This window comes from Chenopodium quinoa, unplaced genomic scaffold, assembly GCF_001683475.1.
Source record: "Chenopodium quinoa cultivar QQ74 unplaced genomic scaffold, ASM168347v1, whole genome shotgun sequence".
Classification (NCBI taxonomy): domain Eukaryota; kingdom Viridiplantae; phylum Streptophyta; class Magnoliopsida; order Caryophyllales; family Amaranthaceae; genus Chenopodium; species Chenopodium quinoa.
Genome location: NW_018742271.1, coordinates 433,453 through 577,631, shown reverse-complemented (window position 1 = coordinate 577,631; position 144,179 = coordinate 433,453). Strand labels below are relative to the sequence as shown.

General features: G+C 35.0%; 12 protein-coding genes and 2 non-coding genes across 18 annotated transcripts; 6 read left to right on the top strand and 8 right to left on the bottom strand.

Annotated features, from left to right (window-relative positions):
- Positions 1 to 8,556: 8,556 nt before the first annotated feature.
- Positions 8,557 to 9,000, bottom strand: LOC110684248. Its single transcript, XM_021860669.1, has one exon. It carries the CDS (start codon positions 8,998 to 9,000, stop codon positions 8,557 to 8,559), a length of 444 nt encoding a protein of 147 aa, XP_021716361.1.
- Positions 9,001 to 16,459: 7,459 nt separating this feature from the next.
- LOC110684285 (mitogen-activated protein kinase kinase kinase 12-like) lies at positions 16,460 to 18,044 on the bottom strand. Its single transcript, XM_021860727.1, has 3 exons — positions 17,527 to 18,044; positions 17,343 to 17,430; positions 16,460 to 16,915 (listed from the first exon to the last, which is right to left on the bottom strand). The coding sequence occupies exons 1-3, from the start codon at positions 17,605 to 17,607 to the stop codon at positions 16,713 to 16,715; spliced, it is 372 nt and encodes a 123-aa protein (XP_021716419.1). The 5' UTR covers positions 17,608 to 18,044; the 3' UTR covers positions 16,460 to 16,712.
- A 5,338-nt stretch (positions 18,045 to 23,382) lies between these two features.
- On the bottom strand, positions 23,383 to 35,105 carry LOC110684550 (putative disease resistance protein RGA1). 2 transcript variants are annotated; one of them, XR_002503772.1, is made up of 3 exons: positions 35,017 to 35,105; positions 34,403 to 34,505; positions 23,383 to 23,784 (listed from the first exon to the last, which is right to left on the bottom strand). XR_002503772.1 is itself a non-coding variant. In XM_021860997.1 (2 exons), exon 1 carries the CDS (start codon positions 27,120 to 27,122, stop codon positions 25,050 to 25,052), a length of 2,073 nt encoding a protein of 690 aa, XP_021716689.1. In that variant the 5' UTR covers positions 27,123 to 28,199; the 3' UTR covers positions 23,383 to 23,784; positions 23,891 to 25,049. The 2 variants fall into 2 exon arrangements, 1 of the variants encoding a protein (XP_021716689.1); XM_021860997.1 differs by lacking the exons at positions 34,403 to 34,505; positions 35,017 to 35,105 and adding an exon at positions 23,891 to 28,199.
- Positions 35,106 to 35,196: 91 nt separating this feature from the next.
- TRNAD-GUC lies at positions 35,197 to 35,268 on the top strand. The gene has a single exon. It is a non-coding gene; the product is annotated as a tRNA-Asp (tRNA).
- Positions 35,269 to 37,303: 2,035 nt separating this feature from the next.
- Positions 37,304 to 40,299, bottom strand: LOC110684527 (protein KRI1 homolog). Of its 2 annotated transcripts, none has more exons than XM_021860973.1 (2): positions 38,272 to 40,299; positions 37,304 to 37,642 (listed from the first exon to the last, which is right to left on the bottom strand). In XM_021860973.1, exon 1 carries the CDS (start codon positions 40,188 to 40,190, stop codon positions 38,295 to 38,297), a length of 1,896 nt encoding a protein of 631 aa, XP_021716665.1. In that variant the 5' UTR covers positions 40,191 to 40,299; the 3' UTR covers positions 37,304 to 37,642; positions 38,272 to 38,294. The 2 variants fall into 2 exon arrangements, with proteins under 2 accessions (XP_021716665.1, XP_021716670.1); XM_021860978.1 differs by having other exon boundaries at positions 37,304 to 37,578.
- A 104-nt stretch (positions 40,300 to 40,403) lies between these two features.
- LOC110684540 (ABC1 family protein YPL109C, mitochondrial-like) lies at positions 40,404 to 48,238 on the top strand. The gene is made up of 5 exons (XM_021860991.1): positions 40,404 to 40,553; positions 43,475 to 44,762; positions 46,096 to 46,362; positions 47,172 to 47,327; positions 47,788 to 48,238. The coding sequence occupies exons 1-5, from the start codon at positions 40,546 to 40,548 to the stop codon at positions 47,905 to 47,907; spliced, it is 1,839 nt and encodes a 612-aa protein (XP_021716683.1). The 5' UTR covers positions 40,404 to 40,545; the 3' UTR covers positions 47,908 to 48,238.
- A 1,188-nt stretch (positions 48,239 to 49,426) lies between these two features.
- Positions 49,427 to 66,896, bottom strand: LOC110684501 (ubiquitin carboxyl-terminal hydrolase 14-like). Of its 2 annotated transcripts, none has more exons than XM_021860966.1 (19): positions 66,610 to 66,896; positions 66,017 to 66,188; positions 65,012 to 65,124; positions 64,350 to 64,683; positions 62,896 to 62,990; positions 62,159 to 62,292; positions 62,022 to 62,078; positions 61,843 to 61,920; positions 56,405 to 56,459; positions 54,657 to 54,737; positions 53,952 to 54,150; positions 53,774 to 53,831; positions 53,579 to 53,701; positions 51,682 to 51,770; positions 51,501 to 51,590; positions 51,224 to 51,391; positions 50,954 to 51,078; positions 50,734 to 50,860; positions 49,427 to 50,212 (listed from the first exon to the last, which is right to left on the bottom strand). In XM_021860966.1, the coding sequence occupies exons 1-19, from the start codon at positions 66,715 to 66,717 to the stop codon at positions 50,034 to 50,036; spliced, it is 2,385 nt and encodes a 794-aa protein (XP_021716658.1). In that variant the 5' UTR covers positions 66,718 to 66,896; the 3' UTR covers positions 49,427 to 50,033. The 2 variants fall into 2 exon arrangements, with proteins under 2 accessions (XP_021716658.1, XP_021716651.1); XM_021860959.1 differs by having other exon boundaries at positions 51,224 to 51,394; positions 66,610 to 66,895.
- Positions 66,897 to 69,425: 2,529 nt separating this feature from the next.
- On the top strand, positions 69,426 to 80,202 carry LOC110684491 (tRNA (guanine(37)-N1)-methyltransferase 1-like). The gene is made up of 9 exons (XM_021860949.1): positions 69,426 to 70,783; positions 70,967 to 71,065; positions 75,143 to 75,262; positions 75,343 to 75,509; positions 76,624 to 76,694; positions 77,200 to 77,342; positions 78,457 to 78,565; positions 79,482 to 79,594; positions 79,806 to 80,202. The coding sequence occupies exons 1-9, from the start codon at positions 69,866 to 69,868 to the stop codon at positions 79,950 to 79,952; spliced, it is 1,887 nt and encodes a 628-aa protein (XP_021716641.1). The 5' UTR covers positions 69,426 to 69,865; the 3' UTR covers positions 79,953 to 80,202.
- Positions 80,203 to 89,910: 9,708 nt separating this feature from the next.
- On the top strand, positions 89,911 to 91,503 carry LOC110684276. The gene is made up of 2 exons (XM_021860718.1): positions 89,911 to 90,109; positions 90,574 to 91,503. The coding sequence occupies exons 1-2, from the start codon at positions 89,942 to 89,944 to the stop codon at positions 90,868 to 90,870; spliced, it is 465 nt and encodes a 154-aa protein (XP_021716410.1). The 5' UTR covers positions 89,911 to 89,941; the 3' UTR covers positions 90,871 to 91,503.
- A 3,396-nt stretch (positions 91,504 to 94,899) lies between these two features.
- TRNAS-AGA lies at positions 94,900 to 94,980 on the bottom strand. The gene has a single exon. It is a non-coding gene; the product is annotated as a tRNA-Ser (tRNA).
- Positions 94,981 to 98,017: 3,037 nt separating this feature from the next.
- On the top strand, positions 98,018 to 104,033 carry LOC110684473 (universal stress protein PHOS32-like). Of its 2 annotated transcripts, none has more exons than XM_021860939.1 (4): positions 98,018 to 98,741; positions 99,974 to 100,292; positions 103,420 to 103,470; positions 103,698 to 104,033. In XM_021860939.1, exons 1-3 carry the CDS (start codon positions 98,283 to 98,285, stop codon positions 103,422 to 103,424), a joined length of 783 nt encoding a protein of 260 aa, XP_021716631.1. In that variant the 5' UTR covers positions 98,018 to 98,282; the 3' UTR covers positions 103,425 to 103,470; positions 103,698 to 104,033. The 2 variants fall into 2 exon arrangements, with proteins under 2 accessions (XP_021716631.1, XP_021716624.1); XM_021860932.1 differs by having other exon boundaries at positions 98,022 to 98,741; positions 103,414 to 103,470.
- A 10,379-nt stretch (positions 104,034 to 114,412) lies between these two features.
- LOC110684463 (nucleolin-like) lies at positions 114,413 to 116,170 on the bottom strand. Its single transcript, XM_021860922.1, has one exon. It carries the CDS (start codon positions 115,593 to 115,595, stop codon positions 114,906 to 114,908), a length of 690 nt encoding a protein of 229 aa, XP_021716614.1. The 5' UTR covers positions 115,596 to 116,170; the 3' UTR covers positions 114,413 to 114,905.
- A 10,448-nt stretch (positions 116,171 to 126,618) lies between these two features.
- Positions 126,619 to 127,272, bottom strand: LOC110684267 (calcium-binding protein PBP1-like). The gene has a single exon (XM_021860706.1). It carries the CDS (start codon positions 127,074 to 127,076, stop codon positions 126,726 to 126,728), a length of 351 nt encoding a protein of 116 aa, XP_021716398.1. The 5' UTR covers positions 127,077 to 127,272; the 3' UTR covers positions 126,619 to 126,725.
- A 12,241-nt stretch (positions 127,273 to 139,513) lies between these two features.
- Positions 139,514 to 143,050, top strand: LOC110684455. Its single transcript, XM_021860916.1, has 3 exons — positions 139,514 to 139,671; positions 141,300 to 142,081; positions 142,198 to 143,050. The coding sequence occupies exons 2-3, from the start codon at positions 141,449 to 141,451 to the stop codon at positions 142,384 to 142,386; spliced, it is 822 nt and encodes a 273-aa protein (XP_021716608.1). The 5' UTR covers positions 139,514 to 139,671; positions 141,300 to 141,448; the 3' UTR covers positions 142,387 to 143,050.
- Positions 143,051 to 144,179: the final 1,129 nt, after the last annotated feature.

Here is a 144,179-nt window from a genome sequence, read left to right as displayed (position 1 = left end):
TTCTTCTACCTCTTCGTCTTCTTGCAGTCGCTTCAATTTCTGAATCGAGAGGCACTAAGTCGTCTGACCCTGAGTGACGTGTTTGCATACAACAAAGAACTAGGCAAAGAACATCAAAAACACAGGAGACAATAGCCGAAGCAACAAACAACGCTTAGTATAAACGAATCACGAAAAATCAATATGAAACCGTTAGTCCCCGGCAACGGCGCCAAAATTTGATAGGCTTATCGCGTACCTAACAAAAATAACCTAACTATTCCTTCTAACTGTGTAGTAGGGCAAGTAAGGATCGAATCCCAAGAGACTATGGTTCATTCAATTAATCAGACTCAATTAATCACTAAGCACGTGACCAATCAATAATGGATGATAATAATCAACTAATTTATTAAATAACACAATTAACTAGAGGAAATATTAATCAATAAACTAAAGCATCCAAGATCAAGCATCACCACGATTATGATTGATAAACTAATAAATCTACCCCCAATATATAAATCAATTGACAAGAAGAAAAGCAATCCCTAATAATAATACCAAAGGTCTCTTCCGAGTTATCAATGGCTTCCCAAATTAACTATCAAGCCTACTTCCGTGGAATCAAGCGAATAAGGGACATTAAACACCATGCCTAGATTCCTAATTATTCAATCATCTACTTCCGTGATGATCTTCAAACCCTTAATTGAAATAACCTAATCCCGTTAATACCCAACTTCCGTTGCAATAAGAACAAAGGGATGATAACAATACTAATTATCCCTAATCTAGTATTGGCATAAACACAATCAATTAAGCATGTCAATTGGGATTATTATTGGGGAATTTAAAGATCTACTTTATACATCAATCATAATCGGGCTTAGCAAGATCCCGGATTAAGGAAACTACTCACAAATCATAATTAAATCAAAAACAAGATCTAATAGAGAACACATAATTAAAGAACTATAAAATAAATAAAAGAGATGGAAAGTAAGAAATACCAAATACTTCAATTGATGATCTTGAATTCTTGAGGAACAATTAATAAAACTAGGATTAAAGATTGAAATTGCTTAAGAAAATAAAACTAGGGTTCTTGAGAGTTTTCTAGGGCTTAAGGAGAAAACTAATGAAAAACTAACTGTCTAAAAGTTAATTACAAAAAGGGTATTTATACCCCCAAAAGATAATATTTCGGAAAAATAAGAAAATACGCGTTCTTGAGCTTTGCCCGGTCTGACCGGGCGGACCTCGCCCGATCGGGCGGAGGAAGGCTGCGTAAAATACGACAGTTTTCCTTCTTTGCCCGGTCTGACCGGGCGAACCTCGCCCGGTCGGGCGCGCGTAACACGTTTCCAAAATTGCATCTCATAACTTGATTTCTTCATCGCCCGGTCTGACCGGGCGAAGCCTGCCCGATCGGGCGCGCGTTGCACCGTTCAGAATTGGGCTTCTTCCTGTGAACTCCTCATTGCCCGGTCTGCCCGGGCAAGCCATGCCCGGTCGGGCATTCCACATAAATTGCAGTTCTTGGCTATCAACTCTACCGAATCTACTAAAAACACGTCCAATTGCCTAGAAACGCTTCATATTCCTGAAAAGCTTACTAAAACAATCGAATACACTAAAGAAGAGATTGTTAGCAAGAAATAGCTCCGTAGAGCTCAAAACCATGTAAAATCATGCAATCAAACCGGGGAAAACCATTGTATAAAACACGTATATCAGGCACGTCCGTGCCAAACTCTGCACGTCCGTGCACTCGAAGACAGAACAGATTGCCAATCTGCCAGGAATCTGCACGTCCGTGCCAAAATCTGCACGTCCGTGCAGATTCAGCCTGCTCAGCAATACGACGGTTTCTCTAAAAAAAAATAAAAAAATAAAATAAAAAAATTATAATAGCAAAGACCCCCCCCCCATACTCACAATTCTCACTCCTCTTTCACACTCAAATTCTCCTTCCTCCTCCATACTCCATACTTCATACTACTCCTTCAAACTCCATACTTCCTATTTCTCACCCTTCAAACTCCATTTTTCACTTAAATCCCAACTCTAAACTACAAATTTCACTCCTCTTTCAACATTCTTCACAAATTACTACCCCTTTTCACCATCAAAACCCCAAAGTACCAAAATTTTCTCAAACCCTAACTTTCAAAATTGATTTGGGGGTTTCTTGAATTTTGATTCTTTAAGCAAATTGGGTGAACAAGGACCATCAATCAACAACAAGGAGTACTAGAAAGGTTCATTTGCGGGTTCTACACCCACGATATTCTCGGTATAATCTTTCTAATCTCAAGTTCTTCCCTTGTAGTTTAAATGCTTGTTGGTTGATTTTATGAGTAGTAATAGTTGAAATTGTTGACATTTTGTTAAGTAATTGTGATTGTAGATAGTTTAGTAGTATAAAAAAAAAAAAAAAAAAATTTGCGTGAATTGAGAGCATTGAAATTTTGGTTGGTGATAGGTTTGTGTGAGTATGGATGCTTTTGGTGTTGGATTGTTGATTTGTTGTTGGTAAATTGTGCACATTGACAATTTTGGTGTTTGATTGTTTGAATTGATAAGATCATTGTTGGTAATTTTCAATTTTTGGGCTTGTTCTTGTTGTGTGTTGGTTAGGTGGAAGACTTAGAGCCTTGTGTGTTCAAATACTTGTTCATTAGGTGTTGTGCTTGCTTGAAGTGTTCTAAAAAAATTTTGATCATGTCAAGAAGAAACCAACCAAGAAACACCTCATCCGCTAGGCTTAGAAACCCTCCACCACCATCAACCGTCGAACCACCACAAGTAGACACCCTAGGTATTGTCTTTAATAATTCGGATTTCATGGACAACTACCTAAGAATTAGTAGGAGAAGAATTCGGCCAACGAAATTTTACAACCATGAAGTAGCCGAAGCCTTAGGTGTAGAGAATGATGTGAGGCAACTTTTTTTTTCAAACTGGTGTCCCAAATTGGTTAGAAATGCATGCTAACACCTATAAACGGCTTACCTTAGAATTCCTCTCCTCACTATATGTCCACCGAGATAACCGCAACAACCCCCGTTACCTGACCTTCCAATTGATGAACACCCATCACAAGATGACCATAGAACAAGTGAACCAAGCATTTGGGTGGCCAACGGATGGCAAATTCGGACCTAAGGATAAGCCTTCCCGAAAGCATAACCCGGGATCTTTTTGGAGGAAAATCACCGGCCTATTTACTAGAGACCCTAGGACCGACAAGGCCACGGCCATAGTGCACCCCGCCTTTAGACTATCCCAGCGCCTAATAGCTAATACTATTTTTGCTAGGGGAGATAGTTCGGGTGTAGTTTCTAACCGTGAGTTGCTTTTTCTTTGGCACTTGAGTGAGGGTGACGAGAGGTTGAACTTAGGGGCTTGGCTTGTAGACCACCTAGATGATGTATCCTCGGGGAGTGGAGTGATAACAATTGGGGGGATGATCACTATTATTGCTGCTTTTCTCGATCTTAATTTTGCAGATTTGGAAATCATTCCCGGCCCAACGACACTCGACATCCGCTCCCTCAAGGCTATGCATTGGTTGGAGGAAGATGAAGAGGGTAGGACCTACACGTGGATGGTAAGTAGGCGCCCCTATGCAACTTTGCCAAATCCGGAAGCCACGGTTATTTACAACCCCGAGAATTGGGTCTTTGAGCCGGATTTTGAGTGGATTCCGGGTGGAGAAGATGACCAACCCCAAGGCGGTGAGGAACAATTCCAACAACAACAGCAACAACATCATCAACAATTTCAACAACATCAACATCATCAACAATTTCAACAACATCAACATCATCAACAATTTCAGCAACAACAATTTCATCAACAACACGAGTTCCAACAAAGGGACCAAGAGGGTTACCAAGATCAAGGTGTGGGTGAAAATAACCCATACCTCTCTTTTGAGCAGCAAGTAGCCAACATGAATGCGAATTTTGCCCGCATGACCACCGAATTCGAGACCTTAAGGAAATCAAACGAAGATATGAGGACTTCTTTTGACAACATGAGAACAAGTTTCGAAGGTCTTAGATCGGAGTTGGGCGATTTCCGCACTATGTACTGGCATCTCTACCCAGGGGGCTCAAGCTCCCAAGGGGGCCCGAACCAATGAGTTAGTTTCTTCCTTCCCTTCTCTTTGTGCTTGCATTGCTTTAACATTGGGGACAATGTTTATGATAGCTTGGGGGGGAGTGTTCTCTCATGTGTCATTGGTTCGTGTTGTGTTTTCGTGTTTCCATGATTGAGTTTGCATGTTGGTTTTTCCCATTCTCTTCTTCCCTAACATCCAAATCCTTTAAATCCAATTTGCTCCCTTTGAAATCCAATACCCTAAATCCAAATTTATTATCTTGTGAATACCTCTCTTATCTTTTCATTTAGATGTATAGTTTTTTTTTATTATTATTATTTTTATGCTTAGTTTAGCTAGCCTAATGCTGTAATTTTTCATTTCTTACTCAAAAAAAAAAAAAAAATTGATAGGCCGTCGTCGAGCCTACCAAAGATAATAATTCCTATCTTGGTCTCACTAACAATAGTAAGGGTAAGAAAGGGTCGAACCCAAGAAAGGCGTTGAATCAACCACCGAGTACTACCGTTTAAATAAGCTAAACGAATTCTAAATTGGGTTGGTTTTGAGTAACTTCTTCTAACACAATTCAACTAAGCTAAGAGGAGGTTAACAATATTTAGAGGAATCTAGGGCTTGGGTTATACCACTCAACTTCATCACAAATCACAGTTAGCATGCAACAATCAAGGCAAATTAATGGGATAAATTAAGGGAAGTCATCTAAAGCACCCAACTACTCTCTCAAGCTAGAGGGATTACTTGAATCATGAATACAACCTACTCTCGTGGTTACATAGCATAAAACAAGTGTTAAAGCATAATCACGATGACATAAACATTCCCTTGACCGGTAATCCCTATTCTCATGGCATTTCGGGTCAATCAAGCATAAGGGAGCTAACTCAAGTTCATCTCTCGATCCTTCGTTGAGAAAGCTTGGATAAATAGTTCTAGCAATGGCCATATACAAGAACTAAGCAATTAAACCACTTAAGCTCAACTAATTAACATCCCACAACAACCAAATTAGCACATGCAACAAGTAATTAGCGACTACGTTGAGGGTTTTGCCCAAACCCTAGAATTTAGACTACTCACAATCCATGGGGGTTAAAGCAATTAAAGATTTCAAGAAATTCATGAACAAGTTCAAACTAAGGATTAAGCTAATTAACAATCCAAAACATGCAAGAACTAGAAAATAATTAACAACAAAGTAAAGAGAAGTAGAAAAGATGAGTAAGAAATGGTTACTATGAAGCTTCAAGGTGAGCAACAATGGTGGATTTTGTCTTCTACAATGATTGAATTTGAATAATTCCAAGCTAATAATTGAGAACTAACTAATGATTTGAGAATTTAATGTTCTAAGACTACAAACTAAGAGGAAAGCTCTAAAAAACTGCATCCCCCGTACAAATGAGCTCTAAAGGGGTATTTATATGACCCCCAAATAAAAAGGACGGAGAAAACAAGGAAGAAGTTCGACTGCAGGTCTGCACGGACGTGCCAGATTCGGCACGGACGTGCAAGCATAAGCACGGTCGTGCCAGATTCGGCACGGACGTGCAGAGGGGGCAGAATTGAGGCAGAACGTACTGCTAAGAATCGAGCAGTTCCGCACGGACGTGCAGATATTGGCACGGACGTGCAGCTACATCTGCACGGACGTGCTTAATTTGGCACGTCCGTGCAGGCCTTGGCAGAATGTTCTGAGTTTCTGGAGCACTCCTGCACGGACGTGCAACCACTTTTTAGCCAATACTAAACTCAGAACAGTTCGAATAGTGGCCGGTTTAACTACCGGGCTGAATGTCTCATCACAGTCCACACCAATTTCTTGCGACCTGCCATCACATACAAAACCAGCTTTGTGCCTTTCAAAGTCACCATTAGACTTGTATTTATGTTTAAATAGCCACATACAATTAACAACATTCACCCCCGCAGTTCTAGGCACCAAATCCCATGTCCCTGTTTTGGTCATTTAAAGGTTGTTTATATGATTTTGGAAGAGGTGATTTAATGTAAGGGGGTCCCGATTTTTGTACGGGGAGGTTGCAATATTTCGGGTTTGGCTTAAATATGCCCCGCTGACTGCGGGTTATAGGTGGGGACGGAGGTGGTGGCCGAGTAGGTTGTAGGGGAGGAATGCCACGCATAGGTGGTGGGGAATAGGTAGGTGGCGAGGATGGGCTGGTTGTGTTTGGAGATAAGGGGGAGCTAAGGTGGGGCGGACTGAGCTGGCCCAAAAGTGGGGAAGGGGGCTCACTGATTGGGCCACTGAGGATCCAGCGCGCGCTGGCCCAGTAGGCAAGGGAGAGGGGTGAGCTGGCGGGTTTGGGCCAGGGGAGGGAGATGGGGAAGTTGGGCCAGGTGAGGGCTGACGAGGTTGGGCCAGAGGAGTGAGAGGGTTGGGTTGATGAGGAGCTGGGCCTGCTGGTTGTAGTTTATTTCGGAGGTAGGGATGAGAAAGAAGAGGGGATTGGTCATCAAACCCAAGGAACTCATAATCCTTTAATTTGAAAGGAGCTAAATTTTTATATGGAAAGGTAGACTCGTCGAAAACCACATGACGAGAAATAATAATTTTATTAGTTGAAAGATCAAGACACTTGTAACCACGATGATTAGAGGGGTATCCTAAAACTACACAAGGGGTAGATTTAGGAGCAAGCTTGTGAGGAGCCGTGGCGGCCAAGTTTGGGAAACATAGACGTCCAAAAACCCGAAGATGATCATAAGATGGGTTAGTGCGGAAGAGAGCCTGTGCCGGGGTCAAGTTATTTAAGGACTTGGTTGGCAAAATATTTAAGAGATATGTAGCGGACTCTAAGGCATGAACCCAATAAGAGGGGGGTAGGGATGCATGGAATAGTAAAGTGCGATTGACATTGTTAATAGTGCGGATCATTCTTTCAGCTTTACCATTTTGGGAAGAAGTGTGAGGGCATGAGAATCTGAAAATCATACCATTTTCTATATAAATTTTTTTAAAAGGGTCATTGTCGAATTCTCGACCATGGTCACTTTGAAAGGATTTTATAGGCCGTTCAAACTGAGTTAAAACATATTGTCTAAATATGAGAAAGCTTTGGTAGGCTTGAGATTTAGATGCTAAAGGAATAGCCCAAACATAATGAGTAAAATCATCAAGAAGCACTAGGTAATATTTGTGACCATTACTACTACGAATAGGAGATGTCCACAAATCGGCATGTATAATATCAAAAGCACAATAAGTATTACTATTCGAAAGAGAAAAGGGAAGTCTAACATGTTTCCCTAATTGACAAGAAATGCAAACATTGGAGTCTAGCTCCTTATTATAACTAATAAAATTATTATTTTTAAGGTAGCTTATAGAAGCTGTTCCCGGGTGTCCTAGGCGCTCGTGCCAAGTGGTAGGAGCGACAGTGGTGAGGGACGTGGCAAGGCATGTGCTTGGATCAGTATTAGTGATAGGATAAAGATCCCCCGAACAATTGCATCTGGTGATTACCCTCCCCGTTCGAAGGTCCTTCACAGAAAAACCATTAGGATCAAATTCAATAGAAACTGAATTGTCAGAGGTAAATTTACGGACTGAAATAAGGTTTTTAATAATTTGAGGGGCAAGGAGGACATCTTTAAGGGCAAGAGATTTATTTGGGAATTTATAATGACCATAACCAGTAATTGAAATGCGATGACCATTTCCTACTAAAATATGATTATTAGTGCTTAATTGAAACAAGGGAAGAAGATTACCGGAAGTATGGGTCATGTGAGAAGTAGCTCCCGAATCCATATACCATCCATTATCCAGTGGGAACAATCCAGGTGTTGAGTAAGCACTACCGAGCTCCGTTGGGGTCATGGGCTGACCGTACATAGGAGAACCACTGTAATAAGCCTGCTGATGTTGAGTTTGAGCACTGGGCCTATGCTGAACATGGCCCATAATTGGAAAGGGGGCTGGTGGAGTTGCCCATTCAGGCCACGAATACCGTTGATTGGGCCAAGTGCCCTGTTGGGCCCAACCTTAACCAATCGGTCCAGAAGGTTGCTGAGAAGTAGGGGCTAGCGAGGGTTGGGATTGTTGCTGCTGTCCACCCCGAGCTTGGCCTCCTTGGCCACCACGCGCCTGGCTGCGCCCCCTGCCGCTACCGGCCTTACCCCCGCCGCGCCCACGACCTCCGCCACCACGTCCTCCGCCGGGTGCAGCTGGTTGTTGTTGGGCGGATTCAGATGATGCGGAGCTTTGTTGCTGTGCGACAAAGGATGAAGGGGGGTTGCTGTGATCGGTGTTTCGCCGCGATTCTTCGAGAAGAAGACGAGAACGGGCCGTATTAAAAGAGGGTGGTGGGTCAGTTTGGGCAATCATAGTTGCAACGGTGTCTTAATCCGTTTTATTAAGACCGGCGACGAGACGGAGCACCAATTTCTGATCAGAGATGGGCTGGTCGACGTTCGCTAATTGGTCAGAACGCGGTGGCGTTAGGGTAGGCGTCAAGAAGAATTGCGTTCAGTTGAGTTTTAAGGTACACCGCCCGCGTACTCTTGTTATCCTGAAATATGTCCTTGATACGGTCCCAAGTCTGTTGAGCAGTAGACTTACGACCAAGAATAGTCTCAAGAAGATCCTTCGATATGGTGCCGTAGATCCATTGTTTGACGATCGCGTCAAGTCGATTCCATAAAGTTTCAGAAATATTGGAAGGACGAGGTGTTTTGGGGTCAATGTGATCTAGAACTTCATATGCACAAACATGATTTTCAAACAATTCTACCCAGCTTGAATATTGAACCTTATCATAGTCTAGGGTTAGTGGGATTGAATTCTTGATGTTCGTTACTGTGAGGGCAGGATGAAACTCAAGGGATGAAGGTGGCGGTGGTGACGAATTGTCGTCATCCTTAGCCATTGATGTGAGGCGGTGATCGAATCAGGGAAAAAGTGGAAGCAGAAAAATTAAAAAATTGGATCTAAAACCTAAAGTTGTGATACCATGTTGGATATCGGGAAAACTCCTCAATCTGGAGTGTGTACCATTGATCAAATATATAGAGTTTACAACTCTAGGATAAGGACTCCTAGATATGATAAACATACAAAATATACATTAAATATATTCTATACTTGTGACAAATATTATCCTAAATATAATATCTATCATGATAGAGTATAAAACATATTTCTGGGCCTCAATCATAAGCTTAAGCTTTTGGTTGAGTTGGTCCACTAACATGGTATCGGAGCCAGTGTGACACAAAGGTCACAGGTTCGAATCTCATCCGCCCCTCCTTCAAAGTGGAATTGATTCGCACCAGGTATGGTTGGGCCTGTGTTGCATCCACATTTCAAGTCCAAAGGGCCTTTCATGTGAGGGGGAGTGATAGAGTATAAAACATATTTCTGGGCCTCAACCATAAGCTTAAGCTTTTGGTTGAGTTGGTCCACTAACAAACTCCTCATACACTACATCTCTCTCGGCATCTGAGCAATTTTTAACGCATGTCTGCAATATACGTGATGAGATATGAGAGCCAGCAATTTTTGGTATTTTACCCTTCATTTTCTGCAATGCCTCAAAAACGAACTTTGATCTCTCTTCTTTGGAAATATTACGACGCCTCATCTTCTCCCATAATAGTGCTAGCTCTTGTTCAAGGGTAATATCATACATATATTTTTCGATAACACATATCTCTAACAGTAACCTAACGATGAAGACTCTAGGAAATTTCAAGGAAAGTCAAAGAAGATAGGAGAAGAATTCTCCTACAAGAACTAATCGAGTTTCCTAACAGGAACATGGAGGTAACAAGTTGAGAACTTCAACTTGGTCTGCATTGAAGACATCTAGTTTCACAACAACTTGGCCTGCGAAGTTCCAGTTGAGACCTGGAAATCAAGTGACATCAGGAACTTAATCCTGGACTGCGTGAATCCCAAGAATCCTATAATACAATATATTGACGAGGCAATTTAGTTTTGTTAAGTTTTTACTCTTTAAGAGTTGCTGACTTGCTGTAAATATGTTTGGCAGGTTTACACATGAGATTTATTAGAAACATGACAAAAGCTTGACAAGCTTAAAATAGGAAAGTTCAAAAAGATAAATTTTTATGAAAATATTTTTTTTGAAGATTTTATTTCATAAAAATTGATTGTATCAAAATATATTATTCTTTTGATAAGATTATCTTTGATAAGTTTTTCTAAAAAGATTTTCTTCTAAAAGATTTACATAAAACCATGTTTTGAGATTTTGGTAAAATAACAAAATTACCTTTTAAAAACCCTACTTTCTATAAGAGCTAGTCTTGTATAAATTGTAGAAATCTCATTTCACATTTTCTTGTGAGTTAATGCGTGAAGAATTCGATGTATGCTTAATTGTATAAGTTTTCCAATTCAAGTTCATACTTTGTCATATTAGTTTCGGATTTCATGTGCAGCTTTCCTTTCATATACTAGAGGTCAATTGTTTGTACCGGTTGGGTTCTTAGGTGTGTGAGTTATATATTTGCATACAGTTTTGTAAGCTTCAAGGTTGAAGTTGAGTGTGAGATTACTCAGGGAGTACGAGTGAATCTAAGTCAGGGACTTAGGTAGGGTAGAATAGGTTTTGTTGTGTAGCAAGTTCATTCTGTAACTTGTGAGTAAAGGTCTGAGTATAATAGGTTGTAACTCGTGTGTTTGCCCTATTATAGTGGATTGGTTTGATTTTGGAAATTCCTTAGAGGGTCGAGATTTTACTTCCACTTAGGCCTTGGAAGGTTTCCTCGTAAAATTATGTGTGCATTGCAAGTTCCTTTACATCTCGTTTTATATTCCGCAAAGTAGTCACTAGGAACTCACATACAATTCACCCCCCTCTTGTAGGTTTCGTCTCAACTAACATTGTCATATTGAATCAATTTGAATTATGTCAGTTTAGTTCAAGTCATGTACGGATAATTAAGTTATACATAAAGTATTTGTATAATTAATTTTTTTTTTTAATGTTAGAGCAATACACAGTCAATTCCCCAGATAAACAAAATTTGTTTATCTAGGGGTATAGTTGTCTTTTCAAGTACCAGTGTAGGGGTATATGCGTCTTTTCATGTACTACTTGAGGGGTACATGTGTAATTTCCTCACCAAACAGTAAAAGTAAAAAGCAAACAGTAATTGGACAGCTTACCAAAAGTACTGAATAAATAACCCTGCTTTTTCAATATATTTATAAAAATGTCATCAGATTAACAAAAATTCGTTTATCTGAAAGGTTAACTTGTATTTTCATTTAATGTTATTCATTTCATATTTATTTTTAGGCACTTGAGTTAAAATTGAATAGTATAATTTTAGGATTAATGTAAACTTCAAATTTTCGATGAAGTACTTTAGGTATGATACGTATTATTAATAATGATTCTTAATTATTCTGCCTTGTGTGGAACTACTTTACTAGCTTGTACACCCGGATCCCAGGTACACCCGGATCCGGCCACCTGGGAATATATAACAAATTTTGAATATATAGGAAAATACTATATGGAGAAAGAGTTTCTTCCTTGCAATTCAAATAGACGTGACGTAAAAAAAAAAATTAATTTTTTTTTTGCAAACTCTATTTACAATCGGACATTTTCTTTTGTGAAGCATCGAACACATCCTTATATTAATTCTATGTACGTGTAAAAAAAAGAGGTAGCCTTTCGTCTAATCGATCAATTAGGACCCCAACAATTTAAGTACATAACATTTCTAAGGGATTCATCCGAATGCTTCAACTTCTCATCCTTGCTATTCATAACAATGTTATGGGATTTAACACTTGAGGTTGAAGCTCTCTTAGCATGATCACTTGTAAATGATCGGATGCTTTTCGTGGCATGTTGTTGAATTGATTTCATAATAGGGTAATTCCACCTCGAACAATTTTGATCCTTTACGGCCTCAAATGTAGCAATGCTTGATGCTACTACCCATGTTCTTGTGTTGTTCATCTTCTATAAAATTCGATCCTAAAGATAAAACGACACGAGCAAGTCGAAAAAACGAAATTGGTCCTTTGTTTCTCAAAAAATACTAATGTATAGTATATTATGATCAATAACTTGAAGGTGAGGGATAAATATGTAAAATTTCAAGGTTTTAATGGGGCTAGTATTTTGTATGCTTGGTTGAATGATAATATTGATTGATGAAAAAATATGTTACACTTTGTTTGTGTATTTATAGATTTGGGGATTTTATGATCTCCTATATAATTGGGTGCACATGGAAATGGAGATGAGTCATGTTAATGAAATTTTGGAGTGATACAGTTGATCAACGTGTCTTTCTCCCAACGGTAGTGGCATTTAGTAAAGGATTAACGATCAATGTTGAACCCACGTAACGAACCCATGTTTGATACGTGTTGCTCAAATTTTGAGAAATAATATAGTTTGTATTTTTTATGTGAAACTTTGTTTTAGTAAATCAGAATCTTTCCGTTAGTTTAGTAAACCTGGCCTTATGAAGACAAAGCAAAGGAATCTATATTTTCACTAAGTTTTAATAAATTTCAATCCGATCTAATAAGTTTCAATAATATAATAAATTTTTATCAACTCGATTGAATAAATTTCAATCATATCGAACAAGCTTAGATAAGTTTAGTTTAATTAAGTTCAAATTCAATCAAAGAGGTGAAGTGCCGTTAGTAAGGTTTCAACCTTGAGCATTTAAATTCAAGGGAAAATCCTTGCCAAATGAGCTTGCATGATAACACTAATTGGGTGCACGTTCTAAAGAATGAGGATGCGTGGATCATCTTATAATACAGAGTAATAAGGAGTAACATTACTTGACTAATTAACATGTTCATCTGCCAATGGTGGCATTTTAATTAACTGCCAATAAAAGTAAAGATTCTGAACTCACGAGCAAGGCTGAACACACGTAACCAACCCATGATATGGTAGATCGTTCATAATGTTACTCTACTTTAGAGCCCTCTTTAGGTCGTCCAAAATGTTAATCTACTTTAGATCCCTCTACTTTTTTATGTGTATGATTTACTGAGTATTAAACTATTAATCAATTAATCAATCAATCATCAATATATTATACTAAAAAAATATTATACTAAAAAACAAGCAAATCAATGTAAGACTGACACATGTCACTTTATGATTTGCTTGTCTTATAATAGTTAAAAAAACAGTAATTTAAAGAAACCTTAGAACAATAATTTTGGTTAAATTTATTGTATAGATCATTTTGATTCAGAATTTTGTTAATAAAATTTGATAGAATCTAAACTATTTGGGAATGAGTTAATTTATGGCAACTTATATTTAATGAATTTATGCTAATATGCTAACAATTTTTGAAATGATTGATTCAAATATAACCTATATATATACTACGTATATAATTTTATTATAGTTATAATACAAAGTATCTTTTTTCATATTATATATAATTAATTTTGGAAAAATAATATTTGTCATCAACTTCGCCATTATATGTAATATTTTTCTTAATTATACTACAATTATTCACGTTATGTATTTTTTACGGAGTACCTTTTTCACTTTAACCTTTTAATTGATAATTATTCTATTTCATTATCTTCGTCTTTTTAGTTTATTTTAGGGTTGTTTTCGGGCTAATGCATGACAAGTATTATTAGGAGTCTGAAAATGATATTTTTTTGAACAAATAGACATGATGAGTACCATGTGCTAGGGTTGTACTTCAGTGAACCTATTCTAAAATTTATATGAACATACTAATGTTCAACATATTTTTTAAAAAATACTAACCTTCTATCCCTGCTTCTTATTACTTGCAACAAAGAGGTATAATTTATGGGATATAAAAATATTTTTTAGTTATAACTAATAAAAACCGGAGTTAGTATTAGTTTTTAAAAGTCAAACTTAAAGTTTTGTGTGTAGTAAAACCTATATAAAACCTTTATCATAGGAAAAAAAAAGTTTTATTAGGGTGTTCATAATTAATTTAAATCTTCCACTAGACTAAAACTTACAATTAGGAAAAAATTAACCATATATATATATATATTAATATATATATATATATTAATTTAATCTAGTGTGTATATATATATATATATATATATAGAAATGGGATCATATGAGACCACATCCCTTATGTGAGAACCTAGTATATGTTAGGACATATTACAAACGTTGGATCAATTGCATCCAATGGCTACCATTTATCCCGGTCAAACATAATTTCAAAAAAAAAAAAAAAAAAAAATCAGCGTTTTCTCTCTCCTCCTTCAATTTCTCAGTTCTCAGTTCTATCTGCTCTCTTTCTCTCTGCTATTTGCTCTAATTCTTCATCAATTTTTCTTCAAACTTCATCAATTCTTCGTCAAGGTAAGTTTCGCTTATGTTTTAATTTGCGTTCGATTTTCTTGGATTAATTTTTTCAATTTGTGTTCGGTTTTTTTGGCTTAAATTTGTTCAATTTGTGTTCGATTTTTTTAGCTTAGTTTATCACTTTGTGTTCAATTTTTTCAATTTCATCATCAAAATTTTATGAATTTTGTGTTTGTGTTGATAATTTTGATGATATTTTTCTGATTTTGTGTTTTTGTGGACATTTAAGTCCGTTTTTGCTCAATTATTTCATGTAATTATGTTTATTTTTTGGACATGTAATGTTTTGATGTTTGCTAGTTACTTGTTAAATAATACAGTGTAAATGTTTTGTGTTTTAAGGTAATAATATTGAGTTCTAATTTAGGGAATGTAATGTGCACACCAAGTGTTTGATAAAAGTCTCTCTATCTTGGGATTTTTGGCTAGATATATGAGAAGCACTTTTTCCTATTGTTATTTCACATTTTTCTCATATTAATTAGGTTGTGATTGCTAGTTTTCCAGCGACTCTGTCATGCACTTAAAAAAGAGGATGAGGGGTAGATATGCCATTCTCGTTGCAACATAGAAATTCTGCTCATTGCTAATGCTCTCAATGGCCTGGTGATATAATACTCTATACCTTCTTAAATTATGGGATAGCTGGTGCAGCGTGGGCAACTGCAGCATCACAAGTGGGTTAACTGGATATAATCTTTGTTTATGTATCAATGTTGTTTAGCCCATTCAATCGTTTCATCATTCCATTGTCTACATGTTTGTATTTACCATTTTTTAAAATTGTGGGAATGATCTTTCAGATTGTTGCAGCTTATGTGATGATTGGTGGTTTGAATAGAAAAGGTTACAATGTGTATTCCTTTTCAGTTCCATCACTTGCTGAACTGCAAGAGATAACTGGGATTGTTGCCCCCGTCTTTGTAACCATGGTTTCTAAGGTTTACCATTATAGTAACTTCACATCTAATCCTAGCATTTTTTTAATCCTAATTAATTTATGTAAGCTATCCTATATCTGTCAGGTGGGCTTCTACGATCTACTTATATATTTTGCTACGTCTATGGGTTCACATGTAGTGGCTACTCATTAGGTAAGCTAAACCTGCCTAAGGTTCAGGGATTTCCAATTAATTTATGTGATGATTGATGGTTTGAATAGAAATACTTGTTAATTTAATGAATGATTAAAGAAATGTTTGCTCATTTGACAAATGAGCAACTAACTATTTGCTCATTTGACAAATGAGCAACTAACTATTTGCTCATTTGACAAATAAGCAACTAAGTTTTTGCTCATATGTTAGGTTAGCAACTAAAGTATTTGCTCATTTGACAAATGAGCAACTAACTATTTGCTCATTTGATAAATGAGCAAAAAATTGATTGTCCATTTTCCAAATTAAATGATCAAAGAAATGTTTACTTATTTTACAAACAAGTAACTAATTATTTGCTTATTTAACAAATGAGCAAACAAATGGTTGCTCATTTTACAAACAATTACAGGTTATAGATTTGCAAAACAATTCTTTGCTCATTTGTCAAATGAGCAATTAATTTTTTCTCATTTGTCAAATGAGCAAAAAAAATTCAATGCTCATTTGTCAAATGAGCAAACTATTTAATGCTCATTTGTCAAATGAGCAAATGATTCTTGGTCATTTTGTCAAATTAATGCTCATTTGTGAGTGTGTTTGAAAGTTTTAAATACGTTAGTCTACTAGCTCAAGGGTAGAGCATTGTGCAAATGCACAAAAGATGTGGGTTCGAATCCCACGTAGGTTCGTTTATGTAATGTGGAGACACAAGTTTGTATGAGAGTTTAATTGTAACAAAGTTGATATAGTTATAAATCATTTCAAACCATTTTTTTTCTCATATAATTTAGTACGAATTTGATTTTTTTTTTTTAATTAATTTTGTTTATAGAGATAACCTATGTAGGAATTGAACCTACATCCCCTATGCATTTGCATAGTGCTCTACCATTTGAGCTAATAGGTTTATCATATGTTTTAAATCATTTTCTATGTTAAAAATTTTTAATCAGCTCATTTGATAAATCAACAAAGAATTGTTTGCTCATTTGATAAAATGAACAAAGAATTGTTTGCTCATTTGACAAATGAGCAACTATCCATATGATATCCATAAGACTATGATTCCAAATTAGCTTAGGCCATATACATACTCCAACTAGACATTAACTGAATGAGAGCCAGGAAAATTAAAACCAACTAGGTGTTTGTTCTTGTAGTTGTAACTGATGTTTGCCCCTTAGCTGGAATTTTGGCAGCCATAAAGCGCAACTCGTTGGCGATTTCTGTGAAGTTCGGCCTCTGTAGTGGGTCTACAACCCAGCATCTCCCCATCAGTGATCTCCACTCTGGGTCACAATTCACGGGAACAGGTGGTCTCAAGGTGTTGCTCACAATTCCTCCTATTTACATGTTGCAAAACAAAATGGAGTCAATATACCTACATTATCCTCAAAACCCAAAACCCTTTCCAGACATAACTTTTCACAACGGAAAAGAATCTATGACCTAGGCAAATTTTATTTTCTCTAGAAAACTTTAAAATTGCAAACCGGGCACCAAACTAAATGAGGCTTGGATGTCATTAGTTTCTACAGTCATCTACCGAAACCAAATAAGTATTACAGCAATAGCAATTTTGGTACAATACCAAACTTCAGTCAATGCCATTTTTTGCCATGTTTCTCAATTGCAAGTGCTTAGCTGCTTAGGGTTGAAGTTATTGCCATTCTAACAGAAAGAGTTACACTCTGCACATCCACCCCGCATCCAAAAAAAAATAAAAAAATCGTTGTGACATAGCTCAGAGAAAAGATTTTAAGGAATTACCAATAATAGCCCCATAGTGCAGGTCAACATATGGCTCTTCTCTAGTGAGAAGCTCGCACAAAACAATACCAAAAGAGAACACGTCAACCTAGCAATATGACAGATTAAAAAAGTCAGCACTAGTCTACTGCTGTCAGAAATTATGTTATAGAAACCATAAACTTGGATTTAGAAAAATGACAACCTTCTCAGAGACTAGACTGCTGCTGCCACTCAGAAGCTCAGGTGCCATCCAAGGAAGGGTACCTCGCACTCCCCCTGACATTAATGTTTGACATTTCACTTTGGATAGACCTAAATCCCCGACCTGCTACCAAAGAAGGAGTCAAATATCACTTCATAGTACTAAATCATAATCTCATCCAAGTTCAACATAAAGCATTCGGTACATCAAATTTTCCCATCCTGTAAAATCTTTCATCCTTCCCACTCCCCCACCTCCTTTACTTCTCTATCATCCCAGTAGATAAAAAATAATGACGCACCAATGAGGCAATGTCATGGTGCAGTCATAGCCCTCGAGTATTATGACCCAAGAGGTCATGTATTGATTTTTAGTTTCCTGGGAGAATGATCAAAGTTAAAATACACCGTTCCCCGAAGCAGCTTTAGTTTTTACCTATAGAAATTGTTGGCAGAGTAAAGTCAATATGATTGAGTGTTCGGTGGCACCACCAACTCAACCACAACAATTGCACCAAGTCCTACCCCCCCCCCCCCCACACCACCAACCTAACCACAAAGACTAGAAGGTTATATTTCACATTCTGACACGATGATGGGTCAAGATATTTGAAGTCTAAATGTTAACCATACCCAAAAAAAAAATTGCTCTCAGTAATGTACAGGGTGATGGAGATAAAAGACTAAAATCACAAATGTGAGGCAGAATTCACATATCTTTTTAAACTGAGTTTTCTATGAATTTCTTTAATGAATGATTAAAGAAATGTTTGCTCATTTGGCAAATGAGCAACTAACTATTTGCTCATTTGACAAATGAACAACTAAGTTTTTGCTCATTTGTTAAATTAGCAACTAAGTATTTGCTCATTTGACAAATGAGCAACTAATTATTTGCTCATTTGACAAATGAGCAACTAACTATTTGCTCATTTGCTAAATGAGTAAAAAATAAATTGCTCATTTCCCAAATGATCAAAAATTTGATTGCTCATTTCCCAAATGATCAAAGAAATGTTTGCTTATTTTACAAATGAGTAACTAATTATTTGCTTATTTAATGCTGCACAGAGAAAATAAATATCAAGGTCTCAGTCATCTGACACACACACTAGATGCAACAGATTGAAGAAGAAAACTATGAAGTATTTAACAAATGTAAAAGTTTATGTTTGAGACTATATATTTTCAAACACTGAATATCTGTTTAACAGTAATGCAGTCCCCATAAAGCAACATTGCAGCAGTTGTAATCTCAACCGTCAGACAGTTATTAGAGTAGCAAACAATAAATCAGCATCAATATCAGAAAGCACAAAGTAAATGTTAAGTAAATTGGAAGGTGAGGCTGCTCTAAATGCAGTTACTTGTTAAAAGGAGACAAATAGCCTATATATGATATATTACTTGTCAAAATAACGCAGTACAACGCAGCAACATCAAGCATAAAGCATATCTATAGAACCAAATTTACATCAAATGATCAATTTTATTTACTCACTTTTCTACTCACAAAAAGCACTGGGATAAGTAAAGTATTTTTCATAACATCCTATTTCGGACATAAAGCCTCACTGAATTCTTACCTATCTTCGACATTTCCCCAATCAGATGCCAAACTAACAGCATATCCTCGATCATACAATGGCAAGCAATCATTATTCACAGATAATGACTCTTTCCGTTGTCTTTTCTGGACATGGCCATCCATTGTAAATGACTAGCATCCAAAAGAAAATATATGTTAGGTGAAACCTTATATAAAAAGTCAATTATAGACCAGGCAGATGCAGAAGAAGGGGGGTTGGGGGGGGGTGTTGATGTAGAAAATCATCAAAATCAGAAGAAAGCCAACAAGCAAAATAGTATAGCATGCATTTTCTAAAATGTTAGGAACCAAGCTGCACCACACAACCTCATAATTATCTTATCTACTAGTATTTGAGAGACACTGCTTTCTTGTAGAAGAGAACAACCTACCATTCTCCTTGTCATAAATCACCATACCATAATAAGGCAAAGAGAGCCTCAGCAACTCAAAGAAGAACAAGAAGAATTTCTAAGATACAGATTGAGTATTCCTATCAAATTATATTTCTAAGATATTTGAGAAATGAAATAGTTCACCATCCAGATATATAGGTAAACGAGTGTGGAATTCACCACTTATAATGAAAGATCAGTATTTGACACTAAATCATCAGTACCAACCAGCAATTTGACATAGATCTTCATGCGAGGCAAATTGACAAATCACGAAAAAAACAAATTGATGAATCGAAAAAAAAATCGAACTACTTAAATCGAACAAAGAAATCTGCAGAAAATAATTAAAAAAAACGCATAGAATCGCACAAATCAGGAAAAAATCAATAAAAATAAAATTGATGAAATTGGCATATAAAATCGCACAAAATTGAACAAAAAATCAGATTATGAAATTGCACAGGAAGTCGAAAAAAAATCAAACAAAAATTAAACAGGAAACGCACAGGAAATTGAACAAAAACCAGAAATTAACACGCAATTGAAAAATATTTTGTAAATTTTGATGCTAAGATTAAACTAAGATTGTTGAATTTACAAAATTTACAAAACTAAGAGAATTACAAACCTCAATAATTTATGGAAATTGATACTCGTGAACAAGAAGAGGAGAGAGAAATTGTCGAGTTTAAAATTTTAATTAGACGCCATTGATAAAACCTTGAAGCTTCGTGGTGGAGAAAGAGCAGAGCAGATTTTGAGTGGCGGAGAGAGAGCAGAGCAGAAATTGAAGCTTCGAAACAGTTAAGCATGGTTGTTAGGGAAGGTTTATATCATTAATCTCAGCTGTTGGATTTATTACAATCTAATGGTTGAGATTTGTCCTCATATAAGGGATAGGTTCTCACATAGAGGGTGGTTCTCACCGGATCCCGACCCTATATATATATATATATATATATATATATATATATATATATATATATATATATATATATATATATATATATATTTGTGTGTATGTTCATTGTAAGTAAAACCTATGTAAAGCCTTTACTCACAGGAAAAAAAATATTATATCATGATGTTTATTACTCTTCCACTAGATTGAAACCCACAATTTGGAAAAATTAAAAATAAATTAGAAATGAGAATAACTTATTTTTTTTTAAGGGATTGTAAAATATTACTATAATGATGAATGTTTGTATATACGGGAACGTAGTATTTACATTGTCATTTCCTAATTTATCCATTGATCATTATTGTGAGTCTTTATTTGTGTGTATATACAATGATGAATGTTAAATTTGTTACTATTAGTGAGTCCATTATTGATTGAAATTAATTATGATGACATGTTGAATATAGATCGCACTTTTATTCAAAGTTGGTTATTCGATCGTCTAAGCCAATTATCCATCATGTTATCAATATGTAAAAACATTATATAACTGAAAACCACAATATTCAATTTTTTTTATTCAAAAAATAAACTCAATGTGCATGTATGCAATGTAACTATTACCTCGTACCTCCTAGGGACAAAAGACCTGTCAGATTCATCTACACATGAAAAATATAATTCAATAATGTACTCAATAGCTCTACGCAAGCCTCGCATGGGTTTGTGATAGGCTGGCCAGCCAAGGGCAAGGCCGCCAGGCGCCAGCTGGTGTGCCTTGGATCCCAAGGCTTGGGCCGGCCAGCTAAGCTTGCTTGTTATTGGTTGTCTTGGTTTGCTTGGGGATCAAGAAGTGACTAGTGGTCCTCCTTGTGATCTTCACCTAACTCTTCTTATTATCGGATATGCAAGTGTTGCTGGACTATTTGTTCAAGCTATATAGAATTAAATTAATTGCTAGAATTTTCTCTTTATGAAAAGTCCCACATTGAAAGATTTCAAGGGGATAGGAGATGCCAAAGTCTATAAATACCCAAGCTTTCCTTGGGAATTGAATTGCAACAGTTGGACTCGAAAAAGGCATCTTTGACATAAACCGTGAGAAAACTTTTAGATTACGTAGTTCTCTTGTAGCCGTAATTATTTATGCATGTGGTCCGAGCCGAGGTTTGGTTTCCGCACGGTGTTTGGAACACTGTAAAACCCAATATATGAATTAGATTTTCTTTTCAAAAATGTTTAAGTTGACTATAATCAAACCATACCACAACCTCTAGTTTTATAGCCTCTTCTTCTTCTTCTTCTTCTTCTTCTTCTTCTTCTTCTTCTTCTTCTTCTTCAGATTCCGAATCTCCCAAAGGATACTATCATAACTTTAAACCTTTGAACCACACTTGAAGCTGGAATCAAACTTCTGGTTTCCAATTCGAGCATCTTCTTGAATCCTCTCACCATCTAGCTAGGCCATCTCATCTTCATCAACTTCTGAATCATTTGTATGTTGAGCCTTTAGAGCTAAGATTATTGTTTTTGGAAGTTCAACATTAGTTCCGAAATAAAGTTCATGAGTCATCAGAGATCCAGTTGTTCCATGTTGAACTTGGTGAAATCCTTGGTTTCTTGCAGTGCAGTCACCTTGAATCTCCAGGGTTCATCTTGAGGAAGACTCCTTAATGCCTTTCCAGCCTGTTCATCTATAGGAATATGTCTACCAAGGAACCTAACTACTCATTGATTATATCATTATATCTAGTAAACATTTATTCAATGGTTTCCTTAGCTATTATTTCAAATCTTTTATATTTAGACATTAATATATCAATTTTAGAGCATTTCACTTCATTTATACCTTCATGAGTGACTTCAAGTAAATCCCATATTTGCAACAATTTAATAGCTAAAGCATTCAATTCAAAATTTTGAAAATCTTCCTTATTATCAAATTCAGATAAAGGTTTAGAGACTACCTCGTTCTTCTCATTAGTTTTGGTTACTTCAAAATCGCCATATTTAATAACATTTCGAACCTAGTAATTTTTAGCCTTGATGAAGATCTTCATCCTATTCTTCCAGTAAGTGTAAAACATTCCGTTAAACATCGGTGGACATTAGGTGGAATACCCTAGTTCAAGCTTCTCTTAATGATTCATCTTTCCTCATGAACTTACTAAAAAAAAGTTACTTATTATATGTGAGAACCTACTCTAATACCAATTGTTAGTTGAGACGAACTACTACAAGAGAGGCGAGGTGGATTGTAGTGAGTTCCTAAGTGACTTTTTTTCGGAAATTAAAACAAACTAAATAGGAACTTGCTGCAAAGCACAACAATATTTACGAGGAAACCTTCCAGGGCCCAACTGGAAGTAAAACCTCGACCCTCTCAAGGGACTTCAAACCAAACCAATCCACCATAATAGGGCAACACACCTAGTTACAACCTATTACTCACAAACCTTTATCCACAAGTTCCAAACTGAACTTGCTACACGAGGAAACCCTAAACTACCCAACTTAATCCCCAGACTCAAATTCACTCGACTCCCAAAGCACTCAAAACTCAGCTTCAAAATAGAAACCTACCCACTGTATGCAATATAAAAACACTTACCCAAGTCCCATTTCAATACAAACACTTGACTCTAATATGAGATTGAAAAGCTACACATGAAACCCGAAACTAATATAATAAAGCTTTAACTTTGGCAAACTTACTCTTAAGAACTCTTGAGATTTTCACGCATAAACTCACTATTTTTTCTAAGAATATGAACAACTCTATTTATAAGAAGTATTCATAAGCCAAGTAGGGTTTTCCAAAAGATAAACATTTAAAACCGCCGTTTAATAAAACCCAATATGAAATGAATATTTTTATGAAAATCTATAAGAAAATCGAACAAAGATATAATTTAGAAAAAAAAATTAATATTTTGTAAATCAAATTTTATAAGATAAAATCTCTCAAAGATCTTTTCCAAAAATTAAATATTATCTTTTATAATACTTCCGATTGTACTTAGCTTGCCAAGCTTTATAACGTTTCTAATAGATCTCATGCATAATTAACCAACACATATTTACAGTAATCCTAGCAAAAATGAACTTAACAAAACCTTAATAAAAGACTTTTAAGTTTATTACTGAATTGCCCTCAAGCTTCGTAAAGTATATAGGAACTTAGGTTCTTTGCAGACCGGGATTGAATTCCTGTTGTTTTCTTCTCTCTAGCATTTTGCTGGAACTTGTTGTCTTCAACGCAGTCCAAGCTAGCCTTCTTAGCTTGCTGTCAATCATCTACTGATTTCATGCTTTATTGTAGCAGACTTGAACATGCTTTTATCTGTATCACCAGGCTGAAGTGGCACTCTAGTTCCGCAAGATGCAAGGAAATTAATGAGTTAAATATGAAGAGTTACAAATATGAATGAAGAGTAGTATAAATATGAGAAAAAGTATCACAGTATATGCTTACATTCAATAGAAAAATGAGGGATGTGTTGTATCTTGGACCAATCTTCTTCGTTCGACGATTGGTACCTCTCCTTCAAGCCTTGACAATTCTTTATAGTAAGTGTAGTTAGGGAAGTGAGGTCAAGGATGGCTTGTGGTAATACTGTTAATCTGTGGCATTCAACGATTAGAAGGGATTGAAGAGACGTTAAGTGTTGGATCCCCTGTGGGAGGTTCGCCAGTTTAGGAAGATTGTGCAAATGCAGGTTGCAGAGCTTGGTAAGTGATTTCCAAGGCGTATCGTCTTCTACATGTTCGATTTCCGGTAAATCCCCGAGTCTAAGAATCCGGAGAGAAGTAAGATGCTGGAACCCCACTCCAGTTAGACTCTTTAGATACTTCCATTCTCGAATTTCAAACCTCTCAAGGGAGGACAGGCGGCTCCAAAATGAATCCCCATCTATTACCTCTGACAAACTATTCAGTGTCCATGAGATGTCTAGTCTTATAAGTAGCATATCAGGTCTCCATTGGTCAAACTGAGTAAAAAATTGATTGTGGTGGTTGCTTCGATAACCACTCAAAGAAACCAATTTCAGTATTTTCAACTTAGCACTCAGAGGAACGGAGGTTAAATGGGTCCCAAATATGCGCATCGAGGAGAGATGATTAAAATGATGTGATACTGGGTGTAACTTTTGTGGAGTGGAGCAGTCTCTATGCCATGCCTTAATATCACGTAAACCTGTTATAAGAAGTGTCTCAAGGACCCGAAAGAATTCAGATTGTTCATCCGTACTCTCTTCTATGTACTTCAAATCACGTAATCCCTCGAGTTTAAGGACTTTAAGATAACGCAGTCGACCCAACAAAGGGATATGCTGCAAATTACAGCTTACAAGGGAGAACTTGATAAGGTTGGGAAGGGATTTCTCCAAGTCCGATGATGATTCCCAATTAGGAAATATATCGTCGCGATACTCACACAATTGGAAGCTCTTAATATCAGGATGGGGCTGAAGGGCTTCAAGCAATTCCTTTGTACCTCTTAATACAGAAAGTTCTTTGAGATATTTCATACCCTTGACATATTTGGAGCCTGGGGGTGGGGGGAAATAACAACTATCCATATTAAGACTAATTTCAAGACTTCCCCTGACGTTTGTAAGAGCTTCCAAGTCTTATAGCTTGCCTTTAAAAGTGTACCCTGAGGGATTGTATTTTGCAACAAACATTGATAGCCTATGAAGGCAGGTTAAATTGTTCAACCCAATTGGCATATGAGTCAAATTGTAGCAACCCAATATATCCAATTCCCTAAGATGTACGAGTTTACTCAAGTCCTCTGGCAGCTCTGTTAACATCGTACAATTCTTTAGTTGTAATGTCTGCAAGTTCAGTAGCAAGCAAACCTGTTTAGGGAGATGCTCTAAACGTTCATCATTTGATAAGTCAAGATGTCGCCAATGATACAGTTTACTTATTGTTTTAGGCAAGGCTTTAATACTCATTTGACATAAGGTCAAAGCCCGCAAGTACTTTGCCTTGGATAGTAATATTGTTTCAGTGTCCAATGAAAGGTTAAAAGTACCTTTCTTCTTCCCTGATAAAAATATTGTATGCAGGTGTCTCATCTGATCCACAGAGGCCGTAAAGCTTTGGACGTCAATATTGCCTAAAGACAAGTACCTAGCGTTTATCTTCAACTGGCTTACATTAGAATCTACTACTAGTATGTCTTCTTCGGCTACTAGTTTAGCTACATCATCCATTAGATCGTGAATCTTGCATGAAGTAATCTCACCCAATTCATCTATTTCAATATCATCAAAGAAACACCTTCGCAACAAAATCATAAAATACTCCTCTCCAGCATCTTCAACACTATAACCAGGTTTTGGCTCTATGAAACCGTGTGCCATCCACATACTAATCAAAGTATTCTTGTCTATCCTATAATCCTTAGGGAATATAGCACAATAACTGAAACAGCGCTTTAATGGTGCTGTAAGTTTGTCATAACTATACTTAAGCACTTTGAATATGCCATCCTCACTGTCCTCCTTCATGATTTTGTCTAGGTCTGTGTCTCTAAAAGACATCCATTTCCTTTCACCTTCACCGTTAAGAAGGCTTCCAACGGTCGTTATAACAAGGGGAACTTTGGCACACTTTGTTAGAATTTCTCTCCCAATTTCAACCAGCCTCTTGTTCATCCGGTCCTCATTTGTAAATGCCCATTCCTCAAACAATTCCCATGAACAGCTATCGGATAGACTCTCAAGTTCATATATTACGTCCCCCATGTGTTTAGCAACTGTCTTAGAGCGTGTAGTGACTATTATTCTACTTCCCTTTTCCCCTGTCAATAAAAAGTCCCTTAGTTCCTTCAAATTCGCATAAGTATCATTCCACACATCATCTAAAACAAGCAAGAACTTTTTACTCAATATGTGCTGTTCAACTTGACAGCATAGTGCTTCTATCTCAAGGTGGTCATAGTTCTTAGGCTCTACCGACTGCAACAATTTCCGGAGAATCGTTTCAAAATCAAAATGATCAGAAATACAAACCCACAATCTAAATGGAAACTTGGTTCTGATCTCCGTATCATTGTAAACGTATTGAGCAAGAGTGGTTTTCCCTAATCCCCCAATCCCAACAATTGAAATAAAATAAAAATCCTGAATAACACGTAACAAGTCAGACACTTTTTTCTTGTCCTCATCTCTTCCAATAACCTTCTTTCCAAGTAACGAAGAGGGACTAGCCTTCATTTTGTTTGGAATTATCGTTCTATTCCCTGAACTACTCTGTGATGGAGAGGCAAAGTCATGACGAATCTTAGCAATGTCATTTAAACTCTCCATAAGTTTTCTGACCTCATGGGACATAGTAGAAGCAAAATCCAGTTGGTTAAAGGAAGAAAAGAAAAGGAATACCTCCTTGCTCAGTTTACCACCAGGCTTACGTTGTTTGCGGTAAGCTATGGTAGCAGCCTCATCGAACAAGATATTTGCTTCTTTAACAGCATCCGTGAGATTCTTGAGCCAGTGTCGGTCCTTGTGTTGCATTGAGTGCCTCTGGTCTTGCTCTTCAGCATCCAGGAGAACCATATTTATGGTTTTTATGGCTATTTCTATTTTTTCAAGCTCTGTTTGGTATTTCCAATGAGACATTATTTCTTTCACCATGGTAGATTCTGCCAGTTTTAAACAAGTGTCCACTATTTTGAGAACTATTGCAACATCCATCTCTCTCTCTCTGTTTTTTTTTTTTTTTTTTTTTTAGGGGTTGAAGGAACAAAAAAAGGGAAGGAAAAAAAAAAAAAGAAAAAAAGAAACCGTATTTAGGTGTTCTTATTTGTATTGTGGAATGCACCAAGAAAAAAGCAATGTTTGGTATATTTTCTGTGATTTTGCTCTGCTAAACTAATGCCAATAAATAGACATAAATGAAAGAAAAGATCAACAGCTTACAAAGTTACAATATTGCAAATTGTCCACCAAACTCTATTTAATCGTTCACATTAACATTTAAATTATTATGCAACCAGTTGTGGAGTATATAAAGAACACTTCCATTTTCCAATCATTAAATTAATTTGGTTGACCTTAGGCAGCCCCGTGTGAATGCGTGGTTGCTTCCTTAGTCCTTAAATTAAGAAGTCAAAAGTCTTTACATGCATGATTGCAGAATGTAGGTCATCTTGATTAATTCAATGTGGTTGTTATGAGAAAGAAGTCAAAGTCTTTGGATAAATTACTTCCACCATTTTTTAGATGGAGTATCACTTTTTAAATTTCTATACGAAGTAAATGAAAATTTCAATTTGGGTGCATTACTTTCCTTTTTAATTAATAAACTAGTTATTGGCCCGGACGATGCCCCGGGTCATTATAAATTTATTACTATAATCGAACTATATATATATATTTTGGCTTGTTTGTCATTGAGAGCTTAAGTGGTGGTTTATTTATTAATTTATTTAATATGATAGCTTAACTAGTTTGTTATTTGTATGAGTTGGTTTGATTATAAGAATAATTTTTTTACATTAAAATCATAAAAATATTATAAATCAAATCTTTACAAATTTAATGTCAAAATATATACTACTCCATAATGCACAAAAATATTTTACCCTATGATTACAATTTTATGAGTTAATGCACAAAATAAAAATGGAGTAATATTTTAATTTCTTACTAACTTTATTATTATGTAATTATTAAGGAGTTACATTCCAAGGGAAATTATCATGTATATGAAGAGTTTATCAATTAAACTTAACATTAAGGGCCTGTTCATATTTACCGAACTGAGCTGAAGAGCTCAACTGAACTGAACTGAAAAAATTAAAATACATAAAACTGAACTGAACTGAACTGAATTGAACTGATTAGAGCTGAACTGAACTGAAAATAAGTAAATATGAACAGGCCCTAATACATGAAAGTTAATGTTTCTTTCAAAAAAAAAAATATACATGAAAGTTAATGCATAGAGTTTTTCAATAATTAATGCTATGGCATGATTTGGCGACAACACATCATATGCCAAATGGAAAAATTGTTGACACATGCCATGAGTTTTAATATATATATTGATATTGATTTACAGTATTTCTCTCTCTATCTCAAAGTATGTGCAATCAAAAGTGATGCATGAACAAGAACTATGTGGTATTTTTAGACTTTCTCTCTAGCAAACCCTCACCGCTTCCCACCGCTTCCCTTGCTCAAGCCCTTGCTCGTCGGTGATCGGCTCGTTGTTCACAGCCATCGCCGGCGAGCCAAACCCTTCAGTTTTTGTTAGTTTTTTTTTTCCCTTTTACAGTGGTCATCGAGTGAAGAATCAGGAAAATTTTGCTAAATTATTGGTTGTTCCTCTTCCTCTCTGGTGGTTGTCAATTTTTGTGTATCGTCTAGTGATTTCTGATCAACAAAACAAGGATCGTGGCTATTCTTAACGCCGCCATCGAAAGGAATTTCGTTAATTGTTTCCCGACGGTAAAGGTGATGTTGAGATTAGGGTTTCTCGCTTGGTCCAAGGTTAGGTTTAGTGACGTGGTTCTTGCGTTGTTCGTGACGATAGTTACGGGTATTAGGACGGTTCTGCTAGTGAGGTTTATTTCGGACTCTCTCGCTTCTTCATGTTGATTTACAAATCTTGTATGTGTGCGTTTTGTTCTAGTTAGATGTGGTATGATGTTGGTCTTGAGCTTTCTTAGTTTAATTATGTTGTTGTGTAGGTTTCTTTTGTTGGTTTGGTTGTTGTTTTTTAATAGTTCTCTTCCTCTGCTTAGTCATGAGTTAGAGTTCTATAGGATAGTCCTAGTTATGGAGGTCTTCGAAGAGTTTCCTTTGTCTTTGTCACCTGGTTGCATTTTAGGGATTGTATGGTTAAGCAATTGTATGGTTAAGCAATCCCTTGCTAGTTAGGTTGGTGATCCTTTGGAATGAATGTTCGGGGTGTGACTATGTTTCCCCGAGAGTAACAAGATTTTGGGTAGGGGGTGTTTCCATTTTGGTTTTGTGATTCCCTTCTCCAGGAATATAGGTGGTTTTCCTAGCTCTGTAGTCCAGGGGCCGAGTTATATTTGCAGTTGGATGGTTCGCCCTGCATTTGGAATTTGGAATAGGTTTGTTTGATGTTCTTGTTGCTACGTTGTTGTGGGATGATTCGGGCATTCATACAATTGTTATCATCCCTTTGTTGTTGGTATTTGTGATGACTAAGTCAGTCATCAAAATCTTGAAGGAGGCTCCCCATCTTTAGTGTTTGGGGTAAGCAAAGTCCTCTATTTTCTTGCACTCTCTGTTGGAAGAGTAGCAAGAAGAGAACTGCATTTGGATGCACGGTTTCTCATGGTAAAGTTGTTAAAGTATACAACTCTATTGGGTTTGTTCCTAGACTCCTAGGATGTTGCTTTGCTTTTCGTACCCTGGAAGTGGAATGGTGTCAAAGGTCCTTTTTCAGCAACAAGGTGCAATCAATTCCTAGTTATTTGGTCTCTCAACTATTATCATCTTGAAGGTCCTTCTGTGTCAGTTTCAGGTCTCTTTACTGGGTTTACTCGATGTTCTCTGTCCACCTCGAATATTTCAGTTAGTTTGGCTTTTCTTGGTTCACTTCTTGGTTGTGGTACGTTTCTCTTGGTTGACCGGGCTCTGCAGTAATAGGTTTGCTGCAAGACTTTTCAAGTTTTTTCGGTTCCTCCGATTGTCCTCCAATGGTAAGTGGAAGGCCCTGTGCTGGGGTTGGTTTAGGTGTAATTTTAGCTTGCTTCCACAAGGCTGTCCTTTTGTTGTGTTGTTTTTTTGGCTTTTTTTAGCTCTCTTAGGTAGTAATATTGCTTTATTTATATAGTTCTTTTTGTCAAAAAAAAAAAAAAAAAAAGAAGTGATGCATGAAGAAAAAACAAGGAGATAGTAGTTCAATGCTGTCTCTTGATAGAAATAATTATAAAAAAAAAAAAAATAAAAAAAAAAATAAAAAAAAAACAAGAAAAGCCTTATGTCACGATTGAGTTGACATTATTAGTCTATATATATCACGATTGAGTTGCTAGTTGCCACAATTTTAAGTTCAAAAATCTGTCAAAAAAAAGTTCAAAAATCAACAACTATAACCAATTGGCAATTGCACAATATTGTATGCAGGGAATTGTACAAGTCGTCATGGATAACTGGGAATCTGGAATTTATTGTAATTGTTAGCCTTCATGTCTCAATCTCTAAATAAGAACGTATGTACAAGTGTACAACTAAACTTATTACTCCTTATAATTTACTAGTTGTAGACTTGTAGGAGTAAAAATAAAAAAAATAAAATAAAATAAAGTCAAAAACGCTTTCAATACATATTTTTACAAATAAATTTATGATAATTACAATTTTTTTTTTTTTTTTTTTTTTTACAAGTGTAAGTTATATCCACTTGATCATTATCTTCAAGATTGTTTTCTAAGTAACATCAATAGGTTGTCTAGTTTGTTGAATTTTAATCTAGTTGATTGGTTATATAGTTATCTTTAAGAACTTGTGTTTCAGATACTTATTACTCGATCTTAACAAATTCAAATCAAATCATAGCATTCATATTAGATCAAAAACTTTTAATTATTATTTACTTGTTGCTAAATATTGTAAATTATGTATTTAAAAAAATTACGAAAATTATGTATTTTCAAAGTACATGATGAGTCGAATCTAACAAGATGTAATTTGACTAAAAATTCTAAGGTACAACATCCTGTACCTTGGTACAGACAAAAAGTGCGAAAAGAACATGTAGTTGTTTTGTATCGAATATACCGTTGTTTTTTAAAGAAAATATATCAATTATGTAAAGAACATCTAATTTTATGGTTTTTTTTTTTGGTATGTATATATCTAAAGAACATCTATAATATTAATAAAGAACATGAAGATATAACTTGTCAAAAAAAAATGAAGATATAAGGTAATGAACATTATTTATATATATCTACCATAATTTTAAGACAAAATTCAATTAACATTTAACAATAAGCAATCAACATTATATCACAAATAAAAGTTCATTACACTAACAATCAAAGAACATGGACATATGTTCTGTTCACTCTTTTTAGGTGCAGATATGTTCTTTTTTTACTTTAAGTATATGTTCTTTACATTATAACAATATGTTCTTTTTTCTACAGTTATATGTTCTTTACATTTGTATAATATGTTCTTTTTGCAAAACGGTGGTACGATGCAAGTAGGGGTGAAAGTTCGGTTTGCGGTATAGATTATAGCCAAAACCAAATCCAATCCGAATTAGTTCGATTTCAGAATTCTTAATCCAAATTCAAATCGAATTACAATTCGATCCAATCCAATCTAAACCGAATTAATTCGGTTTTTCAAATTAGAATTCAATCCAAACCTTTGTTCCCTTCTTTTGCAACATTCAAACTCGAAACTCGAACTTCACCAAAAACATTCCTACAATCATTTCTTGTTAACTACTTTCTTTGTGAGAGAGTAAGATATTGAGAAAGGAGAATTGAGAATTAAATTTTTTTTAAAGTTAATATATGAAAGGGGAAAGTGGTTGGATAATTTGAAAAAGAAAATGGGCTTAAAGTATTGGGTTGAAATTCAGTTTGTAATTCGGTTTCCGGTTTTTTTAAACTCCAAACCGAATCCAATCCGTAATCCATATTTTTTAATATTTCCAATCCGATCCAATCCGAATTCAAACAAAATCCAAACCGAATTACTAATTCGATTTGGTTTTCGGTTCGGTTTTAATCCGAATTATTTTCACCCCAAGATGCAAGGTACACATGCCTGTAGGAACCACACACTGCAATTTGATAATGTTTTTCTTTATAGATAGTATTAAAATGTGGTAAAAGTTTTATCAAATTAATAAATCAGATCAGACCAGACTATATACTTAAGAATTAAGATTCATATTCAACCCTATTAAAATCATATTAGATCCTTTTTTTTTTTTTTTTTTTAGGAAAACAATTCTCCTTATTTTAGATGAAGAGAACAAGTTCTAAAAGTACTAACGACTACTCACTCGTCTTATACAAAGTGCCCCATTAGTTGCAAACATTAGAGTAAAATGGATGTGAGTTAAGAAAGGGATCAAATTTTTTTTTTTAAAAAAAAAAGGCGGTGGGAAGCATGTGAAAGGGGAGAAAGTCCCACATTTCCATTACTCAATCCCAAATATACCTCTTTTTTTTTTGCCCCTTTCCCTCCCCTTTGCCTTGCCCCTCTCTCTCTCTCTCCATACCACAATAATGTTTTTTCTTTTCCTCTTCATCTTCTTCCTCCCTTAAATCCTTTTCCCACCTCCATGGAAAGCTCCCATTGTCGGCCAAACCTCCGCCCACCACACCTCCACCTCCGACAGAAAGGAACCCACTCCACCAGCCACCCAGAAACACGCAACCACCTCTGTTAGAAATCACCGAAAACCACCCAAAAAACATAACCCAAAAAAGGAATAGTGAGCAATGTTATGGAGTACTTCCGGCTGATTTTCATGGTTTTCAAACATAGACAAGTTCCTTGTCAGAGACACAAACTTATGGCTCTGGCCATTAAAAACGATGATTTATATGCTGAGATTGACGCATTTTTGTTTGTCGGTGCTCTGTTATTATTGATTTGAATGCTGCAATTATTTGTTTGTATATTGTTATTAAGAGGAGAGAGACTACTTTTTTACAGCATGGCAAGTAATACACAAAATTACATTTTTGCTCCTGGTATAGGCCCAACGAGCCCATGCCCATACCTGGTAGTGGTCTATCACTACTCTAACTCTTAACTCTTTCTTTCCTTCCTATCCTGATTTCTTCCTTTAAATGACTTTAAAAATTAAGAGACGTGATGGGCCGCTAGCAGGTATGGTCCATACCAAGGGGTGAAAACAGTATACCGACCATACCAGGTATGGGTCTATACTTGCTCAAAAATTATAGGTTGTATTTAATCTCTCTCTCTCTCTTTCTCTCTCGTTATGCTCACCCCTATTTGCTCACACTGTTTCTTCTTCCCTTTAGCTTTTCCTTTCTCTTACTCGTCTTTTATGAATCATATCCTTAATAAAACTCCAAAAAGTATCCCCCCTTTTTCCTTTATTTCCCCAAACTCTCTCTTCCATTTCAGCATTGCACAAATATGGAGTATAACACTACTACACTTTACTTCTTCTACTGATGCAGTCAGGTTATGGTGTTTTCTATTGTGATTTCCCTGCCCTAAGCCTGTTGGGGTTCAAGAAATGATGGTTATAATAATATGCAACCAAGGGCTGCTGCCCCAGCCCTACCTAATCCAGCCAAAGTAAGATGTGTGCCAAAATCAGAGAATAGTGATGCTCATTTGCAGGTCCATTTAACCCGGTGATGCATGCGTTAACTCAACAAAAATTAGGTTTCATACTACTCTCAAGTCTCAATGCCATGAACACATTTTACCGGACCATGAGTCAGGACCCCTTTCCAAAGCAAAGTCTCCCAGATAGGTGTCCTCGCCAGCCTGAATTCAATTATACACGTTCCTCTTTTCACATCTTAGATGCTATGAATATGTACTTCTGGTTAACTGAATAAATCAAAGAATACTTTCCTACCTCGTATTTAAACATGACATTATTTGATCAAAATATGAGGCAAACTTGATTTTAGATCAAACTCTAATGTGCAAGCACAATTTAAATGATAAACGACACCTGGTGTGATTTCAGAACTTGGCTAATTAAGGTTAAGCTCAAGATTTTGCTTCCTTAATCTATATTCACAAGGTGCTGTCAGGTGCTAAACAACAACATTTCCCTCCAACCAAATTCTGTAGTGTTATTCTCATCATTGTTTTTGTTAAAGTAAAATTATGCAGACAAATTCAGTGTTTTTTGTTTCATTCATGCATTTTGTTCGAAAAAAAAAAAACGCCATCACTCAAGCTCAGCAAAACACGACATAGTGAAATGTGGAGAATATGGCCCTTTGATAAAATTACATATACAGAAAACTAACCACTGTTCCGTTATCCAGTCGTTTTTGCAGCAGCAATGTAATCTTTCATCATATCCAGATTACTTTCTTTCTCCACCTTAACTTCTTCTTGAGGTTGGTAAATCTGATTTTCACAAGAATTGTTTCACAAAATTAGACTGATAAAACAATTGGGAATCCAGCATTGCATTTCAGCAGATCACAATCATCATTGCAAGTAACTACAGAGTAATAAACAAATCACAAAAATAATGCAAAAATGAACCGACAATTTGTATGATTATATTCTATATACTTGTATGATTAATTTACTGATCTAACATTATATTTAGATACAACCACTAAATTAAACGAGAACAATTGCTCAAAATACCGTGAAATTGTGACATAATTAGTGAAATCAAGGTCTAAATAAAATGCGAAATTCACAAACTAATTGATCAAATTCAACCAATTTTCGAGTACAATAAGGTTTATAGGATAATCTACTACACATTTAAGAGAGAGAAGATTAAATATATTGATTCAATTAATCAATGCTAAACCCTAGATTTCGACGAAACAATTTCGAACCGGCTAATAATTGCACAGAAAATTCAAGTAAAAGCATACAGAAAACGGATCAAATTTATTACCTTAAGTAAAAGCATCGGTTTTGCCTTTGGTGATGTGAATTTTGGGAATACAGCAGAAAATCCTTGCTGAAATCATCTGTATTCTTCCCATCATCAATTAAACTAACAGGTAAAAACACAAAATAAATTCAAGTAATATATTCAATTAGTATATTTTCTCGGAAATAAGGAGCAACAAATGTCGTTGTAGTATAGTGGTAAGTATTACCGCCTGTCACGCGGGTGACCCTGGTTCGATCCCCGGCAACGGCGATTTTTTTTTTCCGCTCCATTTTACCATTTACGTGGACGTAGTACTGTACAAAATCACATTATTGTACTCCCTCACTACTTCTAATTCAAAATTAATTGTCACGTTATTTATATGGATCATAGAGGTAGTATGTAAGTTGAAACTAATTATTGTGAATTACTAGCCAAAAATTATTAGAAAACCTACGTCACATGGTACACAAGTTTAAGGTGATAATCGTTTTAAGAATTGTTTTTTTTTTTTTTCGCTCCATTTTACCATTTACGTGGACGTAGTACTGTACAAAATCACGTTATTGTACTCCCTGACTACTTCTAATTCAAAATTAATTGTCACGTTATTTATATGGATCATAGAGGTAGTATGTAAGTTGAAACTAATTATTGTGAATTACTAGCCAAAAATTATTAGAAAACCTACGTCACATGGTATACATGTTTAAGGTGATAATCGTTTTAAGAATTGTTTACTTCGTACGAGCTCTACATAATGGTTGATGGTTCATTTGGAATTGGTTGAATATTTATGTAGTAAGAGATTAGGGTGAACTATATTTAGTTACAAACCTAATCAAGTCAAATTAAATTTACCAACATAGAATCCTGAAACTTAAGGAGCTATGAGAGATAATAAGCGTAGGCTATAAATCTGACTGTTCTCTGTGTTTATCGCGGAGCTAAAAGAGCCATCAATAAACAAGATTACCCACCCTAACACCTCCTACGACTGCTGAATTTAATTGACAAATGAGCTACCTGTATCTAGAGATGGCAATGGATCGGATTCGGATCGGGTGGAGCTTCACCCGCATCCATCCATTACTCTAATCGCTCCATCCTCTTCACCCATCATCCGCTTCACCCATCATCCATATCCATCCGTCCATCATCCGCGGATGAAACGGGTGGAGCGGATGACTAATGGATGAGTATTAAAGTTGAAAAAAAACTCACATCACTTTAATTTTCGGTTATTTGTACAATAGTTTTATTAATTTTATTAATTAAAAAGGAAACAATAACAATATATTGTTTGAAAAATTAATTTGCAACAAAAAAATACATATAATTTTCTTGCACATTTCAGATTTTATTATTAAAATTCTCAGATTAAAAAATTAATATATGTTAAACGGGTGGGTGGATGATTAGCGGGTGAAAAAAGTATCATCCATATCCGATCCGATCCATCATCCGCTTCATCCGTCACCCGCTTTTCATCCATTTAATTCGGGTTTTCATCCATTTACTTATTGCGGGTGGAGCGAGTTAGTGGATATCCACTTAATATTGACATCCCTACCTGTATCAATGATTTGCTTGGAACAAAATTCTCTGTTTCCTGACATTTCTTGATGAGAGGAATCTAATGAGCAATTATGCACAGAAAACAGAACAATTTAACATACAAGCCTACAAAGTGAAGGTCCTGAATCAAATGAAAGCCAAACTTTGACAACTGTGGAGGAAAAAAGAGCACGAGATCAAGGGAGAAGCTGTAAAAGATGTAAGGCAGAGTTGAGCCAGCTAACACAGAATTACGTGTTTCACCTGTTGAGGCTTCTGAAAGATGTGCGTATAGGGTAAGAATTCTAAGAAAGACATCGCCTAGACTTTACCTGGAAAAAAAAAAAAAAAAAGCTAGAGATGGGCCTCTGTACTAGAGACATCTTCAACAGATTTCTATAACAGCAGATTCACATAAGATGGACCGATTATACTACTAATACATAGCAGACCTGCTTTCAACTGTAACATTTTGTTGGCCTTTTTGTTTAAGTAGAAACTATCTTCGAGAAAACTAACAAAGAGATGTTAAGTATGAAAAACTCAAAAAAAAAAATGATTTCTTTGTTGGTTTATGTTAGGATTGAATGTCTCTGACAAATCATGCAGTTAACTGTGTAAATGTGTAATGGCATCTTGCCATCTTTGCTGGCTAAGGGAAGTTTAATCATATCTTTTAAACATATGGAACTAAAATATTTCTGCACAATCTTTAACAACTCATTCAAACAGCATATACAAACAAAAATAACCATCTCAAGAAAACAATTTGTATAAATTAAAAAAAAAAATGTTTATCCAACTCAACATTCCATACAACATTTGATCAGGCAAAGTACAGACTTTGAACAATGAAGTTAGACAAGGCCTATATATTTTGAAGGGTGGGGAACAAAAATTCATTGTCAAACATTAGCTCCAAGAACTGCAGTTTAGCAGATATAGCCAAAGAGAGGAACTTCATAAATCCACAGTTATCTGCTTACTTTGATCACAGTAATCCAAAACTTGTTTCAAGGATCGCTGCAAAGTATTCAAATTTGTTTCAGAGATTGCGGCAATGAATTCAAATTTGTTTCAAAGATTGCTGCAAAGTATTCAAACATTGGTTAAATAAACTGCTCAGAAACAAATCATTTAGGCAAGCCAAACTGTGAGCCTTAAAACCACCTATTGAAGATCTATTGAAAGCCAAACTATTCCTCAAAAAAGAAAAGAAAGCCAAACCAACATAAAATGAATTCTTAAGCATCAAAAAGATATCAAGGGTTTCCAGATTTTCATAATTATTGCCACCCAAATGAACAGTAACATCAAGGCACATATGACATATACCAGTAAACATTGACAGCAGAATCATACAGAAACAGGCAGGAACAAAAGGAGATTTTCAGAACCATCATCACCCAAATGATTTGAAGAGACAAATACTACTCCGTATTAAAAAGCATTCTTAAAAAAGTTTATGCGAAGATTTGATCATGTGACCTAAAGTAAATGAGTAAATTTATCAAAGCATTAACCATTAAACCAAGCAACATTTGGGTGGTGACAAAACAATGCTAACATCTACACTCTAAAACAACTACACAAACTTTGTGAGTTTGTAAATATGTATACTTTACAGCATACTCCATCTTATATTAAAATCACAATGTCACAAGCTTGAAATTTGCAGGCTAGCTAATTGAACTTAAATTAATAGTCAGGAATTACCTCCTCTGACTCATCTCACAGGTTTAACTCTTTGACTTGTTCTTAGAACTGGATGGCACTTTTCCATAAGCAACAAGCCTTGATTCAGGCAGCTTTTTCTCCTTCATCCGGCGCCTCCTCCTGGCTGCTCGAGACAACTGGCTCTCATCAACACTCGGCTCCTCACTTTGTGCTTTCCCAGCATCTACAGATTCCTTCTCATTATTCGTTTCACGAACATCACCCTTATCCCTTCTCTTTCTCTTCTTCTGGTTCATCTTATCATTCACAACTTTCTCGAAGAACATCTTCTTCTGAATTTGAGGCACCTTCCACTCCTTCTCCCTATAAGTCGCAAGCTTCTTCAACGAAACGTACTGATTCAACTCCTGCTCATCCAACATCAAAATATCGGCTGCACTCAATCCATATTTCGAGGGCTTAACTTCCCTGTACTTAAACCGGGTTTTCAAATCTCCGATACTATCCTCATAATCAAGCTTATAAAGTTCCTCTTCAAGCTTCTTATCAAGAGCTTCCTTAATGGCAGGCTTCTTCCTCTTCCTCTTCTTCTTACCCTCATCTACTTGTTCATCATCATCTTCTCCTCCATCAACATCACTTCCATCCTCGGCTATACTCTTCAACCTTTCCCTTTCAGCAAAAAACCCGTCATTCGATTTAGTCACATCCCAATCCTCAGGCAATCCAAGCAACTCATCTTCCTTCTTAAAATCCGGCTTCTCCAAATCACTCTCACTCTCACTCCCGAACTCAGGATCAACATCCTCTTCCTCATAATACCTATCCCCAAATGCAGCATTCATCTTCTTATCGAACTTCTCAGGATCGAAATCTTCCTCCAAATCATCCTCATCTAAAGGAATATCCTTATCAATACCCGCAATCTCCTTAATCTTACTAAGCTTCTCCTGAATCTCCTTCCTCTTCAAATTCTTCAACCTCTTAACCTCCTCCTGCCTCTCAATCTCAGCTTGTGCCAGCCTCTCCTTCTTCCTCTCCCTCTGATTCTTCCTCGCATTCGTCTCCTTCCTCACCGAACCATCCACTATCCGTGAATGTCCCAAAACTCGATCACTGGCATTCTCCTCAAACCGAAAATTAAACCCCTTCTCATACTCCTCCTGCTTCTCAATTGCCTCCTCATCATCTGATAACTCGGCTAATTCATCCAAATTCACCTTACTCTTCCCTTTATCACTATCAATCCACAACTTCTCCTTCAAATAATTCTTCAAAAACACATCATTCTCACCCAATGTATCGTCCTCTCCAAAATACTCATCCAATTTCTTATTCAACTCCTCATCATCCTCCCCTTCCTCCTCCTCCTCCTCATCCCTCTTTTTCTCCCACAACAACTCGCCTTCGTCTTCGCCCCCGCCTTCGCCTTCTGCCTCCGCCATTGCTTTCAACACCTCCTTCCTCAAATCCTTCTGCTCCTCATTATAACTCTTCACCCTCCCAACTTCTCTCTCCTCCTCCTCCTCATACTCAGGACCTCGCTCAATCAATTGCTCAGCAATCACATCCTTCAAATACTTCGGCTTCTTCTTCTTCTTCTCTCTCCTCCCTTCACCTTCATCTTCATCTTCTTCATCACTGCTACTCTCAAACAACTTCGAATCCTGCTGCTTCAAACTCGGATCTTTATTCCTAACCTTCATCAATGCTTCCAGTAACTTCCTCTCCTCTTTCGCTGCTTTCACAACATCAACAACTTCCGATTCAGAATCAGTGTCAGACTCAGAATCAGACCCAGAATCAGGAACAAGTCCCTTCTTCTCCATCTCTTCCAATTTCTGCAATTCCTCTCTCTTCTTGTTATGCTCATATCGCTTCGCGAATTCCTTGTCTACCTCAATCTTCGATATCTTCTCAACATCATCGTCATCAACATCATCGAACAATTTCTTCATTTTCGATTTTTCGATGATTTAGGGTTTCTGATTTTGTTGGAGCTTCAATTGTGGGTGCAATTGGCGGTTTTAGGGATGAACTAGGGTTTTTCCAGAATTTTTTTGGGGGTTTTAGGTTTGCACTTTGCAGCCTTAAATTGAAAAGGAAAACGAGGGTATTTTGGACATTTCATATTTTTAAATATAAAATAGTGTAAAAGAAAAGGAAAATAAAAATTCAAGCTATTTATAATTTCTTCCCCAAATTAATTGTGGTCGGAAATTTATTTGAATCTCCGGCGAATCAGAGAATGCCGACGATTCTTTTGCACCGCCATATCGCCGTCGCAAATTTTCAACTCCTTTTCAATTAATCATGTCCAGGTAAAATCTCTTTCTTTCACTTTTTAATTTTCAAATTTTAATTCGATTTTTTTTTTCTGCAATTGGGCTGAATTTGATTAATGTTTGAAGAAAGCATTGAATTGAATTGATTTGATTTTGCAATGTATTAACTGGAGATGGTAGTGATAGAATTTGAAAAAAAAAAAAGCGATCTGTTTAATTGTATTTTTGTTACTCACTGGACTAGGATTGATTGTCGCGTTGATAGTGTAATTTGAACTGCTTGAAGTAATGTGATAACTAAATTCGGAGTTGTTTATCGTACTTTGAGCTCGATTAATTGATTCACTGTTGCTATTTAGATTATACATGCGAAATTGAGGTTTTTGGGAATTTTGGGATTGTGAGGTGTAACAATGTGGTGATCTTCTATTTTTGTTAGAAAATATGTTTTTCCAAGATATTAGGGTTATTGAACGGGATATTATTTTGAATTTGGAATACTACTAATATGATTTGTTTCAGCTACGAATATTATTTTGAATATGATTTGTTTCAAAAGAATGCCTCTTTTTAGGATGTTGCCTGTAGGGTATAAATTGGATGAATGTCTCAAGTTTAGGTGCCCCGTAATGTGTTACTTTATCCCGGCTGTTAGGGTGAGGGTCGGAAGGGTAAATCTATATGGATTTCCTCTATGACTGTAAAGAAGCTGATTTCGTTGGACCCTTGACTCTTTGGTACAAGTGACAAGCATCTGAGATGATTGATATTCGACTATTTGTCCATTAGCAAACAATAATGAAAGTTGTCTAATTATGACTTTTGCAACTCTGTTGAAATATATCGTGAAAACAATTGCAATGTATCCTATATCTATGGAGATATAAACTCTTGCTCATGAGTGGAGACTATGTGGGTTTAAGGTTGGATCTATAACGCAAGGAATACTAGGGGAAGATGTTGACCTTTGAGGGACAATTCAGTGGCTCATTTTCTCTGACTATCTTATGCTGTCAAATGTAACAGTTATAAAAGCTGTCTAATGATGTCTCTTTCAACTCTGTTGAAGATGTAAATCATTGTGATGTTTAAGGGAGATAATCTCTTGCCCACCTAGAGGAGCGATGAGTGGCAACAGGTGGTTTAGGGTTGCAGTGAATATGTTGTGAACTGAGGTAGCTTGGACAGATTTAGTGATGTTGAATTAGAGTAGAAAATTGCTAACTAATACGAAGTATAAATGAACTGAAATTCACATAAATGAAGATGATAAACACAAGCTTTCGAGTGGCTTGTTTCACTCCTAATGGCTAACTTAAATTAAAACAACAATCCAGTATTCTGGATGCCTTTCTCTCTCCCTACTCTCCTTTACAGGGTTTCTTATTCTTGTTTCCTGGTTGAAGACACAATTGACCCCACTTTATTTTGATAATTGTGGAAATTTTCTTAAAGGATTTGTAATTTTTTTTACAAGATTTGTTATTAATTTAGCTATTTGAACCCACTAAATTTTTAATATTTATCTTAACCCCAATAGGCATATTTTCTAGATCACCACTGTCATTTCTAACTAACTTTTTGCCTTTTTCCTCAAGCTTCAACTGTACTCATCATAAGGCTAGTTCATTGTAGAATACTAGGGGGGAGAAGAAGGATATATGCCTTCTTTAGTTCTTTGGATGGAAATTGTCACCTATTGAAAGAAATTTGAGTTGATAGTTTCACATATTGTATGGCTTTGGAAGCAGTCAGAAGGGAAAAAATTTTAAATGCTGTATTGTCTATTCCTTCTGCCCTCTTTAGGTTGTTTCCATATCATGACTTGAGTCGGTAGCATTAATTACACCTAATAATCTACTCTTTCCGTCTTCATATTTTGTCCCTCTGGCTATTTTGGTTTTCTGTGAGATATTGTTCAATTCTGAAAGTAGCTGTCAAAGATTATGTAAACTTCTTAAGCCCTCCTTGATTATAATAGATTTATAAGAGCTTTTTACTTACTACCGAAATATTGTACTTCGTATTAGTTAGGATAATTTTGGAAGAAGATAAGTATGTACAACTATGTTGACTCAATTATTAAGTACTAAATTACTAATATTCCATAGTATGACGTATGAGAGAAATGTGGTGATGAAGTCAAAATAAATTACCCTATTATTCTAGAAGAGGGTAGGGAGATTAAGTAACTTCCATTTGAGGGTTATCTATTACCCTATTTATTTTACTTATTATCTACCCCCATAACAGTTTCCAATAACTGATAATGCCCCTAATTTGATACCCTTAATTCCAGGCACACTCTTAGAAGTTAGATTTCCATTGGGAAAAAAAAAATGTTGGGTTGGGTTGAGTAACATAAAAAAATGTGACAGATGTTGCAAACTTCCTATAAATCTTGTCATAACATATAACACATAGAAAACATAAAATGTGATAGATGTTGCAAACTTCCTACAAATCTTGTCATGACATTTAACAAATACAAATCTTGTCATAATTAGATTAATGCTAATTCATAATGCTTCTACGCCTATATTAAAAATTAATACAGCAACAAAACCTTAGTCCCAAAACTGTTATAAAAATTAATATTTTTTTTTTAAAAAAAAAAATAAAGGAAAAAATCATTCTCAGGTTTGCCATTCATGACCAAAGATTTTGGATCTAGACTTCTATGGTATGTGGAGTATAAACCCTATAAAAAATGCCTCCTGGAAACAAAGAAGTTTGCAAATTACATGAACACCAGTTACACTTCTTTGCTTTTGTGGCACCAGCCTCCAGAATGTAACCGTTGTATACCTTGCAATCTAGTGATAAGGCATAAAATTCATGGCTTTTTTTTTATTTTAAATAGACCCAATGATCTATCAGATGGTGGATCTTTTTCTTATTATTTGAGCGTCACCTAGTTATGGCATGAATTTTTCTGGTGGACTCTTTGATTGCAGATGTTTGGCTGCTGGGAGAGTTAGAAGTATCATTCGCACTTTTCTGCAAGAGCAGAAATGTAGCAGTAGCAAGTTGGACCCCTATTCCCAGTACAATTTTGTGAGAAAAAGCTATGCTTCACATAATTTATCTGAAGCAAAATATCTTTTTACCAACAATGGAAAACGGAAAATGCATAGTTTCTCAGCAAGCTATATATTGTCAAATGAAGCAAAAGTTGCTTGGAGAAAGCTTTTATCTATGGAGACTAATGGGGGACAAGCTCTTTCTCATATTAACAAAGCTGCTGCTGCTGTATGTTTAGCTTTGAGCCGTTATCAACTACTTGCTCCTAGTATGCTTGCTTTAATAGCTGGGAAGTTTTCAGGTGGACAATCTAAGTGCACTCATGCAGACAGCTTAGCAGCAACCAGCACTCTGTATGATCATGCGCAAAATGGACATGTTTACTTGGCATCCTTTGCATTTTCTCTGGTAGAGGCTATTATTATATTTCTTAGGGCAATCTATCTAGCAATCATATTTTCACCTTGTGTAGTTATGGCTCCTTTCGCCAATTCTCTTGGTGTAGAGTTTAGAAAATCCTGGCTTAGTATTCTTCGCCGCACCCTTGAAATGGCTGGTCCAGCATTTATAAAATGGGGACAATGGGCTGCTACAAGGCCCGACCTTTTCCCTCAGGATATTTGCACAGAACTCGCACAGCTGCATTCCCAAGCACCAGCACATAGCTTTGCCTTCACAAAGCAAACAGTTGAGAAGGCATTTGGCCGCAAGCTAGGTGAAATATTTGAAAAGTTTGAAGAGGAGCCTGTTGCATCTGGGAGTGTTGCTCAGGTTCATCGAGCTACTCTGAAATTCCGTTATCCTGGTCACCCAATGAAGCCTAAGTTAGTTGCTGTGAAAGTTAGGCATCCTGGTGTTGGTGAAGCAATTCGTAGAGACTTCATGATAATAAATGTCTTTGCTAAAATTTTAAACTTGATACCAACGCTGAAGTGGTTGAGACTGGATGAAAGCTTGCAACAGTTTGCTGTGTTTATGATGTCTCAAGTTGATCTAGCAAGAGAAGCTGCACATTTGAGTCGATTTATCTACAATTTCCGCAGATGGAAGGATGTTTCATTCCCAAAGCCTCTCTATCCTTTAGTGCACCCAGCGGTTCTGGTGGAAACTTATGAGCATGGCCAAAGTATCTTGCATTACGTTGATAAACTTGAAGGACATGATAGTATCAAAACATCACTTGCTCACATTGGGAGTCATGCCCTTCTAAAAATGCTTTTGGTATGATTTTATACTCATAAATCAACTAGTTTTCGTTTGAGAATATATCTCTTTTTACTTTTCCTTATTTATTTTGCAAAAACAACAGAAATTTTATTGAGAAACTTTTTGCCAAAATTGAAGAAGAAATACTCTTTGGATGCAGATCAAAGTTTGCAAAACATCAATGACCTAAAATCATTACTCCCATTTTCCTCTCCCTTGATTTCTGGATGAGGTTGTTTTGGCTGTAAAGTTGTAAGCCCACCATTTAACCTTAAAGTAGTGGGTTCAACTGCTCATTCTGACACAGCCTGGGAATTGGTAAAGAAGTAAAAATATATTGTACATAGTAAAGATATGTTATATTTCTTGATGGTTCTGCTACCAGTAAGCTCCTCTAAATCCATCAAGAGGTTTCAGCTTCCTAACATGCTTGCTGTACAGTGCTTGTTAATGCTTATTGCGTCATCGTTGGCCTTTGGTTCTTTGCCTTCAGATTATATATATTTTCCGATATGAGTTAAATCTTGGATCACACTTCAGAGTAACTGAACCATGTTGACCTGACATCTGTGTCTGGGATATAGGTTTATATGACACAAAAAGAGTTATTATAATCGTTCAAATGCCTTGATATTGTAAGCTGTGATTCAAATTTAATAGTTTTAATGCATTTCTAAAAAATGTAATAATTGTTGCTATCAGACGAGTATTTGTTGCCTTTGTATTCAGCAGTACTTATATGAATGGATTTATAGCACAGCTAACATTACATGACTGAAGAATGTTGAATGTAAGGAAGTGGAAGCAGTAGAAGAGGAGGGCTTTCTGTTCTCTCTTGGTCTTCCCTGTGCTAGCTGAGGCGGGAATCAAGAAAAAAAAATTCGGACAAGAAAATGAGTGTTTAGGGAAAGATACAGATCAATATTTTTGGGACAAAAGATCTGAGTGTTTTAGGGCAGAAAATGATTGTCGTAAGCACTAGTAGTCCAGACTAAGGAAATAAGCTCTCTAAGTCACCTAAATTGTTGCTTTAAAAATAGTAGAATTTGACCCGATCTGTAATGGCTGATTTGAGGTGCTGGCAACTGTCTTACACCATATGCTTGAGTGCTGATTAAAATCTAAATTTTTATCTGATCTTATCAACTCAAAATACCATCAATGTTCAGAAATTTGGTTGATTCTTGGGTCTCAGTCAACCAAATTTCTGAACATTGATGGTATTTTGAGTTGATAAGATCAGAAATTTGGTTGATTCTGATTGCAATCAATAGTTACTGTATTTCGTTTGATTTCCAGTACTATTCCATAGACTGATATATTAATGAGAAAGAGGATGCCTTTGCAGGTTGACAATTTTGTCCATGCTGACATGCACCCAGGAAATATACTTGTCCGGATAAATAAGAGAATTCCTGGGAAACAGCTCTTTGAATCAAGGCCGCATGTTGTATTCCTCGATGTAGGCATGACTGCTGAACTTTCTAAAAGAGATAGGGTTAATATACTGGAGTTTTTCAAGGCCGTTGCTCTTCGAGATGGTCGCACTGCTGCTCAGTGTACTCTACAGTTATCAGAAAACCAAAATTGCCCAAATCCTGGGGCTTTTGTTAAGGTAATTTAACTTTTGGTAATAGATGTCAACAGTCAAAATTAGTGAGTCAAGTTGATTGTTCCTAGTTAGCTCCTGCTATTGAGTACAAGTGTTCGGTCAAGATCCCTCATTCAATTTTCTAGTACCTAATGTTCTGTATAACTTATCTTCATTGTTGCCTATATTCCAACTCATCCAAGCCACATCTCTATGTGGAGGAATTGCTTTTACATAGTTTCCTTTGACAATAGTTTCCTTTGACAATGTTCTAGTCCTTCATATCTGCACCAAAGAGATCAATTTTTCATGCAGTATTTCTTTGGCTCTTGCTTGATGAGGCAACCACCTCAACCTGATATTTGAAGCCACTACCATCCCTGCCATCTCATAGTTCAAGAGATGTCTGGAACACACATTGGGTAGACAGATTGATGTTGTCATTTTTGTTAGACACAAAAGTTCAACCCAGTTAAACCAAAGCCATATGGTCAGTTCAGTCATATAAGTAACCGTTGAAACTTGAAAGTACATAAGGCCAATAAGTCACTCTTAAATTACAATCAGTTGCAAAGGGATCATCAGGTTCTTGATATACACCTACTTTCTTGGAAAATTCTGTTAGAAGGTTTGGATTTCACACAGGCACAATAGTGACTGTACGTTTTGAACACTCTGTATGTTTCCACTAAGTTTTGTGGTGACCATTAGGCTTTGTTCTGTTAAAATTTTGAATGTATACTATCTAACTGCAGAGCCTTCAAATTTTGCATGAATATCTTAAAGGCATGATGCTGTTTGACACTGCAGTAATTTTAATACATTGGTTACAGGAAGTAGAAAAACAGTTCAATTCCTGGGGTTCACCTGAGAGCTCCACTTTACATGCTGCTGATTGCATGCAGCAACTTCTGGAACTAGTTCGGCACCACAAAGTTAACATTGATGGAAATGTTTGTACTGTGATTGTCACAACCATGGTTCTTGAGGTATTCTTTGGCCCCATCTTAGAAGCTTCAAATTTTCCCTATTCAGACTTCATTATTTCAGTATAGGTTTTATTTAAAGGTCTCTTAAAATTATGGCAGGTTCTTCTATAAACTGGTGCATGTTGCTCTTGTGTAGTCTGCTTCTTTACAAACTGACAGTTTTGCAATTCATTTCTTCTGTACCATAAAATACTTTTGTAAACAGAGTAAATAGGAGGGGATACTGTAGTGACTAGTGAAGCTTACCATTTCATGAATCATTTATATTGTGGCTGACTATGAATAAAAAATAAATTAAATAAATAACTGAATGTACCCTAAGAAATCAACATTGTGGTGTACATTAGGTTTTTGTCATGTATAATGAGTGAATCTTCTGCAATGAGATGTATCTGCTATAAAGTAATCAACACAATCATGTACTCACAATTTTCTGGTATTATTATTATTTACTCTCCAGGGTTGGCAGCGTAAATTGGATCCGGATTACAATGTATTGGATACTCTGAAGGCAATGATGTTCAAAGTTGACTGGGCAGAGTCTCTGAGCTACACAATTGAAGGTTTGGTTGCCCCCTGAGCTGATGTCAACTATACTTTCATGACATTTAAAGAAAATAAGGAAAACAAAATTTTTGATTCATACATATTGTGACTATAACTATAGAATCTCTCTTTTAGAATAGGTTGGCAGAGATGATGGCGTCTTTACAAGTTGCCTGCAATTTTTCATTTTTGTTCCATAGTGTACAATATCATTGATCTCATAGAAACACGGATCTCTGCGAAACACGGAAACTTCATTCATGTATTTGATCTCAAATTTGAACAAATAAGTGAGGATGCACGGTCCTTGGATCTTGTATATTTGAACTTTTGGAATAATGAGAAATACCTTTGCTTCAGGATAATACTTGCAAACCAAAAAAAAAAATTCAGCTTTTTTTTTTTTTTATAATCTCTTGCTTGTAACATTTTTTCATTTTGCAACCGTTTGATTCTGAACTCAAGTGACTGTTTCATAAGATAATTCAAGTTTACCAAATTAAAAGGGAAAGTTTTGAAAATGATAACACTTCTTTGATATAGTATGTTTTTTTTTAGGAAGAGGTGGTGGGGGGTCATTAAATCTTTGATCTTTAAATCTTGACAAGTATCTAAAGAGTAGACATGTAAGTGAAGGATACAAACCTAAAGCCATGCCTGATATCTCACTTGTTCTGCAGTTGCCTATACTTTTCATGGGAGGATAGGGACAACGGACAAGTGGATATCCTATACATCTATTCATGCATATTTGCAACACTTTCTTTTTAGCACGGAACCACTTATTATTTTAATGTTTCTCTTGCACCAATTTTATTGTTTTTTTTCTCTAATAAACAATTAAAAACACCCTAATCAGCCCCACTTGCACAATAATTTAATAATTTTAATGTATTATTTACTATCTTCCTAATTATATGAAAACTGAAGTGTTGCAAGTTTTTAAGAACACAACTACAATCCATGATTATTAAATTTGTTGCAACATCTATTTATTTACATGTAATTTTTCTCTCCTCATTGGCTCATTGCATGTGTTTAAGGCTTCGTCTCTCTCGCGAGCCCTAAAATGTTTTGCACCCTCCTTGATATGTTGCAATAATGTGGAAGTAATTTTAGAGAAATGAAATTTATGGAATGACTAATGTATTGGTAATCAGTCACTTTTTACAAGAGGCAGTTCCTACCTGAGAAGTTCCACAAACACTTCTATATTTGTACTCTCCCAAGAATTGTACGCTGAGTACAAAAAATTCTTATCGAATTGTATTTATTTGTATGTATCTAAATTTGTTTTGTAAACAATTTAGAATTTTTTACTAAGAAATAATTAAATATATCAATGGTTAAAGACTATAAGTAGTTAATTGGGAAACTTAAGAAACTCTACATGTTGATTGAAACCTTTTTTCATGGGCAATAAACAAACAACTTAGACAATTAGGATTTAGGACCAATATTAGCGAATATATCTGTAGGGTTATTTATTGTTTCAATGTAAATTACGCCATCTTGTTGAGTAAGACAATGAAACATACATTCCCTTGCATCTCTTTCGCATCCAAAATTATATAGAGTGATCTTGAATAGAACAAGTTAGGGAGTATTTACAACGTAAAGTTCCTGCCAAACAAATTGTTCTTGAGATGCCACAGCAAAATCGTTTAACATAACCGATTCAAATTTGTAAACCAAACATAGCAATTCAATCTAAACAAAGAATCAGCCTTGAGCTAGCTTTCAGCCTTTTACTTGTGTGTTATGTCGCAATTGATAACAAGTCCAATTGCAAGGTTTGCTATAAACTCAAAAATTCACTACAATTGACACTCTGAATACAATTTCACTATAAATGTTCGCTAAAATCTAAGGTAGCAGTTTGTCAACTATCCTTCCCAAGGAAGCTACTTCCTGTCTCATATAAGCAGAGAATATAGCAAAATTTGTCAGCATAACCTTTTTTTTTTCTGCCCGCGATGTGTAATAGAAATTTGCATTCCTAGAACGTTGACACAAACTCGGAAATGAATGAGATTTCAAGCAGACTGTATCACGGAGCCAATTAAATTTGGAAGATGATAGTCCTTCAGCAATCACGAAGCTAACAGCTAGATCTATCAAAGACCAGATGATCTGTTGAATATGGACTTGCAAACATCATCAATCAGCCAGTCTCTCAAAGAAGTACAAGTATCCCATATCCTTTGGAGGATTGACAGAAGCTCCAACTTTCTCGTCATTGTACAGTACCCATTTACCATCTTTGTAGATGTGAGCAACATAATGACCACAATGAGTTGAAGTTCCCATGTGACTCACAAATCCAAGAAGCCGGTATCCTGTATTTCAATCAGTAAGCTCTCTTGTAATTGAATGTATAAGCATTGAAGTCTAACTATTGGGAATATTCATATTAGCAGTCTAATTTTTATAGCTAATTTTTATATAGGCAATTTACTGGTTCAAGGAACAACCAAGGCTAATTTTTATAGCTTATTTGGAAGCTCGGTTGTACCTTACCCCTGTTGCAAGGTACAACCGACTACTACTGGTTGCACAGGGAAGATTTTGATTAACTTATCAGATAGAAAATTGCTTCAGATATTTCACTCTGCATGACAGACAGTATATATTTTGATCAGGAGCATGTGGGTTCCCAGCCTTAACAGGTTTTTTTCAATTTCTTAATCACTGTGCTCGCTTGAAAAAAAGATATGAAGAAAAATAAACAGGTTAATATACCTTTTTTTTAGACGAGATAATATTCAAGATATTAGGATTCAGTAAAAATAACCAGGCAGGCAGGAAAATTCATGCTGACAATTACGTGGATACAAGAGGATGAGTAAAGATAACTTACTTCCTGACCCATCTGGTAGCTCGGCATCAGCAGCTGCAGCACCACTGCTCGATGTATCCATGTCTGAGGTAGATGAAGCATCAGGATTGTTAAATATCCAGTCAGTTGCTTTTTCAATATCTCCACCCTGAACAATTATCAAATAAAGCAAGTTTAAGGTCACAATAGTTTTAGCAGCACAGAACAGAGATGCACAAAGCCACATGCAACACCGACATACCATAGCCGTAAGAGCCTTCCGAGCAAGTTCTTCTTGGAAACCAAATGAAATCAATACTTCAACACTTGATGGATCAACATAAACAGCAGCATTTTGAGATGTATGTGATATAGGATCATTGATATCTGACAAGAGAGTAAAAGAATTAAAGTCAGAAATACTACTTATAGCTGTCAGAAATTGCAGACTAATAGTTGATATACTTCAATGATATAGGTCAAGCATATGCCATATCATATACAAATATACAAAGTATATAATAACACTTACCAGAATCATCCATGTGAGTAAGCAGCCAGTTCATTGCCTCTTCAACTCCAGCATTGTTAGTAAATATGGAAGCTTTCTCACAAGGTAATCGGCCAAAGCCCATGGAGAGAAGCTGAGAAACAATTAGCTCATCGGCTACAAGTCTAGTAGATTCTGCTTCAGCATCACCTGCTGCAGATTGATATCAAACAAAATATAAATTAGAAAATCATTGGGCATCCCCAGTGATTAAAAAGAGCATGCACATGTGCACAGGAAAGAACAAGAATATCCCCACCACTTTCAGGTAAAAGCTCTTCTCCAGGCCGAAGGCCATTGCTCCGCATGTGACTTATGTCTATAATATCAGGTACATCAATGTAGACATCTATGATGCAAAACAGAGAAAATTTGTTAGTCACAAAAATCAACCACTCATTAAAAATTATCAGGATATTCACAAACACAAAAATGTATACCAAGCTTTTTCGGCACCCATCCATCTTCCATAACAAATTTTCTCATGTGCAAGACCAGATAATCAGGAAAGGATGTTAGACCAGTAGTTCTGCATGGAAAATATTTGACAGATTATAGTATAATTACATGTTACAGCACATGAAAAGGATGCAACAAACAACAATGTTTCCTTTAATTTAACCATAAAGAGCCTTGGGCCCAAATATATCTTCCAAAAAAAGGGAGCTACATCGTAGTACGTCCTATTTCTTATGTTGCTGAGCCATTGGATGGTTCAGATACAAGGAACCAAATTTTGGCCAGATGATATTGAACATCTCATGACAGGGTAATATTCATACTCAGTTATCAATAATTAAACCAAGGCTTTACCATGGTGAAAAATGATGAATCAAGGACACTAAAAGTATATGTAAGCATTAATCAATACATGCGTTAACAATTTAACACAACTCTGCAAATGACAAGAATAAATGTTAAATCATGGAAACCAACCAAGAATATATCACCAAGCTTGACCACATGAAGCTATCATATACAAAGTAGAACATTGACAAAAGAGACCTACAAAATATTCCATCTGGCCCACAAAAATTTTCATGGTTTCCTTATAAGAATGCCCGAAACATTTTGCAAGTTCCTTTTATGGTATTCTAAGTCTATCCTTGCCTAAAAAAAAACGAAAAATTTAAAATAAAAAAATAACTAAAAAATTAAAAAAAAAAAATGCCTTAAAAAAATATGTCTATCCAAATGCTCCTACTATGAATCTCTCTTACTATTTCTCTCATACCCAATATCTTCACTCTATCCACTTTTAAATTTGTATTTAACTTTAACTGTTCTTATTCTCACTTTCTTAATGCCAAAGCAACTAGGAACATATTTGTGGGATAAAAGGAGAAATAAATACTAAATTATACTACACATTTGGCTTTGGTGCGCCTTGGCGCCAAGCGAGCGAAGGTGTGGGCCAAGATACAATATACTTCTTAGATATTAGTAATGAACATGATATTTCTGCATTCTGTAACCCAAATCATCATAAAAGACACAAAACAGTTAATGATGCAGAGATTTACTTCTTTTGCTGCTTCACAATAGTTTCATCATATAGACTCTTCACAATAGTATCATTATCTTAATTGTTGTTGGGTAGTTAATATATATTATAATATATATTTCTAAGATTTTAATAGAAATAATTAAAGATATTTAAAGGCAAAGTAAAGCATTGGCAAATGCATATGGTCAAAACGACACGACTATTGTGAAATGGAGAAAGTATTTATTGATTATTTTAAAACATCTCATCATTTGTCAATATCATTTTTTTGCTCTTCTTCTTCATCCAATTCCTGGTCTGCAGGTTACGGAGTATGCTTTCTCTCTTCAATCTATACAGTTAATGATACAAATGTATATTTTGAAATTTACCTTGTTTCTTTTCTTTTTCAGTTTTTTTTATTAAACCAAGTCACATGACCCCCCCTTCCCCCCCCCCCTCCTTCTTTTCAGAATATTTTAACTAGTTTTATCCCCCCCCCTCCCCCTCTTTTCAGAATATTTTAACTAGTTTTATGAAAGTATTTATTGAACAAAAAAATTATTTAACATTAAGAAAGATGTAAAATAAAAAGAGAAAGATGTGCATTGTTTTTTTTTTAAAAAAAAAAGACCTTTGCGTGTCTTAGGGAGCCTTTTTTAAAAAAAAAAAAAAACTGAGGCTAGAAACTATACAATATAAGTACTTGAGGTAATGACGCTAGGCTGAAAATCACAAATCTTCAGACTACCCTACTGCTAATAACTAACAGAAACAAGAATAGCATGCTTAGATGACAGACATTTGTCTGTCTTAATAATGGTTATTGAGTACCACATGGATATACTTACTTCGTTGCCGTAGTCTTAGCCTTCAATGCAGTGCTGAAAAAGTCCATCACCTCCTCAGGAGCTGAGTAACTAGCTAGGCAAGCTTCTAATGGCACCCTTGGACGAACTACTTCACCGGCAGCCCTGTGGTATTATACAACTTGAGTAAAATATTTTCAGCAGAGCAGGAAATGCATGAAAACCAAGACAACTCACATTTCTTTTCCTTCAGATTCTGCTTGAGATTTTAATTTCTGGAACGCTTCTAATTGATCTAGAATCCAAAACACAAATGTTAAGGTCAAGGAAAAAAATTGAACAAAATTCTCCGCCTAGATTAAAAAGAGTCGATCAAGGTCTTCCATAGAGCACTCATTATAACCGCAACACATACCTTTATTTGTAGCTTCGTGCAATGGGATATTGAGAGAAAGAATGTAGTCAGATCGCCTATTATAGGTAACTTTTCCAGATGGGCACTGAATTCTATCTTCAATACCGAATTTAAAGTTTCTCGAGGGATCCAATTTTGGATTCCCTGCATTAACCCGCTCAACTTGTTCTAGAAGATGCAGGAAAAACTCTAATGCGTCCTAGTTAAGTCAAACATTCAAGTCATTAACATTTTCAAGTATCTTACCAAATAACGTGTCATGCAAAGAAAACTATCTCAAGTGCGTAGTAAACAAAGAATTTACAGAACAATGAACCATCCAAAAGCTAGGCCAAAAAATTGAAACAGAAGATACCAATCGTGCTAACCGATATTATCATTAAATATTTAGGTCGCTCAACAGGTATCTTGAATAGAGTAATTTAGTAACTAAACCACTTAAAGCATGCAGACTTGGGAGGTGCCATAGGCTGACTCTTTCAAGTCAGGTCCAAATATGCTCATACCCAACATTTTCAATCAGACTTAATATTGATAAGTCTGCACAGAGCACAAATTTGATGTACCCAATATTTTCAAGCGGAAATTCTTAACGAAATGCAGTTCTATGCAGCTACATGACATTCAAGGAGGCAGCAGAACATTAACAAAAAATGTCAACCAAAAAGCAATAGTTTTATGTGTACAGTTAGTGTTTGGACAAACCTGCTGTCTCGTGGTAGAAAATTCTGGATGACTGGCAGCAATAACTGTCTTGAACATCCGAGGAGGAATGCCTTCCTGTTTCTGAAGATTCAAATACAAACAAGGCCAAAATTATTCTTTTGTTTCTTAAATGAGAGGTGAAGAGGAGGAAAGGTAAAAAAGTTCTCAGCAGTAGCATTATTCAAATGAAGCCATCAAAACATACACTACATGAAACAGTCCCAGCTTGCAACTGTGTTTCCTTAACTCAAGATAGTCCCAGTTTGTAACTGTATTTTCCTTAACTCAAGATGGAGATTAAGGGGAAAAAAACTATCACCAATATACCAAATGGGCAACCCTAAACATTTGAGTGCCTAGATGAAAGCTCCAATAAAGCCTCTAGCACCAAGAGGTGCAGCTATGTAACATATAGTTACCTTTCTTCGGGTAACAGCAATGCTCAGAATGAAGCACCGAATGTTTGAGGCCCACCCAATGTTAAAAATTAGGTTCTCTATGTTCATCCCCTCACCAAACTAGAGTTCAAGAAAAAGGAATTTTCTTCTGCTTTGGAGAAGTGTTCAGAGAGGAGAGAGCTAAACACGCAATATCTTGTTTTTAATTCTAACCACACTCCCCTTCCCCCCCCCCCCACCCTCTTTCTCTTTCCCTCCCACCATATTAAAACGAGAATCTTATCATGTTATGACCTATGTTGCACATATTACATTTTGTCAGAACTAAAGTAAATTAGGGAAATGAAATTATTTTTATTCGAAGCTAGAACCATAAATGTCTACCAAAAGGTGCTTTAAATTTACTCTAAATTCTTATCACAGTTTAAATTTAGTGACTAGCTTCTCCTCATGGTTTGTTTGTCACAACTCACAAGATACATCCAGAAAAATGTGTGCAAAACTGCAAATAAATAATATGGGCATGGACATAAAACATTAATATTTTAAAACATAAAAGGTACAAAATTATAATAAATGCTAAATTACGAAGCCAACATTATGGCTCTCAATGAAATGAAAATGATCTTAGCATAACTTTCTTCCTACAATCTAGCCTGATTTATATTGATTCTGTAGATCTGTTTTAAAGTGCACGGTGAATTCTTATATACGTAGGGATTGGACAATGTCATTATTGATCTTCAACAAAGGGAATAGCTATCGCAATGACTGACCCCCAACAATATGACGATAGGGTATTTATATAAGAAACCACATGTCAACTGATCATCAAGAAAAGTAATACTTTAAATATCACACAATGATGAAGGGATTAAAGGGAGCTTTAAAAACCCACTTTCCTTTCCCCGACCTCAAACTCGAGTTATAACCCACTCCCCCAGGTATAGGGAGACCCAGTGTACAAAACTCATCACAAATAACACCTCCACAGAATTACTCGCAGCAATTAATGTACTTAACATCCAAGTGGAGACAGCATCATTATACTAACAATAAAATCAAGGAGCTTTCCTTTTGTCTTTTTAGGCCAGATTTAAAATAAAGTTATCTAATAAAATTCAAAATTATCTGCAAGTAATTCATGGTAAAGATGTCGATATATCTAATAAAATTTAAAACAACAGACAGATACTAAAGTTATCTGCAAATAATTCATGGTAAAGATATCGATATATCTAATAAAATTTAAAATAAAAATAAGAACTAAACTCGACATAGCAGAGCATGCTCAAAGGGCTATGGAAGATAAGGAACTAATTGTTTGTAGATTTAACTCCAGAAACACACCTCTGATGATGGAATTGAGTATCTCCCAGATAGCAATCCGTGACCTAGTTTGGCCCTGCCACACAACAGATGTCAATCACAAGTCACAAGGCAAAATCTAACATGAGAATCTTACAACTTATAAAGATAATTACTTTAAAAGAAAAGGGAAGGAAATTTTATATGTTTTAAAAGTAACTTCAAGAATCCATAAGGAATAAGGCCATGTACATATTAGCCTTCCTACTCTCCTTGACCTCACCATTGACATGATATACTCAAAAGTGCTGATTTATTCAGTTCACTGTTGCTCCAAGGAATTACTCCATAGAAAAAGGATTATCACAAAAGTAGAACTCTTCTTCTTTCTAGAGGCAAAATCATAAAAACTTTTCGCAATACAATAATCAAACAAGTAAATGTAACAGAAAATGGGGTAAGACCAATCTTAATGATTAAATACAAAAGATGATCGAGGATAAGGAGAAGACTGCAAGTACTAATAGGAATTTACACTATCATGATATCACTAAGCTTGAGCTACTCCAAAAGTCAATCAAAGAAATAGTATTTAAGCCCAGTCTGACTATTACAGGTCCAAAAAAAACATAAACAAAAGCATGAAAATGAATTCAGTAATGAATAGTTCAACAGCAATAAACTCTGACATGAGTGCATAAAAAACGCATCTTAAGTTCATTCACTACATTAACCGCTAAGTGGTTCACTACAGAGGAGCTTCGGTGAGATAGAAAACTGAAATCCTGTCAGGCAGCATAGCCCCACACACACAGTGTATGCCATTATAATCAACCATTTAGTAATTAGGGATGGCAATTCAATCCGAGTTCGATTCGAATCCGATCCGATCCGAAGGAAAAAATCCGATCTGAATCCGTTTAATTTGAGTCCGAATCCGAATCCGATAAAATAGGTCCGAATCCGAATAGGAGGCGGATCGGACTTGGACCCTATGCAGAGTCCGACCGAGTCCGACCCGAGTCCGAGTCCGAATCCGAGTCCGACCCGAATCCGAGTCCGAGTTCGAGTTCAATCCGAATACATGCCAAATTTGGGAATCAGGATATTTGCAACATATATTAAATCAATTTATCAATTCAGTTTTAATAATTTAGCCCACCTTGACTACTTTATGGCCCAACTTTCTTAATTCAATTACTTAAAAATAAAAAAATAAATAAAAAAATAAAACTAGTAAAAACTAAAAGGACATTGAACAAAAACCCTAACTCTTCACCTTCGTTCTATTGCACATTTGCACAGCCACCATCTTGCATCTTCTTCATATTCAAAGGGGAAAAAACCACCTTATTCACGCAAACCAACGCCGCCCACCACTCCACCAGCTAGGCGACAATTCTATCGACGTTTTGAAAGTTTATCTCTGATTTCCGACCAGCTCTGGTGTCCGACCACCTTCCGACAATTCGAAGGTACTATATCTGATTTCCTTCATGCTATTTTCGTTTTTTTTTTTTTTTTTGCTAGTTAAATTAAATATGATCATAGATGAACCCTAGATTGTGAAATTGATATGATAACTACTCAAAGAATGAAAGAAACAACAAGTTTGCGATTCAATGTGCGATTCGATATGATAATTACTCAAAGAATAAATAAATGGGTTGGGTGACTTATCTCAGAAATGGTCCACAAATTTTATTTGATTTTTCTGTTTTTTTTTAGTTTAATTTGTCGTAATGGTATGTTAGACTTGTTAGCTAGTTGCTTCAGTTTTTGTTTTGTTTTGTTTATTATTATTTTGTTTTTAATTTTTGAGTTATTTTATTATTCTCTAATTTTTATGTTTTCATATGATAAATTCTGATTTTTTTTCTCATGTTGTAAGTATGGTTGATTTTTCACATTGACTTATATTTGCACAAATTTGTTTATTTTGACTATGATTAATTATTATTGATGTTTAGGCTTAAACCATATTGAATCTTCAACATAAATGGCTCCTCCTACAAAACTAACAAAAGGTAGTATCTACATACTGTCATACTCTTTCATATATTATATTTATGCATAAATTTTGGTTAGTGTTATTTTATGAAATAATGATTAATTTTTAATATTACAATTGTATAGATATGGAAACCGATGAGGCATCTTCTAGTCCGGATGATTGTGAAGAGGTTAATGGCCAACCAACTCATACTAAGACTACTAAGAAGCAAATCAATGATTCAAATACATCACATGTGAATGACAATGATGATGAAAATGAAAATGATGATGAAAATGAAGATGAAGGTGTGATAACGGGTAGTAATGGAAGAAAGTTGACTTCGGCCGTGTGGAAATTTTATGATAGGAAATTGGTTAATGGAGTATGGAGGGCCTTTTGTAAAGGTTGTAAAGGAAATTTTGTGGGTAAGAGCTCAAGTGGCACTACACACTTGAGAGAACATACAAAAAGATGTATGAAAGTCAAGAAGACAATAGATGTGAGACAACATTTGTTACTAGCTAGTGCAAGTAGGAGTGGAAGTCCTACTATGACAATTGGAAAATTCAAATTCAACCAACAAGTTTCAAGAAATGAGTTGGTGAACATGATTCTTATGCATGAGTATCCACTTTCCGTTGTTGAGCATGAGGGTTTTAGAAGGTATTCACATAGTTTGAACCCCGAATTTCATATCATTTCAAGGAATACCGTGAAATCCGACATTCTAAAGGATTACAAGGAAGAGAAATCTCGATTGATGAAGTTGTTGGGAGCAAATGAAAGTAAAGTCGCCATCACTACGGATATGTGGACTTGACGGCACATTTTATTGATGATGATTGGATCTTGCAAAATCGTCTCATAAGGTAATTATACTACTTTATCACATAATTGATTATTGTTATGTAATTTTATTTTATGATATTTGTATTCATATGAGAAGTTAGTTACATAATGGTTTAGATTGCTAATTACATATAATTATTAATTATTGGTAAGTTCATGTATGTTCCATGTCCACACAACAAAGATACAATTAGTAAGGCATTAGTTGTATGTTTGAAGAGCTTTAATTTGGATGAAAAAGTTTCAACAATTACCGTTGATAATTGTACAACCAATGATGCGGTTATGGATGTGTTGCGTGAAAAACTTGCTCCTAGTAAGCTTATTTTGGGTGGTACCTATTTGCATATGAGATGTTGTGCACATATTTTAAATCTAGTTGTTAATGATGGATTGAGTATTATTGGTGATGCAATTGAGAGAGTTCGTGGTGTTGTTGCCTTTTGTACTTCCACACCAAAGAGATATGAAAAGTTTGAAGATGCTTGTAATTATGTGAAAATTCCTATAACTAAGAAATTGATTTTGGATTGTAAGACTAGGTGGAATTCATGTTTTGAAATGTTACAAGTTGCCCTCTTATATAAAGATGCTTTTACTAGGTTGTTTTCAAAAGTTGGAAAAAGAGGAAAAGATAAGTTTATGTTGCCTACTAAAGATGAGTGGAAAATGGCTAGTGAAATTTGTGAAAAATTGGCCTTATTTAGTAGGACAAGTGATGCTTTTTCGGGGAAAAACTATCCTACCGCAAACTTGTATTTTGAAAAAGTTTGTGAAATTAAACTTGCATTGAGAAAATGGTTGTGTTGTGGTAATAAAGTAATAGAGATGATGGCTTCAAAAATGATCTACAAGTTTGATAAGTATTGGGAGGTTATTAATATGATATTATCCGTGGCATCGGTTTTGGATCCAAGAAGGAAAATGGAATGTGTGTCTCTTTATTTTCATGCCCTTCATGGTGATAGTGGTGATAATGAATGTGAGAAGGTTAAACGATTCTTACTTGATTTAGCTCTTGATTATGAATATGATGTGTATTATAAAGAGTCGTCTTCGGTGGCACCTTCTTACACTCTTAATGACAAGGGTAAGAGACCCATGACCGACTTGGATGATATGGAGGGATTATGGGCAAAACATGTATCAACACAACCAACAAAAAAACGTCGCAAGTGTGAGGTGGAGGCATACTTAGAGGATAGGATAGGATAGTAGTTGATGATAACAAGTTTAATCTTCTAGCTTGGTGGAATGCCGAAACAAGTAAGTATCCTACCCTCTCTAGAATTGCTAGGGATATTCTTGCGGTGCCCATTTCTACCGTTGCTTCGGAGAGTGCTTTTAGTGCCGGTGGTAGAGTAGTTAGTTCCCATCGTAGTAGACTACACCAAGACACCGTGGAAGCTTTAATGTGCCTTCAAAGTTGGAGATTTCCTCAATTTAAAGGTAACTATTGTAATATATTAAAACTATTTATTGCCTTGTGCATTATTTTATTTATTTTAATGCATTTGCACTTATAATTAGGTATTACAAGTGGTAGCAATTGTCAATTTGCATCGGTCTTTGAAGATGAAGATGTGGATGATAGTGAAGTGCTCCCATAGTAAGTTTCTTATTATATTTATTTCACTACTCATTTTTATTTTGTTATACACATGTTTATATTTTTGCTTAAAATTCATATTACTTTTGGATGATACACAAGCTTTTCACTCACTTTTAATTTTCCATGTCTAATTTTATTTTTGTTTTTTGTTATTTTTTTGGTGTAGGATATCATTGGACTTCAAGTTGGGAAAGCTCTTCTTGTCAAGTTATGTTTGTATTTTGAATACAAATATTGTAATTTTAATTTGAGTCATTAAGGACTTAAGGTGGTATTGTTGAAAGACTAATTAGAAGTTACTTTTATTGTTGAATGATGATATTTTTATAATTTGGGACAATTATTTGCTAGTTTGTAACAAACTTTTATCATGTAACTTAATTCTTATTTATGTTATATTTAGACTTTATGCATTTTTTTTCTAAAATTTTACGCACTAATAATCCAATATGATTTAGGAAATAAAGTTTATTAGGGATAATACAAAAATGTATAGGTATACTTAACATTAAAAAAAAAAATAGTATTCGGATCCACTCGGAGGTCCGAATATATGGATCGGATTCGGACCATGAAAATATGATTCGGATCGGATTCGGATTCAGAGTTTTCGGATTCGGATTCGGAGTCGGATCCAACTCCAAGGTCCGCTTACAAAACGGATCGGATTCGGACTTGGGTGCATCCGACCCGAATCCGATCCGTTGCCATCCCTATTTGTAATAAAACAACCATCAAACATCCCAAACAGAGATCTACTCCTAACATATTCTACCCATTCATTTGAGATATGAGAGGTATCAATATCAACTAATCCGCAAGACATAGTTTCAGTGACAGACCTCAATAAAAGGGACTGCTAGCTCACTCACAAAACATCCAACATAAATTCAATTCATAACATATTATATTTTCAATCTTTTTTACCCATACCTTTGAGAGATGAGAGGTATCAATATCAACTAACCCGCAAGATTAGTTACAGTGGCAGAACTAAAGATAAGAAACTAATAGCTCACTTACAACTGCATGTTCAGGTCCACCGTTGGATCAGCAGGAGCAGCATCAAAAGCACTTTTCAAGCTTTGATTTGCATAATATCTGATTGGTTAATTACACAATAAAAACATTCTTCAGAGAACTATACTCAACTTCTAGCACAACAAAAAAAATTGAAGAAAACAAACTTTATAGAAACCAACCTAGACATAAAAGCATGTGCTGTATATGCTACTTGCATAGTTGCTGCCAGATAACAGCTGTGTGGAAACACAAGGAATCATTAGCAGAAGAAATGCAAGCAGTAACCCAGTAAAATCATTTTATTCAATTAAATCACCTGTTGCCAAGATTGACAAGTCCAGTGTAGCCTGGGCCAAATATTGGCTGAAGTGCTTCAGCACTTTCTTGAATCCGGTTCCAATCAAAGTTTGTATTCTGGTCAAGCTCCCTTTCAGCAGTGGTCATTTCAGTCTAACATAAATTACAAGTAAAAAAATGTCAGATTATAGGGAGCAAAGCATGAGAGAGAACAAGTCAGAAAGGATTCACCCTTCTCCCACAAAGAAAGAAAAGAATAATTTCATATAAACCCCATGACATGGTATGGGTTGTAAAGGATTTGTGAAAGAGGCAGTCATAAGCTACTATACCATGGTATCTCATCTTAGGCATAAGACAATAGACAAATTAGCAATGCTACAGCCATAACACACTTTCTTGCTTTTAGCATGCAAAATATGAATAGCATGAAAGACTTTGTAGGGGGTCCCACTAATCATGTGAAGGTCACTAAGAGAATTGCAATTCATAGAAACAAACAGGATACTAATTACTAGATGACCTTTTTATTTATCCTCAGCCAATGCAACATCCCAAGTATTACTCTAGCCTACTTCTAAGCAATGAATAAGTGTACAGGCCATAGCTTGATCATTTCTACTTTGTAGCTAGGTGGAAAGTCAAATCAAAATTCACTAAGTCCCTTTCCAGTTTTCACAAATACACCTAAAAGTTCAAGAAATCACAAAAAGAAACAAAAAGTACAGGACCAACAAAGACAATTAGGCTACTAACCTTTTGCAATGAAGAAAAATCAATCCCAAAATGTGCCAAATGCTGTGAAAGAAGCGGGTCAATGACACTTTCATCCTCCGCATAAGAGAAAACATCTGAGATGACAAAATGTATAGTCCATAATTATATATGGCCTCAATAAAGGAGTGGACTTTCATATAAAAAAAATTATTAAAAAAAAAAATTAAAAAAAAAAAATATTACTTTTGGCAGGAAATGAGCTTTATGGAGCTGTTCAACTAAAGCTAATGGCAATACTGGATGTGGGTAATCAAATAATAATAAGTGGCAATCATCAATAGGACAAACTAAAGCTTCTCACTTCTGTTTCGGAAAATGTTCCCATCATAATAAGCTACAAGCTAACTAATAGAACGAAAATAAAGAAGAGAGAAAGGAGAGTGAAAGAGGAAAGAAAGAAGTAAGCAACTTCCTGCAGACATTCCAAGAACACCAAGCCCACTAGGTCGCAGATGGGAGATCTAGAGCATGGTTTAATGCAAACGAATACACAATGATTTAGTGGAGAGTTAGTCTCAATTCAAATAGCTTCACAAATTTATCTATTGTTTATTCGGTACACCTCACTTCAACGAAGCTAACTGAGACGCACTTAGCCGAAAGAAACTCCAAATTGCTTCGGTGCTTCTTGAGCTTTTCTAACATTGCTAAAACTCCAACTAACTTTCATCTTCTTTTAATAATAAAAAATAAAAAGCTTCTAACAAAACGCTTTAACAAAAAATGAAATTAAACATAGTGTGGATACTAAGGGGGCTCACTAAGAGTTGAATTAAGCGAATAGTAAGCAAGATGTCAGCTTAAAGGTTTTGGGTTTAATGTATTCCATCATGACTAGTACCTTTGTCAACTACTATCAGCAAAATTAACCAATTTCATCCACTTTACATGTTTTCTAAAGACAGGTGTATGACATTAACGAAAGGCAAACCTGAAGATTAAGAATTCTGAAGGAAATATAAATTTCCACGGCGTCATATAACGATGAAGATGAAATATGATGATTACTTATTACAGCAATTTGCAAGGTTAAGAATCAAATTTGGGATCTCTTTGTGAGGTTGATCATGGTTTAGAAGATTCAACACCAGTATTCCTAAGTATAATATTATAAGCATCCAAAGTCCAAACTAAGACTTTCAGGTTAGAACTCAGTATTCCAAATTTTCTGACAGAAATAAGTTTAGAAAGCATCATACACATGAAAAAAAAATGATAAAAGCAACATAAATTGTAATAAAATTAAAACAAAAGGCATATTCACAGAAAACGATACTACTCAAATAACAGGACAGGCAAAAAGAAGTAATTGGACGACAGAATTTGAAACATGTGAGCAGATAACAAAATATTTAAATGAAAATTTTTTAAAATAAAAAATTGTTGTATGACACACTAACGAAGTAACGAGTAACGACTAATAGTAACACTACCTGCTGCTTCCAGATCAGCAGTTATTGTGCCAAGCTTCACAGCAAGAGGGTATTTTGTCTCATTGTAATGTTCAACAGCATGGTTGTTGCCACCAGTACCATCCCAATTTTTTCTACCACAAAGGATTGTTCCATCAGTTAGATTTAACCAGAGATTATCTGTTTTATCACACTTTGCACATTTCCACCCAGATGGAGGAACAACAATGCCATTGTCAATCTGTGGCAAACCCAAGGCATATGCACTGACTTGCTTCTCAGCTACCCAGGCTGCAACTTGCTCTTTTCGCTCAGCATCCTCGGCCAACAAAATTGCATCAACTGCCAACCTTACCTATAACATACACACATGTCACACAAAGATCAAGACACTTTTCTATCTGATTATTTGAAACATTCAGCAAACCCGTATGCAAACTCTATCGATTGAGTGTGTTTGACACAAACTACTTAGGGTACTTACCAATATGTAATGTATCATATTGTTTCAACAGCTTACTATCCTATTTGCTTCATAAATAGAACACTCATATTGCACACCTACATTGCTCTATGAACCAGATTTCCACTATACACAAAGACCAAGAGTGCCAGCTATTCCCAACAAGCTGGAATGGAGCCAAGGATCTTAAGAAAGGAGAAAAATAAGGAGCAGAGAGTACCTTTTCTGGCAACTCCACTGAGGGGAATGGAAGACTAGCATAGTCTGGCAATATCACGATGCTATATGATTCTTCATAATCAGGTTCACCACTACCAAAACCCCCTTCTACACCTACAATCACACCAAGGATATCAGAATCATCCCACTATAATGAGATTCATGACATGAGCTTTCAAAACAAAAGCATATCAATAGGGATTCCAGTAATGCAGTAGATTTTGAACCAATCAAAGAATTGTCATTCTGATAATACACTCAAGATACAGAAGTTCCGACCAGAGATCACAAATTCACAATATCAATGATCTGTTTAGAAAATTATACATATGTCTTGAATTCCATAGATTTGGGATGTAAGAGTTATATTAGAATTCTAAATCATGAAAGTTACATCATAATTCCACAAAATTGTAACTCCCTGAAGTTAATTTCCAAAAATAAAGTAGCAAGTTCATTCTCCTTAAAATAACTTTAGTTTGAGGGCTAAAAGAAGGAAAAATTGAAGGAGCTTCCAAAATTGAGGTTAAAAGGATCATGGCAACACATGTAATGCTGAAAGAAGTTCAAACCCGAGTCAAGATCACTGCCATGCACGTTTTAAATTGCATTTACATATTATATGTCTTATATAACCACTGCTATAATTTACAAGCTATACGCGTTTTATTTGTCTTTCTTATATAACCACTGCTATAATTTACAAGCTATACACGTTTTATTTGTCTTAAGGAAAATGAAAAAGAAACAAAATGGCACCTTATAGGCATTCTAGACATGTTTATCCCTATTCCTTTCTTTATTTTGCCACTTTAATCACTTACGGAGTACATAATGCTTATTAATTTGAAGTCTGCTCCAATTCTTAAAGCAATGATATCACAAAACACAATATATATAAAATGTTACCATAGCAGTATTGCAGTTCAATTACCATATCTTCGCAATTAAACAGCATGAAAAGGCAAAATGAAGAAGGCAAACAGTAAGAATTGAAACAGCATACCAATAGCCAAAATAGTTGGCTTCTTTGAAGGCCTATCTTCTGCAACCACCTTCTTTGTCTGCTTAATGTGTAGATAAACCGGATTCCGAGTCTTTTCATAGTTCCATTGCACGAAATCTTTCCCAAAGGCAAGGAATGAAGACATATCGACATACAATCCACCTTCCGATTTCTACAAAACCACCATAAACGCATTCAGCATGACAAATTTCAAGAAATTATATCACTGACACTACTAATAGCAACCTGAATAGTTCTAAAAAACGAAATGCAGCGTAATCGTAATAATAAATAAACAAGCAAAAGATTAACTCCAGTGATTTTTTATTCTCTTGCATGAATTTTCAGCACACATTTCAAATTCAAGATTTCAATCATTCTTCATCACATCACCAAAAACCTAGGTTTAATCATCTAAAACCGCAATTCCGCCATTTCTAACGTTTTCCGAGTAAAATTCAATACGCAAACAATCATCAAAATCAATCACTAGGTCAAAAAACAATCGATAACAAAATCAATTAAACATTTGCATGAATTCCAATTGAATGAATTCCAGCAAAAATCACCGAAACTGAGAAAAAAGAACTCACAGGAGTATCGAAAGAAACGCAACATTCATGCTTGAAGATGCGATTGGTAGGTTCAGGAATCCGAACGCGAGAGAGGTTCGCTCTGAGTATATCCATGGCTTCCACCATTGCTGAAGCTTGATTGATTATCAATGGAAGAGAGGAGAGAGAAAGAGAGTTAGAGAGAGAGAGTAAAAATGGAGGAAAGAATCAGTGAGTTTGCCCTAAGCTAAGAGCAAGTGAATTTGCGCCGAAAGAAATGAAATGAAGAACATAAAAAGTGTTGTTCATTCATATATACACACACGCATACACGTTTCAATTTCAGTTAGGGGCGATATGATGTTAGAACTAGGAAAGGATATTGCTCTTCCCATTACTTTATATCTCATTCCGTAATCCGTAGTAATTTGATCGTCGTAACAAATCAAATTACCTTATTATCGTGATTGTTAATTTCGGATAGAGAAAGTAAGTCATGAAGTAGAGTCATGTGTCTATATAAACGTTTTGGATCGTTCACATTTCTACTTGATTCATGTCTTTTTTAACAAATACCTCATAGTTTGTAGTTTTATTTGTGATTACTAGCCTTGGGGAAAAATAACAAAAGGAAACGAACCTAGACTAAAGGACTACCCTACCAAAATTAAGGATTACTACTCCTTAATCTCTGGGGCTATCTCAGTCAACTTGTCGAGTCACTTCACTTAAATCCTCCAATAAAACGACATAAAAATCCTTTAAAATGACACATTTCTTATATAAACAAACACTATAATTAGGATGTGTACTTTCACCTAAACTTAACTACTCGTAATCTACCTTAAACGAATATTGATTAGCCATGATTTCACCTTGTGTTTACACCTGTGTGGACTTCATCAACCCTAACAACACATTTAAATCATGAAACTTAAGGACAGGAGAATGTACACCCCTAGTCACTAATTTTCCACCTAATTATTTAATAGCCATAAGTATGATCTAGTCTAATTTTGGAACTTTTTGAAATAGGCTCAATTTTCAAGAAAATCTATATCTATATATCTATCTATTTATCAATTACATATCTATCTATTACATATTACTAAAGGTGAAATCGATAAAGACACTTGGCAACATTGTGTTAAAAAATTTCCCTCCAATAATCGTTGCTTTAAGAAAATTATTACTTTAAGAAAATATTTTATCTCAAAAATTACATTTGCTTTACATAAAATGCAAACCAACCTTTTTAAAATTCATTCTATATGAGGCTATCAAAAAAAATAATATATATTTAATACTTTGTATTATTTTACATGTGACCTTAGAAAAAAAAATCATTTTAAATGATAATTGAACAACTGTGCATCTATTGCACGGGATTTTATCCTAATGATAGACTAAACTCGCAAATTAAGTGGGCATGTGCACCCGATTCTAAAAGATATTCCAAATCATTAAAGAGTGTCTCCATATCCTTAAAAAAAAAAAAAAAAAAAAAAAAAAAAAAAAAAAAAAAAAAAAAAAAAAACTAAGGGATAAAAACAAATGTGAACCCCAATAAAACAAAGGTAAAAGACTTAAAACTAAAGAACTTGAATAAAATGAAACAATTCACCCCTAAATAGAAACAATGAAACCAATAACCTTAGAAATGTACCTCACTTTATATATGTTTTAAAAAATAAAAAAATAATAAAAAAAAAAAATTTAAAAAAAGAAGTGCAAGGCTCTCATCTCTCGACCAAAGTGGAAATTGACTATTAGTCACTGCTATAGGGAGGCTAATCGAACAACTGATTGGTTAGCCAACTATGGTGTTCATGCTGATCGGAAGATGTCCATCTTTGAGGCGGCCCCATTGGATCTTCGGGCCTATTGGAGGACTTGTGTGGGCGGTTGGTTCCTTCGAGCAAGCCTTAGGCCTAGTTGTTTATTTGCTTTTATTTTTTGTTTTGCTTTGTTGTTTGTTTTCTTTTTGTTATGTCTTGGGGCTTGCCCTTCTCTTTCACCACACACACACACACAAAAAAAAAAAAAAAAAAAACTCGTTGTTTCTCTCATTTGTATTCTCTCTCTGATTATTATAGAAACAGAGTATTATTTATGTAATTTTCAACCATAAATTGAACCCACAATTTTCACCAAATATTTGAGTAACAATTAAACAAAATTAGAGATGTTATTTAACTTTATCAACAAATTAAACATTACTAACCTTGAATTTGAAATAAAAAGTAATCTCGTGAATGAAATTTAAATTACTGTTTCTTTCACGTTTAAGGTCAAAATTGGCCTTAATATTCTGAACTATGGCCTGGGCGCACCCTATACTTTACTCAGTGGCCAAGACACCGCAAATTAATGACTTGGGTGCAAAGCGCACCTTTAATGAGTATTCTGGCCACCATTTTCACCGGAGTCGGTGAATTTTTTCGATTTACGTGCTGAAAAATGTCCAGTAAAGATATCAGGGGTCATATTGAGCTCAAAACAAGCAAAAATATAGCGTAAATGACTCAATTTAGCTTAAAAAAACAATGACACGCCAATCGAGATATTTTATAACATGCTAAAGAATCATGTACGTTATTTTTTTTTTGCTTGTTTTGAGCTCAATTTGGATTTTAAGGATTAAAATAACCCCCAAAACCTTTACGGGAGATTTTTTGGCACGTAAATCGAAAAAATTCACGGGCTCCGGTGAGAATGGTGGCTGGAAAACTTACTAAAGGTGCGATTTGCACCCAATTCATTAGTTTGTGATATTTTGGCCACTAAGTAAAGTATAGGGTGTTGGGTGCACCCAAACCATAGTTCAGAGTGTTCGAGGCCAATTTTGCCTTTAAATTCTTTCATATACATTAGGAGGGAGACAACTTCTTGTTCTTTTTCTTATTGAGATATGTTTATTTATTTATTTTATATATTTTTTTTAAATACATAGAGACAAACATATTAATTTATATCAAAGTTTTTTTTTTATTTTTTTTTTTAATTTTTTTAACACAATTGCTAATGTAATTCTAAACCTCATACGACATAGTTCATTAATACTTTATACTATACAATTGCATAATCTTAATTGTTTTACAACTTAATCTTGAAATCATCTATAATCCTATACACACAAGTCATAGTTGTGACAAAATTATTCTGACTCGGAGAGAGTAGCTAAATGTCGAGTAATAGTGACGGGCGGTCGGGCGCCCAACCTCTTATCCGTTGAGCCAAACGATCAAATATTGGTTTTCCAGGCAACTCTACCACTGTGAAGTAGAGTGTAGTAATGTTCACCAAGAAACTGATGCTTCTGCGATTTCACTCCCATTTTCTGACTCCTCCCTACTTCTTTCCCAAACTTCTTCTCTCCTCCACCTCTACTCTCTCCTTTCGCCGCATCACCACCGCATGTTCCGCCGCTGTAATCTCATCTCATTCTCTCTCCTCCACCTCCTATGGCCCTTCTCTTCAAAAGGGTACTCTTCCCTTAAAACCCCATCAAAACCCCATTTTGAATTCCGCCATTAATCCACCCCAACAAGCTCAAACCCCCGAAAATGGCGATGAAATCCCATTTGAGGAAGACCATTTTACCCGGGTGTTTGAGATTGCTGCAATTCGGGTTCCCTCGGAGCGGTGTTTTGAGTTAGAGGGTAGGATTCGAGGGCATTTGCTTAATTGGCCTCGTGTTTCGAACATTGCTAGGGTTCCTGGGGATGAAATTGATGAGGAAGTTCAAGGGTTGTTGATGGAGGATAAGGGGTTAGGAACAGAGGAGGAAAATGAGGTTGAAAAGGCGGTGAGTCGAAGGATTTATGGGAAAGCTGAAGGGGATGGGGAGGAATTGAGTGGGGTTTTGTATAGGGATAAGCTTGCTAAGGAGTTTAATGCAAGGGGGTTTGTGAAGTTTCGGAATTTGGCTAAGATTTCGAGGCCTAATAGGAAGAAGAAGAGGCGAAAGGAGGGGCAAAGTGATAAGGAGAGTCGCGGCGAGGAGGGGGAGAAGTGGAAGGGGAGGAGGAGGAGTGTAATGGTGGAGGTTATCGAGGAGTGTGAGGGCGAGGGTGAAAATGTTGGTGGTGATTTGAGTGGGTTGTTAGGGGATGAGTTTAAGGGGAGGAAGTGGAGGGGGTCTACTAGGTTGTTGCTTTTGGATGAAACATATGCTGGGAAGAAATTTGATGAGCTTCCTGAAGCTGTTAAGGTGATAAATATGCACCCTTTTGGTTGTCATTGCAATTCTCGAACCGTAGTGCTTCATAATGAGCTTAAGTGAACCATTGATCCTTGTTATATTTACTTATCATTCTTACATAATATTATATGCATCTCAAGTATCAAACTATCTGACATTCAGTTTTGTTAACATTTCTAATCTGTTTATCAGGCAGCTTTTATGGAAGGTTCAAGCGAGGCTACAAAGTCAAGTTGTGAGTTAGTGAGGTGCAATTTGACCTTGTCGTATGATTACTGGTCAAATGATGAGGTACATAAGTATTCAAAGTTTTACACTATGTCATCATAATATATATTTTTTATGCCTATATCTTTTGTTTGAGGTATGCATTGTATTTGTCACTTGCTTTATAATGGGATTTCAACTAGTCATGTGACATTGTGACTCCTTGGAAAGATTCAATTAATAGCATTAATTGGTGGTTCTGCAGAGAATGAGAACCTGGAAATTAGATGCTTGTTGGGACTCAAGGGTTAAAGATTTTATCTCAAATTGTGGGAAATTGTGCATTGTAGTTCCTTTTAAAAGGGTGCATTCCGTTAATGTTAATGAAACTGAAAGCTTATGTGTGTAAGCTATAGTGGGATCAAAACCAACAAGCAAGGATGCAAAGATGAAGACAATTACGAACAATGTAGTGGGAAAATACTCCTCACTAACAAAGCAACAAGCAGGGGATATTGGGATAACCAACCAGTATTACTAATCAATTCAACAAATATAATCAACTTTCCTACACACCGTAAATACACTTTATTTTCTCTCAAGAACAGTAACAAGTCTTACTAAGAGTGTTCTCTCATGCAAATTAAGCCTACGAAACAATGATCCCAAGCCCCCTTAGATAGAGGTTGTAATTCTACCTTCACCCTGCCCTGAGGAGGAAATAATTCTAGACTCTTCTTAGGTTTAGAATACAACATATATATTAGGTAACTAACATATTTTCCTATACTAATAACAATGGCATAGGTTACAACTCACTTGCAATCTAAAAGGCTAAAACAACTAGAATTAGGAAACTTACTTTAGGTTTACGGTGAAAGAGAAAAACATTAAGACGAAAACCGTGATGCAATCTCCATGCTTATAAAGTGATTATTCATGATTGGGAAAATTTCAATAGGGAATTATGTTATGAGTGTTTGTGCACCTGGAGTGATCACAACGGATCAAAAAATAAAGACAACTTGACTTATATTTGCCAGTGGAGGAGGCAAGTGTAGCAAAGATTTTTATGTTTGGGATGGGTTCTTGGGAACACTTTAAGGGATAGAACTCAAAATGAGAATATACAATAATACAAAGTAAGGTAAGAGTTGTAGTTATTGAAGATAAGGTAAGGAAAACCAACTCCAGCATGTGTCATGTAGATGCATCAGTAAGGAAGTGGAAAGTTTGAATTCTGGGGATATTAGAAGTCTTGATGGTAAAATGACTTGGATTGGTGTGTGTGTGTGTGGGGGGGGGGGGGGTTAATAATGATATGAGGAAATTGGGCTTAAAGTGTATAATGTTAAATAGAAGTAGAAAAAAAAGATCTTTGTTGGTAGGGGATAGATTTTCGGTTCATTTAGTTGAAATATCCATTTGACTGTTGAGATTAAGACTTTGGTATTATTGATAAGGTTACTATGCGGACTACATTACGGTGGGTCTTTACAACAATCCTACATGTTGATATAAAATGCTGCTACATATAGTTTAGAATTATCTTGTCGCTAGATATATCCTACACAACTACACAAGCATCATATGCTTTTCTCAATCTATAAAAGTCTATTGTTTCCTTTTCTAGGAGCTGTTCACATTTCTCTGTTGCACATGGTAAAATTCTTATAAATGGTGGAAGTTTCAATATTATTTTTACCATCCTGCCAAATTATAATGTCAAAGATTACTAGAGTAACATTCGTAGGAGAATAATTTTCTATTCTCAACACTTAGCATTTGTTATTAAAGTGAGTTTGATACTTTGATCGCAAGAAACGAGTTGGGATAGGTACTAAGGTGATGTTAACTAAGTGAGGTTGGAGAAGGGTATTGTGCCCACCATTAGAGCGTGCAATGTGTGGCTTAGTGTCATGGTGCCGAGATAACCTTGGCTACCTGGAGATTTACTTTGTTAAGGGTATTGTTTTTGGACTAAGATACAGAATTGAGTACCATATTGGCATGTGTCACTAGTCTTAGTGTTTGTTAGTAGGAGTATGCTACTAACACAATGATTACTCTTGTAATTAAGGTGATGGATGTTGAAAGTTTTGGGCTTTTTTCCTTGCTAGATGGATAAGTTGAATGGAGATTACTATACAAGGTTGAGGATGTGTGTATAGTTCCTATTAAAAGGAGAAGCTATTTGGAAAATTATTGGTGATGAGGAGACCATACCTACTGCAAAAGTAGTAGAGATGTACTGATGTAGAGCCAAGTGGAAGAAATAATTAAGGTTGATGGTGAAGCCATGAAGGTGATAAACATGAAGAAGGATCTGCGACTCAGTCTCTATCTTCAAAGAGATTACAGGAGACGGAAATTGTGTACCTTTGGGAGATATGGAGGAACAAAAATAAAATATATGTTGGATTATATTGCAAATGGTGAAAAGAGAACTTCGGGTTATAACAAAAGTTCAAGGATAATTATTGAGGGGGGATTTTGAGAATTAATAATTATTCTCCTAAGATAATTTCTCTTGAATTCCCTTAACATTATAATTTAGCAGGCATTGTAAAAATTAATCTAGAAAAATCCACCATGAGCGACCACTATAACTTATTGCCGTGTGCAAAAGAGGAATGTGGAGACAACAATAATGTTGAGATAACCAACTGTGACTTAGGCCTCTTCAGTTCCTAAGCTCTATGGTTTCTCTATAGTAGAAGGTTATGTTTCTATAGTGCTCTCTACATGGTAAGTTTTGGGCGATACTAGCTGATAGACACTTGACTTGCTTCTTTCTGATATTTCTTCATATAACAATTTAGGATTGCAACTTTGACTGTGGGCTGTGGCAAATGTACTTGGCCTGATTGGCTGTTTCAAGCGTGCTATAATACCTAAATTCTCCAAAAAATATTAAGTTTGATCTTTCTAAGTTTCTGCAAATATTCTTTTGTATCTGTCTAAATTTTTGTGGTTAGAATAGTTATATTCGTACTATACTGCTCTTTGCTAACCAATCAAGTTGGATTGGCTTTATCTGCTCTTGCTCTTTCTTTCTTTCTTTCTTTATTTTCTTTCCTTTATATTGTCTGGAAGACTGGAAGTATCCTATACCTGGTGTCCTGATGAACTTAACTTGTTAAGCTTGTTTAGTTCTGAAGTGTTAGCCTTTTGATAGAAGAAATTTTTTTAACTCTTGTTTTTCAGCGTCGTACTATTTACTTTTGGTAACTTTTTGTTAATTCAGGAACATTTGTTAACAAACTTACCTACTATGACATGGTTTTTGTGTTCAACTACTTAATATGTGTGTGTGTGTGTGCGCACGCGCGGGCGCGTGCGTGTGTTATTTAACTACTTAAATATCCGTGTTTTGTAAATAACAAATAACTACCTTATAAATTACATTTTTTTAGTAGCACTATCTAAACACGTTTTCCGTCCAAGTTGCTGTCTGTAGGGCCCATATCCAACCTCTTTTCTTCCTTTCTCTGCCTGAAATAATTATACTGCCGATATCCAACCCGTCCGTAGGACCAAACACAACCTTTCTTCAACAATTTTCCATTATTCTCTCCTATGCATCATCTTCTTTCGTTCTCTTTCCATGAATCTCTTTTTCAAATCAGCTTGCATCTTCTTGAATCTAATATCCCTGCTTTGAATCAATAAAATATTATGGAAGATGTAATATCAATCAATAGAACCTCCAACAACTCCTGATAAAATGAGATTGTAAGATGTGCACGTAAGATAAAGAACAGCTGTTGGATAAATTGCGAGTAGGTGTATCCTTAACCTATTAAAGCTAGCCAATTAGTAGGTTGATATTGATATGTTGAGTTTACAACATAAGTTAGTTTTTTACAAAATAACTTTGACAGAATTCATTATTTTCGGTAGTGCTGCCAAAAATTGTATAACATAAGTTAGTTATTTACAAAATGTTGTGTCATAATAGGTAGTTGTTCACAAATTTTTCTATAATTATGTAAATATGTGCCTCTGTGAATGACATTTAACATGGCTTCAAAGCTGTTTTTCATGTTACATCGTGAGAAGCCTGTCCTTTCTCTGACAATGTCAATTAGATTTTATCTGGGCTTATATGTTTGATGTCTGTTAGTTATGGCACGTAAGTAATAAGATTCTCTACTGCAGGTGTTAGAGGCTTTGTTGCCTAAGGATATGATTATTCCCTCTGCTTTTGAAACTGTTGGGCATATTGCACACCTGAACTTAAAAGAAGAACATTTACCATACAAGAAGGTTATTGCAAAGGTGATTACTGGAGATGTAAACTTATTTTGGTTTTTTGTGTGCTTGCTTTCTGCTGTGTAATAGATAGTTTTTGGCTTCAGGTAGTTCTGGACAAAAATAAACCAAAGATTCAAACAGTTGTAAATAAAATTGAAGCCATCAGTAATGACTTCAGAACGATGGAGCTGGAGGTACTAGCTGGAAATCATTCCCTTGTTACGATTCTAAGTGAGAATGGGTTGCGTTTCCAAATCGACCTAGCGAAAGTGTATGCATTCTTCTCCTGCCCTTCATATCAACATGGTCAATTTTAGATGCATCGTTCCCTAATGTGCAATTTCAGAAATCATCTTAATTATAATTAATACAGCTTTCTGTATCATGTTTCTTTTGTATCCATCCCAGCTTAGCTTAAGTTTTTACGACTATATGTTTCTGCAGCATATTTCTGTTTCATATATAATTGTCACAGAACCTACTTCAATGGAATTTTTGCATATACCAGTTCTAATTCTGATAAGCAGCTAATTGTGTTCCATGATATTCTTTACCCTCAGCAACAGCCTCTAGCTGATAGCTTTTATTTGCTACCAATTTAAAATATTTATTGATAGAGAAAGTTTAGTTTGGATCTGTTGCACATGATTAAAGAATTATTTTGATGAGCTTTCCGACGGGTGTTCACTAATATATCTATTGAATTATGACAGATAGTCTTGCAGTCATGATAATCAGCTGCAGTAATGCAAGATCATAAATTTAGCTTATTGGTTGAGGGTGAAGTACAATCTATTGCTAGTGAAAGACTATTGGTTGAATGTTATTCTGTCCAGATTGGCAGTTGATTAGTATTAGATATTATACTCCCTTGGCCTGTATATTGATACAATGTGTGGTATTAGATTGTCTGTCTTTCCCTTTCAAAGTTTTCTTTCATTCCCATCCCAAAGAGATTTATCACCTTGGAATGAAGTATTATTATTGATTTTGAGGCAGTTCTCAGGCAGGCATAGAATCACTGCTGTAAAATCAATGGGATTAGATTGCCTTGTTTTATAGCAGGAGACCAGAAGTGGAACAAGCTAGTTGGAAGTAGATCTTGCTGTAAAATAAATGATACAAAATCAAGTCAATGTGGTGTGGCCTGTATAAATGTGTGGTCAAATTAATCCTTCTGCTATTGTGAACTGAACTGTACTTTTTAGTCACTCATGGTGTCCTGTTATGCTAACTCGAATTTACCGTCAAAATTTATGCAGCTTGCTTATTCTTTCTTGTTTTTTTTTTTTTTAATATTGAGGCTAACTAGAATTGACATATTCCTATTCAGAGAGATGGGTTGACATGTTCATAGAAGTGATACCTTGTTTGATACAATGCAGCTACTGGAATTCCAGGCTATCAACTGAAAGACAGAGGCTCATAAGTTGCTTTACGAGTGATGATGTCTTATGTATGTTCACTTCACAGTGGTAGTTGTATGAATTTTATGAGTTTTATTGCAATCAATTATTGTTAAAATTATATTTGTATTCTTTATAATTGTTTACTGTCTAATGGGCAAAATATCACATATTCTCTGCAAAGCATCATCTTTTTCATCATTGATTGTACCCATTATGTTTCAAAAATTTATCTGTTATGAGTACCTTAATGTATGTTAAGTGCATTTATAGGCTAAATCTGATCAATGAAGCTCTTTCATCCAATCTTAGTTTTTCATTTGAAGTATTTTGCTGTGTTTCGCATCATCATGAAATGAAGTTTCACAAGTGTAAAGGAAAATGGATGCATTAGATGCTTAGGGTAAATATAAGCTTCTCATGATTTCCATTTCAGTAGCTGTTCATTTATAATCTTGCTTTTTCATTGCAGCTAATACTGTCGTACATAGTTTTTTTTTTTTTTTTTTTAAATCTGTAACACTGAAGAATCAAATTTTACTTTCCGATTTACAGGCGATGTTTTCTCTGGGGTTGGTCCGATAGCTATATCCGCAGCAAAGAAAGTAAAACGTGTATATGCAAATGATCTGAATCCTTATGCAGTTGATTATCTTGAAAGAAACACTGTCCTCAATAAACTTGAGAGGAAAATTAAGGTAAAACACTGAAACTCTAGGCATATTCTTCCCTTCTTTTCCCCTTTTTACTCTCCCCTTTGCCACTTTTCATGATTACTCACAAAAGTCTGTTTTAGAATTGACCCAGGATTTGGGATATTAATTCACACCTCTATAAATAAAATAACTTGTAAGTTTGATTGTCATTTTTTCTGGGATGAGCCTGTCTTGTCGAGTATGTCGACCATTTGGGAAAAGCATGGCTTACTAATTGGACATGAAAACCTGTCACCTTATGGGCACTTGCATCTAGAGCTCCACAGCTTCCCCGGATTGGCGAATGCTAGTCCATGACAAGCAACTCACCAGCTATGGTTCGGGTATTTGGAAGTGTCACATGTCAAGTCTCTGAATTTCAGACGTGGGGGCACTTCTAAAATTGGACACAGGTGCAGGGAGGCCAGGGGAACAGCAATTATCTAACATAGTCTTGATGTTAAAATTTTTTGCATGCTTTGTTACAAATACATTTGCACGTATTATAGGTTGACTTGTTTGGTAGTTCTTGTCATAATTATGATCTTTAGCCCATTTGTGAGCATTTCTCACGTAATTTTTTCTTTGTTTGAGATGTTTGGATGAGAATTGAGTGTCAGGTAATGAGGACTTTATACCCTTGTCAGAGTTTTGAGTGTCTGGCACAAGTATGTAAGAGAATGAAGTGTCGAAGTACCGTAACTCACCAATCAGAGCAAGAGTTTAATGTTAAATTTCGGAGCTTCAAAGTCATATAAATGGCTTGAAGAATTTAAACCTTAATGTTTGCTGTTATAGTCGGTGACTGGCTTTGGTTTTGAAGTTGTTCAAATTTATTGCAGCTCATATTATTAGTATATGATATCGAAATTGGCTTCTGAAATTCTCAACAGTTGGCTATTCTTCTATCTAATATTCTGATGTGATGCTTGTTTCTTATCCTTGTTCATATTTTATAACCACTGTGGTCTTCAGCCGTATATATAATTTTCTTTAATTATGCCATTCTTCAGTAGTATGTATTATTTTCTTTTACCTGAAGAGCATGGTGCTTCAGGTCTATACTTCAAAGGTACACTTGGGGGAAACCTTTTCTCATTTTTATTTCTGTGCTTAGGTATTTAACATGGACGGGAGAAGATTTATTGAAGCTATATTCTCAAGTGAGACCCATCCCGTCACACAAGTTGTCATGAATTTGCCGAATAATGCAGTGGAGTTTCTAGGTATGTACTTCGCTGCAATATCTTAGTTTTTCAAAATTATATGCTGGTAATGATAAAATATCCCAAGAAAAAAGGCCACTACAGCATCTTGTCATAGCTCATAGAGCTGAGACTTGGTGCGCTTATTAGCTCAAAGTTCTGAGCACACTCAGACTTGGATTTTGGGTGTCGTGTCTGACACGGTGTTTGATCCTCTGATGCTCGAGATTTTATAATTTTTTTTACGAGGCCACTATATATTTGGGTGGCATGTCGTTTCGTGTCGAAGCGTTGGAGGATCCAACACACGACACTCGATGTACAGCAGGGTATCAAAGTTACGTAGGTTCTGAGTTCTTTGTGTAGTGCTGGAAACCCCCCTTCCCTCACCCTCGAAAAGGTGAAGAAAAATAAGGAATCAAGGGCACAAAGAATAGGGAAAGTACGAAGAGAAGTGATAAACGTGTAGATACTTGGGATGGGGCTATCACGTGATCCAATCTTTATGAACGAGACTTACGGGCGTGACAAACATGCATACATACAGGAAAAGATTGTTGCAATGATCCTTATGGAAGTTGTAAATGAGGAATCAATTCAATTAGTGTTGTGCTTATGAATGTCATACAACTTAATGAACAAATTACTTGTAAAATTTGGCCCTGTAAAATCTGGCATTGGTGAAGTTCAGATTGTTATGTTTGGATGTGGAACTTCTGTTTTGTGAAATTTTGAAGGACAGAATCCACTTAAATTACTCAAGCTTGTTAACTTGAAAGCACTATGCTGTTCTGTAGAGCGTTGGTTTTTTTTTTTTCCCTTTCCTGCTCAATTTTTTTATTTCATCATTGCACACACACATGCACCTGCACTTTACATTTATCGTATGTAATGTAGCTTCTGCAATAATGTTTTTCTCGTCCTTTTCATTTTACAGATGCCTTTCGTGGGATTTTTAGTTACAAAACCAGAGAGAGAAAACTGACTTTGCCGATGATCCATGTTTACGGATTCTCAAAGGCTGAAGATCCGGAATTTGATTTCCATGAGGTTTGTCTCTATCACCTGTAGCTAATTGTTACTGTAATTTCTTGTCTCCAGTATATATATATATATATATATATATATATATATATATATATATATATATATATATATATATATATATATATATATATATATATTGCCATTGTTTTATTATCCTAAAGTCTTTTATTATTCATAGTTATTTCTTAAAAGAACTCTTAACATGGCAATGCAGCGGATAAGAGTCGCGCTAGAAGAGGCTGCTGTCGCTGTTGAAATGCGTCGTGTTCGTGCTGTTGCACCAGGAAAATGGATGCTGTGTGCCTCTTTTGTACTTCCTGAGAAGGTAGCTTTTAGTAAGTCCAATGTAGATTGTAAATAATATTTATCCAAAGCTGATTATAGGTTATTATAGGTCAATTTTGCTCCATGCTATATAACCCTTAATTAGTTGCATTTAGTTGTATGCTTCTATTAGCCTTTCTCTTTGGTTATTTTTCTTCAAAATCATACTTACTCTTTTACCTTTTTTAATCAAATCCAAAACAAACCAGACCGACCAATTTATTAAGTGCTAGTACAACATAAATGGTCTTTTGTTTTTTCTATGGCTATTTTGAGCATATTAATTTCCCATATTATGGCATTGCCTTAAAAGAAAATAATACTTCACCATTAATTGTCAGTATGATATCTAAGAGCCCACATTTTTTGGTGCACCTAATCAGCTCGAGCTATTTCTATGAGCATGAACATCAATAGAAATGTGTCTTCTTAAGAACATGCTAAGCTCCCAAATCAAGCCCTGTTTCTCCCTCTTCTAGGATTGCTTGAGTGAATTCTTATATGAGGCGAACTTATAGTAACCTATTGTAAGATTGTGGTATGACTTTTACTTTTGTAACAAGTTCATACTCTATATTATACAACCTAAATGTTTGAGTGAAAAACCAATTGTTGGCTTAATGGTAAGGAAAAATCCTTCCAACCTTAAGCCTTATTTGGTTTGATGTAAATTGTTTTCATGTAAAATGATTTTCCCATTTTCCTTTGTTTGGTTTGTGAAGGTGTGGAAAATAGTTTTCCCATAGTGGTAAATTGCATTTTTAATGATGGAAAACATTCTCCTTTACAATACAAGGGAAATCACATTTTACTCCATCCTCCTTACCTCATTACTTCCCTCACATTCCCACTCATATTTTTGATATTTCTTGAACTTTTCTTGTATGCAACCAAACAAAAGAAAACTAATTTGCAATTGTGCTCTTCCTTGAAAATATGTTTTCCGTGAAAATTAAATTTTCATTGAAAATGTTTTACATCAAACCAAACAGAGCGTTAAGGTTAGAGGTTAATTTCCACTAGGAGAACTTTGAAGATGAGGATTCCTTTAACTTTTTCCCCTACTCTCAAAGTGTCTTGTCCGATAATCCGGGCTAGGTTGACTTAGGAGAGATTTCGGACCAACAATTGTGAGGTATAAATCAGCAAAATCCTACACCCCACTTACAAAACTCAATACAAGAATTTATCAAACTACAGGTAAAATGCAACCAACATATGATCACATCCCTTGTGAGTTCTGAAAGTGACTGTTTTTTACTGCTTCAAGTATAGTGGACCCAATGGAAAGGGGTACTTCATAAAAAAATAACTTCAAAATTCCAATCCTTAGAAAATTACAGAATTTTATTTGAGACATCGAATATTTAGCATACAGATTTGTCACTGCATTTGAACGGCCAGGATTCATCCTTTTTTACTGACCCTTTGATCCTGCCACCCCATAAATTCTACAGTACAAAAAACCCCTTCTGTGGACCCCATTTCCATTTTCTGTCTTTTATTATCAAATCAATTTTTTGTAAAAAAATTAAATTTTATTAAAAAAAAAAAAAAAAAAAAGACTGCAATCAGAGTTTTACTGCAGAAGGGTAAAATGGTAATTTTGAAATGAGGAGCATAGCATATCTCAGTTCAGATCTGAAATCTTTTGACAATTTAGGAAGAAGACAAAGTGCAGGAGAAGGTTGGATCTGTTGGTTATGTTGCCAAATAAATATAAAGTGTTTGAAGACAAATTAATAAGGAAGGAGTAAAGGGGGATTTTGTTGCTTTTTTTTGCTAAAAAAATGAGATGTGCTTTGACACATATTGTGTAAAGTTGGAACTAACCAGCGGCGGACCTGCCTTTGTGCCTGGTGGGTCAAATGACTCACCAGGGCCCAAAAAAATTATTAAGTTTCTTAAAAAAAAAAATTAAATAAATAAATTAGTTTGTTAATTATTGTGATTATTATTTTAGGTCAATTTTAAGCTTGTTAATTATAAGTTAGTATTGTAATCTTGTCAATTTTCTATTTGGATGATCTTTGTAAATAATTTTTCTTAGGAATTTTGGTAAAATTTTTTTTTTACATATTTGGTTATCGATTGTGACTCACCAGTCGGAAATTCCTGGGTCCGCCACTGGAACTAACAGTTACCTTATTTTGTGACAATCCAATAGGGAACACATACATACATTATTTCTATCTCACCTACTCATCTTCATGCATCCCTTATTAACTACTCTTATTAGTACAACAATATATTGTATTAATTTAATTCTATGAAGACTTTATATATGGCTAAATAGATGCTAGGGTTTTGTAGCAATTTAAACTGATAATTCGGATACACTCTGTATAAAATGATGCATTCGAGATTTGTTCTGGTGATGCGTTTTGTGTTACACGTTTTTTGTCATGCATAACTCGTGTTGATATGCCAACTAAGCGAAAGAGGAAAAAGAATTTGAAACAAGGTTAAATGGAAGTTGAAGTTGCTATGATTTTGAACACTCTAAAGTCACAAAAAGCCCTATAACCAAATGTTGCGTTATCTTATTGCAATACTTCATACTTGACAAAATTTTATACTGATCTTGCTAAATTATAGAGAAACAAGTGACATAGATTCGCCTCCCTTCAATTTGCCGATATCCATATAAATTCTGCAAGTGAATTAACGATCATTTTCTTCAACTGTATCATTTTATGTTTTTTATATTAATTGAGGAATGAGAAATGAACATGGATGACCAATGAAACTATGGAAAAAAAAATCATTTTCAATCTCGAGCAACATTATTCATGTCCCTTTAATGATATACAAGTATATCCTTGAATCTCTTTGGATTTGCTTATATAACAAAGATTGTTAGATTCTTCATATAACTAAAACCAAAAATATACGTAGTATTTCTCCCTTGAGTAGAAAATTAGATTGAATACACATGAAGAAAATAGCACTCACATGAATAACCTAAATTGCAACATTCATAATCCATGTCCTATGGGTTTCACACGTGAGAAACGGTCCCCATTTTATGAGTTTAAGACTCTGTTTGGAATCGCAATCAATCATTAATTCTAATAAGCAAATATCCACTTTTACAGAATAGAGAATCCACCTATGTTTGCACATAAAATGATAGGATAAAAAAAAAAAATTGCATTATTAAAAATTATTAATTTTATAACTTAAGCAAACAGCTCCTAAATAGTTTACACGTGCCAAATGGTAGCATCACACGTGTCACATAGTCTCTTTCACAAGTCCCTTACAGCCGTTATTCGAATGACTCCAGTTCTTAGGTAGGGAGTAGCTCATCCAACCTAGTACTTCAATTTGGCATAGTATCCCAATTCTTGGACCCACCCTCTGTATGTGGGGACCACAGAATTCTTTGATCTAACAGTGTGGCATAAAATCAAGTTATCTTCAATGATCATTGAGTTTTTAATAAGATGTTTGGATAAGTTCGGATAAGTAAATTCATAATTTAGGTGAATAGAGTACTGCACAATTAATTTAAATTCATAATTTAAATTTCAATTGTATGTTCTTAGACTTCTTATAATAATTAGATGAATAGATGTTTAGATGTTTAAGGGATGATTCTAGACATATGTAAGATGTAAGATATATAGGTGGCGGTACAAGGCCTTAGAATTCAGAAAAACAAAGAGGATATTTTTTTTTTTTGACAATTAAAAAGCATCTCTCTCTTAATTTTTGTATAAAAAAAATTTAAGTAATTATCTGTAAAATTTGACATAGTATTGAAATTGTTGATTTACCATTATTGTCATTTATAATCGAGTGTTAATCATGGAGATAAGTGAAATATTGGTGAATAAAATACAACCTTACTTGTATGCAAGTATTATGATGTGTAGTACGTATCATAAGTTCCATAACTCATAAGATGTCACTTTAACTTATCTCTTAGAATCCTGTTTTAAAGATAAGCTTTACCAAAAAAAAAAGCATTTGTGCATGAGTACTCTTAATATAATACGTGTAATGTGACACTCATGCATTGACAAAGAGCTAGGCCCTGTTCTTATTATATTATTTTCACTTCATTTCAGCTCTAATAAGTTCAGTTTAGCTCTAATAAGTTCAGTTCAGCTCTATTCAGTTAATGAGAACAGGTTCTAATCAACAAATACAAAGTTTTTAGAAGCAATAGGGTAAATCTTTTGTTTCCTTAAACTGTTGCACACAAAACTTCTAAATTGAAGACACCTCTTTTAGATCAAAAATAAAGATACAAAAAGAGACTATATAAATTATTCTCCTTATTATAAAAAAAAAAAAAAACACTTCGTTCCCCCTTTTGATTATAAGAAAAGCCTTCCAAAGACACCTTTTAGTTTACTACAACTTCTATAAAAATGCGCAATAAACTAACGTGAGTACGTGACTATTAATTTTGGATGAAGCAACTCATGGTAGTACTCCGTATTTTACTATTAAGCAATAATATTATTCATGAAATATATAAATATTATTTATGAAATTCTAGTACAAAGCAACTCTTTTTTCAGCTTTATTTTCTTTTCTATTTTTGGTACAAACATCATTGATGGTTGATAATAATAATCATAACCTAGCAAATTCTAGCTTCTAGCTAAGGTGGGAACTGAAACCTCTTATTTTCAAATTATATATGGAAACATTGCCTTATGTATGGGAAGCAACGGTGGATAAGAAAATCACCATTACTTGGGAAAAGATCGATCTACTCCTACATTTATATTTACATTGGTGATGAGAGTCATGAGAGGAATAATATTAAATTATTTGAAGAATTAAGCTATTTAATATGAATATGATATACTCCCTCCGTCCTCATCCTATCAGACTTATTAGATATGTATAATGTACTGAGGCGTTTATTAGGGTGGAGTGAGGGTATGACTGTGTGAAAGAAGAAGATGTTAGCAGAGTCATGATAGGGTCCACTTTAATTTACATACATAGGTTAAATGAGAATTTTCAAATTAAGTGAGCTGGAGATTTTTATGAAACATTTAAATAAGAACATAGAAAGATTATTTGTGATAAGAGGGAGTACATTATAATTAAGTGAAAATACAGACTTAAATCAAACACTAGTACATTATCGATCAATGCATGTTTTTTGTCATACATTATAAAATTAATATCAACTCGATTACCATTAAATCAATTTTTTATTTGTATGGTCAATTAAATAAAATAATGATGGGTGAGATAATTGGACATCATTTTCATATAGTGGTCTAAAACAAGAGAGGTATACTGTAAAATAGAAGGGTGGACAAGGTCTAACATAACCCCAGTTAAAAAGAAAAAGGAAGCACATGGGGCAGCTTTTTGATACCATTTTTCCACAATTGAATTACATGCTGCTGCTCCCAAACCCTATACGCCTATTATCTCTACTCGTACTGCCCTTCATCACACCCGTATCAATTTATTAATTACTCAATCTTTCTATACATACACATTATTGCTTGTAAATTCAGTGATTTGGAATTTGTTTTCAAATATTGTACTCCGTAGCTTGCATCCATATAATGACCATGATCGATTGTACTACGTATTTAAGATAAATTAAGGTAGTTCGATATTGTGTAAAATGTTACGAGTACTCCTTGTTAGTTATGAGCTAAATTGACAATGATAATGTGTTATTATTTTGAAATGTAAGATAACAGGTAATAACAGAAGCTTCGTATTACATTTATTACTCCGTACTTAAGTGTTCAAGTATTATGAACATACAGTCATGTTATGTATGTATAGTTACATGGTATATAATGAAAATTTGACTGTCATACAATTTTGTCTTTTGTGAATTAAGTAATAAATACCCCATAGAATCAATAAATCAAGCATATATTACTTGAGTACGTACAACCCACAATGATTTATTACTATTATGGACTATGATTTATATAACTACTACTATGGGTATAGATTAGGGAACTTGTGATTAGGGTTGATATATCTCTTTGATCTGGTTGTCTGATACCTGTGTACAATACAATCAATATATGTCAATTTAAGTTCTAAATTGTGCCACCTAGGGGTTGGCTTGGTGGCATTGGTGTTTTAAGTTCTACATTGATGTTTTCATCATCAATTTCCATGTTGTCAGGTTATAATCCGAATATCACACGTAATGTAGTTGTTTGATGATTCACGTTGTAACCTAGAGTTGAGGTTACAAGGTCGAACCCAAATTATCGTAGAGTTAATTTCTCTATTAAAAATAATAGCTAATCTATGAAGTGTTGTAGGATAAATACAAATTATTTTTTATTTATTTATTAATTTATTTATTTGAAAAAAAGGAGGTGAAAATGAAGGAAAAAAAAAAGGAAAGGGTAATGATGAAGTTACCAAAAAAAGGAAGGGTGACAGAAGGTGCGTTAACCATGAGCCACCTCTTGTTTTGGTACTCGACCATCACCCAACCCCTCTTTTGGTCCCGACCACTCCTGCATTTTCCGCCTCCCTCTTTCTCCCTTTTTTTAGGGACCACTTTTAACTGCTTCTAGTAGTAAGGTCACCATAAAATTCATTTTCATCATCACATTATTTTTTTTTATTATTTTTTATTTATTTATTAGTATTCTCACCTTTATTTTTTTCTACTTGTCCTATACAATTTCTCATATATATATATATTTTTTTAATAATAATTTTATGTTTAAAAAGGCCTGAAAAATCTCCATCTTCACTAATTAACTTATCTATTATATAACAACATGAAATGAAATTGTAATGTGACAAAAACCAATTCCACTATAATTTAGCATTAATCATGTTAATTTTACCATATCCTTATTGTGTGATTTGTTTGTGATAAATTAGCATCATATCCTTATTTACCTCCTTGAAATTAAACAATGGGAAGCGTAGAAGAAATTGAACTTTGAGGGTCGATTCATTTAATTTCTTGATTGTGTATAATCTTTTTTATTCTTCTAACTCACTTGATTATACATGCACGTTGTAACACATTATTAATGCTAAGAAAGTTGCAATAAGCCAATAATATTAATAGCTTCCTTTGCTTGAGCTCTAAACTTATACCATAACTATACTTAGCATATCGATTGATCCCTTTAGTTAATAGTATTAATTATGACCAATCAACTTGCATTGCTCTTCACAATGTCTTACGATTAATCATTACAATTAATCCGAGTTTTCTCCTCAGGGCCTGTTCACATTTACTTAAGTTTAGTTCAGTTCAGTTCAGCTTCAATCTGTTCAGTTTAGTTCCAATCAGTTCAGTTCAGCTCCTAATTTCACTCTCTCATAAATTATTCATTTTAGCTTAGTCCAGTTCAGTTCAGCTCCAATCAGTTCAGTTTAGCTCAATTCAGTAAATATCAACAGACCTTAGTGTTAATCTAGAAATAACATGCTCTATACTCCATCCGTTCCACAATGTTAAAGTCATTATTCACTGATTACCTTGATCAAGATTTTTTTTTTATTTTTTTTTATTAATAGTTCTTTTTATTTTATTGCAAACTAACTCAGCTCATCTATGATCCACCAAATGAAACTATATATCTCAAATCTTTGTTAGTAGTACCACTTAGTTCCAAATTGATTCTAAGGAACGTCTACATTATGATCCATGAATAAGTTCAAGGGTGTTAATATGTAGAATTGTGTTTTTGTGTAATTTCGCTTGAGTTGAGCATTTCTATTGATCGAGATATATGTTTATTCAACTAACTCTAATGCGAATGGAATTATTTTTACACAATTGTATCCATAAACAGATAATCTTTACAACTTTATGGATACATACATACGTAGTAGTCAATTACCGTGAAATTTAGGCCAATATAATTTATACTCTGTATATTTAGAATATCTTGTTACGTATATGTTATGAAGTGTATCTTATTTGTATCAAAGTCATTTCCCAAAGATGACTTCCTTTGTCAAATAGAAGTATTATCATCGTTTCATACTAATTAGCATGTTTTGAGTTTTCTACTTTTATTTTGATGATGATGATGTGCAAGTTGATAGGGATTGTTGGTTTGATATAATGGTTTTATTCACATTACTCATTTTAGACAAGTTAGGGTAAAAAATGCTTGAAACAAAATTATCATGTCCTAATACATTGTACCAACTTAATAAACAACAAAGATATTATATCCTTGTTGAAACAAAGATATATCATACCCTAGGGCCGACAATCCCTAACCCGACCTGAAGTTACTGAGAGAAACACGACCCGACTCGACCCGAATCCAAACAACCCGAATTCAACCCGATTTCACCCAAGTTTCATATTTCATAATAATATTAAGTTTTACACTATTTTTGATAGTTTCTAAGCATAACCTGAAACCGACCCGAAATCTTATCCGAACCCGACCTGCTAATTCGAATTGTCACCCCTAATCATACCCTTATCTGCTTAGCTTGTTACATAGAATAAATTTCTTCAAATTTGAGAAAATTTTATTTCTTGGATAATTTCTTTTACATATCCCTTGCCATTTGAAACGGCTATTAAAATGAAGATTTATTCAATTGGTAGACCGAAGACTTAGGTCAAGGGTGGACATTTTGAATACATTCATGTTTAATTTATTTATGTACTCCGAAGTACATTAATTTGGGAAAATCTACTAGGATATCTATTTTAGAGAATTATTGCTTAGAACAAATTTATCATCCACTGAAAATCATGATTACAACTTTAACTTACACAAAATACAAAAAGGGATAGATGGAGAAATTAATTAAAGAAATAATAATGAGAAATATATATGTTCTCTTATCTTAGTGTTACAAGCCAAATACAAATCAAACATACTTCATACATACATTTGTCCGAAAATAATAATCACATACATCATACTTATAATCCATTTCAAAATTTGACTTTTGCACTACCAACATACACTACATTGGCCTTCATTTGTACTATAACTCATACAGAGTACATACGATTAAATACACAGATTCACAGAGCGAGTAGTCATGTCCCATGCGGATATATAATTTATTAGAATCATCTTAATAGTTATCAATTATCATTTTTTTTAAACATAAATTCTATACTTTGTATATCATTGGTCATCATTATACACTAGCCATATATTTCATGTTATTAGCATTTGAGCATTTCCTTACTCACATCAAAAAAACAAAAACAAAAAAAAGAGTAGCAATGAAAAGGACAACATCCAAAAGACCAAATTTCTTTCTGACTGAAATTCATGTTATTTGGTTCACCCTTTTTATACCACACCACACCACACTTCATCTTCTTCTTCTTTTCTACCTTCACTCCACTCCTTCACTTTCTCTCTCTACCCTAAAAAATGGCAACTCCTCTTCATTTCATCACCTCAAACAATAATGACCCAAACACAACCTCCTCAAACACCAACACCAACCAATGGTCCATCATCAACCCACCACAACCCACAAACCATCACTACCCCATCCTTAAGTCGGTATCGAACCCCAAATCTCGAGGCCGAAAGAGCGGCAACAAGTCCCAAAATGGTCCTAAAAACAAGACTCCTCAAAGGGGTGTTGGAATGGCTGAGCTCGAACGCCTTCGCCTTCTTGATGAACAACACTCCTCCCCTTTGCCTTCGCCTTGTTCTGATCAGCGGGTTAGCCCGTCTTTTCATCATTCGAATAACCCGATTTCCGGTGTACCGTTGATTCGTTACTGTTTACCGGGTCAACCCGTTTCTGACCCGAGGTTGACTCACCGGGTCGGCATTCCTGAGTCAGCTTCAGCTCCTTACTATCCAGAGCTTCCTTCAATGCCAAACCCTTCTTCACTTGATCACTCATTTCTTACTTCTTTCAAGGTTTGCTTATTATTTTTTACTGATAATTATTTTTACTGTTCCATTGATTTTTTAATTTAAAATAATTAAACCCATTTTTTTAGGGGTTGTTGGGTGATTATTATTATTATAAGTGGATAAATGATTATATATCTGTATTTAAAATAATAGTTAATAACTGAAATTTGGTTTGGATTTGATGTTACAGAAGAAGAGGGTAATTGGTGAGGAAACAATAGGGTTTTCAAAAGGGTATAATGGTCATTTTGGTGGCTTTGATCTGAAAAATGGAGACAATTATAATCAATTCTTGGCATTTAACAATGGAGGATTTTCTGTTCTTCCTACTACTACCAGTGGCAGTGAGGTATTCATATTGAATTTGTTTGTTTTTCATCACCTTTTTTTTTAAAAAAAAAAAACATTAACATAAATTACTAATTTATCAAAGTTTATACAATATGACCAAGAGTACCAATTTACAGAAATTTCAATATTTAATTTTTCAGTTTTTAATTTATGTAATTTATAGAATTATTCAAAGAATGTTATGGAGCTGAGTATATTTGTTGATTTTTAATCACCACCTTTTTTTTTTTTTTTTTTGGTAAAGGAAATGCTAGCATAAAATTTATAATTAAATTCTCAAAGTTTATAATATTTTGTAAATTCTAAGTATGTTAAAATATAAAGGATAACAGATATTTTATAATTTCAAATTTTAGTTTTATAAATTTGTTGATGAAAATTGTTGGGTATGTTTTTAACTCTATTTTCTAATATAAATTGGTCAAATAATAATGAGAAAATGATGAACAAAATATATTTCAGGTGGTAGCAATTCACAGAAAATGGAGTGGATCAGGAAATGTAATGATGGAGTATGGATTTTTCCCAGGAAAATCAGAAGAAAACATGATCAAACTCGACCGCGACGACAATGATAACAACATCGACAATTACTACAACAAAATGGAAGATTTAAACCTAAAAATGGGATTTATTTCAGATTCTTCATCACCTTCTCCATCTCCCTCTTCATCATCATCCTTATCTTCTCTCACAACATCAACTACAACTACTTCCAACTCTTCTGTTGACTTGTCCTTAAAGCTTTCTAATTACTAAAAATTAATTACTACTTTTTTTTTTTCTTACTAAAATCTGATCTTAATTTGAAGTTGTAATTATTAATCAATTAATGGGTTTTTTTTTTTTTTTTTTGGTGGGGATGAGAAATTAACTTTCTGTTATTTTACATAATTTAGTGAAATGATCAGACCTAAACCTAAAAAGTACTGATTAAATTTTGCTTCTTTTGCTTACTCCTTTTCTTGCAGTAAGTCTGTTCTTGTTCTGCTACCAAAACTGTAGTATGACATTAATTATCAATTTATAATATAGTACAAGTATGTTTTTATATTGGGTATTGTAGTATCTTTCTTGGGTGTGATTATTAAATGAGTGAATCTTATGTTATTTATGATAATAATGATAAATATAAAGCCTAGACATTTATTGATTGGGTATGTACAGTATATACTTCTATAATTTAAGATTCATAAATAAATATGCATGATTTTAATTTTAATTTACTTGTATTTTGTTTTAGCAATGCAACATTAATTAAAGTGCTCAGGATCTATGATTCAGTTTTTAGATGGCCAATGCAGTTAGTATGATTGTACTTTGACAAAGTTTTTGATGTTCAGCACTTATTTGCTGTTTTGTTAATCTAACACACAAATTAAGCATTGCTTTAAAGTTATGACATGATTGTGTACTTGTAGTGGTATGTTTCTACTCCCTCCGCCTCTAAATTGTGTTTTTCACGTAATTGACTTATATGTATGGGACAAGGGCTGGAGCTTAATTGTCCATATATGTTAAATTTTATACTTGTACATTTTATAAGCTAAAAATAAAGCAATGCCACATTTCTGACTAAGGATTATACCATGAGGACAGGTTAATGTATATACTCGTATGAGATTACCACACTACGGTATAATTTATTATGATCAGGGTAACTAACAATAAATGAATGAATTAGTGTGAAACAGTCTCGACAATACATCATCTACCCCAATTTAATATGTCTCCATCATAGATTCATACAAGACTTTATCCAATTATCATTACATTTCCACATTAAAATTGGTAGCTTGTCAGCCAATTATATATTGATGATGAACAACATTATTTGTAAAGTGAGATTGACCAAATGATGAAAAATGTCAAATCAATGGTACTCGATGAGTTCTCTGAGTATAAACTTCAGTTAAATTGTGCCTTTTTGCACAAGTAGACAGTAGCTAGTACACAAAGTTCTTGAGATTGCCAGATTGGTAGTTGCAAATAAGCTAAGCTTTTCCCTATCTAGCTTTGTGATCTCAAGGCATGAGTTAACTTTGCGTTGCACATTTTTGTTCCGATGGATTTTAAACCAATAATATATTGGTAAAAATAATCGGAAAAAGCACGAATACTTTTATATTTTGAAGCGAAGGGAGTATACCGGACTCCGGATAAAGGAGAAGTTTAAAGCTAAGGTTTTCTCTAGGGATCTAAAATTCCATATGCCCCTATGAATGAAGCAGCAGATCAAGGAGTTTTTCAGATCCCAAGGAATATTATTATAGGGATAAGGGTTAGGGTTGAGGAGGGTGCCTTTTCATTTAAGTGTTAATGTCCCCATTAATTTGGAGTCATTTTAGCTAGCTAGCTACACCTATATGCTAGTGGTTATATGTCCCAAGTAGCTTTGGCTTGATCTAGGGCATGCATTCTATTAATGTATGAGCTATATGAATCTTCATGAGATATGGGGTAATAATGTTTTTAATTTAAGGGTCGGGTTGGACAGGCTAGCTAAGACAACATCGTAATCAAATGTCTACTTCGTATTACTGTATAGATGTACAAAACTCCTATTTGCTAGTCATGTCGTCCCAACCTTTATAACACGTCCTTAATATTTGTACAATCGTACATGGTAATCAAAGATATTCTATGAATTCGCTGATATAATTGTCTCTTTTCCATCATCACTTTATCCCGTTCGCAATTAGTACTAATAGAAGAGCTGATACACATACAACTACTGTATGTTGTCTGGTTGTCCCTACATACAACACCATTAGAAATTTGACCTCTTTAATAAATATTCCCTCCGTCCCTAAATTACATTCCTCTTTGGAAATTTACACGGGAATTAAGGAGGAAAGAATAAGACAAATAACAATAATTAGATAATGCAATGAGAAGTACAAAGATAGATTAGTTATTGCTCATGACATGTCATCAATCCTTTGCAAAAAAAAAAAGGACCTATCACATGCTCCTAATTGAAAATTTTTAACCAATCATATTCATTGTAATTTGACACAAGGATTATGAGTGAGATTAGGTAAGCATGAGTGAGAAAGCATTAAATATAAAACAGAAAAAGAGAGTTGATTTACTAAAAAAAACTTACCAAAAATAGAAAGGAGGAATGTAATTTTGGAATACCAAAAATAGAAAGGATAAATGTAATTTAGGGATGGAGGGAGTACGTAATATTGATTATTTCTTGTCAAAAAAATGTTAATTATTTGACACCCTTTTCGGACTTTTATATTACTTAAAAAATTTCATTTTATTTAAGATAATGTACTTTATTTATTACGCTTATGTAGGAAGTGATTTTTTCTAAGGATAATTTCAAATATTTTCAAATCCCAAAATGGTGAATTCTAGTACCAAAGTTGAAGCCTTAAATATAGCACTGGCTACATATCTACATATCTAGAAACAACACCCTTAGACTAGCTACCAAATCTCTCTGTATGTGTCTCTATAACAGCAGACTCTTGAAAGTTCAAACAAATAGAGGAATAGTATAATAGGCTTCTGTTTTTTTTTTTTTTTAGCTCTACTTACAGAATTCACTGTATCTTATTTTAGGTAATGCATAAAATCCCGTAAAGAACATATCAAATACAAGTATCATATTTACATTATTATAATGTGAGTAATACATGAAAATACCCCAAAAAAACAGGACAAACAAACTAAAAAGCAAAGTTAGAAATATGAAGCATAAGAATGGTAAATGTAAGAGGGGCAGCAGATAGCAGACTGATAGTATGTCTAAACTAATCGGTTAATCTGCCGACTTTAGGATATGTTCTCTTCATCTTAATCCAATTCAGTTTAGTTCAATGCAGTTCAGCTCAAATCACTTCAGTTCCTTAGTTCCTTCTCTCATATTTCATAAATAATTTAGTTCAACTTAATTCAGTTCAGTTTAGTTTAGTTTAGCTTAGTTCAGTAAATCAGAACAGACCCTTACTTTACTCTTACAAATAGCAAAATTTCACTATTGTCTATTTTTAACAATCATTGAATTTTCTTTTTTTTTTTTTGATTGGCTGAAAAACTCAGAATTTACAGCTAGCTAGTCTTTCTGTATCTTATTTCATTAAAATTGTTGTTTGTTGGCTACTACACTACCGAGTACATTGTTTTTATGTACTTGATCACTAATCTGACATTACCGTTGTTGTAGTACATACTTTAAGTACAACATTTTACCAAAAATCATACTAGTAGTGTTCAAAATTCGATATAAGGTGGTCTAATTTCCTTCAAAATAGAGACTTAAAACCTTAGATTGTTATAAGGAATTAAAAGTGTACGACTAACATGTAATCTACATAAGCTATAAGATAAATCTTTTAAAAATAAGGGCCTATTCACATTTACTTAATTTAAGTTCAGTTCTAATCAGTTTATTTTAGTTAAGCTCCAATCAGTTCAGTTTAGCTCCTAATTTCCTTCTCTCATTAAATATTCAGTTCAGTTCCAATCAGTTCAGTTCAGTTCATTTCAGCTCCAATCAATTCAGTTCAGTTCAATTTAGTTTTGCTCAGTTCAGTAAATGTGAACCAGCCCTAATTAAATACATGATATTTGTTTAATTCGGAGTTTCACAATTAATGAATTTTTTAGAATAAATTGAATTTTACTTAGAAATCGGATTAAAGGAATATAATGTTTTTCTTATACAATAAAAGTAAAAACACGGTCAAATTTTGATTAGGTCAATATGTACGTAAAGAGAACGGAGTATAATCAAACAAGACTTATGTAATACTAAACAAGAATAAAAAGCGTGGACGGCAGGATTCGACCTGCGCGGGCAAAGCCCACATGATTTCTAGTCATGCCCGATAACCACTCCGGCACGTCCACTTTTATTGTTAAGTTTGCTTACTTTAAATACTTATCTTCTCACTATAGTGCGGACGACTATCAACAAATTATGTCGGATTGTATACTTTTTAAGAAAAAAATAAGGAGAATGTTAAAAATATAACTTAGAGGAAAACAGAGCATATGTTAAATATGAAAAATTCGGCCAAAGTTATAATGCTCTGGAGGAAGGAATGCAAACGTACATATTCCAAGTTCACACTCGTATATTCGAATTTCCACCTCGTTACAAGATGAGTAACGGTATTACATGTTCTTTAACATAATAAAACAAGTAAACATCAATCCATTTGCTATCGATTCTAATATCCTTATATGGAGGTTTTTTATTTTGTATTTATTTATTATTTATTTACAAGAAGCTCTAACAAATAAACACAAAACACACAATAAAACTAAAAGCATAAAAAAATAATAATAAATAAATAAATTGTCATGTCGAGTTTTCACAACCAACGAGTAGGAGCAATCCAGCTGTGAGGAACCTTAAGAATCCAGCAAGCTGAAAACTTCAAAAGAGCATATATATTGTCTTGAAGTACCCAAATGAAAGATATGCAAAGTCATCCAAACCATAATTCAAGTATCAAGTATATTTTGTATATGAAAAATGCAACACAAATGTAACCATGTTATAACTAAGTATGAAGTATAATTTAGAGTCATAAAGGTTAAATTGAGGAAAATCTTTGATCTAGTGTTGTTATACCATTCATGAATTTACTATGTATTGTGCACTACTTTTAGAAAAACCCAAACCACCATCAAGTCGTCAACTAGCTAAGAACTTGGATTTGTAATTGACACATACGTTAAGAATACATATGGTAATATGGACGTAAAACAATTAAACTATCAAGTTGTTGTCAAAAATTAAACTATCAAGTTTATAGGATTTTCATGGGTTATGTCTTTGTACTTAACATGGAATAATTTATTTATTTTTCATTATTTATTTTTTCATTTTTAATTTTTTTACAATAGCAGAACACAAGAATAAAATAAAATAAAAATTACTAAGGGCTTGTTGATCACTTTAGCTTAATTTCAGTTCAGTTCAGTTCAACTCCAATAAGTTCAATTCTGTTCAGTTTAGTTCATCTCTTAATTTTCTTCTCTCATAAAATATTTATTTCACTTCACTTCAGTCTAGATCAGTTTAGTTCCAATTAATTCAGTAAATATGGACATGCCCTAAAGGTAAAAGAAGATAAAAACAAGGAGCGAAGAAGCCAACACTAGTTAGCAAGAAAGGTGAGCTTGATTAACCTCTTCCCTATTGACTTTTAAAATAGCACAATGTTGGAATTAAATTTGTGAGTGGTTAATGATTCCCCTTGACCCTTGTGATGAGATTAATCCTAGTTGAGTTGTGTTAGAAACCCATTATAGCCCATGTTTAAGTGTTTCACGTTGGACAAAGAAGAGAGATGATTTCATTATATAAGGTAGAAGAGTTACTCCTACTATTGCAAATACGTTTTAGTATGGAATCTCATAAGCCTTATTTGCATGTGGATCAAACTTTTCTCCTCCTTTTTTGGGTTACCCAAACTTATTTCATATTATTACCAAAATTTAAAAAGTTGTTTGAGTTTATTATAGTCCAAACATTTTCTTCAATGATGGTTTTAACATTTTCTTTGATGAAGATTTTTTAAGAATAAAAGGCAATGTAAAATCAGATTAAAATCATCTTTACGAATATAACATATTTATAAACCTCCTCATTAGAAAGAGTTGCAAATTATAACAGTATAAAAAATGTGTTTAATATGAAAGATTATCATAGCTTTGTGGAGAGGAAAGATTATCATAGCTTTGTGGAGAGGAAATTATACTTTGATTTAATTTGCAATGTACTTTTATATTCAATTTTTTTGGACATTTTTGTGTGACTTTAGAGTTTTTATCCATAGGAAAAAAAAAGGAAAAAAATAGACACAACTTTAAGAAAGAAACTTGGTTGAGTGGTAAACACAACCTTTCTGACTTGGGCCTTATTAGGTCTATTACAAACTCAGTTCACTCTCAGCATAGTTGAGCCCATCATTTTATTTTAGTACATCCAAGGATATTCCTTTGCACAACATATACTTGTATTGTACTAGTTGTATAAGTTGTAATTAAGTACACTCAATTTACTAGTTTGAGTACCAAGCTAAGCTTGGTCTAATAGTAAGATTGTCACCTTCCAACTTTGAGCTTGGGGGTTCAATACCCACTAGGGACACCTTGAGGGTGGGGATCCCTTACCTTTCCCCCTCACTCTCAAAGTATCTGACCCGCAAATACCGGACTAAAAAAACCTTCAAGCGGTGTCAACTAAAAAAAATGGAGGTAGTACTAATTTTACAAGGCAAAAGCGCTTTTTATTTATTTATTTAGATAAGAATAGATACATTCAAATAAGATATTTTAGTGGTACTTTTTTTCCCTCTATAAATCATTTTGTGATATAGAATTAAGATGGAAAATGTAGACGCAAATAACTCTACCCAGGCCTATAGATTAGCTGGAATAGTTTTGGTCTTTTGGACAATGCCGGTCAACATTTAAGATAACTCTACCCAGGCCACTTAGTAGATGCACTGGTCGAGTTGGCCGGGTTTTACTTTATCCAACTTGCTAACTAAAGAAATTGATTAAACAAGGCAGCAAGCTCAATCTAACCTTATTCTTTCATTCTAACCTCAAATTGTAACAGTATTTTTGGTCCAATATGTGGGTTTTACTTGATAGTATGAGGTGAAGTAAAGGGATCCCCACGCCACTTTCAAGGTAGAATTTGAACCTCATATCTTTAGAATTTAAGATAAGAGTCTTGTTATTAAGTAAGCGAAACTTTACCTAATACTTTTTTTTATTATTTTTTTTACCACTAATACCTCTTCTTTTGTACGGAGTACTTGTATTTGATTTTTTTGAGTAATGGAATCAACTACTGAGTCAACTCTTAACAACAAAATCAAACTTGAAACTATAAGACAAAATGTAGACAAAGTTAGGTTTAGCCCAACCAAACTTTTATCCCTTCCAAGTTATAACTCACCTTAACCCAATCAACACTCCTTCACATTAATTAGCCCCAAAACCATCACCCCTTCAAATTAGGTACATAAAAAATAAATTAAATTAGTAAATAATTTCCTCATAATAAGACCATACCATAACAAAATCCATTTCATTTGACAAACAACAACATAGAAAACCAAAACCCCCAAAATTCAACCCAAATTAATCCCTAGAAATCAATCGAAAAAACCCCAAAAAAATAAAAAATGGCAAGTAATCAACAAAACCCATTTTCAGATCAACAAAATCAATCATACCCAGAAATGCCACCAATTCGTGTAAAACCACCAGCATCAACAACATCATCTTCGCCAAGAGTGACTGTTTCAACCCCAACAGCCACCGCAACTGGCGCCGCCGCCGAGACTCCGACGGCTGGTGCGGCGAGGAAGATTGCGATTGCTGTGGATCTGAGCGACGAAAGTGCTTTTGCTGTTAAATGGGCTGTTGACCATTACCTTCGTCCTGGTGATGCTGTTGTTCTTCTTCATGTTCGTCCTACTTCTGTACTTTATGGCGCTGATTGGGGTTGCGTCGATTTTTCTGCTTCTGATAATGCTGAGGGTAATGATAATGAAGAGTCCCATCAGAAGCTTGAAGATGATTTCGACGCTTTTACTAGTTCTAAGGCTGCTGATCTTGCTCAACCCCTTATTCAAGCTCAGGTTTGATTTTTGATTTTGTTGCAGAATTGGTAATTGTTTTTATAAGGGTTTTGTTGGGATTTTTGATTAAGTGAATACCCAATTCTAATTTTGCGTAAATGACCTAATCTTGGATGATTGGGGGGCTTTTGTCATCTGGGGTTTTGTTATTTGTTTGATTTTAAAAGACTTGTTTTTTCCAATGTTTCTATTTTTGTACATGTGAAATATTTGGGTTCTGCAAAATCTAATCCCTAACTTGGTATGTTGAAATTTTAGGGGTTTAGTAATCTGGGTTTTGTATAAATGTACAGTGATGTCCATTTTGATCCTCTAAACCTGTTAATTTCGCTATTTTTGATTGTTTCTAGGTAAATTTAGAGGGTTTTTTGACTTGGGATTTGTAGAGATTTGCTGATTACTGTCATTTTGATGATCAGCATTAGTTTGACTCTTGTTGAATTGTGATGATTAAGCTGTAATCTTTGTCGTGTTTGTATTGAAATTTATCACAGACACTGGTAATTATTTTGATTGTACATTTGCAAAATTTGGGCCTAAGTGATGGGTTTAGTGGGATTTTTGAAGGCTTTGATTGGGAAATATAACAAGGTAACTTATTGATTATGCAATTAATCAATTATGGTTGAGTGCAGATTATGTGGTGGCCGGTAGGTGCGATTAACTTTAAAAAAACCGATTGTTGAAAGGTGATGAAGTTGTCAATTCTGGGGATGTCATTTGTTTACTTTGTTGGGTTGGACTTTTTGATTTTTCTATCTTCTCATGAAAATGTTATGGTGGTGTTGTGTATTGAGTCTGTTGACCTTGTAGAGGTATTGACTTGACCCTTGTAGTCACTGGTTAGAATTTTTTATTTCTAATTTAAAAGTCATTCATGCAACTTATGGTGACAGGTTCACTGGGTTCTTGCATTTGCCTATGTCATAGTGAGTTCGCCTAGAAAATGATTGAATCTTTGTCTCTTTTTTCAGCTTGGTAGTAGTTTATGTTGTATGAAATGAGCAATCACTTTGGGTTTCTAAGAGAGTGAAGATAAATTTTCAAATCAGGGGGTTGTTGAGTAATACATAGTTCCTTCCACTGACTCAGGGAAATCCAAAATTAGACTACTATGTTTTTTGCTCAATATTGGTTCAAATGTACATTAATGGTATTAATATTTTTAGTTTAAGATGTTATCAAGCAGTGACATTAGTGCTGATGTTGTTTAATTTCCATTACTGTTTTAGGTGCCATACAAAATTCATATTGTTAAAGACCATGACATGAAGGAAAGACTATGTTTGGAGGTAGAGCGGTTGGGTTTCAATGCTGTAATAATGGGAAGTCGTGGTTTTGGTGCATCTAAAAGAGGAAGCAATGGTAGGCTTGGGAGTGTCAGTGATTATTGTGTGCGCCACTGTGTCTGTCCTGTAGTGGTTGTGCGTTATCCTGATGAAAAGGAAGGAAATGATGGAGATGACGAAATGGTTCCTGTGGCTGAGGCAGAAGAAGTAAGGGCAGTCGAAGAGGATGAAGAGTACCATGATGCATCAGATGAACGCAAGGGTAAGTGATTTACCTTATTGACTGAAATGATTGATTTAGGTGTTTTATTGGTTACCAATGCATCTACACGTCACTAATGTTGTGTCATTGTATGTTTGAATGTCGGTTATATGTACTGAACTACTTAGGGTACATAATTTCTGACGCTGTTTAATTTTTGTTAGCGTGAAGTATTGATACCTTTTGTTTACTCTATCGGAAGTCTTGATTTCTCTATGAAGGTCATTTGAATGTGCTTGCTTGTATTATGTCTCATAAAAGTTATATATTTCCAAGGCTGACGTGTGGCTTTATACACATTCTATAACCTTTTCATGTTCAAAAAAGAGTAATCTGTATAAAAAAAAGGCTGTAAAAGTTAAATGCCTGCAACAATATTTTGGCGCTCTTTCCGGAAGTGAAAAATTGAAGTTCTTTCTGTTGGTAAGCACGGGGAACTTTATTTTATCAAGACTATGAATTAGGAGTGGCAAACATAAAATCTTTATGAATAGTCTTCTTTAACTCTGTAGGAAGATCTTGAAGGAATCAAGGTTCTATAGTATTGCTAAGTTGGCATCTAGTTTGGACAAGGAGCTTCTGCTAACGGATATGCTATTTGCATTTCAGCTGTGCTGAAATAAATCACTTCTCTTTGTAGATTAATTCAACTATTTAGAATGGCATTATGATCTAATCTACTTCTTTCCTTCTATATCATTGCAACAATAGCAAGTGCATGAGCTAGCCCAAGTTTGAAGAAAAAGTAAAAGGAGGAAATTTGGACCAAATGACCCCTATGTGATTATCAATAGAAGAGAGAGATATATGGGTAAACAAGTGGTTTGGAAAGTGTAAACTTGTAGCTTATAGTGTGAACTCATTCTAAGATAGTATTGTACTATTGTTGCAGCAATTGTGAAACTTCCCAAAATTGCACTGTTGCAATTGAATAAGAACGAAGGAAGTATATCATATGCTTGGGTATTCGATTAGCTGCTATTACCCTCATTTATATTTTAAGTTTGTGTCTATATAATCTTAAATTGGTGGTTGGGCCCAATCATCTTTTGTAGTTGCGCTCTACTAGGGTTTTTTCATTTGAATCTTAAAAAGTGTCACTAGGTCATTGATTTATCAAGACCCTTTGGTGAATGTGATTTTTATATTAATTTCTTTGTAACCTATTTTTATCTCATGAATTATGTTACCCTGTGGAGATTGGAGTGAATGCGGTACAAAACACCAAAAAAAGGAGTAGACATGTCTGTCCCTTGGATTTATGTCCACAGTAGACCTTTCCAACTTTGTGTAATGTATATGTTTAGTATGTTTTCAGTTATAAAAAGCTTGCCTAGGCGCAGGGCACGACTGCACAAGAGCTAGCGCCTTAACTCTACAAGTCTCGAAGACCTACAAAAAGCGTGTGCATATGGATTTTTTTTCTAGGCTGCTTCTTGTGCCTTTGCGCCTTATGTTGTCAGGCATCTGTTATAGACTGAATTTCTAGCTAAGTATTTCTTATTTAAGAAGGAAAATATATAAAGATGGAAGCTTGAAGTTTGATTTATAATGGCAAAAGAGGTTACAAATTGGTAAGTTAATAGCTTTAGGCTATTACTCTCCTTGATAACTTTAGGTTATCGCTCTCTAAGTAACTTGAGATTACCATTCTCTCTCATTTCCTCAGTACAAATCTCATGCCTTCTACTGCTATACTACTACACCTTATATAATCAAGCAAGCTACACTAGACAACAAAGATAACTTAATATTAATTATCTTTGTCACTATTCCACAGAGTATCAAAACAGCATGCGTTTGTTACTCCTTCCCTAGTGTTTCATTGATGAGTTTTGTCCGATAGTGCCTTGCTGTCCAATGCTTCCCATTATACCTAGGTGGCAACCCCATTTAGTCTATCACATTAATTGGTAAATGCATAAGATAATAAAAATTAAATAAAAAAATAAAAATAAAAATCCAGGGGACTTTGTGACTGTCAGGTTTACTTAAATTCTTGAGGACAGAGAAACTCCATATCCCACAATTCAATAAAAAGAACCCTAGCTATTGATTACAAAGACCTTTCACCTTCTCTCAGAATTCCTTTTCTAGACTTATTTGATAGAAATCAATGTATTTTCTTATGTACATGAAGTGCCTCACCTACAAAAGACGCGCGTCTTTGCCTTGCGGCTAGGCTGCAAAGACATTTTGCTTTATGGTGCCCCCTTCAAAACTAAGAGTATGTTTCATAGTGGCATAAATGAGTCATTGGAGGGCTTTAAGTGTGTTGGACTTTCTCATAATATTTAGGGGCCGTTTGGTTCGCACAAGGTAAACAGAATGGAATGAACAATGGGATTGAAAGAGAATGAAATGAAAAACCATTCCATTTGCTATGTTGTTTTGATTACAAAAAAAACAAAAGAATCCAACCACCATTCTAAACACCACCCCACCACCACCACTACAAACACAACAACTTTCCTTTTTCCACTTTTCCAGCCACCACCCCCTTTGTAATTTTCTGCTAAAAACCAAATTTCCATCTCCCAAATGCTGTACTGTTGCTACACAACAAAATGTTTAATTCTGTTATTCTGCAGAATAGATCTTGCAGGCTGCAGCAAAAGGAAAAGGATATAAAGTGGTTGATTAGGGTGGATTTTGCCACATATTAGATTGTATTTTGTCTTTATATTTAGGATTGTATATGCTCTTGTTTCTATGAAAGTGTCTGCAAATTAGCGATTGGAGTTGATTACACTGTTAATAGGTTTGCAGGGCTGAATTGCTGTAATTAAAAGTTGGGGTTGATTTTCCACATTCCCCCAAGCTATCATGTTTCAGGGTTTAAACACAAAAATTGATAGAAGCTTTTTTGTTTTTCTCTAAAAAAGGCTACCTAGGTTTTCATCATGGAAATTAGAATTCATTTCAACCTGCATTTATATTTTTTAGAGGTATGATACAGTAAGACCAATTTACTTATCTCCAACTCATCATCAGGGTATGTTTATGTTCCCTATCTTTCCCTTGGAAAAAATTTAAACCTCAATGTTGATTCAGTGTTCTTGCCACTTTTTTATAGTATAAATATTCTCTCTTTTGTGTGCTAATGTTGTTTATTGTGCAGCAACAGCCTGAAGGTCCTGAGCCGATACTGGGATATGGTGTGATTATTCAGTAGCAGGTACAAAAATCTGACCTCACGTCTATATGATGGTTGCTTGTTGCTATACTCACGAGTCTTAACTAAGAGGAAGAAGGAAATGTGTTCTTTATAAGAGTTTGCGTGTTGCCATTATCTTCTGCCTTTAGGCTCTACGTTTCTGACATGCTGTTATTGTTACTAATGTGTCAGATTGTTATCTCAAGAATAAGGAAATTCACTCTTCACTTGTGTATTTTGATGTGTAGAAATTGCTTAGCTGGTATTGGGATCTATCAACATGAGCTGAAGCATGTTGGCTTTTGTGTGGAGTCTTGGTGCCATCTTCTTTTACTTTCCTGGATTTTTCAACCTTCTGAATTGTTTTCTTTCTTTCCTTTTTTTTTGTTTTTTAAATGTGTATTTATTAACTGTAAATTTCTGGTTTAGCTGTTTTAGAACCTGCCTTGCTCCTTGTATAACATTATGCTGCTGCCTTAATGCTGATAAAAGAATAGGCTATCTTTGAGATCTGAAATTGCTTTGGCATTGTGGATACTTTTCATTTCATTTATGCTTTTATATGGCACCATTTGTTGGATTAATTCCTTTATTCTCTGTTTTATAAACTCCAATGTTATACAGTATGCAGTAGTAAATGTTTAACAATAAATTTCACATCCCAAGTTTTAATGTTAGATTCTTATCACCCAAATAGTTTGTGCCTGTTACAATTTTTGTAAAAGATCGCCTCATTACAGGCTATACAGCTGTGCTTTTACATGTTTAGGGCTTCAGAGGGGTGGGGGAAGAGGGGTGTAGGCAGGAAAGGGTGTATTATGGGACTGTTGGTAAGTATTAGAGATTGAGGTTGTGGACCCTTGTGGTTGCTTGATTCTGACTCGTAAGACAGATAGAGGGCCAATTGGTTGGATAGATTGGGGAGAGGACTTGTCTCTTATTGGAAACCTTTCTCATTTAGAAAGGTTATAATAAGATAATTAAGATTACAACTCTGACATTTCGAACAAATTCCTTAGGACTGCTACAAACCAAGCTCTGAGACCATGAATAATGTGAAGGCGGTATGTGTTAGTGTAGACCACGAAAAATGTGAAGGCCATGCGTATTAACTGTTAAGCGGGCAATGATAGTTGGTTGCTGTTTTTGTTGGGTATGGTTATCTTTTAACTGTTGTTGACTTGGTACTACTGGTGTAGTGAAATACTGGAATCTAGTAATAATAGTAGTAATGAGGTTAAGGATTAATACAGTATGAAATATTCCATAAGATTGTTTGACTGTCATGCTTTTAGATTGTGTCACTAGATTGATGCTTAAAGTAACGAGTGTTGCAAAACATTCTGATTACAAATTTAAATATACTCCAATTTTTAGCTCAGTACATTTCTTAAGGTACCTCTTGTTTGCCTCAACAACAGACGGGTAGGTACTATAAATCTGTAACTGGTGGGTTATGGTTTATATCTTATATGTCAAGACTTTTCTGTGTACTCATTACTAAGAGAGTATACTAGCCAGAGATACATGACTAGGCTTGCCGACCATTGGCGAAGGCTTGTTCTAGTTGCTAGTTTCGGTAAGTCCTAACCAGCAGACCATCAATTTGCGTTCACAGAGTACACCAGATTGATTGCAGTGCGGGATTCATTAGCATTCTCAACTGCAGGTGACCATGGATTCTTGGCCATGACATACGAACATTACGGAAAGGATGTATGACTATATCTGCTGCGTTGTCCATCTTTTATTTCGGGTAGCTGGGTCTGTGTTTAAATGGGGTGATCCTTATTGACCGACTAATTAGTTGATGCATTTGTCTGATCAAAGGGGTTATGATAAGCTCTACTAAGCTACTGTATCTCTTTAATCTGAGCGACGATTAAGACTAAGATGACAGTAAAGATTGGATGATGATCTAATTTTGAAAATGAAAATTAAAATTTTGTTGGAAGTAGAGCAAATCAGAGTTCATAACTTTGTTTCTTTGAGCATTGATTATAAGAGTAGTGATGGGAGGATCGTCTTGGAATTCTGTTAGTATAAATGTATAATGGGACATTTCTTAGCAATGCAGCAAAGAAAAGATTTTATGATGGTTATATTTTGAAGACAACCATTATAACGGAGCAATAACCACAACACACGTCAACTTGCGTGTATAAGAGTTCACACTAATTGAAATTAGAGGTGGTTATTGCTTTTTTAGAGTTTGGTTGTGATTGGTTCAAGTTTTGAGGGATATTATGGGCCTGTTCTCATACGATTGTTTTCAGTTCAATTCAGCTCTAATAAGTTTAATTCATTTCAGTTCCTAATTTCTTTCTCTTATAAAGTATTCAGTTCAGTTCAGCTCAGCTCTAATAAGTTTAGTCAGCTCAATTCAGTCAATCGGAACAGGCTCATATGTATCATTTGTTCTTTGAGACTCTAAATATAAAAATGTTTGGATAGTGTTCAAAATCTTCAAATCTAGCTTGACAAATTTTACTATTTGTTCAGCCCAATCAATTTCTTCTAATTTTTTCTTAAAAGTTCAAAAGTAAAATGTGGATGTGAAAATTTCTTCCTCGCTAAATAAACAAATTACATCAGTGTAAGAATCTTCTTAAATTAATGAATTGAAAGAAAGTGAAAAGACATAAAACACTAAACAAAATTGTATAGGTACAGTACTTTTTTCTAATTTTAAATTCACCAATAACTCTTTCAAGAGTTTGTTTGTGAAGATTCATGAAGTACACAAATATGTGTTATCAATTAATGACCACACAAATGAAGACTATAAGCCAAAATGAATGACTTCAAATCTCCTGAAATATTGACAATCTCTGTTAAAATATCTAGTGGCCAAAACTAGATTCAAAAAATTGGTATTTCACAAGAACCACACAACCCCACTTAGGAAAACAATATAACATTGACAATGTAGGTACCATCCAACCCTACCAAAGAATTAAAAATTGGCCTCTTTAATGTTGCTTGTTAGGTGCTCCCATCAACTATCTAATTAAATTTCACTCTAATTGTTTGACCTTATTATTTTTTTCAATTTTCTTCCTTCTTTCCTTTTTTTGTCTAGTTGTCCCTCCAATTACCACCAAATGAACCATTTATGGTCTTGTTTTAGCTAATTTGTTCACTCATTTAAATCATTTACTAATAATATACATGTGACATGTCTACCACATGTTTATAACTTGTCAAGTTGGGAAAATGAAAATTCTATTAAAAAGATCTACAAAGTATAATTTAAATTTAAATTTAAATTTATTTCCGTTTTATGGTTTGTGGATATCCAAACAAAGAAAAATGCAAGCTAGAAATCTCAGCTAAACTCATGTCCATCCATTTTATTTTCTTTTTAATTTAAATGAGAACTTATATATGACTACTATGAGGTACCAGTAGATATTAAATACAAATTCATTAAATGAGTTGCATTTAAACATCATAGTGGTTGAGTTTCAACAACTTGGTCTAAGGGCTTGTTCGTTGAAATTCAGTTCAGTTTAGTTCAGCTCAGCTTAGTTCAGTTCAGCTCCTAATTTCCTTCTTTTATAAAATATTCATTTCATTTCTGTCCAGCTCAGTTCAGTTCAATTCAACTCAGCTGAGTTCAGTAAATGAGAACAGATCTTAATTTAATAACACCATTAGCTTATATAGTTATTCATGGTAAACCTTTTTTTATTTTTAAAAACAAGAAGTTAGTTAAACGAAAGGCAAAATACAACAGGAGCATGTTCTCTTAAGCTTAATTTCAATTCAATTCAATTCAGCTCAGTTCAGTTCAAAATTTCCTTCTCTTATAAACCATTCAAATCAACTCAGTTTAATTCAACTCAAATTCAATTCAGTAAATGAGAACATGCCCCAAGTCAAAGGGAAACAAAAAAACAACCAACCATACACTATTCATTTTAAAGTATTAGTAAAAGAATATACTCCGTATTTCTTTAAGAGCTTCATGAGTGAGATCTTATACATTAAACATTGCCAGAAATGTATTCTAACAATAATTTCTCTATATACTTCGTATTAAATATAGACAATATAGTATTAGAAGATATTGTGAATTTAATCAGGTATGTGACACAGGATGGATGCATATGTAGTTGGAGGCAAGCTCCGGTTCTTTCACCCCTTCCTAAAAATATTACTCGTCAAATATATTTTCAATAAATGGATAAATTTATTGAAACAAAATAATTCAATGTAACCTAAAGTTCCAATCCACTCAAAATCAATAAAAAGCAAAACGAATCGACCAATAAATTTTTTTTTTTTTGGTGCAAACCAATTTAAATAATTAAATATACAAGTATAATACTTGGTATAAATATTTTCATCAATTAAAAATACGAAATTGAATGTAGATAAATTAAAGCTCTGCTCCACCAGACTTTAGCTTGGATGTATTGGTGCATGGGGATGGGCAAAGCAAAATATCAAAGCAAATGAAGTTGTTTTTATGGATTTGCGTGAAAAAAATTGTGTATTCGTGGAATGTGTTTTATGGAGTAGAAGCTTCATTGTCAAGTTTACCAAGTTGGCAGTGGGCCACATAATGAAATATCACATTCAATTGGGGGCCCACTTAGAATATTTGAATGTGCCCTTATTGTACTTGAAATCTTTCATCTTTCTCCAATTTTTTGTACCTAAAATAGAAATACATTATTGTCATTCTAGTGATCCATATCATGTGGGAATAAACCCTTTTGTGTCAAAATGGGTACCAATAAATAGATTAGGTTTTCTAATTACAATTTTTAAGAAATTATTCCCCCAAATTTTGAAAGATTTTATTTTTTATTTTTAAAAAGTTGTTTGGTTTGAAAATGTTTGTCATCACACAATTTAAGTGGATTGAGTTGCATAAGTAGTGGATGCAACTTTTGGTCCAGTATAAACAAAAGGTGTATCGTTTAGCTTTTGACACTGAGAACATTTATAAGATGACACCGTTTGTAAGATTCGAATGCCAACACTTTGTGAATTTATGATTTGACATATTGGTATGTAGGAAACTTAATTTAAGAAAATGGAGTATTAAGGATTTAAGATTAAGTTAATAGTTAAGCCTTGAGCATTTTTTTTTCCTTATTTCTTATATGTTATGAAAAAGCTCTATGTTCCAACAAAAAAGGAACTTTCTAATGGTGAATCCGATCCGTATATGAAAATTGTGACTATGTGATTTTAGAATTATGAATGACTCAATAAAACTCCTTAAGAATATCATGGAAGCATATTATAAGATAAACATAGTGTGCATTGTTTAAAGTGTTTATTTTGCTATTTCTTTGTGAAATGCCAATGAAAGAATTCTCAACCTAGTTTTCTTTACATAGATTATCTCAATTCGATTGTGATGAATCAATCAAATGTTACCTCTATATAAATATATAAGTAAAATTTCCATACACGGGATTTGATATAATTGGAATTGAAGAGCGAAGATAAAACAATAATTAACCTTATCTCCCATAGTTGTCTAGCTAGCTAGTTTTGTTTTGTTTTGTTTTTATATATATATATATATATTTTTTTTAAAGACAAGCTAACTAATATTCTATTTAAATTTTAAGGAAAATATCTTTATAAAAAAATATTTGAGGGAAATAAAAGTATACCCAACTATAAATTATCGTGTTTTATGGTGTCTTTCACTATCATCTTAAATCTCTCACACATCTTCTTGTCGTCTTTGAGAAGTTTTATCCCTGTCAACCAATAAAGATGCCAAAAGCGAGCCTTTTTTTAACATGAAATGTTGCCCATTAATATTTGAGCTCTATCCCTACTCTTACCCCCACCATTGGTATTCAATGGTGAGTCTTTTAAGTTTCTTTAAGCCAAATAGATAAACAATATAAGTCACATACTCACATGTGCTCTATTATTACCAAGTATTGCTTACTTCGATTGAATGGACACAAATTTGGACATATATGTGGTATAGTGATCTTTTATATCATCAATTTCTAACATGACTTGTTAATTGTGACAGTCTAACAAATCGAGTTAGTTCTTCAAGTAGTGTTACCAATCGAATTCTTGTTGACATGAATTAATTGAGACTATTGGTAATGGAGTAAATTATAGCCAAAAGAGACCATAAATATTAGTCATATAATTTAGGGCCCAAAAAATAAGACTTAATAGTTGGTAGTTGACATACCACCTAGCTTTGAAAACAATCAATCCTGCAATCCACATGTCTGTCAAGGACTCCCGTACTCCCATTACTTGAACCTAGAGGCACAAATGCACAATAATAATGGGAGGCCAAAAAAAAAAAAAAAAAAAAAAAGACCCAAAAGTTATTTTTAAAATATTTGTGTAAAATAATACTTTAGAGTAGTTATGTTACTTATGTAGCAAATATGTATACAAATCATTTTTATATGAAGTAATACTTGGACTAATCAAAATCCATGCACTAAAAATACTTTGATTTAATTTAAGGTAAAAATTTTCTTATTCATCCTCCTTTATGAGAGACTTTGCGCCTTTACAAAGTTTTAGATCAACGCGATCATCCCTTTTCTCGTGATATAATTTTAGAACTAATTAATATAAACAAATGTATTTTTGTTTTCATCAGTACTTAATCAACGAGAATATTCTTAAACATTTACATTCAAATAGATCTTTTGTTTTTGGAAGGAGTCGATTGCAATTAATTAATAAATATTTCTAAAAAGAATAAATTAATATATTATGTTGTTTGGTTGATGTGGGAATTTAATTCCCAAAGGAATTTATACTTCATGGGAAGTTAATTCCTTAATGAAATTCCTAGGAATTTCTTAAATGTGTTTGGTTGGCAATGAGGGAAATTAGAATTCCCATGAATTTTGGTTTACCTAGGGGGGGCTAGGTAATTTACTTCCTATGTTTTGTGGGAAGTTGAAATTCCCATGAATTCCCACTTCCCCCATTTTTGCTTTTTGATGTCAATCAAACAACTCCTCATTTTCTCAATTCCCATGAATTTTCAATTCCTCCATTTTAGAATGTCAACCAAACAAGGTCTTAAAGTTATAAGCAATGGTACTTAAATATGGGATTGAATTTCATGTGCAATATGCAATAAAAAAGAGGCTAATGGATTTATAATTTTATTTGAATATTATATGCTACTACTATAATATAACCTTTAAAAATCATAGTAGTACTAGCTAGCTACATACTAATAAAATTAATTATTACATACACATTTTATCATTCAATAATAACTATATAAATATGTGTATCTCACAACAAAACAAACGAAGATAATCATATTGTAAAAAGACCTAAGCTAGGAATTCAAGCCGTTAGTACAAATTAGAACAATAAATCTACTTATACTATATACTATAACTAAACTAATTTAACTACATACTCGTACTATATATCTATGTGTTTGGGTACTAAAATGGTCATACCCATTTTAGTCTTGGGTAACTCTACCCATATAAGCCCAAAGGGCATAAAAAAGGTATAAAAGGCCCCAAATAAGTCAAATACATCAATATGGCCTTCAACGGCCCACATATGTAATTTTAGGGCTCATAAACCCACTTATGTACTCATATAAATACCCCTCAAAGGGCATAAGGTAAAAGGAGGTCACTCTTATCATCTAAGATGACCATACTCCTCCACTCTCTCCCCTAAACTCCTCTCAAAATATGCATTGTTTGGCAACTAACTTGGGCGTCGGAGGCTCCGCCCCGGGTTCAACCCCCGGCTCGGGGTTCATTTTGCAGATCCATTCAAGGCCCAAATTCGAGGTTCTCAGACACCCCTCCAAGGCCCGGTTAGCTCATTTTTTGCCGAAACAATTTGGCGCCGTCTGTGGGGAGACGAGTACTACTACCAATGAAAATCCACTAATTCATGGCTACTGTGTTCTATCACGAAAAAGGGTCAAAATTTCTAGCAAATTTAACCCAAAATTATTACTCCTGTCAAAAGGGGTAATCATTCTTGCAAATGGTGGAGATGATAGATAAACATTTTGATTTGTCGCCAATCTAACCACTACTAACAAGGTACTTCGTGCCTTTACAAAAAAAATTGGGAAATATTCCATGAATATGTTCAAACCTTAATTATTCTTGAAGAAGAATAAAAGCTAGATCTACGTGGCTCTAATGGAAAGCTCACAAAAGCAAGCCTTTCATTCACACCACCAAGTTGAAGAGGCAGCAGGTGGCATGAAACATACATAAAAAATCAATCAAGTTTATGTAAATTCAATGCTTGCCGAAGGAAATTGCCATTGTCTTCATCACAAGCTTCAAGGCTCACAACTCCACCACTAGAACGACTCACCATTTCATCCTAGGCAACACATGCCGAGGTCAATGGGGGTCAAGGCTAGTATTGTGAAGTGAGCCAAATCTCTTCACATCACATCTAAAGTAGCAGCCGAAGAAGATCCGAGGTTGTCTACCATTGTTGAAGCTTAAAAAAGCTCAAACTATCACCAATCTAAAAATCCGAAGCAAATAGCTCGGATAAGCAAAAGGAATCCGAAGCTCATCGAGCCGAGGCTATCCGAAGGTGTTTCAGCCCAAGCCGAAGGTGTTCTGGGCAAGCCAGCCGAGCCGAGACCGGTGTTTCAGCCAAGCCTAAGGCTTTTCAGCCGAGACCGAAGGAGTTTCAGCCCAAGCCGAAGGCGTTCTGGGCGAGTCGAAGGTGATTCAGCAGAAACCAAGGGTGGTACAGTTTACCGCTCCCAAGTTAAGGTCGGTAACCATAGCCGAGCCGAAGCTCACCTCTTATCTCCTGGCCAAGGCTAGCCATAGTCGAAGCCGAGCCCAGCCGAGGTTTACCTTCGCCGAGATTCGAGCTCCCAGCCGAAGCTCACAACCATATGAGCCGAGGGTGCTGCCGAAGATGGTTTGTCTGAACCGAAGAAGGTTCATCCAAGCCGAAGCTCATACGAGCTAATGCTAGAGCAACCAAAGCAATTAACTTCGGCAGTCAAGTGCAATTGGCTCAAATTGTACCCGACCTCAACCTACATCAAATCTGATGATAACAAGTCAGAAGAAAAATTTACCTTTTGACCATTTTCAAAGAGCTATAAGCCATAAAAAAAAACTACCTTTGTCAGGGTAGATGGCCAGAAGCTTTCTTACTTGCGGCTACTACTTTTATCAAGTAAATGGCTTCGGGCCCACTTTCATCAAAGCCCATCTATCAAATTGCTTCAGCAAAGAAAAATGGCTCTTAATTTTTCGAGTCAATATTTTCCTCAAAAAAAAAAAATATATCATCAACTATCCTCACGATGACGATGATAAAATTAATCATCAATCTTCCTCACGATGATGATGATTAAAAAAAAAAAAAAAAACAACTCTTTCTACCTCGGATCAAGGGTAAACTCTTTCTATCCTCGGATCAAGAGTAAAACTCTTTCTATCCCCGGATCAAGAGTAATAAACTCTTTTTATCCTCGGATTAAGAGTAAAACTCTTTCTATCTTCGGATCAAGAGTAAACTCTTTCTCTTCTCGGATCAAGAGTAATAAACTCTTTTTATCCTCGGATCAAGAGTAATAAACTCTTTTTATCCTCGGATCAAGAGTAAACTCTTTCAGTCCTCGGGTCAAGAGTAATAAATTCTTTTTATCCTCGGATCAAGAGTAAACTCTTTCTATCCCCGGATCAAGAGTAATAAACTCTTTCTATCCTCGGATTAAGGGTAAACTCTTTTTATCCTAGGATCAAGAGTAAACTCTTTCTATCCCCGGATCAAGAGTAATAAACTCTTTCTATCCTCGGATTAAGGGTAAACTCTTTCTATCCTCGGATCAAGAGTAATAAACTCTTTCTATCCTCGGATCAAGAGTAACCTCTTTCTATCCCCGGATCAAGAGTAATAAACTCTTTTTATCCTAGGATCAAGAGTAAACTCTTTCTATCCCCGGATCAAGAGTAATAAACTCTTTCTATCCTCGGATTAAGGGTAAACTCTTTCTATCCTCGGATTAAGGGTAAACTCTTTCTATCCTCGGATCAAGAGTAATAAACTCTTTCTATCCTCGGATCAAGAGTAACCTCTTTCTATCCCCGGATCACAGTAATAAACTCTTTCTATCCTCGGATCAAGAGTAATAAACTCTTTCTATCCTCGGATCAAGAGTATTAAACTCTTTCTATCCTCGGATCAAGAGTAATTAACTCTTACAATCCTCGGATCAAGAGTGTTGCCTCAGATAAACTCTTTCTATCCTTGGATCAAGAGTAATTAACTCTTACAATCCTCGGATCAAGAGTGTTGCCTCAGATAAACTCTTACAATCCTCGGATCAAGAGTGTTGCCTCAGAATAAACTCTTACAATCCTCGGATCAAGAGTGTTGCCTCGTATGAACTCTTTCATTCCTCGGATCAAGAGTAATTAGCTCTTTCAATCCTTGGATCAAGAGTGTTGCCTCAGATAAACTCTTTCAGTCCTCGGATCAAGAGTAATTAACTCTTTCAATCCTTGGATCAAGAGTGTTGCCTCGGATGAACTATTTCAGTCCTCGGATCAAACCTTGGATCAAGAGTGTTGCCTCGGATGAACTCTTTCAGTCCTCAGATCAAGAGTAATTAACTCTTTCAATCCTTGGATCAAGAGTGTTGCCTCAGATGAACTCTTTCAATCCTCGGATCAAGAGTAATTAACTCTTTCAATCCTTGCATCAAGAGTGTTGCCTCGGATGAACACTTTCAGTCCTCGGATCAAGAGTAATAACTCTTACAATCCTCGGATCAAGAGTGTTGCCTTGCATAAACCTGAACAAATAAAGTCCTTCGACTCAATTTCTGTGAACGAATTATTTGGGAAATTGAAACAAAACCCAACTCATTTTTTTCAAATAGAATTGGGTCTCGGGGGCTAATTGTTTGGGTACTAAAATGGTCATACCCATTTTAGTCTTGGGTAACTCTACCCATATAAGCCCAAAGGGCATAAAAAAGGTATAAAAGGCCCCAAATAAGTCAAATACATCAATATGGCCTTCAACGGCCCACATATGTAATTTTAGGGCTCATAAACCCACTTATGTACTCATATAAATACCCCTCAAAGGGCATAAGGTAAAAGGAGGTCACTCTTATCATCTAAGATGACCATACTCCTCCACTCTCTCCCCTAAACTCCTCTCAAAATATGCATTGTTTGGCAACTAACTTGGGCGTCGGAGGCTCCGCCCCGGGTTCAACCCCCGGGGCTCGGGGTTCATTTTGCAGGTCCATTCAAGGCCCAAATTCGAGGTTCTCAGACACCCCTCCAAGGCTCGGTTAGCTCATTTTTTGCCGAAACACTATGTTATTGGTGTAAGAGCTAAAGTTAATTAATATCACAAGTACAATAATATTAATTCAAATAAATTAATAATCAGTACTAGATCGAAAATTATTATTATTATTTTTCCCATGTAATTAATTTATTAATTAATCATGAAAGCATATAAAACTGCCGCTTACGCTTCAAAGATGATGGTAACATCATTGATGAAATGCGCCCATCATCACCTACATTATCCTCCTCATTCTCATTCTCATCCTCATCCTCGTCTTCTGCTTCATTGCTACTCGAGCAAGAAACATTGTTTAATCCTCGAGTTATAACATTATTAGATGTAATAATCGACGAAGAAGAAGACGACGACGTTGTCAATGGTACCACTTGGTTATCATCATCCTCTTCGTCCCCATCCAAGTCATCACCACCCGTGTACCTCGAATAACCTTCCTCTTCCTCATCCTCATCAGTATCCTCATCCTCATCCTCGTCCTCATCCTCATCATCGTCGTAACTCTCATACGCCCCGTCGTTTTCGTCGTGAGCCAGCGGGAGATGCGCCGATTGCACCGGCGTCATCACAGCCGCGGCGTGTCTAGAAGAAGTTGTGGAAGCACACGCAACGCAGAAGGATAGCGAAGGAGGGAGCATAGGACCGGAAGCGGTCCACGGAGTTGGTTTGTTACAAAGATGACATAGTAGTGTTCTACAATGTTTACTAACCAAGAAGTTGGCCTTGTGTACCTTGCCGTCGCAGTGCCAACATAATCTTGCTCGGTCCGACTCGCAGTACGTCGTTGCCGGCAAACTGCATAGCTCGCAACTAGATTTACTATTTTCCATCAGATATCGGAAAATATATGTGTATCAAAGAATATAAAAATATGTGTATAATATATATTGATATGGTAAGTTTAAGAGTTTGTTGTTGGTATTATGAGGAGTATATATATATTGAGTTAAGAACGAAGGGTGTGCAAGTTGGTGGTATTCTAAGGATATTCACTAATTTTATCTTATTTTATTTTATTTTGATTTAATTTGTTCTAAAGGTTAATAAGAAATTATAATTATTGAAGAATTGCCTTTGTATTCTTTATTTCTTTCCTATATATTTTGAGTTAGAGAAATGTGGGGTATGAGACTTGATATCAGGGAAAGTATGTGGAGTGTGATGCAGTTCATTTCGAACATTCAACACGAGGATATTTTTTTTTTGAGTTATGCAGGTGTTAATGTGTGGAACGTACATCTACCCTTCTTTTGTGTGGCTATTATGGTGTCGTTGTAACATTGCTGATGTGGTGGTACGTTGAATGTGGTTCGTTTAAATTTGTTGTACCACGATATTCTTAGTATTTAGAACTCATAGACTCATAGTCATATACTTGTACATAACATTATAGCCATATGTATGTCGTAATTTATTTTTAAGTATTACATAAATATTTTAAGACGGAGAGAATATATCCATTTAGCTACCACAATTTGTGTAGCATGAAGAGTTCTAAGTGGCATACAACCTAAGTAGTACTTGTTTCTGCGGGAATTCGATGACCCAACTCCAAGATCCGAAGCTCGAGTATATAACCCGTTCTGCTCCTATCGGCCAAACAAGAACCTACACACGGAGAAGAGATTAGCTAGCCCCGAAGTGAATCCGGGGATAACCACTCAATGATTGATTAAGTCAGTAAGTGTTTATAGAAAGAGGAAAGAGAATTTAGAGAGAGAAAAGTAGAGAAAGAGAGTAATAAATGCTACCTTATTTATGAGGTAAAATCAGATTATTTATAGGTTGATTAAGTGACGGGTGACAGTTTAATATGCAAAGTAACTTTCGCCACGTGTCAAACGTGAGAATGACACGTGTCAGCTGCTTTCAAGCCGATATGTATATTTTATTTATAAACGCCGATATTAATAAGAATTGTTGATGAACCGGGTCCGAATAGTATGTCGACCTAACATATCATATCGGCCTAACATACAATATCGGCCTAAATGTAAATATCTCCCCATACAGTACTGAATTCAGATGATATTTTTGCTGGAAGTGTTGGCTTTAAATGATCATTTACAACTTGCAAGATTATACAAAGAATAATGATGCAATGCTAAATTCCTAACTAAATGTGATGTGGAAGTTTTTATTTTATTTTTTTTTAAAATTTATAATTTCTTGAGAGGAAATAACGTCAAAGTTTAGATATTGCTTGTCTAATTAGCTGACAAAGCAGTGTTTACTCCTAAGCCCCACCTTCTTTCTAATAATAGCCACCAGAAAGTTGATTTTTTTTGTTTTCTTTTTTAAAATTGGTTGTTGCAAGAAACATCCAGCGCAATTGTTGTGCGCAGTATAATTTGATTAAGAGCATCTAATGCAATTGTCGTACTACCTCTAATTTATTACTCGAATTGAATAAAAGGCTTGGCCGTTCGAGTAGTTTTTCTCAGTTGTGCACGGATTTAGGGTCTGTTCACATTTACTGAATTGAGATGAAATGAATATTTTATAAGAGAAGAAAATTAGGAACTCAACTAAACTGAAATTAAGATGAAGTGAACAAACCCTTAAACATTAATATTTTTCTCATCCTGTTCCTATATTTTTGCCATTTAATTTTTTCACGGTCTTTAAGACACGTTTAAAATGTAAATACATGCATTCTCATACACATAAAAGTTATAAAAACGTGATATGTTAATAAAATATAAAATGATATGACTCTAATAAGATCACACATGACTAGCTATATTATCTATTATTATAGATTACCGGTAATTTAAGATCAAACTTTTCAAAGTTTAACCTAAAAAATAGCAATAGGCAAAGATTAAGGGACAAAAGGAGCAGTATGAATTACTATCGAGGTGGTTATAAGCTGTATTAGATATGGGGCCCAACCATAATGGTGGTATTTGCCTAGAATTGTTAGTGTCCACACAAATTAGAGAAATCTCGTGGTTTCAGTATGGGCTCGATAAAGATACTTGATGTCCTCAATCCTCATTGAGCCATTTCAATAATAATATTGCTTTACACCACTAAAATAGAGTACTTATATTAGCTGTATAAAATTATTATATTTTGCTTCCAAATAAAGTTTACTATACTTCTGTGAGGTTCCTCCTTTTTTTTAGCATACATTATTTCGTGTGGTCATAAATCTTCTATTTCATTCTCATACTTAGAAAGTTTGTTCATTCCCCATTTTTAAAAAAGAAAAAGAAAAAGAAAAAAGGATTCCTAGTGATGTTTTTAGTTCGAATTTCTGAAATTAGGGTGCATGATATTTTTTCAAATTTGTACCTTTTTTTAATTCCTCCTACATGTGAATCTTACCCTTTATTTATATGTACTGTATATGTTATCTCTCCACTGTTACAGTAGTAAACTAGCTATTTTCCCATTTTTATTTCTACTAGAGAAACTTTTATTAAATTGTTAGATTTAGAAAAGAGGCAAATAAAAATAGACTAGACAATTAATAAAGCAATCGAGTTATGATGCAAAAACAAGTGTTTAGAATGGGTGGCTCAAGTTACACCATATCATATCATACTATATTATCTTTGAGTGTTTTAGTAATCACGAGTCTAAATTAATTAAGTAAAAAAGTAATGTGAGACTGGAGACATATTAAAGTTTTAGAATCAAATTTTGTTTACATCATCAATCTATCTACACTGGACCATCATAATAATTTTGCTCCACTCAAATATATATTCCTCTTTTGGCTTTCAACTTACAAATAAAGTGAGCTATACTTTTGTGAGGTGTCTCATGTTTCAAGCATACTTAGAATTGGTCACAAATTTTCAATTTTATTCTTGAAATTTCCAATAAAATTCAATCAAAGATGATAAGGAACCTTATTGTTTTCATTGCCACAATGTGAGGAATTAGGTTAAATTTTAATGTGATTTAGAATCGTTTTTGTTTCATTTGCCTATCTACTATTTTTCTACTTTGTTTTTATCCATAGTAAAACTTTTAATTTGAGAAGACATGAAAAGAAGTCATCAACAATATAAACAAAAGGTACGGAGTAATTAATTGATGAATTAAGACAGGTGTATAAGATTCTATAACATAAAAAATCGTGTGCTTAAATAAATAATAAGAATGAAGTAATAATTGGCTTAATTGATGAAATTATAAGAAGTCGGTACTCAAAATTTGACCATCCATTACAATATATCTTTCACCACTCAAATATGTGGTCCTTATTTGGCTTCCTTATTGATCATAAATCATCTATCTCATCTTTCTATTGTTCGATTAAGTCAAATCAATGAAGAAAGGAATCCTTATTGTTTATCATGAGGATTATAAGTTCGAATTTCCGAATATGAAGTACAAGATATTTAGACATATATGCATTTTTTCATTCCTTATACATGTGATTATGTGAATCTTACTGTTTTAACAAAACATTATAGCTACACTAAGTAGTAGTTATCCAATTTTCTTGAAAGTAACTCTTAATAATAGATACAAGCATGGCTCAAGTTACTATTATTTGAGAGTATAAAATCATGCATGCCTCAAGTTACTTTATATCATATTATTGAATAATCAAACACGTTTAGTAAATAATGAGTATCAACTAGCTTAATTGATGAAATCATAAAAGATGGTACTTAAGATTTGAAATTAATTATGTCCACATATTGATTAGTCTTTGTTACACGATCACGATGTTTTCACACCATTCAAATATGCGATCCTTATTTGACTTTCAAATAAAGTTCGTTTACAATACTTTTGCGAGTTGTCTCATGTTTTTAACATTCTAATTGTTTATAAATGGTCAAAAACTTCCATATTATTTTTAGAATGTCCGATTAAAATTCCATCAACTTGAAATAAATTTTTATTGGTGATTTATTAATCTATTTTAAAATAAACTTTTAGAATGTCCGATTAAAATTCCATCAACTTGAAATAAATTTTTATTGCAATAAATTTTTATTGGTGATTTATTAACATTCAGTTTTGCACTATACATTCCAAATTAATTTGATCACTTTTTTTGTTAGTTTTTGTTTTTGTTTTTTTTTTTCAAAAAAAGTAAATATTACAATTGAAATGTATTCATCTTGATGTGTAGCTTCACAATACCAACTTATTATAATAGTTTTTTTAAATTTATTTTATACATATTCGAAAATATTTACGTTTAAATGCATGCATTGAAGATTGCCAAAAATAAAAAAAGATAATTAAAAAAAAAGACGAGGGAGTGCTTCTCTCTTTAGTTGTGCACTTTGATCATGTTTGTATCTACTTGTGGATTAATATGTATAAATATTACTCTATATCCGGCTCATATTAATTACTTTTTATAGTTTTACTCTATATATATTTTTTGGATACTTCATTTGACATGTTTATATTATTAGCTTGTAGTACTATAGTCACTTCATTAGCCTTTTCATTGGTTTCTAGCTAAGACACATTTAAGTATTTAACTATAATTATCTATTACATTAACGTAAAACAAAAACTATATTGTGCAATGTATTACGTACAGCAAATCTAACAATAATATCCAGTGATAAGTGTTTACTTAAAATCAATTTGACATCTAGAGGTTAAAAAAAATATACTTACATAGACTTATCATTCAATGCAATAGGTCAATATTAAATTTAAATTACATAATTAATAAAGTATTTTTAAAGTTAAAGTTTTTAACCAGACTTTAAAAGTTAAAAGTATTATTGAATACATCGTAATAAGAAGATTTGTGTAGTTGTAAAGCTAAGCCTTTATTTTATTATATAAATCGAATTGTCAAAAGAAAGACCTAAATTTGTTGACACTTAAATAATTTATCCAACCTTTTAATAGGTGTAGTTTTAGCATATCCAATTGAACAAAGATCAGATAAAGCTGGGGCCCACAGAGAGGGTTGTTGCTGATATGGCAACACTACAGCCACGAATTCATCCCTTCCCATATGATTCTTCTAGAATTGTCTGATGACATGGCACAAAACCCATGTGACAAAATCCTACATGGCATAAGATTATTGGTAAATAGATCTTTGGCCCATGTGTACCAAATTATAATAGATTGACTCAAAATAATTTGTAAGGTGAGATAATCTAAATGTGGATGAGGGATATAATATAATAAGATAAGATATGTTCTATGCATCAAGACTTAAATTTGTAATGAAGGTTCTATAATAATAATAACAATATACTATGTATGTACCAACATTAATATGATGATTGATGACCCTTAAAAACTAGGGTCGTCATGGATGGCGTTGGAGTATGTGGGTCTAATTTCGCTACCGCGACGATTGTCTTCTACGATGTATTCAATGGCGTTGCTCATGCTAGGGTGTGGTCCGCACGGGTACATGTACTTGGAGACACACAAAGTTATAGTACACAAAGTGATGGCAACAATTGTGGATGATTTATAGCTTAAGTGATTAAGATCATGCAAATTCGATTAATTATTCAATGTATGGAATATATGATTTACTCACTGTTATATAATTTCCTCTTTATTATAAACTCTTCTTACACTAAAAATTACAAAGATAGATAGCTATAAATCTTAATCCTAAGTGAGATACTATTAATCAATTAGGAGGGAAGGGTTGTTGGTTTAGTTAAGGGTACAATAATTCTCCTCGATCAATTGAGTTTCTGTTACACAACTAATAAGAATATATAATATTCCGTGAAACATATTCTTAGTAATTAAAATCTTATTTAAGTCAAGTAATTAAAAGTTATTGTTCTTTTTATTGATTATTTTAATTCTTAAAGCTAAAAGGATCACAATCTTCTTGAATTTGGAATCATCCACTATGCTTAGAATGTGAAATATTATAAGGCGTTAAGTTAAATGTCTTGTATAGCTTCACAAGAGTTTCTACTTGTCTGTTTCAATAATAAGGATGGACTTTTTAAAGGTTTAAAGCTTAAATTGTAAAAATTCTAAAACCCACCGAAAAGGCAATTCGGATCGGATAAGTTCACAACATTTTCTACAAGCTATCCCAAATTTGCTTTATTTTTCCCAATCCTATTACATGAAGTAAATTCTAACTTTTTAATAATACTCAATAGTCATTGATAAAATATAAATTATATTTCTTAGTCTCAAACATCAGCTTAAATTTTATTGACTCGTGTTTTATTTCCCAATCCCATTACATGAAGTAAAGTTTAACTTTTTAATAATACTCAAATAGTCATGTTCGTCTCATGCCTCCATTCTTTGTCACCCTAGTTTTTTCTTGTTTATTTTGGGTTACTATAGACCTTCTAGGTGGTGGTAAGCTTAATATATTTCTCGATTTCAACTAACTATTGATTGTTGGTTTGCATAAATCTCCATTAGTAGGTGTAAGTAACCTTTCACCTACTAATGGAGATATATTATAACCAACAATCATTATTCCATTCCTAGAGTTTGGGATTTGTGTTACATTGATTTCTGATGGGAAATTTATACAATACTCCGTAATATTGTGGCAACTGTTAGATTTTCGTCTACAATCAATTAAATTAGATCAAAATCCACCTAACACGTACTTTCTTAGACTCAATTGTCACAAATTAAGAAGATAAAAAATGGACGGAGCAAATTGGAGAGTCACACTTTACTTGAACCATTTTTTTTTTTTTTTTTTTTTTGGGATTAAACTTTTTACTTTAACTAGATCAAAGCAACATGATTCATGGTTTTTAATTTTTATCAACAAAATGAGCCTACCCCCAACTTAATAGCCTAGAGAAGTTTTCCACAAAAATTACAATGGGTGTGTGCTATTTAATTTCAAAACCACCTAGAACATGGCTCAAGGGCCCAATCTTTTTAAACCCTTGAGCCTATATCAATGTAAGGCCCAAATACCCACCAAAAAATATAAGACCCAAATACTCTATTTAGCCGGAAAGAGCCATGGTCTTAAACACATATCACATCGTCACCCGTAATATGGTATTTAGAGAGCCATAAGTGCAAGTGATGACTGATGAGTATCGACCTCAGATCACCTGGAATCGAGATGGGAACTCTAACCAATTGAGCTATTTATCACTCTCTTTTTAATAATGTGAATCGTAGTAATAATAATATGTTTGGTAACGATACTTGAAAAGGACTTATAAGTTAGTATAACTGATAAGTTCATTGTATTTAACATATATAGTAGCTTAAATTAATAAAATGCATGCTACATAAAAAAGACACATCAAGAAGACAAGAAAACAAACACTCCCTCTACGAGTCCTTGTGTTACTTTACGCATCTATGGGCAATTAAAACAAATGGGGGATTTACAAGGGAGAGAAACCCATAAGCGTACTATTGGAGCCCAAAGCGAGGTTTTGTGTTAATTAGCAATAACAGAGTTAACCTGCTTGGATTTGAAAAAGAAAGATCTTTCTTTTATCAATGTAAGACAAATGATACTCACACTTACATTTAACCATATGCATTTTATCTACGCTCTAAATGTTCATTTTGAAATGGCAAATTCAAATTTTAGAAGGACCGTTTAAGAAATTTTAATTGCACAAGGTCTCCATAAAGATCATTGGAATGACCGGCATTCCCACCCCTTAGTTTAAGTTGTTTTGATTGATTTATTTCTTCTACTTCAGTTTTTAACGGCGTATGAAATATGAATTGTCGTAGACTAGTAGAACCTAGTTACAACAATTACAAGTATTTTGAAATGTAGAATATATATAATGTCAGATAATGTAAAACTCCTTGATTAGAGTGATTTCCATTGATTAATATTTGTAGGGTTATAATGAGAAACCTAATCATATTAGGTAACTATAAGATATGTACAGATATTAAAGATAATTTTATACAAAATATATACTAAACCTAGGATGAGAATATTCTATGGATATTTTCTATCACACCCCCGCAGTCAGAGAGGGAGAAAATCGGATGCTCAGACTGGATCTGAATCACGCATCGAACTATAAGGATAGTATAGTAACCCATGATCAAAAGAGAAGTAGTAGACGTGTGCTAGTGATGACGATGAAAAGCAACAACCACGACCTACATATAGTAGAGATATGCGCTTTTAGGCCAAAGGAGAAGAGTCACGCATATACTTGGGCCAAATATCATCGGGGAGAAGACACTACATTACTACGTGAAATCACAGTTGAAGAAAAACAAATAAAATTGCGCAAGAAAAGATTAAATCCCACCGCTTGAAATTAATCAATTCTCAAAAGAGAAACCAGGTAGCAAGAATTAATACTCCACAAAGATTCCAAGTGCTGCAACAATAAAATGAGCTAACTTGATAGCAAAAGAGATGTGCAAAAGTTGACCTTATTGTGATATACCACCACCAAAACAAAATCTATGTGATTATGTGTAAAAAAAGAAAAACCAATGAGGCAATGTAAGAATCAATGTTGGTCATGGGGAGGTGGAAATAGAGTGCGACACATGGAGTAGGTTGGAAGATGTGGTTACTGCCAGTAGTGGGAGGCGGTAGTGTATGCAATTGCCAACAACAATGGAGGAGGCGCAAGGTTACATAAAGATTCTAAAAAAAACTTTGAGAAAAGAAAAAAAAAAATCTATATGTGTGTTTGCGGAAGCATAAAAAACTTTGTATATCCCGCCGGTGGGTTTAATTTTCTAACCCACCGGCAGGGTGAGAATTTTTGTATATGTTCCCAAGATCTAACCTAAGCTGTGATACCATGTTAGAGGACCATCTCTACCAAAAGCTTAAACTAATGGTTGAAGCCCAGTAATATGTTTTATACTCTATCACTCCCCCTCACGTGAAAGGCCCTTTGAGCTTGAAATGTGGATGCAACACAGGCCCACCCTGGTGCGAATTAATTCCACTTTGAAGGAGGGGCGGATGAGATTCGAACCCGTGACCTTTGTGTCACGTTGGCTCCGATACCATGTTAGATAATGTAAAACTCCTTGATTAGAGTGATTTCCATTGATCAATATTTATAGGGTTACAATGAGAAACCTAATCATATTAGGTAACTATAAGATATGTACAGATATTAAAGATAATCTTATACAAAATATATCCTAAACCTAGGATGAGAATATTCTATGAATATTCTCTATCATATAATATACTACTTTCGTAAATTTTTATGTGCAACTTTGGAATATTTTATATCTCACAAATAATACCCCAAAGTTGCACATAACATTTAACGAAGATAGTATATAATTCTATAAATGTAGTTGAGCTATGATATTGGAATGAGCTATATACTATGATGAAGAGAGGAAGCAATATTTGCATGTTGCCAAAGATAGGCAATATATTGTCTCCATGAAAAGGTTAAGGCAATGGCCCAATTCAAGCATCATCCAAAATCCAATGATCGTGACAAGTCCAAGGATAACGCCAATAGAAGAGTAGTAAGGGGACCATGAAGGCCATTCACTGCTGATCGATCGATCGAGTAGCCACTCTCAAGGCTGCCAAGAGCCAGCAACAAGGCTGAAGACAAGGCCCGATGTCGGGTCACTGATCGACTAGGTGAAAGACAAGGCTCTTGAGAAGAGAAATGGAAGGCTAGCTCCAAAATTCTTGTTAAGAATTCCAAGACCATAGGAGGTCCATAACGGCATGTTTAGAATTGTATGAAATTACATACTTAGTATGTGCAAAGCTCCTTAACAATGAAATTTCATGTTGATAATCTATGGTTTGTTGTTTTAACTCAATTTTACGTTACAACTAACAATTTAGTGTCTTAAGTAAAACATCATCTTAATAGAGTTTGTGATAGAGTATAAAACATATTCCTATGCCTCAACCATCAGTTTAAGCTTTTAGTTGAGATGGTCTTTTAACAAAGTGGAATTAATTCGCGTCGGGTATGGGAGGGCCTGTGATGCATCCACATTTCAATTTCAAAGGGCCTTTCATGTGAGAAAAAGTGATAAGAGTATAAAACATATTCCTAGGCCTCAACCATCAGCATAAACTTTTGATTGAGATGATCCTTTAACAGTTTGGATGACACTTAACTAAAAATCTTTTAATCTTATTAATAAAAATAAAAATTGAAAGAACTTCATAGAGATCAATGTGCATTTCTATCATTCTGCTTTCCTTGAACAACCACGCACCTACCTTCTTATGGTTGCTTTTCCTTATTTGTTACTACAATGGAAAGAAAATAAATCTACATTTTTCATTACAGATAACTGTCAGATAAGAAATGATAATAAAATACTATAAGTTCTCCCGATTTAATTTCAAGGGTTTATTCTCAATAGTTTACTTTAAATAAATAAACTCTAAATACTACCTCCGATTCAAATTACTCGCAACTTTAGAATATTTTATATCTCACAAATAATACCCCAAAGTTGCGAGTAATTTGGACCAGAGGTAGTAATATACTACGGATTCCCTTCCCCCGCTTCTACTCCACTATAGTAAATGGATAGGGTAAGTTGAGCCCAAAATACTTCATACATAGTAACAATAACCCCACCACAAAGAATTTGCAGTAACTCATAAACTAATTCAAAAGTATACTTATTATTACTTGTTAGGTGAGATATCAACCATTTATAGGTGAGAAAAGTGTACGAGTAGCTTTCTATCAATCAAAAATCAATGCAAAAATCAAAAGCACAACTCAATAAGCATACATGATACATATACTAATCATTACAAATAAACATAATGAAATTTGCATGTCAATGCTCAACATGTAAAATGAGTAACTAACTAGTACAACAAACAAATTAATCCATCAACAACATAACATAATTAGATTTATTTATGAATGAATAGATTATTCAAAGGGAGAACGTTATTATATATTAAGCTAAATAGAGGCTAATAACAAATTAACAATGATATAATTAGTATTATATCTTTAGAAATATAAGAAAGATTATATTAACAAACCATGATTCAATTGGAAAGGGCGGTAGCTTAACTAGCTTAGGCTTAATCAAGCTAAGATAGGAAGGCCACCATAATCCATCATACAAAGCCTTGATTCATCCATAAGACCAGGGCTTAACCTAAACATGAGAATACAAAATTCCATTTGACTAAGAGCTCCATCTCCATCAAGGTCTCCTTCTCTAAGCATGCACAAAAATTCATCATCTCCCATATCATTCAACCCCAACAAAAAGGAGTTCCTCTTCAAGCTTTCGAACGTGATAACCCCCTTTTCGACATCCATCAACAAAATAAACCCGTTGCATAGCTCTCCAACAAATGCTTCCGCCCCTAACCTAGCAACCATTGATGGGAAATAGTCCTCAAAATCGAGCAATAAGTCGATTAGGGCCATTTTTGTGTGTGTGTGTTGAATTGAAGTTATTAAGTAAAGGTAGTACTAGAGGTATTTAGAGAAATAATAGAGATGGATAGAATGAATAAAAGAGCAAGCTATTGTATGTAATCTTTGAATGTACTAGAAATAAAGTAGTGATGACTACTACAAAATGACAAGTGAATAATATACTTGATTTTGATGATGAGATTCCTTTTTTATTATTGATCATTTAGCTATATTTATGAGTGTTGTGCGACAGCGGAAGCAAAGGTCGAAAACAAACAAGAAAACAATAAAGAAATTCAATGCAAACAATAAGAACAACACCAAGAATTTACGTGGTTCACTATCGATGTGATAGCTACGTCCACGGGCACCGAGATCGAATGATTTCACTATAAACTGCAAAGATTACAAAGATGATTCTTGTATTTCTCAAGAACGGCTCTCACTCTCTCTCTCTTAACCCTTATACTAATATTAGGGAGGTTTTATATTAATCCCTAAAATAAAAGATACTTGGGCAAAAAAGATAACATAAAAGATAACTTTAAATCGTAAAATCCGCGTCTCCGCATTTTTCCTTCTCCGCCCGGTCAGACCGGGCAAGGTCTGCCCGATCGGGCGCGAGAAGAAAACTCCATACGAATGCTTCAACGTATCCAACCCCCACCGCCCGGTCAGACCGGGCAATGTCCGCCCGATCGGGCGGACAAAGCTACGAAGTACGAGTCACCTAATACTTATCAACAATCTCCACCTTGACGAGAACTCGTAGTCAGCAAACGACCCCATCAAGACATAGTGGAAAAACATCTCAAGCCAAACCCGATGCAAGACTCATGCATAAGCCATACATCCCGATAAGTCTTCAACCAAGACCCATCACATACTCGTCTCCAAGTATAACAACTCATAATGCTCCACCTGCATCACAAGCCCCGGGCAAGCTCCACCTTAAGGCCAACACACCTACACCAGTAGCTCCCCAACTTCGCCCCTCAGGGCCTACTACATCACGTAGTAATCAATATTTAGCAAGTCTAAGCAATGTTTAAACTTGCTAAACGGAACAGGCTTAGTGAAGAAATCAGCCGGGTTGTCAGCAGTCCCAATCTTCTTCACCTTAATCCTCTTGTCAGTACGCAAGAAATGATACCTGACATCAATGTGCTTCGTCCGATCATGGTGTACTTGATCTTTAGCTAAGCAAATCGCACTTAGACTATCACAATACACTGTAGCAAAATCCTGTGCAATACCCAGTTCACCTACTAGGCCTTTGAGCCAAATAGACTCCTTAGCTGCAGAAGTTAAAGCCATATACTCAGCTTCAGTAGTTGACAACGTAACTGATGACTGCAATGTAGACTTCCAACTAACCACAGAACCACCCAAAGTGAACACATAACCAGTCACAGACCTCCTGGTATCCACATCAGCTGCATAATCAGAATCACTGTACCCAGTGACCAAGCATTCCCTACCATTCCCGTACACAAGACCAATATCAGTTGTCCCTCTCAGGTAGCGAAAAATCCTTTTCACCCCTTGCCAGTGTTCCCTCCCAGGTCGAGCCATAAACCTGCTTACAACACTAACAGCATGCGCAATATCCGGCCTAGTACAGACCATAGCATACATCAAACAACCAACCGCGTTTGCATATGGAACTCTAGACATATAAGACAACTCCTCCTCTGATTGAGGTGACATAGACAAAGACAACTTACAACTAACAGTAGTTGGCGTACTTATAGGCTTCGATTTTTCCATCCCAAAACGAGACAAAATCTTTTCAATGTAGCTTTTCTGAGTCAAGAAAAGCTTACCTCTAGCCCGATCCCTGTAGATCTCCATACCCAAAATCTTCCTAGCTGCACCCAAGTCTTTCATGTCAAACTCCGAGTTAAGCATCTCCTTTAATCTAGCAATATCAGATTTATTCTTTGTGGCAACCAACATGTCATCAACATATAACAAAAGATAAATCATGGAACCATTATCCAGCTTACTATGATACACACAGCAATCATATGAATTCCTGTCAAAACCTTGTGAAACCATAAAAGAATCAAACCTTTTGTACCACTGTCGGGGGGATTGCTTAAGTCCATACAATGACTTTAGCAATCTGCAGGCATAGTGTTCCTTTCCAGGAACTTCGAATCCTTCGGGCTGCTTCATCAGAATCTCCTCCTCCAAATCGCCATGAAGGAAAGCCGTTTTAACATCCAACTGCTCCAGCTCAAGATCAAAATGTGCTACAATTGACAATAACACACGGATAGAAGTATGTCGAACCACAGGTGAGAATATCTCAACAAAATCAACCCCTTCTACCTGACTGAACCCCTTAGCAACTAGCCTAGCCTTAAAACGTATTTGCTCAGTTTCCGACAACCCTTCTTTCTTCTTGTAAATCCATTTACAACCCACAAGCTTCCTCCCTTCCGGTACCTTTACCAGTTCCCACACTCTGTTCTTGTAAAGAGACTGCATCTCTTCACCCATTGCGGCAAGCCATTGCGCAGACTCACTACAACTAATTGCTTGTTTATATGTGGCAGGTTCAAATGACTCTACATCATCAGCTACACTCAATGCATAACCTGTCATCGCATCAACACAACAATTTCTTCCCTCCATCTCTTCAATCAATCTAACAGGCTTCTTGATAACTCGTTTAGGCATCTCAAGAATGGTGTCAGGTTGACTAGATGACCCCTGATTAGATTGCTCCACCTCATCCCCAGAGTTAGAATGAGTAGGAGTAATCTCAGGTTCAGGAGTACCCGGCACTGGAACATCAGCATCATCATCAATATATTGTACCCGAGGTAAATCAGCAATGGTAGACTGATGTACCTCAAGTACCCCATCTGTCTGTAATAAATTGTCTCCTTCCCTTCTCAAATCTGAAATCTCTGCATTTTTAATTGAATACATGGTGTTTTCATCGAAAGTAACATCCCTACTAAGAATGACCCGACCCTCCGAAGGTGAAAAAATTCTAAACCCCTTCACACCATCCCCGTACCCAACAAAACACCCCTTCTTGGCTCGTGGATCCAGCTTACCCTCAATAACATGATAATAAGCAACACAACCAAAAATCTTCAAATTCGAAAAATTAGGCAACTTACCACTCCAGATCTCAAACGGAATTTTGGAATCAATTCCAGAATGAGGACCCCTATTAATGACATAACAAGCTGTTAACACAGCTTCACTCCAGTACCTCCTCCCAAGCCCTGCATTAGAGAGCATGCATCGAACTCTCTCTAGCAGTGTCTGATTAACCCGTTCTGCTACACCGTTCTGCTGTGGTGTCTTCCTGACAGTATGATGCCGACCTATACCCTCATCTGCACAGAACTGATTAAACTCGTCTTTGCAAAACTCTAGCCCATTGTCCGTTCGTAGCTTCTTGATCTTCCTTCCTTGTCGATTTTCCACCAAAGCTTTCCATTGCTTGAAAACTTTGAAGGCCTCATCCTTTGACTTAAGCAACCTAAGCCATGTGTATCGGGACTTGTCATCAACAAATGACACAAAATAGTGGTAACCTCCCATACCTTCAACTCTAGATGGACCCCAGCAATCTGAATGGATGTAATCGAGCACTGCATCAGTAATGTGAGCACCCTTGCTGAACTTTGACCTGTGTTTCTTACCAAACACACAATGCTCACAAAATTCAAGGTTGGCAACCTTGACCCCGGATAGAAGACCCCTCTTGGACAATAGCTGCATCCCCTTCTCCCCATATGACCAAGCCTCATGTGCCAAATCTTAGTCATCTCCTGGTGAGATACAGATGCGCAAACCGCAGAACTAGGCAGTGTAACACCCTCAAAAACATAGAGGGTGTTCCTTTTGATACCCTTAAGTACCAACTCAGAACCTCTGAAAATACACAACTCCCCATCTGAAAACACACCATTGTACCCCAAGTCATCCAGGGTACCCAATGAAATCAGATTCTTTCCTAAAGCAGGAACATGCCGTACATTAGTCAAAGTTAACCTCCGCCCATCAACAGTCCTCAACCTCATGGAACCAATACCTGTGACCTTACATGGAGCATTGTTACCGACTATAACCATACCCCCATTGCGAGGTTCATATGTATCAAACCAATCTCGACGTGGACACATATGGAACGAACACCCCGAATCTAGAACCCAGTTATCAGATAAATCATCAGACCTAGCAGAACTGACTAATGCTAAATCTTCCTCTGAATTATAGCTCTCATTCGGTTTCTCTTCAACTACAGCAGCCTGGGACTTGTTTTTCCTCACCGGACAATTATTCCTAAAGTGACCCGGTTCTTTACAGTAATAACATGTTTTAGTAGTAGTTTTACTAGATCCATCCTTGCCGTTTCCAGCACCCGACCCAGCATTGTTCCCCTTGTTAAACCCCTTATTCTTTTTAGACTTTCCGGACTTAACAAACAACCCACTACCATTATCCCCATTATCACTCGTAGCTTTCATTCTGAGTTCCCTAGTATGAAGTGCTGCCTTCACTTCTTCTAAGGTTATAGAATCCTTACCAACAACAAAAGACTCTACAAAATTCTCAAAGCTAGACGGTAGAGATACAAGTAAAATCAACGCAGCATCCTCATCATCAATTTTAACATCTAAATTACGTAAATCAAGCAAAATAGAGTTAAGTTTTTCTAGATGTTCCCGTAAGGAAGTACCTGACTGCATCCGGAGGCTAAACAACCGCTGTTTCAGTAATAATTTGTTGGTCAACGACTTAGTCATATACAATGACTCCAGCTTCAGCCACAATCCAGCCGCCGTTTCCTGATCAGCCACCTCCGTGATGATTTGATCATCAAGACTAAGTAATATGGTAGAGTGTGCCTTCTCTTCCATAACTTCTAACTGCGGGTCAGTCGGTCCATCTTCTGACTCCGAAGTAGTACTCTTTGGAGCCAACGGACGCCATATCTGCTGTTGTTTTAACAGAGCCTTCATCTTAATTTGCCATAGCCCGAAACTATTTTTCCCGGTAAACTTCTCAATTCTTATTGTTGAATCTCCTGCCATTGTTATCTTCAAGAAACTCTCCAAGGATTGAACCTGAGCTCTGATACCAATTGTTGTGCGACAGCGGAAGCAAAGGTCGAAAACAAACAAGAAAACAATAAAGAAATTCAATGCAAACAATAAGAACAACACCAAGAATTTACGTGGTTCACTATCGATGTGATAGCTACGTCCACGGGCACCGAGATCGAATGATTTCACTATAAACTGCAAAGATTACAAAGATGATTCTTGTATTTCTCAAGAACGGCTCTCACTCTCTCTCTCTTAACCCTTATACTAATATTAGGGAGGTTTTATATTAATCCCTAAAATAAAAGATACTTGGGCAAAAAGATAACATAAAAGATAACTTTAAATCGTAAAATCCGCGTCTCCGCATTTTTCCTTCTCCGCCCGGTCAGACCGGGCAAGGTCTGCCCGATCGGGCGCGAGAAGAAAACTCCATACGAATGCTTCAACGTATCCAACCCCCACCGCCCGGTCAGACCGGGCAATGTCCGCCCGATCGGGCGGACAAAGCTACGAAGTACGAGTCACCTAATACTTATCAACAATGAGGTTATCAGGAGGAAATCTCTCCTTCCTGGAAGTTGCATGAGAAGATGGTAAGTATAACAATGTCTCTATCATGGGCAACGGACAATATGTCATGTAGCCTTGTAGGTCTTTTGATTTTGCATGTAGACAAAAACTAAATACATGCACATCTAATTTTTTTGTAAAATTGTAAATAAATGTATTAACGTTTGTATATATTATTGTACTGTGTTAAATTTCTCATGAAGCTTTTTGTATCACCTTTTGTTGACATTAAATATAGTGTGTTTTGGAGTTTCTTAGTTTTACATTTATAGGAGGGTTTTATCACTTTTTGGAATGTGATGCACGTTTAATTGTTTGGTCTAAGTGTACGTATATTGCAATGAAAACACTTTATATACTCCTCTACTTACAACATACACTACTATTACAACAGATGTAAGAATGGTTTAAGAATTCAACGAACAAGAGGCACAAAATTTCATAGTTCACTAACAACAAGTTAGCGACATTTTATTGATCTTGCGGAAATTACAGCTTACTAAATAGTGGCTAATTAAACCTTAAAAAGTTTATAACGTACTCTCATAACAGAAATCGAGATAGGCCCCAGAAAGAAAAATCTATATCCCACGTAATTTAACAAACATCGTAAGAGTAACTAATTCAAGGCACGCATATTTTAATCACTACCACAATGTCGCATACCGTGTATGTTAGATTGTGTCTTCCTCGTCTTGTTTAAGTAAATCAAACTCAACTTCGATTATTCAATTTTCAATTATTAGATGAGGCCCAACAACTCTCCATTATTTCTAGCTTTATGGTGAATCTACGTCAATTGATGATAAACTTGCAGAAATTGCACCTCATACATTTTTTTTTTGGTGTTTAGAGAGCCACAAGGGTGGGGTGAGAATCGATCCCAAGATCTCCTGAAACCGGGAGGGAAGCTGTAACCACTTGAGCTATCCCTCACTCTCAATCGCACCTCATACATGCATGGCTAGGATGTAACCTCATATATGCATTAATGCATTATCACTAATCTCATTTGAATCAATAACCTCATTTATGTCCGGTTAGTAACCTCATTAGTAAGAATAGTAACCTTGTGTATTTTATTGTAGGGTGCTTGATGGTAGGGATTCCTTTACCCTCCCGGCCCTCTACTCCCAAATACCTGGCTCATAAATTAAATACTTGTTAAATTATGGCATGAGGAAAATAATTCTGTATTTTTCCATTCAAAATATTCGGCCACATTACAATATATATAGACAATCGGAATACCTAACCCTAATATTCCTATATATCTTAACTTCCTAAAACTATCGCAATATCTCACACATATATCTTTTCACATATTTTCTAGGATAATATCACAATATAATATCACAATAATATCTTTAATCTCATATGATATTATTCTCATAATATCATATCAATATACACATTCTTATCTCAATAATAATGGATCAAAAAATTGTGAGAGTTGAGATCGGATTAAAGTCCTCCATACCATTAAAAAAAGAGAGAGAGAGAATTTCATGCCATCAACTAATATACAATGTGTGAACCGCGTATTAGAATTTGTGTTTGAATTGTGCTTTCACCATCGCTAGAGCCAAATAATGCTTTAACTTAATTGCGGCTACTACACCTTTAAGAAATTTGAACCACTCCATTGAAATCAAATGATGTAATCTTTTTTAGCTTGGAAGCTTCATCGTAGTTTCTATTTTACGGCACATTGTGAAGTTGATTTATTATTAGCGAGAAAGTTGAGTGACATAGGAAAAAATAGTTGATGAATATGAGTACTAATATACTACCAACTGATTTTGGAGTTATAATATGCTTTCACTGGCTCATAGACTAATTAACTAGGAACCTTCCTATTCACCTTCCTTAACAACAAAGAAAGTTCTACAACACCATCGAAATGCAAAATAATACATTGTGATCGATGATAGTAGTAACGTACTTCGAAACAAAAACGTTGAATACTTTAATAAAAAAAATGTACAGATTTAGGGATGTTAAATTAGTGGAGCGAGTTTAGTGGAAACCACCTTACATTTGCCTCAAATTAGGTGATGTTGAATGAATGTGGGTACCGACGACTACTCCAGCTAAAGACATATTACTCTTAAAAATATCATGAATTTAATTTTATACTCATTTGAAGTCTAGAGAAAGTATTTTATTAAATGCATAATATATGAACTAAGAATCTGTTCTGATTAATTGAAATGAGCTGAACTGAATTGAATATTTTATGAGAGAAAGAAATTAAGAACTGAACTGAACTAGACTTATTAAAGCTGAACTGAAAAATAAGCTGTAGAGAACATACCCTTAATTAAATTTAATTCATCTAAAATAAGTCAAACTTAAATAAAATAGAAGGGCTATTAATAATTAAGGTCATTTTCTAATGTAACCCCAACTAATTCACCCCTCTTGTTGTTTTCATCATACTAGTACTAGTAATAAACATAGCTATATGTCTAATGTATCATTTGATTAATTACCCACTTCTAAAAGACAAGTTAAAAATATTAGGCATGCAGACAATTGATGTAGTTAATGAGTTGTACTTTTGGACAAAATTTTATAATTGAGTGGAACTTTCGGACAAAGTTAATACTGCACTACGTAATTGTAATTATAGAATGTACTCGTACTTAAGTTGTGGGGACACATGTGAATTACGAGACGATTATTTGTAGCATCAACAGCCTTAGGTATGGGGCTTTTGGCAAGCCCTTTCTTAGGCTTCTTTGTTTAACCTCTACATACCATAAGGTCATAGCAAAGAAGACAAGAAGTACGAGTATATATTACCTTGTTGGGCCAGTTGATCAAACTGGTAAATAAAAAAGACCTCTAGCGACAATTTGGTAAAATGGCGTATTTGTTTTTCGTCAAACTCACAAAGTTTGATTCAAATCACTGATTTTCTACTTCATAGGCTTTTAGATTCGTGCTCTCATCAAAAGACAGACCAAACTGACACGAACTAGTAGCTATTTTTATTTAGCAAACTTTAAAAAAAGTCAACTTGTAAATTATTCATTATTCAACTATTTTTCATTTGTGTAGACCAAATTGTGAAATTGATATAAATCCCAGATGAAACAAGTCTACATGCTCAACACCAAGGCTTTTGGATTATTTTCATAGAATTAAACTTAATTTCTATCAATGGCCTTATTTTAATTAGACAAATGAATGTTTATTGGGCCGTTTCTAGAGGGGGAAGGTTGGGCTTGGAGCATTGGACTTTGTAGGACTTTGTTCTTGGTTAACGTTAAGAAACTGGGCCAAACATGCGTTCATGATTTTCCTTTTTAAGGACAATTCATAATCACTTATTGCAATGAGTCAATCTTATCGTTTCACTCAAGGGAGTAATTTTATGTTATATTGGTACATAAAAAGGTATAATGGTAACTTAGTATAATAAAAAGGTGATGAGATTAAATATTATCACTTTAATTTTCAGGTTTTAATTGTACCACTTAACCACTATAGTTTACAACTCCTGTTAAAAAAAGTACCATTACAACTACTACTTCATCCTTAACGCGTTTGATTTAGGCACATATATTAAAAAGATGAGAGAGAGTGAGAGAGAATGAAAAAGTAAGTGGGTAGCTTGTAACAACGAACTACGATGAAGTAGTAATGGAGTAACGTTATGTATTTTGATGAGGACAATTCCATTTAAAATCAGTGTTATTCAAGATCAAAACAAAGTTAATCCATTAAACGATAATTTTATTAGATGAAAACTGTTGAGCAATTCAAGATCAAAATTCGAAGAATACCTTTACCTAGGTCATGAACATTGAACATCAGAGGTATTGTCAATCTGAGATTTCGCGTTCTCTCAGAACTCAGTCATGGTAGTCTCATTGAAGACTTCTGGATGCAATTGCAAGTATGATTATGTAGTTTGTCGATTACCCAACCCTTAGAAATCAATTACTTTTATTATATTTAAAAATCATGTTTTAAATGAAATTGCAAGTATGATTATGTAATTTTTTTTAATAAGATAAAAAGTCAGTTAGGTGAGCACACTTACATATGCGTTCTTGACCATGATTGGAGTTCAGCAGTACCAACTTCGATCGAAGGACTTATGATTCTACAATTGAACGTCAAAAAAGAAAAATAAGTAAAACTCTACTTATGAACGTGGCAGGATTTGATAAAGAACAATATACTAATTTAGGTGCCCAATATTTCAAATATATTGTTTCAAAAATATAATAAGATAATAATCCCATAAATTTTTTTTGCTAAAATGTTATGATAAATTTTCAAAAATATTTTTTTCAAAATACAATAAGATAATGATACCATAAATATTTTTTGCAAAAATGATAAGATAAAAATTCCTTAAATCATTTTTTTTATATGATTAGCATAAAATTATGATTACTAAACGCAATTGTTAGGTAATTCATATGAATGTCTTGAGAACGAGCAGATTCCAATTAAAACATAAAACTTAATTTTTAAATTAATGACCAAAACTTACGAGTACTAATGAATGCCTTACACACAAGCATATTCCAACTACAAATAATAACCTAATTAATTATAGCTAAAACTTTAAGGTAATGACCTACATAAATAAAGGTAGTGACCTAACTATATACATGTAATTACCTAATCACAAACATATAACAAAAATCGCAAACGACAATTTTGGATCAAACAGTTCGAAAAAAAAAAACTCGAATTTTAAATTGAAGAGAAAACTCTTGTTATCCAATGACGTTAAAAAAACTAAAAATTAAGCATTTCACATCATCATATTACACACGATTAAGGCTTTTTCCATTCTCAAAACTATCAAATAAAGTGATTTTTACATCAATCAAAATCATCATCAAACCCTAAATGAAATTTGTACCCGAAGTTGGATGGGGGTTTGGACTGAATTTTGGTCAGAATTTGGTCGGAATTTATTTAGTCGGAATTGTGGTTGGAATTGTGGTCAGATTTGTGGTCGGAATTGTGGACGGAATGAAGAACAATGATGATTTTTTGTTTACTAAATTGTAATTCTAATTTAATTTTTGAAAATGATTTTATTAAGTTTAAAATAGATTTTTAAAAACTATAATTACGTATTCTATAAAAAATACACGTATTAACAATTATATATACATGTATAGTATATTTAGTTATTTAAAAATAAATCAAAAATCGACCAATCATAACATGACACCTCGTCATGTTATGGTGTCATTTTTTAAAAATGACACTATAGAATCATCCTAGATAAATGAGGAGGTTTACGATAGGCTAGTGACAGCCAATGTACAACTTTGTCACATCGATTGACATAAGCCACAATGATTGAGTAGTACTGGGATGAGTGACCTCTTAAAAAGTCCTCATGTTGGTTCATGTAGTCGACCCCACTAATAGGATTAATTAAGGCATTCAAGCAGAAGAAGAAGAAGAAGAAGAAGAAGAAAAAGAGAAGGTAGAGAAGCTAATTGTGTAACCCACACTATGGCTCATCTTAGTCCGCTTGTGTAATCTACTAGAGTGTGAGTAGGATGTTGTCCAAGCGTGGTGGAAAATTTGATTGCCTCTGATTTTTGCTTAAGTGCTTATAATTTAAAACGATAGGCTAGTAATAATAGGTCTCTTGTACCAATCACGTTGGACACCGATCATGGGATGTATCACTCTGCTCTATTCAAGGTGCTTGTTAGGGTTCACGATCTCCATGATCATAATATTCCTCCTACGGGGAAGAAGGAGAACCTATTTATCTATTAAATGCTCTTGTCAATTTGAAGGTGATTAAATAAGGTTGATATTGTTCCGTGTGAGCTCCGATACCGTGATGTCTCGGGGTAAGTAAAGGTTTACCGTCCAATGCCGTGCCTGCACAGTCAGCATAGATTAACTAGCCCGGGGGGTTATCCGGGAATAACCGCTCCGATGCTAAAATTAGCGATCTGGTGAAGAGAGAATGAAAAGAGAGAAAGTGATTAGAGAGAGAGAGAAAAAGATTGTACCTTGTTATGAGAATACGCCTGGGTATATATAGGGGGAGAAGCAAGCTGGTGCCACCTTAAGACGTTAGGTGGCAAACCGACCTTATACATAGCAGGTGCCTACGTGGCCGGAAGCAACTCTCCACATGGCCGAAAGCAGCTCTCCACGTGACCGAGTGGATTGCCGTTAAGAGTATTTGAGTTTAACTAATTAGGCATATGGAAGATTTTCCTTTCAGTCTATTTACACTTCTATCGGTAATATCCCGTACAACTAGCCCCCAAGTAAGGACGTCGATAAAACCGGTGTTCTCACTTTGGAAAATTAAAATGGATACCGTTAGCAGCGAATGGGTTTGAAAATCAAAAATCTCCGATTTGCCCCCATAGTGAGCCAAGTACCGATAGTACTTTGCTCAGTTGAAGCAAATGGACATGATAATAAAAAAATCTCCGATTTGCCCCCATAGTGAGCCAAGTACCGATAGTACTTTGCTCAGTTGAAGCAAATGGACTTGGTTATCTTAAAAATTAAAAATGCTCTTTAATTATTTTTTATTTTATATATGATTTTTTTTTAAAAGAAAAAATTAAAAATTTAGAAAATTTTAAAATATTTGTATAGTACAATTGGAAATTGGCGGGAAGTTTCCAAAGTTGTAGTGGGACACGTGTTGCAAAACTAAAGAAGCGCATAGTGATGTGTCGGACTTATAACCGTAAGATGTCATGCAATAAATGTCAAATAAAAAAAGTCACTCACTGAGTATATATATGAGAAAACGAACGGTTTATTCTTTAACGAAGCTTTCAAAAAACAAAATTGCGAAGTAAGAAACCTCCGTCGCGTTTTTTCGTCGTCTTTAAATCGCAACCCAGGGTACTTCCTTAAAATTTTGCTGAAGCTGTGGCAATTTCTTCACTTCAGTGGTTCGGTGGCTTGACTAGTGCTTTGTAGAGGTAAAAAACTCAACCTATTGTCCATGTTTGTTTTTTGAATTTCTGGTGTGTTTCGTATGCGTATATGGTGGGTTTTTAGGTATTTTGGTGTGTTTATGCCTGAATCTGTAAAGAATTATACTACGGGTAAAGCCATTGTGGCTGACCCGTTTATACCCTTGTCCTCAGCGCCCGAGAAGGAACCTGAGAAGTTTTCTTGGCGTGTTAGTACTACTTTATTAGAAGACGTTGATATTGTGGAGGTTTAATCCATCAGCATACTTGACGAAAGTGACTCATACATTCTCATTGACGATTACGGTTCTAACCTTGGGAAAATAAGTGTTGAAAATTCAAAAATGCCGAGGACCAAGCGCCCAAACATCGGCTCTGATCAGGCCGAGAGTTCCCTTAGGCGTCCTGGGAAAGAATTGCTAGAGGAAGCCAAGACTGAAGGGTCTAATGTTCGAGCTGAGGATGTTGCATCCGTCGAACGGAACATAGAGTCTGAAAGAGAAGAGGGCGAGGAAGAGGGTAGCAGTCATGGAGAAGAGGAAGAGGCAGATGAAGAAGACGAAGAACCCAATATCAGCAGTGAAACTGATGAGGAAATTAATGAGGACATCAATATCGGCGAACAAGTAATTGCCGAGGAAAGCCTTGATGAGGGTTATAACTCAGAAGATGATGATGCCGTTTATCGGCAACCGCTGCACCTCTCTGATGAAATCAAGATTTCTCAGGTAAAAGTAGATGATGCATGGTTAAGAACAGCTGCCGAGAAGAACTATTGCAGTGTTGGCAAGAGATTTTTCCGGCTTCCTGATGATTATTTTCTTACCCTTCCTGAGTCTGGTAGCACTGTTGTTGATTGCCCAGAAGGGCATATTGCTATTTATGCTAAGCACTTTGAGTTTGGTCTGCGTTTTTCACTTCATCCTTTTATTGAAAAAATATTTAAATCTTGGAATGTTTGTATTGCACAACTGACACCGACAACAATTCGTAATGTTGTGTCATTAGTTTGGGTCATGATTTATATGGACTTTCCGTTAACGTTGAATTTGATACGCAAACTTCACTGGCTGAAAAAAGACACCCAATCCCCAGGCTGGTGGTCTTTGTACACTGTTAACGGTAAACTTACAGTCTGGCCAAAATTGACCAGCTGCAAAATGTGGCAAAAACAATTTTATTATGTTAAGGTTCCTGACACCTTTGCTTTGCGAAGAAAATTCTATCTTCCTCATACTAGGTTTGATACAATTAGAGATAGGAAGTTAGGCATTCTTGAACGGAAAGCTTTTCGGTTCTTTGATTGTATGTATATTAACGAAGGTAAAAAGATTAAAGCTGTTCCTAGGGAGTGGATGCCCAACTGTAATTATATCCTGGGCAACGCTCCCCTGTCTCATATCGGTCTCTGCCATACTGATGCATATGGTATGATTTAAACAACCATTTTTAATCATAATTAATTATTCCTTCTCGTCTTTTCAAATTTGCTTTGCTGTTTGTTACGATTTATTTCTTTTGTCGTACCTAAGCCACTCATTGCGCATTATTACTTCTTAGTATTTTATCGGAATGTACACTATCCTTAATGATTTCATACCTGGGCTGACATCAACCTTTGTCTGTTTTACCAGGTCTTGAGAAGTTAGACAACGAGAAGCTAGGTTTGCATCCTGACGGCAGCATTAAGCGGCAGTGCCCACCTAATCCTAAGGGTAAGTTTGATACCCTGCCCAAGTTTGCCAATCGCGCTCAGAAAGGAAAACAGAGAAGTAGGCAAGACATGACTGCTCTATCAAAACCCAAAGCAACTGACGGGCAGTTTATATTTCCTCTCAGAAGAGTTGACGGTGCCGGTAGATCAAAAAGGGCAAGCTCCGCCAGTGATCGAGAACAGGCTAAGAAGCAAAAATCTACTCCAGCTCCTGACCAACAAGCCAGTCAAGCCAAAGATTCAGTCGCCGAGACCAGAGTGATTGTAAACCTGGACGAGGATGCTACCGGTGCTGAGTCTGAGGCTTATGGTACCGACATACCAGCTCCTCCGCCCGTTATTACTAAAGCTGAGAAGGTGATCCCGGTATCGAGGGAAGTTCCCCGATTCAGCACTATTCTGTCCGGGTCGGCTGGCCCGACTGCTTTCGTGCCGGCCTCTGTATCAGACTTCATTGAGTTCCCCCATGTGAGGATTCCTGAAGAAGTCTCTGATGAACTCCTGGACTTTCCTATCGGCAATGCCAGTGAGCCTTGGTGCCCTTCCTTTACCGTAAATAGGGGTGAATCTGTCTACGCTGATGATCCTTCATCTGGTGGTAGTCTCGGCTGGAGAATGCTCAAAGATCTTCCAACTCCAGCCGATAGACCTACTGGTTGTTTTGTGGCTCCTTGCGGTCAAATGATGAATGATATCCTCAGGGTATGCGTTTTATGGTTATTATTACATTAGTACAAATGATACTTTATTATTCATTATTTCATTTTTCTATATACTTTCTATGTGTTTATGCCGATAACGATTTTTCTTTTTGGTAGACTGTCAACTTCGCTGTCGGGGTTGTGCATATGTACAGACATTACCAAAGGCAGGCTGACAGAGCTGAGGTGGTTCTCAAAAAGGCCGATGAGGAGCGGCAAGCTCACAAAGCTGAGATTGATGGGTATAAAAGCAAGATTAGTAAGTTGGAGGAAAAGGTGATCGACCACAACACCTTATTAAAATAGCTTGAAGATCAAACGCAGCTGAAGACCCAAATTGATGAACTGCAAAAGAAACTAGAGGCTGAGAGCGCGGATAAGCAGAGGGCCGAGGATGAACTCCGGCTTGCTCGCTTGGAGAAGCCTCTTATCAAGCGTAGGGCCGTCAACCAGTTTCTGAAGTCTGATTTATACAGAGATAAACTAGTTGACCGCTATAACGGTGCTTGGGTTGCTGCTCATCGGTGCGTTTGTAAGGCCGAGAACTGGGACGTGGATAGATGGCAAACGGTGGAGGATGCTTATGGTGCTGACAGCCATCTCTCTCCTACTATCTATGAAGAGTCATATTTTGAGAACCCCCCCGTTCTGGACACCATAAAAAACTTTGACCCTCGGAGTCTTCCCGACGAAGATTTTGACGAATCCCTTCTCGCTACTCCTCCTCGTGATGACGCTCTGGAGAAGATGTCGGCAACGAGGGATTAAAGTTTAAAGCAGCTATTGCCGGTTTCATCATGCGACTCTTGTTCTCCTATTCCTATTTTATTTTGAAAAACATTCATCTGTTTTGACATACTCTAATGCTTTTTATTTGGATAATATGATAATTTGTCTAAAGCACCTGTTGGTGTGTGTATATTATTTTGGTTTCGGACGAAATGTTTAATGACTGTTTATTTTACTTACATATCAGTTTGATTTTAATCGTTCTTTGCTTTCGTCATATTGTTGTATATTCCCCAGTTTTACTAGCGTGTACTCAACTGATCTCGTAAAAACTGATGTTGATTTTGCTCCAATCTTGCTTTATTTTTCCATTAAGTTTGGTACTCGATGATTTTGTGCTTATATCTGCAACCTTTGGTGGACCGAGTAATGGAAGTGGATCAGACTGTCCATTTAACTCGCCTTTAGGCACATTAGTTATCCAACCATCTCGTTATTTACTTGAATGGGTGTAACAGCTAGCTAGGCCGTTTGCACTTACATATCGAAAGTAAGCAAATGGTTCCATATTGTCTCACAAAATAATGATTTTATATATATTGTTGATGTCGTCATTAGAAACGTACCAAAGTACAGCAGTTTATGTTGAAAATCTGTACCTTATAAGCCTAAGTAGTTTGTTAACTATACCTATAACAGAAAAAAGTTTTAACTTAAACTAAAATCGTTTACACATAATACTTCTTAAGCACAGCTGCATTCCATACATTTTTTAACGGTTTCCTTTTTAAGGTCATAAGACGGTAAGAACCTTGCCTTACAGTTTCATACACCTGATATGGGCCTTCCCAATTGGTTGTAAGCTTGCTGTTAATGTTTCCTTTCCCTGTTGCTTTTGTCCTTCGCAGTACTAGATCTCCGTCTTGTAACGGCCTATAGTTGACACGTTTGTTATAGGCTTTGCACATTTTATCTTTGTAGGTTGCTGACTTAATTTCTGCCGTCAGCTTGATTTCTGGTAGAAAATCTAGTTTTTGGCGTAATAGTAGGTCATTTTGATCCTCGCAGAAATGTTGAACTCGAAATGTTGGGAGCCCCACCTATGCCGGGATAACCGCCTCTGAGCCGAAAGCAAGGTTAAAGGGTGATTCGCCGGTTGTTTCTTTTGTTGTCGTCGTGTTTGCCCATAACACTTCAGGTACAAGGTCTGCCCACAAGCCTTTGGCGTCTTCTATTTTCTTCTTCAAAGCATTTAAAATCTGTTTGTTAGCGGCCTCTGCTTGACCGTTAGATTGAGGATGACAAACTGCAGCAGAGGCGAATTTCACTTTATATATGGCGAGAAAATTCTTAACTGGGGCGCAGTCGAA

What these genes read in the sequence shown, in the direction of transcription:
- LOC110684491 (XM_021860949.1), top strand. Translation starts at nt 69,866, where the DNA reads ATGTTCACCAAGAAACTGATGCTTCTGCGATTTCACTCCCATTTTCTG. An exon ending in ATTACTGGTCAAATGATGAG is followed by an intron (nt 71,066 to 75,142) that starts GTACATAAGTAT and finishes TCTCTACTGCAG; the next exon opens with GTGTTAGAGGCTTTGTTGCC. An exon ending in TACGAGTGATGATGTCTTAT is followed by an intron (nt 76,695 to 77,199) that starts GTATGTTCACTT and finishes TCCGATTTACAG; the next exon opens with GCGATGTTTTCTCTGGGGTT.
- LOC110684267 (XM_021860706.1), bottom strand. Translation starts at nt 127,076, where the DNA reads ATGGCCCTAATCGACTTATTGCTCGATTTTGAGGACTATTTCCCATCA.
- LOC110684501 (XM_021860959.1), bottom strand. Translation starts at nt 66,717, where the DNA reads ATGGTGGAAGCCATGGATATACTCAGAGCGAACCTCTCTCGCGTTCGG. An exon ending in GCGTTTCTTTCGATACTCCT is followed by an intron (nt 66,189 to 66,609) that starts GTGAGTTCTTTT and finishes GTGGTTTTGTAG; the next exon opens with AAATCGGAAGGTGGATTGTA. An exon ending in GCTACCAGATGGGTCAGGAA is followed by an intron (nt 50,213 to 50,733) that starts GTAAGTTATCTT and finishes ATTGAAATACAG; the next exon opens with GATACCGGCTTCTTGGATTT.
- LOC110684550 (XM_021860997.1), bottom strand. Translation starts at nt 27,122, where the DNA reads ATGGATGTTGCAATAGTTCTCAAAATAGTGGACACTTGTTTAAAACTG.
- LOC110684527 (XM_021860973.1), bottom strand. Translation starts at nt 40,190, where the DNA reads ATGAAGAAATTGTTCGATGATGTTGATGACGATGATGTTGAGAAGATA.
- LOC110684455 (XM_021860916.1), top strand. Translation starts at nt 141,449, where the DNA reads ATGACTGCTCTATCAAAACCCAAAGCAACTGACGGGCAGTTTATATTT. An exon ending in TGATGAATGATATCCTCAGG is followed by an intron (nt 142,082 to 142,197) that starts GTATGCGTTTTA and finishes TCTTTTTGGTAG; the next exon opens with ACTGTCAACTTCGCTGTCGG.
- LOC110684285 (XM_021860727.1), bottom strand. Translation starts at nt 17,607, where the DNA reads ATGTCAGGGGGAGTGCGAGGTACCCTTCCTTGGATGGCACCTGAGCTT. An exon ending in GCAGTCTAGTCTCTGAGAAG is followed by an intron (nt 17,431 to 17,526) that starts GTTGTCATTTTT and finishes TCATATTGCTAG; the next exon opens with GTTGACGTGTTCTCTTTTGG. An exon ending in GCACTATGGGGCTATTATTG is followed by an intron (nt 16,916 to 17,342) that starts GTAATTCCTTAA and finishes ACATGTAAATAG; the next exon opens with GAGGAATTGTGAGCAACACC.
- LOC110684276 (XM_021860718.1), top strand. Translation starts at nt 89,942, where the DNA reads ATGTTACAGAAGAAGAGGGTAATTGGTGAGGAAACAATAGGGTTTTCA. An exon ending in CTACTACCAGTGGCAGTGAG is followed by an intron (nt 90,110 to 90,573) that starts GTATTCATATTG and finishes AATATATTTCAG; the next exon opens with GTGGTAGCAATTCACAGAAA.
- LOC110684473 (XM_021860932.1), top strand. Translation starts at nt 98,283, where the DNA reads ATGGCAAGTAATCAACAAAACCCATTTTCAGATCAACAAAATCAATCA. An exon ending in AACCCCTTATTCAAGCTCAG is followed by an intron (nt 98,742 to 99,973) that starts GTTTGATTTTTG and finishes TTACTGTTTTAG; the next exon opens with GTGCCATACAAAATTCATAT.
- LOC110684248 (XM_021860669.1), bottom strand. Translation starts at nt 9,000, where the DNA reads ATGGCTAAGGATGACGACAATTCGTCACCACCGCCACCTTCATCCCTT.
- LOC110684463 (XM_021860922.1), bottom strand. Translation starts at nt 115,595, where the DNA reads ATGGAAAATAGTAAATCTAGTTGCGAGCTATGCAGTTTGCCGGCAACG.
- LOC110684540 (XM_021860991.1), top strand. An exon ending in CCCTTCTAAAAATGCTTTTG is followed by an intron (nt 44,763 to 46,095) that starts GTATGATTTTAT and finishes ATGCCTTTGCAG; the next exon opens with GTTGACAATTTTGTCCATGC. An exon ending in ATCCTGGGGCTTTTGTTAAG is followed by an intron (nt 46,363 to 47,171) that starts GTAATTTAACTT and finishes CATTGGTTACAG; the next exon opens with GAAGTAGAAAAACAGTTCAA.